This window comes from Cnephaeus nilssonii, assembly GCF_951640355.1.
Source record: "Cnephaeus nilssonii genome assembly, chromosome: 14".
Classification (NCBI taxonomy): Eukaryota; Metazoa; Chordata; class Mammalia; order Chiroptera; family Vespertilionidae; genus Cnephaeus; species Cnephaeus nilssonii.
The window spans coordinates 53,342,998-53,487,176 of record NC_137085.1 but is presented as its reverse complement, the minus strand read 5'-3'; positions in this window follow the sequence as shown (position 1 = coordinate 53,487,176).

The following is a 144,179-nucleotide window of genomic DNA, read 5'->3' as shown; positions in this document are numbered from 1 at the left end:
CTGAGCACTGGGGAATGTGCAAGACATGTGTAAGAATCAATATTAAAACCTTACTTAGTACAATGTAAGAGGGCAATAGTGACATTCAGCATTGCACTTTACATTTTGCTAATGGATTAGAATGGCAACTGTCATTTTGAGCTCCTTAGCAACAAAATTCACTTTACTCTGTAAAGTTTAACATAAAAGAATATCAAAGCATTAGCATACTCTCAAGTTAGATTGAAATGAAAGCTATGTGACTCACAAAGTGTTGCCCCCCTATGGTTTCTATATTCTTAATTCATTTTGAGAAGAGAAATCTAAGTTCAACTTAATTTTGTTTGTAAACAATAATGATGATCATGGGGTCTCTCTGAGTTTTGACATAATTGACCAGGAGGTAACTGATAATTGTTAAATGCAAGTAAGAGATAACTTATGTTGGCATGATAGCTTTAAAATCTATCAGTAGAGCCGTGGCCTGTGTTGCTAAGTGGTTAGAGGGACTCATGTTTAATTTCTGGTCAAGGGCATGTGCCTGCATTGCAGGTTTGATCCCAGCTTTGGTTGGGGCAAGTGTTTGAGGTGACAAATCAATGTGTCTCTCTCACATTGCTGTTTCTCTCCCTCTCGTTCTTCCTCCCTTCCTTTCACTCTCTCTCTAAAAGTCAATGGAAAAATAGATCCTCGAGTGAGGATTAACAAAAAAAAACAACTATCCAGCAGTTGAATTTTTTAAAAAATATAATAATTTTATTGATTTTTTTTTCAGAGAGAAAGGGAGAGAGAGAGAGATAGTTAAAAACATCTATGAGAGAGAAAGATCAAACAGCTGCCTCCTGCACGCCTCCTACTGGGGATGTGCCTGCAACCACGGTACATGCCCTTGATCAGAATCAAACCTGGGACCTTTCAGTCTGCAGGCCGACACTCTATCCACTGAGCCAAACCGGTTAGGGCCAGCAGTTGAATCTACACTAATAAAAGAGAAACATGCAAATTAACCATCACTCCGCTACACCCACAAGCCATGCCCACCAGCCAATCAGGAGTAAGTATGCAAATTTACCCAACCAAGATGGTGGCTGGCCACTGAGCTGGAGAGAGCAGGAGGCTTGGGTTGCCCCCGGCAATGGAGGAAGCCAAGCTTCCTACCCACCCTGGCTGGCCCTGGCCTCCTCTCAAGGCTTCAAAGTTTCAATTATAGAAGATAAATAAATCCCAACATAAATGGCGGCAGCCACTGAGCTGGAGAGAATAGGAGGCTTGGGTTGCCCCTGACAATGGAGGAAGCCAAGCTTCCCAACTGCCCTGGCCTGCTCTGGCCTCCGTTCAAGGCTACAAAGTTTCAATTATAGAAGATAAATAAATCCCAGATACCAGGGCCTCCGCTTGGGTTGCCAGGGGGTGTGGCCGGCCTGAAAACCACCAAAGACCCCTCGCTCAGGCCGCCCCACATCCCAAGGGAACCCCTACCCTGATCCGGGACACCCTTCAGGGCAAACCAGCTGGCCCCGACCCGTGCATCAGGCCTCTATCCTATCTAATAAAAGAGTAATATGCAAAATGACCGTGACTCCAACACACAAGAAAACTGCCCCCATGTGGACACAAGATGGCCACCACAAGATGGCCAGCAGGGGAGGGCAGTTGGGAGAGACCAGGCCTGCAAGGGAGGGCAGTTGGGGCGATCAAGACTACAGGGGAGGGCAGTTAGGGGTGACCAGGCTGGCAGAGGAGGGAAGTTGGGGGTGACCAGGCATGCAGGGAAGGGCAGTTGGGGGGGATCCAGGCCTCAGGGGAGAGCAGTTGGGAGAACCAGGCCTGCAGGGGAGGGCAGTTAGGGGTGACCAGGCCTGCAGGAGAGGGCAGTTAGGGGCAATCAGGCTGGCAGGGGAGCAGTTAGGTATCAATCAGGCTGGCAGGGGCATGCTTAGTGGGTGATAAGGCTGGCAGGCAGAAGGGGGTTAGGGGCAATCAGGAAGGCAGGCAGGTGAGCAGTTGGGAGCCAGCAGTCCTGGATTGTGAGAGGGATGTCCGACTGCCCATTTAGGCCTGGGTGGGATCAGGCCTAAATGGGCAGTCGGACATCCCTCGAGGGGTCCCAGATTGGAGAGGGTGCAGGCTGGGCTGAGGGACACCACGCCTGTACATTAATTTCATGCACCGGGCCTCTAGTTTTTATATATTAGCATAAACTCAACATGAGTGGTATAATGAAGTGATACAAAAAACAGGTAGAGCACCTGATAAACATGAATATTTCTTTATTTTCAGACTAGTAGCCCATTTGCAGGAAGAATCCTGCAAGCGGCCGTTGTGGCCACGTGCGCTGCTGCTGCCGCCACCATTGCAGCCGCCGCGCCTACACCCGCATGCCGCTGCCGCCCACCCTGCTCCACCCCGCTCCACCCCGCCCCACCTCGCCCGGGCTTTCCCTCTAGCAGCCACCTTGCTTTCCACTTTTCCCCCCCTCTTCCTTCTAAGTTGTCTTCAGTCTTCACTCCTCCCTCCACGTATGCAAATTAGCCGCCATCTTGGTTGGGTAATTTGCATACTCGCCCTGATTGGTTGCTGGGCGTGGCTTTGGCTGGTGGGTGTGGCTTGTGTAGCGAAGGTGCAGTCAATTTGCATATTACTATTTTATTATGTAGGATTGTGTAGGTTTAGTGGAAAATAAGTCTTGAAGCATATACCTGATAATGATCATGTTAGTTATATCTAATAGAGGGTTACGGGTGGTTATTTTTATTTTTGCTCATTTTTAAATGTTTTCCTATTATTAAAACTACTAGAGGCCCAGTGCATGAAATTCATGCACTCATGGGGGTCCCTCAGCCTGGCCTGTGCCCTCTCGCAGTCCAGGATCCCTCAAGGGATGTCCGACTGCCAACAGGCCTACGGGGAGCGGGCCTAAGCCAGCAGTCTGACATCCTTAGCACTGCCGCGGAGGCAGGAGAGGCTCCCGCCACTGCCGCTGTGCTCGCCAGCCATGAGCCCAGATTCTGGCTGAACAGTGCTCCTCCTGTGGGAGCACACTGACCACCAGGGGTCAGCTCCTGCAATGAACGTCTGCCCCTTGGTGGTCAGTGCACATCATAGCAACCGGTCGTTCCACTGTTTGGTCAATTTGCATATTAGCCTTTCATTATATAGGATTATATGTAATAAAAACATAGGAAGTAAATATATGTCATCACATTATATTTCGTATCTATTAATTTTCTTCTATCTGGCAAAGAAATTCAATTACCTATATCCTCTTAGTAATATGAAAATTACTTTTATTGTCCTTAATAAATACTTCTATCATCTCTTGCAAAACCATGATACTGTATTCTGACTACCTTTAATGGTCATCCATTTCTCTAATACCTGTAAAAAGCCATGAAAAGTGGTACGGCTCAATAAAACCATCACGAGTAGGAGGCTGGCTTCAAAGTGCTGTTCCTGCTCATGCTGGCCTATTGTCACTTGAAAGACAGTTCCTGTATGAAAAGAGGTGAAAGGCCCAAAAGAAAAGTTGTATGACTGCACTTTTGTTAACAGTTAAATGACAGGTACAGAGGTAGCAGCCAAATGTAAATCAATCATACTAAATCTAACACATATTTGTCTGAGTGTGGGAGAAGAGGCTGCTGAAAATCTGGGATAAAGATCATGTAAAAATATCACATTTTGAATCAAACACATACACACAAGATATACCGCATGAATCATCTACATAACGATGATGATTTTCTTTTTTTGCTTCGTTCTTATTTCTTTTAGATTTCACTGATATCAAACCCTCAAATACCCTCTCCTTTTCTTGGTTTTCATAGGAAAATATGACTAGTTATATTACTGAGTATGCTCAGTGTCTTTCAGCAGGCAAGGTCTTTTGTATGAACCCAACAATTGCTATATTCCTACCCTCCTCAATTACTGTGCACTGATGTTTTTATGAAACCTAAAAGCAATCCAGTGAATTAGCAAGGAAAGACCACAGGCATCATTCCTATTTTTCCTGTACCTTGAATTGCTAGGATAATTTTCAGGAATGACAGTTAGTCAGCTGTAAAGGCATAGAACACCAAGTAAAAGGCTACTCTGCAACCCAAGGCCTACATTGACCTTGAGCCAATTATTTCAATACCTTAAAGCCCAAGGTGGAAATTGAAGAGATGAATAAAAACCCTGTAGGATTATTTATAAGATTGGAGATAATGTTTATAAAGTCTTTCACATAGTGCTGGGCATAGAGGGGCATTCAGTGAAAAATGGCTACTAGTATTATAAAGAAGCATTATATATTGGAAACCCAAGTTTGGTGATACTTAAAAACATAAAATATTTTAGGCTTAAGGAAAGTATAAGGACATCTTTTCATGTTTGAGTGTTTCTAGAGCACTAGGCACTTTGCAGAGTGGAATTAGAGGCTGTCCTTGATTTTATGCTTACTGAAGTACCTGCTTCTTGCTATTGATTTCACAAGCATACACAAGCTCTTGGGGGGAAAAAAAGAGTGTAAGTAACAATGGTTTAAAAATAAAATATATGATAAAATGGCTTTGGAGATTTTTGTTTGTTTGGGTGCTAACTCACAAAATATGTCAAGGACCATATGAAATTTATAATACATTTTTAAACATCTCAAAGCTAGATGGAGCAATTAGCAGTATGTGGCATGCCTGTCCATCCCTAAAGTAATAAGAGTGTGACCCATGTAGTTATCTAACTAATACATATGATTATAAGAACTTGGGATACATTATTATCTTTTTATGTATTGCTAAAGTTTGATCCCTTATACATCTTGGCTTACCTTTTATTTTTCTCTATTATTATTATTATTTTATTGTTTAAAGTATTACATGTCTCCTTTTTTTCTCGAAGAACTCCTCCCTGACCAGTCCCACCCCTGAGGACAAGCCCCCACCGCCCCAGTGTCTGTGTCCATTGGTCATGCGAATATGCATGCATACAAGTCCTTTGGTTGATCTCTCCCCTCCTCCTCTCCTTTTTTCCCTGAGGTTGGATGGTCTGCTCAGTGCCACCTTGTCTCTGGATCCATTTTTGTTCATCAGTTTATGTTGATTATTATATCCCACATATGAGTGAGAATCTTGTGATATTTGTCTTTCTCCATCTGCCTTATTTCACTTAGCATAATGCTCTCCAGTTCCATCCATGCTGTTGCAAATGGTAAAAATTCCTTCTTTTTTATAGCAGCTTAGTATTCCATTGTGTAGATGTACCACAGTTTTTTAATCCACTCATCTGCTGATGGGCACTTAGGCTATTTCCAAATCTTAGCTATTGTAAATTGTGCTGGTATGAACATAGGGGTGCAAAAATCCTTTCTGATTGGTGTTTCTGATTTCTTGGGATATATTCCTAGAAGTGGAATTACTGGGTCAAATGGGAGTTCCATTTTTAGTTTTTTGAGGAAACTCCATACTGTCTTCCACAGTGGCTGCACCAGTCTGCATTCCCACCAGCAGTGCACAAGGGTTCCTTTTTCTCCGCATCCTCACCAGCATTTGTCATTTGTTGATTTGTTGATGATAGCCATTCTGACAGGTGTGAGATGGTACCTCCTTGTTGTTTTGATTTGCATCTCTTGGATGGTAGTGACTGAGCATGTTTTCATCACATACATTATTTTATTTCCTTTTGATGATTCCTGAATTTTGTTTATCTCAGGTTTTTAACATAGAGTTCTGAGAATTGTAGAAAATAATTATGTAAGGATATAATTAAATATTTTTACTCTTTTTCTTTTACTTACTTGTCATCCTTATAAATGGGCTTTAAAATGTCACAACCACAAAATCCTAAAGTTATTTTGGCACCAACCCTCTCTTAACTCTTTTACCTAATAAGTCATCAAATCCTTTATATTACTCTAGGTATCTTAATATTATTGCTATTTGATAGTTTTTTGTTTGTTTTTCAGTATGGTGTAGCATAAAAGCTGTCAACTAGCCCCCATCACAGATCGCTTTGCTTAGTCAACTATGTTCATGTCATGCCTCTGCTATAAACTCCTTAGCAAGGCTTCTGTGCTCTTCACAACAGGCATCTTCCCACACCTTGAGACTCAATGCCAGCCACTCCTCACACTACCACCCACCACAAGCTTTAGTATATCCATCACATATAAACAGATTCTGTATGTTTGCTCCTGCAGCATCAAACCTCTAATTCCCCCAAAATACAACACCAGGTCATGTCAGCAATGAAAAATATGGTAGGATATAACTGGAGAAAGCAATAAAGTTTACAAGAATAATTTTGAGGAAGTGTTGGAAGTAAAATCTCTAAAAATAAGATTTAGCTCAATCATGACAGAACTAGTATGATATAGGAACTAGAAAGGTGGGATCTTGAATAATGACTATTCATGGCTGTTTCAAGATATCTGGAACATAGCCACAGGTAAGAATGGTGAGATTTGATGGCAAAATTTAATCTGAATTTGGAGATTGCATCTAGAAATTGCATCTGAAAAACTGGAGATAAAGGAAACTTCACTGACCTGAAGATAAAGTAGTCTGAAGCTGAGAAGTCAAAATACATGTGTTTTGCATGGTCACAAAATGACTCATGTTACACTCAGATGTGCAAAGGAAATATAGATTCTTATAGATTCTGCATTTTCCCCCTATAACTCCCCCCTCTTTCTCACTTCCCTCCAATGGCTAGGTAGCAAGAAAAGAAAAGAAAGCTTACTTTTATTTGCTGACCTCAATACAATCCACTCATTAATTTTTTTTTTTACATTAGAAAACCTGTTTTCTTGAGTGACTCAAATGCATCAATCTTATCAGATGACATCGGGGTATATAAGAGTGGAGTCATGCTTATGAAATAATCTTGGGATGCTGAAGAAAGGGTCTTGTTCTATTAATTTCTAATGTGACCTGGCTGGTATGCTAATCTCTAAAAATAAGATTCAACTCAATCATGACAGAACTAGTATGATATAGAAACTAGAAAGGTGGGATCTTGAATACGACTATTCAAGGGTGTTTCAAGATGTCTGGAATATAGCCACAGGAAAGAATGGTGAGATTGGTGCCAATGTGTGCTAATGTATGGTTTACTTGAGCTGCTGATTTGCCTGATTCTCTTAGCAATAGAAGCTGATTTCTCCAGCAAATGATTTTGTATTCTTTCTTTTTTCCTAATATCTGGGGACTTTCTCGGTTGAATTGACTACTTTAATTTTTGTAGCTTCTTCAGTCTGCCCTGTGGTCTAATGGTAGCATCTATTATGAGACTACCTTGCCATCCAACACATTGCCCCCTGATGTTCTGTGTATCAATGACACAGGGACTGAGAAGCATTTGGAAGTATAAGCTAGACCTTCTCTTTGCCTGACAATACTCTCCCCCCCCCCACCCCCACACCAACTATGAAAATGTCCAACGTTAGCTAAAGTACACTTTATGCAAGAGTTTTTCTCTCTGCAATCCAAATGTTTGGCGGGGCAAATCTCACACAGACTTGACCTCAACCTGAACCTTGTCCCTCCAACCATTGCATGCTTTGTAATGCCAGGGCTGAAAAATCAGGACACATGGCTGCCCCTGATCAACACTTCTCCAGACTCCCTGCTCTTCTCATTTTTTTCTTCTAAATTCCATGAAAATAGAGGTGCTAGAATTTTCATTTATCTTTACTACTTGTCTTCCTAAGTCTTCTACTACATCAAACTCTATCATCTAAACTCTCAAGCTCAGACAACAATATGCTCTATAGGAAAATGGAAAGACAACGCTTTTTCTCTCAGCAATGCCTGATTTTAAATCTATACATTTCAGCATTTATTTTGAATATCCCTTTATAAATATTCTTTCTTTGTATTTCTTCTGAACCACATTAATGCTGTTACCAGAAGTGCCATGGGAGGTACTTTGGGGGGATGGATAATCTCTATAATTTTAACACATACTTTCTACCCTTATGTGAAGTCAAACAAATTCTTTATATTTAAAAAAAAATGATAGAAAAGAGATCAAAACATGATAAATAAAAGTTATGTGACACAAGTTATAAAACTGGGAGTAGGCTTTTTAAATGAATTATTTTGTTTAATTTTACAATTTCTGTTTTTGTTTTGAAACTGGTTATTCAACATCTTCAGGTTATATACTAAAGGCTGATTTTTGCATAGAGTAATCGCTGGGAAGTATGCATCTGAATTAACAATATTTTTAAAAGTCTTCATATCTGGGAATAAGTTGGTGTTTTTTATTTTGTTTGTTTGCTTATTTGTTTTTGTTTTATTATGATGAAACTAGAAGCCCGGTGCATGGATTCATGCACCAGTGGGATCCCTCAGCCTGGCCTGTGGGGATCAGGCCAACATCCCCCGAGGGGTCCCAGATTGTGAGAGGGTGCAGGCCAGGCTGAGGGACCCCACCAGTGCATGATTGGGGCCAGGGAGGGACCACAGGAGGGCTCCAGGGCGTGTCCAGCCCGTCTCGCCCAGTCCCGATCAGCCGGACCCCAGCAGCAAGCAGGCTAACCTACTGGTCAGAGCGTCTGCCCCCTGATGGTCGGTACACGTCATAGTGACTGGTCTAATGGTCGAATGGTTGGACACTTAGCATATTAGGCTTTTATTATATTGGATAGATCCTTGATTGATACTATATTAACAGGGAAAATTGAATAAGTGGCTAATTCTAGATGTACTATTTTGTAATGGTAATAGAGCAGACATTAGAATGATTAGACAACCAAGATATAAAGTGGATCATTGTTTAGCAGATCATAAATCAGAAATACTGGATGTAATGTTCTGTGTTTAATCTCCTTTCATCGCCTCTTCATTAAACGTTTTTGCCCAAAACTGATCATATGGAGTAGTGTTTTGAAATTTTTCTATATCTAGTCTCAAGGATCACAGATTCCTAAGAGTGAATATTAGGGAAATGCATGTTCTTTAACTTTTTTTACTTAAGTGTAGATTTAAGAGCAAGAGGAGTCACTTATCCTTGGGCAGTATGACATAACAAACCATATTTGTATTGTGCAGGATAGTTTTTTTCCAATATTATTTTAAAGTAGTTTTAGATTTGCAGAAAACTTGTAAAAATATTGCCGAAAGATCCACCACTGTGACCCACCATTAATGTCTTCTGACGTAGTACATTCATTACCACTAATGAATCAAAATATACTACTAATGAACCAATGTACATTTTTTGTAAGTAACAGAAGACTAAATCAAAGTAGTTCTAGTTGTATTAGTATTAGTGATAACTACTGGTCTGAGAATAATGCAAACGTTAACTATGGTTGGAACCAGGCCTCATTCACTGTCAACAAAACCCAGCCCTTTTTTTCAAAAATTTGCATCTGCATTCCCTTTGTTAGTACCATTCAGAAAGAAATTCCCCCACATAGAAGAAAAATACACAGCAGCTTTAGGCTCACATCTAGATTCAGTGCACTGACTCCGGTCATATGACTCTTCCTGAGTCAGTCATCCTGAAAACCTGAACATGTGGATTGGCCACACCAGCATCACATGACACCCCTGGATCCAAGGGTGAGATTATGTTTCCAGACAACTTCACCCAGTTATGGGACAGATGTTTCTCACAAGTAAATTAGGTTGCATATAGAAGGACAAAGAATATATCCTGCATAACAAGAAGGCAAAATATATCTGATCTGTACTGCATATGGGTAGGTGTCTTAATCTTGAAAGAATCTCCAAGCATGCTATTGTATAGTCATTTCTAGCCTAAATTTCAGGTAGAAAAATGTATGGTTGGGACTTTTTATTTCTATGGAAATGGTAAGAGAAAAATGATGTTTTGTTTTCTCTTTTGTATTGTTACAATTGCAAGTTGGTTGTCTCTATGCTTAAGTAAAAATAAGAAACCCAATTCAGGCTCAATATTTAATGAATATTTTCCTCACTGCTTCATAACATAGGATGCCCTTAATTCTTCTAGGAATATATTTATGGTATTCTACATAGTGTTTTACAAGAAGATTAAATAATAACAGGATATTTCGAGTTTTTATTCAGGTTGCAAGAATCTTCCTTAATCAAAATAGTAACAATAATTAATATTTATTAATGGTCCAGGAGCTTTGAAAAATATTTACAAACAAGATGTTTTATAATGCATAGAACAACCAGTTAAGATTGTATAATTATTAGTACCATGTTATAGAGGAAGCAACTGAGTCAAAAGGACAAAATAAAAGGTCACAAAAACTAGTAAATGCCTTTTAAATTCTCCTTTATATCTTCTTAGTTTCACCTGTTCCAAAGAAATTTGGCTAATTTTGCACAACCAGCCACAGCCACAAAAATCCCCCTTGTATGGATTCTAACCAACTTCAAGTGTCTACATCATTATTGTTCCTCTCCTGATGGACCCAATGCACAAATTTTGCTCTTTGTTCAGATTTCCTGTTGATGCTAAGGAATACAACACCATGGCAGCATTAGGTGCCTACATCAAAGCAACGTAAAAGTGGAAAGACATTGTAACTCTGAAGGTACATTTTTGGCCAACAGGAGATAGTAGCAACAAGAGAATAAATTTTTCTCTATTCTTCTCTCATGCATAGACATCCCTCAGAAGCAGTCATTAATAAGGCTTATTGGTAGAAAATCCCATAAGATCAAGCAGACAAGCACATTTAACATCATATGGTGATTAGCTTGGGCATGCACCCCTGAATCAGTTCTCTCCTCTTCCCTGACTAACTTTCCTTTACCCTCACCCCTGTTCCCAAGGTTTTATTTTATTATTGAATAAAACATTAACACTTAAGTCTTTGCTTCAGGCTCTGTTTCTAAGAAACTCAGTCTGAGACAGTTTGTATCAAGAAAAAACCTAGAAAGTAGTCTTAGGATAATATATGGAAGCTGTATTATTGACCACTCTCACAGCAATGATTCCTTTGCTAGTGTTATGAGAGGCAGATGGTTAGCTCTGGCACACCATGACATCACAATTACTAAGGCTTTCCCTTGTGGTTAGTTGGCATAAGGTGCAGGTGGAAGATAAGACTTTAGGATGTGGCAGCTATGCACTTATACGGTAGGGGGACAATAATAATTATAGGGAATGTGGGCTGGCTTTCCTTAAAGGTACTGGAAGGTTTGAAACAGAACAGTATAGACTTAGGGCTGACAATTGCCAACTTGAGACACTGTGAATTCCAGAGGGCCATTATGGCTTCATTTATGCAGAATCTTAACATTTATGGGTACAAGGCACTTTACAGAAAATCAGACCCAAGATTTCATTTTAAGTGTGACAGAGCTACAAAAGAGACCAGATATGTTGCCCTGAGGGATCTCATCTATTTAGTTCAGGAATGAAGTTGGAAAAAAGCAAGCTTTTGAGAATTGGGAAGGGGACATTTGTGTGGACAGAGCTGAGAATTTAAAATTTTAGATTCCAGTGAACAAAAGCAGACTCAGTTGCTCGCTCCTTGGCAGAAGAGAGCAGTTTTTCTAGTTTAGAGCACATGCAAAGACCTCATGGAGGCAGATGTTACCAATGTTAATCCTACCCAGGCTCATTATGAAGCAATGGAATGCTTTATTCAGGACAAATTTATTTAATTTACCACGTGAACAGGGTGGGAACTACAGGATCCTAAAAGTGTCATAGCACAGTAGTAAAATATAAAGCTTGTTGCTGGTTGACTTCCCTGGGAAACAGACTCTGTGATGTAGAATTGCATGCAAAAGTTTTATTGAAGTATGCTCTTGGAAGTAGCATTATTTGGGGAGGAGGGAGGTAGGATTGGGCAAAGGAAAAAGCTGAACTGATGTGATGCAGTTAAAGAATGGGGCCTCAGTCAATCCCACAAACAGTTCTGGAGTTGAATCAAGGAAAGGGGGCTTTAGTTTATTTTTAATAGACCAGTCATTTGATATGGGCTGACCCCTGAAGGGGGTCTTGTTAAGGCATCTCTCTGTGGTCAAGGGAAATTCTCAGAAATAGACTCGGCTGTGAGGCATCAACCAACATGGCCAACAGTTGGGAAAATAAGTCCTGAGTGAAGAACTGGGTAGTACACAATAGTAAGTATTATAATATGAGATAATTTATTGAACTTAAGGCACTCAGTAGTAAACTGAAAGTCAGTTCTCTATCAGGAATCAGAGTAATCCTCATAATCTGTTGAGATGATTCTTTGAAGCTTGGACACAATCTCAGCCTACAATAAGTAAGGTGGAGTGGTCAGTACTTCCTTGCCAAAATATGAAGGAAGAAAGAAATACTCAAGGAATTTGTAATATTAGACTAGATTGTGATGTACAACTTGAGAATACACCGTCAAAATATTTTTCCAAAATATTCCTAGAAGCCATTTCTCTCACTGAGGCAATGTAATATGGAATGCACTGGTAGGGCATGGAAGAAAAACCAACATCTTTAAGAAACTCGATGTTTCTTGTCCTCTGTAGAACTTAATCGACAGTGGGAGATGATGCCCTGAAACTCTGCTCTCTGGGATAAATGTGAATAATGGGATTCTGGAATAGAAGCATATAGGTGGCAGAACTTCATGTTCAGAGGCAAGATAGATTTAATTACTCGAATGGGTACCATGGCTAAAGTGGAAATCAGCGAGTCTTCATACACAGGTATCTGTGTTGGCAAAGAAATCACAGTGTGCTAGAAGAAAGAGTGATAAGCAGAGTAGTGTGTTGTTTGAACTATATTATAAAAAAAATAAATTAAATACAGTGAAAGCTTGTGAGCTCATAACAGGCGCTAGTAACCAAAATGGGTAATAGGGGTTTCTCACAAAATTTCCAGATTTAAGTCAGTTCACAGAACAAAAAGCAATTGTTTGAAAGGAATCCAGGTTGTCTTGAGAACTGATTCATCAATATTCCTGCAAGTAAATTAAGTATATACTCCCTTGATCTTTTCCAAAAGGTACTTATAGGCAACACTAGGATAACTTGTAGTAGGAAACACGAATGACAGATATTTTAAGGGATGTTAAATAAAGAGTCTGAACTGAGACTGATAGTATGAGTGAGAACTTTGGGTGCCAGGTGATAGATGGAATTTTGAGCCAAGACAGTCACACAGTGCAACATATCGAACATGTCCATACAACTAACCTCTGGTTATTTCTCTGGTTGTCAAGTGGATAATTAAATCTGACATATTTAACAGCTGGGTAATCCTTACATAGAGTTATGATCTGTGGAATAAGAGCCATTACAGTAAAAAATAAAATAAAAAGCAGCCTGGAGAATATATAAAGAAATATTATATTACAGGAGAAATGATGATGATAAACACCACCATCAAATACATTAAAAAAGTGCAAGGGTACTGGTTCCTATAACATCCCCATTCAATTTACATACTGCTAAATAATTTTTTAATTGATCCTTAATGATAGATAACTATGGACTGATTACCTTACACTTATCCAATGTGTAGACCCAATTACAACTACATGCTAGATATGGTATGTTTATTGGTGCAATTCCACACACCTCCGTCACTTGGCACACATGAATTGATTTGGCAGTTGCATTCTTCTTGATTCCTGACAGTAGGGAGGACCAAAAGCAGTTTTTCATCACACAGTAGGGACATAAGAGTTCATTTGCTGATTGCCCCAAGACTATGTTAATACTCATGCTCACATTCATGATATACTCTTCAGGAACATTGATCCCTTTGCTATTCTGCAGAACATCAAGTGGGTCAACTAATGATGTATCATGCTAATTGTACTCAAAAATCAGGAACTAACAAGTATCTATATGCCCTAGGGTGACACCAGAATATCTGTGAGTGAAAGTCCTATTGAAGGTGCAGGGTCTCCCATATCAGTGAATATTTAGGGGTTAAAGTCAACTGGAACATGTCAGTACATTAAGATGAATAAAAATGTTATGCACCTCATATTTTCTAATTACAGTGCTTGGTGGACCTCTATGAATTTTTTGAGGCAGCATAGAACATACTTTATAATATTGTTATGGTTCATTTATTAGGTGACTAAAAGCACTGCCAGTTTTTAGTAGGGCCAAGAGCTGAAAAATATTCCACACTGTCAAGATTATGGTACAAGTTGCACTTTACTTAAAGTATGCTACCTAGAAAATCTGATAGTGCTACAGGTATCAGTGGTATATTTAGGACACTATATTGAATCTCTGACAAGCCCCAGTAAGAAAAAAATTGACATGTAGAATCCTAGGCTGTAGAGCAAGTTCAAAAATTAATTGAAAAAAAATAACTCATAATTTATTTTTATGTTCTAGTGTAAAGAGATCCTAGCAATGGGTTACCAAATGCTACATTACCACATGTATTTATCCTAACTTGGGTATTACTAGATCTGCTGAGTTGTGAATTTTGGAGTGTGAATCTGTAACACATTGTACAATGAAAATGGCATGTGGGATCTGACCTAAACAGTTCAAGAAAGTATGAGAAAATCAGATGAACTAATGCCCAGAACTCCTATATCACCTCTCTCCCTGAAGATTATGCCTAGGGCATTCTAGGAGTATTTCCTGTGAACAATTGATATAGAGTCAAAATAAACTCAGACCTATTTCACAGATGAATTGGCTTAAAGGAGATATGGTCCTTTAAATCAAAATCTGTGACAGATTAGATATGTACCTCATCACTTGGGGAAGAAGTGAGAGCATCTTAACCCTGGCCTGTTCGGTTCAGTGGATAGAGTGTTGGCCTGTGGACTGAAGGTTCCCGGGTTTGATTCCAGTCAAGGGCACATGCTTGGGTTGCAGGTTCAATCACAGTGGGGGACATGCAGGAGGCAGCCAATCAATGATTCTCTCTCATCATTGATGTTTCTTATCTCTCTTTCCCTCTCCCTTCCTTTCTGACATTAGTAAAAATATATTTAAAAAAGCAAGGGCATCTTAGAACTATGAAAGTACCATATTTTATTAAGTAGCTGAATATTATGGAGGGCGCATCAGTAGATCTGAAGATTAGTCAATCAGACACTTCTCATGTGTTATTTCAGATAATCTGAACTTCACTATTTCTGGAACCTTTGACTATTTGTTCCAGACTAATCCACTGTTGTGGTAACCCACTCTGTGTGGGCTCCAACTGGGTTTATCAGGTACAATCCAACAGTGTCTCATTCCATGGATGTTCTGGATACCATTTGTCTTCTATTTTGGAGGTCTGCTCCCTGAAGAATGAGATGCTGTGGGCCTACTTAGGGCCACCACACATGCAACCTAGAAATGCAAGTGAAATTGCAACCCAGGAGATGAAATTTGTTCATGAAAAGATGGGATCCAGAAGATAAATTCTTCTATTTACTCAACCCAGGAATAAGCGTCCTGAGAAAAGCTTATTTTGTCCTTTGGAAGATAATCTCATGAGTTTGAGTCATGCTTGACACTAAGGGATGACCAGCTTAGTAACACATTTTTATATTTGCTCTCCTGCCTTTATTTCTCTTTTCCCTAGTTCCGTTTTGTTGTTGTTAGTTTGGTTTTTGTTTTGTTTTTATAAAGTAGTGGTGCTGAAACACCTGCTTCATGTTCATGTTCTGCTATCTGGACAAACCAGGCTAAGATAGAGAAGATAGGAGTGGAGACCACGCAGTCAGGTCCTTAACCTGCTCTTCACAAATACTTTCCATGAATACTTGAAATGTCAATAACCTACTCACTGTTTGCCCTTGTGGTCTGTGCTTAAATAGTCTAAATAAGTATGCTGCTTTATGTTTTTCTATGTTTTATAAATTTCTCAAGAATTGTATTTTTGAGAAATTAGATATTGCAGTCTTTAAGATCAGGCTGCCATCTGCTAATTAAATGCAACTCATCAATTCTCTGTGGTTATTTTATTATGTACAGCATAGCCCATTAAGAATGAAACTGAAACCACCGTATGCATTCTAGTTAAGATTAATTGCAACTATGATGCCTCAGTAAGACATGCAAACTTAGTTCATCGTCAGATAGTAGAAGTGATGGCACTAAACTATCTCTTAGGATGATTAGTAAAACATCTCTAATTTTTATTTAATAAACAAAGTTGCTAAACATTAAGAGGAGAAGGAAGAGGAACAATCTTGTAAGGAGCCATTAATATCACCTTGAGTTAATCATATTAACTGTCAAAAGAGAAAAAAAAGGAGCTGTCTTAAGACATTTTAAAAAAAAATACATTAACAAAGAAAGTATTGTAAATGGGCATATATTATAACACCAAAATATTTTAACAGTTCTTTTTGTGTGTGTTTGTACCAAAACAAGTACAAAAGATTATTTGTGGTACATTAGAATAAAAATACATGCACACATACAAACAAAGATAATGAAAGACGAAAGCCCAACAGGTAAGATTCCTAGCAATCAGAAAAAAATGGCAAGTATATTCTTCTCAACTGTCAGGGAAGATAACAGAAAAGAGAAAATGCATGCTTGTTCTTCCCCAGACCAAATATGCTTAATAGAGTATATGGTATACATTTTAATGTAAAATACTTTAAACAAGAAAAATGCAGGTATTTTTATGACTATTTTTGCAAACAAATGGCTGTTTGTTTAAAAAAAAAAAAAGAAAAAGAAAAAACAGCCAGAGGTGCCTGCAAGATGGACCCATTGCTTTACTATACTGGAACATTTTGGATGCCGTAAAAAGTATCAAGTTATTCTTTGTGAGATCTTTTCTTTAACCTGACTTAAACTGTTACTATTTAAAATGTATCTCCTAATGCACGCAATGACCTCTGATGTTGAGTTTCACATCCATAGAGGACCACAATTAGAGGAAAGTGATCTTCATATATTTTTGTAGTTTTGATCCTATATTATTTGTTCATTTGGTCTTATTGGAGGAATTGAGCATATTATCTTTTTTAACTGATCTCTGCAATGTAGCAAAAAAAGCTTATTGTTTTTGGCTAGGTAAACATGGCCTTCAACCAAGCTTCAGACATGTAATAGTTATGCAACCTTAGGCATACCATTGATTTGAACCTCTTTTATGCATATCTCTCTGAATTTGAACTATAATTTTTTAAAATTCTGCTAAGGATATGTTTTTATTGACTTTTAGTGAGAGAGGAAGGGTGAGAGAGCGAGAGAAAAGAAACATTGACTGGTTGCCTCTACTACGCTCCCTGACTGAGGAACAAACCCACAACCTAGGTATGTGCCCTAACTGGGAATTGAACCAGCAACCTTTTGGTGTATAGATGACACTTTAACTGCCTGAGCCACCTGGCCAGGAATTGAACTAGAATTTTGACCGAATGTTGTATTATGCTGTAGTCATGTATAAGTAGGACAAGATAATCATATCTAATATAATGTTCCCATGATTTATAGGCCAGATTTCAGAGGTGTTTGCTTATTTACTATACTGACACATTAAAAAAAAAAAAAAGGTTATGCTTTTCTTCCTATTAGAATTTCAGCAAAATTTACTTGTCACTAATGCCTGTCCCAGTACAGATTTAAATACGATAAACCTGTGCCCAAACCCCAGTTGCAGCACAGACCAACTCTAAGAGCTAGGACTACTTGCTTAACCTCTGTAGACCTGAAGTTTTGTATTACTCAAATGAGACTGACAGTAACTGCCATCCTTGGTAGTCATAAACACCTGTAAAGCAACAGGCACAAACTAAGTTCTCAACAACAAATAGCAATCATTATTAAGTGTGTTTAAATGGTTTATAAATAAATAAATAAATAAAGAGATGAGGCAAACACCATGCATTTTATTTAGGTCAAGGTTCCTTCGCCCCCGCCCCCCTCTATTGTTCACCATAAATGACCTAGTTCCAAAAAAAACACAAAGATTGTTAGTAACCAGGATACAATTTTGCACCAATGATTACTTCCTTGCTTTGTTCATTTCTCTTGATCTGCAACATTGATTTGACCTGGTGCTAACCTACAGTACTCTCTTTCTCCACACTTGCATTTTCAATCTTAGATACAAACAAAGAGGGAAGCCATGCAATGGAAATAACTAAATAAAGAGCTAGTATAACAAATATAATACCTCAAGAGGCCTAGCGGTCTAGCTTATTTGCAGGTAAAGCTATCTGTTAAGCAGGGCATATGTATTCTTGCATTTCACGCTTTGAATATTATTAGTTTCCGTCTGCTCTCTCTCCAGTAATTTCCACAGGAAAAATCTTTATAATCTAATTGATATAAGTTGTGAGAAGAACAAGGAGAAAAGTAGGTCAAACAGATAAGGTAGTTGTTATCTTACTAGATGCCTCTGATTGCAATTTGAGTTTCATTAAAATTGCTCACGTTATATATTTGAAAAATTAAAAAAAATCTGATACATAATTATGAGATGTTTGATTTAATTGCTTTGAAATTATGCAAAACATAAGAGAGCTTGCTTTTTTTATTGATCTTATCACAAGCAAATTTTCTGCTCTTTAAAACATGACCAAAAAAATACCCATTATAAAATGTGCATGCTTTAAAAAGATACCAAGGCGTATTTTCAACAGTTAGAAAATGTCCCTCTCCATACTCCGGAACGTTAGCATTGTTTCCACTGCTCTTCTGGACAATAATAAACACTTGAATACATTATTATCTTGCTTCACTGTATTTACTAATTTTCAAAAGAGGTTTATTTTTTTTATGCAAAAGAATATAAGTCATATCACTTGTTATTGATATTTTTCTTTACCATTAAATCATCTTGCTTCTTTGAGTATGATTGATAGTGGATTATTTTATTATTTAAAATTAAATTGTGGTAGTATTAGGCCATCTTTTAGAAATACAAAAATACTGCAAAATTATCTTTTTATATGACCACTAACTTTAGACCAAAGAAGAGTTTAAAATATAGTCTTGGAATTTATTTATATTATTATTACATTCTTATATTTTATTTTTATTATGTTATTTTATTGTTTTCAATGTATATAAACTTTATTAAAATATATGACTTTTCACAAAGAGATCGGGGTTTTTTGTTTTGTTTTGTTTTTTATAGTCTCTATGCAGTCTCCACCTTCAGTCCTTGGGTATCAGGATTCTCTCCTGTGAGTTTTCCATTGATTATTCAGGAAGGCTTTTCATATTTCAGTTATAATTCCACCTGTTCCTGGGAGCATGTCCAAGCAGCATCCACCTACTCTGCTGCCATTTTTAATCACTCTTATATTTTCTCACTAGAGGCCCAGTGCACGAATTCGTGCACCAGTGGGGTCCCTCAGCCTGGCCTGTGGGATCAGGCCAAAACCAGCTCTCCGACATCCCCTGAGGGGTCCTGGATTGTGAGAGGGCACAGGCCAGGCCGAGGGATCCCACTGGTGCACAGTCAGGACCAGGGAGGGACGTGAGAGGTTGGCCAGCTGGGGAGGGACTGCAGGACGGTTCCAGGGTGTGTCCAGCCCATCTCACTCAGTTCCAATCAGCTGGACCTCAGCAGCAAGCTAACCTACTAGTCAGAGCGTCTGCCCACTGGAGGTCAGGGCATGTTATAGCGACTGGTCATGCAGTCAATTTTCTGCCCCCTGGTGGTCATTGCACGTCACAGTGAGTGGTTGAGCTGCCTTAGCATAGTATATTACTCTTTGATTGGTTGAATGGCTGACTGGTCGACTGGACACTTAGCATATTAGGCTTTTATTATATGGGATATTAAACTAGAGTCCTTGTGCATGAAATTTGCGCACTTGGGAGGGTCCCTCAGCCCAGCCTGCACCCTCTTGCAGTCCGGGAGCTCTTGGGGGATGTCCGACTGCTGCAGAGGCAGGAGAGGCTCCCACCACCACTGCTGCACTCACCAGCCATAAGCCCAGCTTCTGGCAGAGTGGCACTCCCACAGGGGGAGTGCACTGATCACCAGGGGACAGCTCCTGCATTGAGCATATGACCCCTGGTGGTCAGTGTGTGTCATAGCAACAGGTCGTTGTGCCATTCAGTTGATTTGCACATTAGCCTTTTATTATATAGGATTTTACTAGGTATACTGTTAAGCAGAAATTCTAGCAACTATATTTAGCTTTCATAGACAGAAGCTAGAATTTATGAGCACATTACTATTGTTTTAGAGCATGAGTTTGGTTTTTAGAACTTTACAGGCATCGAATATTGAGGATTGTAGAAAATAATTAAGTAAGGATATAGCATAAATCCTTTTACCTAAAACTAATGCATACTCTCAACAGTTCAATTGAAGATTCACTTAATGTACAGTGTTAGAAAGCATAATATTAAATAAGGGAGTATGTCTCCAAATTTTAAAAGTTATTATCATTTCCCATGTTATTTGACATCTATTTATTGAGCCTTGACTAAGAGTATGGCATAAGTGCAATCTCAAATTAATCATTTGGAGATTGAAATCTCATTACTGGTGTCAGTTTTAAGTTAAGAAACTATAATATCTGAGTGACTTGGATTTGGTTGAATAGTCACTAATTGAAAATGCTTGCCAGAGAATGAGAAACTTTATGAAAAAAAAAAATGAAGTATGTGTTTTACATTCTTAGAGCTTTGTTTTCAACATATAGCTGTAACATCAGTCCTTAATATCCATTGTCTCTATCTTAATAGTGTGAATTCATCTCCTAAATACTCCTGTACCTACATGTTTTAATGGACAAGGATTCATATAGAATTGTCTCACATAAATTACGTACGAGGAGATGGCAATGTTTATTTAAATGTTCATGTTTCTTTAAGAATATACAGTCTAAATTAAAAGTCTAGCTTGGTTTTTAAATGTAAATTTTGAACATAAAAGTAGAGGCATATGTATGCATGAGTTTTTTAGAACTTTTCAAAATTGTAATTGCTTGGTTTGATGTAGTAAAAAGGTGAGGTGCAACATTTTTAAACACTATTCAAAACATTGAAGAGGACATTCAGTGTTAGCCATTCTGTTTTCTCAATATGTTCTTCCATTCTCCTCTAAACATCTCTAGGTATTTAATTTTCAAGTCATCTGTACATACCACCCACATATAGTTCTGTTATTTCTTTGTGATCATTTAGAAATTTCAAATCATTCCAGTAAGAAATACTTAGAAGTGGTGATGCTGAATTTCTAATGTGGTCATTTTTATGTGTACTAGCTAGATCACAGGAATTCTTGGAATTCTACCACTATCATCAAGGTGTCCAATATTTCAGGCTAAGTTGCATCTCAACAATTGTTCACTCTTCCTTAACCTCGTTGATTCTCAGTCTCCTCATCTGTAACAATGAGGAGACTCTGATACCCATCTTTTACTTTGTCAGCAGACACTCCTTTGCATATGTCTGTTAGTTTAGGTTATGTGACAGTAACTTTTAACTCATGCCAGTAGTTTATGATAATAAGATATACTTTGCCTTCATGCTCTATGTCTATTCCCAATTGGCTAAGGGCTGCATTCTTGTAAGCATCTAGGATGCCTGTAGAGCTTTCACCATTGCAGAGCAGCTAGAGGCTTTATTGCATGCTGAGAATGCATGCAGAGAAACAAATCTGTGGTGTTTCCATCAACTCAAATGTTGCTGGTAGCTGTGTCAGAGGGAAAGAGAATCCAATAAATCACACATGAGCTCCTAAAGACTTTTTCTCACGTTATTTTGCTAACAGCAAACCATATAGTATGCCTAACTACAAAGGGTGCAGGGAATGTATCCCTGACATGTAAAGAAGTGAAAATTTAAAAATATTTGGTGAAAAGCACTAGTGACCACATGTAAAAAATGTATAGTTGAATGATAACCTGTAAGCACTAATTATCTCAGCTGTTGTAAGAGGCTTTTATTTATCCATTAAACTATATTCCCTTAAAATATATACTCATCTGAGTTAGGTGTTTGGGTGTATAAAACAAAATTTAGGAACTTGAGGACACTATTGTCCAGTGTGTCAGAGGAGGAATATCATCCTATTTTACCTCCCTTTCCAAATCATTTCACCACATTTTTGTAAAAATTCCCCCATTGTACATTCACAACTTCCCCAGCAAAGGCAGTACCTGAGACTCCTGTCTCCAACACTGGTTCACATTGCTCATTCTCAGAAATGTTACTATCCAAATTGCAGTCCAATCTGAGGCACCAATCTCTGTTGGTTGGCCTCTTTTGTCTCACTTACCTTTAGTTCTCCTTTACCTCAGCTATTCACTCAGGGTCATCTCGGGGCCTTGTCAACAAACAGCCTCTCCATCAAGTGTGGCAGTGCCATTCGCATCCCTACCAAAGGCTCATTGCACTGTGTATCACTGGTCCAATCATCACCATAACCACTTTAGCCTCTGTCTCTTTCTTTCCCACTCTATCTACTCTTTCTGGCTCCACTTCACTCAATTTCAAGCTTATGCTGCTTCTTCAATCATTTTAGTATTTTCCTTTTTTATTAAAATTATATTGTGACCAAATGTTATACTGAAACTGCCATCCAATATTCAATCATGAATCCACCTCATTTATCAGTTCTCCACTTCAGTTCCTGGACCAAAGAGCAATGTTAGAGAAAATCACAAAATCCACAAATATGACCTACTTCAAACATGTGCTACTGGTCAGCCTGGCTTAGAGCCTAGTGAGCATCTAATCTATAGTATTTTACAAAGGAAATCAATGCATTGCCATAAATTCACTCTTTTTTCCCTTTTCTATATAATTTGATGCCATTCTCTCCTCCCTTATTTTTATATTATTCTATAAATCTTTCCTAAGGTATTAAAGCTACTAAATGTTCTACCTATGAATGTGATACCCATTGCCTTACCATTTATTCTATTCCTTTTATCTTTAAATCCATCCATTCTTAGAGTCATAAAATTTTTACATCTAAATATAACATAAAAATTACATTTGAAATCTGGTTCAAATTTGCCTTTTGCATGTATATGTCAATACAACCTCCCCCAACTTCTCACTAAAATACTCATGAAGGCTCAGAAAGAAATGAAAATTTACATCATTGACAAACACTATGTCTGGCACATAATCTAATATCAACAGCTGAAATACGGATGGAAGTGAAGTGGAGAAAACTGACAATAGGAAAAACAATATCAAGAACAAGAAATCATGACCACAAAAACAACTCTACCAGATTTGAGTTTACAGTGCATTCTGACCTCATCTCATACACAGAAACCACCTAAAAATAAATTGGAATTTATGACCAACATTGTAATTTATATTAATCTGTACACTTATGACAACCAGGGATTTTGTCATTGTTTTTAAGCATTAAATGAAGAAATGAAAATGGCTGTCTCATACTGGCATGCATTATTTATTGATATCTTGAGGTATAATGGTAATATACAAAATAACCTTAATAATATTCTGCAATGAACATAAAGTGTAACTATATTCTCTAAGAGCATATTTTAAATGGCCATAAAGCTGAAAATGAAATAAAATTAACTTTCCTTTCCTAGGGTCACAACTTAGTTAGTGTACATGTTCCTTAAAGACTAAGAAGATATCTTTGGAAGTAATTCTTTTTGTTGCACTATTATTATTTCTTTCCAGTTCTGAAGGCCCAAAGTCATCCTCTCCTAAACATGAAAGTAAATGATGTGGAATTAAGTGGGATGTATTTTCAGAGATAAAGTTTTATCCATAGTGCGTATTTTCCATCATTATTTTTCCAAATGGATGACTTGTTTTGCCTTATTTTCTGCTATATCACAAAAGTGATAAGCCATTGTTTTCTGGGGGTGAGGGGAATTCTTTCTCTTAAACAATAATTATCACTAGTTATGAATAAATGGGGCCCAGAACAGCTTTTTTTTTTTTTTGAAGTTGCAAGAACTTAGTGCACAAAACAGCACTTCAACTTTGTTTACACAGCAGATATTGTACGTCCTTGGAGTTTAATGTAAATGATGAAACATTTTCTTTCTTCCTGCTGGTGACAGTTCTGTGTCTTTTCCAAGTAGAGCCAACATGCCAGTGTGACATATTTTCATCCTCAAGTCACAACACTTACCAGAAACAAGAAACAAGCCTCTCACCAAAGTAGCAAGACAAGTATAATCTAACTATCAAAGAAACAGTTCACTAAAGTGCTCTAACCATTGCCAACACAGACGAAGTATAATTTGTCTTGACTTGAATTAAACAGCAAGGCAGTGCTGAAAACAATACTATTTAGTTACTCACAGCTTTAACCACTACTGACTCTTAAGATGCAAGGGCTGTTTGCACTTAATGCTAAGCTCTGCCACAAGTTTATAAGTAAGTTTAAAAACATTCCATTCCAAGGAGGAAGCATGTTTTAAATATCTATTTGACGGCTGATGATCTGGTTTAATTATAGAAATTCAATACTTTTTTCATGACTGCAAAACTGGTAGCACCTCTGATAAAATTGCATTAGGTTGTAGACCATAAATGTTTGCTGATATTTGACCTTTTTTTTTTTAACCTCCATAAAGGATGATTTATGTAGCTCACCCTAAAAACCCATTTAATATCAAATTATGGAGCAAATTTCATGTTTTCTCAAAAAGTTTTTTATGTAGTAATCTTCAGTGACTAGCTCAAGATCACATGCTAGTAAGTGGTAGAATGATTAGATTGATTATTTGCCATCTTCTGTGGAGTCATTCTAGAAATCTCTTAGTTTTTCATGTGCCCCATGATCCTTCCTGCTTCTAGATTTCAGCACTGGGACTGCTGCCCTCCTCCTCCATTTATTAAGTCACACTCATTCTTCAGTTTTTAGAATAGAAGCCCTACAAAAGAAAAGGGTTCCCGACCCCACCACAAACTATGTCAAATCCTCCTTATTGATCTTCCTTCATCACCTCCTTCACAGTACTTTCACACTTATAGTTATGTAATAAATTGTAATAATTGGTTTGTTGCCACTTGTTCATGCTAGATATGTCAGAGCTTCATTCTAGGAGGTATAGCCACTGTGTCTCACAGTTTTTGACACAGAAAATTACATGATGTTCAGGTGTTCCCTAAACTTGTTAGACACAAAATCATTCTAAGCATTCTGAAGAAATAGAGTTTCAATCCCAAACCAGTAAACTAGAATACTATAAATCATTTGCATTCTATTAATCTATTAAATAATTCACTGAATTTTAGTAGTTAAAAAATATGAAATTTTGTTAACTAGACATCAACAAGGAACTCTATGGTATTAATGCACATATTTAGACATTTAAACAAATATAAATGTGATATCATATTTAAAACATTAAAAGTTAAAAAACTAATAATTATTTATAACTGCTACTTAATTATTATTTTATAATATAAATTACTTAACCAGCTGCAATCCAAACATCTTGGGCTTTACCCAGAAAATACATGTAAATATGTCTTAAGGTTTTAAAGGGAAATGTAAACGTGTTCATTTAACAAAATCACATTATATGAATATCCGTTATATTGTGCTACCTTCTTTAATGTTATAGCAGCAGTATCTTTACTAACTTTTAAATAAATTTTTATTCCAGTGGATAGCTTAATTAGTAACATCCAGTAAACCATCCAGTAGAGAAGTAATTGCTTGATTGTCAATTGAAATAATAGCAATTTCCCCGACCGTGAGAGCTCCACCACTGTAATTAGATTATATCATACTTTACCCTGCAGAGGATATTAAAAGCACAAGATGAGCCAATGCTATCCACTATATTTTCCTTTTTATATCATGATGCTAAATTGCTACCTTGATGTTAGAGCTAAGACATCAAGAACAGAATACTAAAGACACTTCTGATGTTCAATTACATTTGCTCTGTGGATATTAATGTAAATATAGATCTCAAAATAAAATGGTTTTCTGACTAATCATTTATAGTAAAACCAATTGATGAAAAATTTTAGAAATTTTATGCATAACAAATATTTAGAAAATAAAACTATTGCAGGCTTTTCACAAATTGATTGGGTGTTTTTAAATATATATATTATCCTTCTCAATGTTCTGCATATATGAACTTCAAATAAAATATGCAAAATGTTGACAAATAATCTGAAGAAAAAATAAAATTACAGAAAATTGTATATACTGATAAAAGACAAATCTATATTCTCATTACACTCGCAAAATTGGTTATTATAAAAAATTGAACAATATTATAAAAAATAATAACATATTACATCCTCATCTATATTAATATAATTATAAAAAAATTAAAGAGCCCTTGTCTTGCAAATCATTCATGTAAATTGTAAGTACTGATTAAAGGAACACACGTGAGTAAAATATCTTCCCTGGGATGATGGCTTTCCTGATTCGAAAATAGGTCACCTGTCAAGAAGATGGATGGTTTCTCAGTCATCATTATACCATGTTCACCACAAGAATCAGATGCTTGATGCAATGGAACTGTTACCTAATGGCATTTTGACTTGTAATCTATTTTTAAAAAGAAATATGAATGCATAAAGGAGAGCTATCCTTTTTCCTCCCATATTACTAGGGAAAAATATATGTTTCTTTGTTTATACAGTTTAGTTTGATCAAGAAGAAAGAAGAGACTAACAAAACTATAAGAATTTTCTGAATAACATATAGAAAAATTGCTACTTATAAAAGTATGATAAAGTCCTTTACATGGAAAGCACACAGAGGTGCACACACACATGCACGCACACTCACATACAAGGTGTGATTATAAACTAGCAAGCTCAATGTCCTCAATCAGTAGTTTTCTATGCTGTAAAGTTATATAGGTAATATGTATATATATATATATATATATATATATATATATATATATAGAGAGAGAGAGAGAGAGAGAGAGAGAGAGAAATACACACAAATACATATAGTGTGTGTGTATTTAAAAAGATTTTAACCCAGATGTCTAGGTCAAACTTTTGACTAACAGATTTGACTGATTTTAGCTTATGTAATTACTTTAACCACTATTAGCCTTTTTAATATTTTTTTTCTCTGCGAAATAGTTACTTTTAATTTTCTTTTTTATAATTAACGTAAGAATTTTTACATTTAATTTACATTTTTTGTTAACAAACTTGTTTTCTTTGGTATGTAATTAATATAATTTACTATTGTTATGGAATTAATATAATTTACTATTGCTCAACTTGGTACAATGAACAGTGAATATGTTTGTACATAAATGACCATTCTTTATAGATCCTTTAAATAGATCCTTGAAGAGGAATGATTGAGCTAGATACAAGTGATCCAGTTGTTATGGTTGTCTATGTAGATTTCCATATCACCCTTAAGAGAAGTGTCTAATACAGCTGCTATTACAACCTGAGCAGCATTTGATATTAGCATTTAAAAATTTGGCAATGTAAAATGAAAAATGATATCAAATTATCATTTAATATAATTTGGTCATAATGAAAATGACAATTGTTTGCAAGATGTTTGGATATTCTGATTCATAATTATCAAAATTGTGTCCATTGAAATTTTTAAATTTTATTTATAAATGTAAGTCTCAGTAGAAGTTGAAAATTGCTTTATTTACTTTTCCTGTTTGTTTGTTTTTTATTCATTTTCATTTTCTTTTTGAGTTCTCCAACTATTTAGATCTCTCTTTACCTTTCAATACGGGGATCAGTGTAGGTAACAGACACTAGAACTAGACATCAAAAGCAAGGCTTTAGTCTTAGAAGTTGTGCTGTTTTGTTTGCCATCCCTGACCCACTTTCCATAATTTTAACTCTTCTTTGTCCCTGGAGGCTGAAATATGTGGACTCTATTAATGGTTCCCTATGTCCTCCACCTTGGAGTGAGCAAATTGAGATCAGGGTATTTACTTTCCAATTTTCTCCCTACAGAGTTGCCAAGGACTAACTTAGTCCCTCCACCAAAAGTAACAGCTCTGCGTAGGAGGTCCTCTCCACAGACTCCCTGTGTCTCCAGGTTCAGACACTAACCTTCTCCCTTTGACCTTGAGTGGAAAGACAGGTTCCTCTCATTCTTGCAAAAGCCAGAATTATAACTTCATTGTGTATATTCTGTCTTAATGTACTTTCTATTGTGGTTTCAGTAACACTTCTAACACAAAGAATACATCCGTTTTTCTATGAATGAAAGATAGGAATGCTAAAACTCATTATGCCCTCATGCTTAACTTAAATAATTTAGCTGCTATACACTTTTAGATAATTATTTTTAATCAAAATTTAGAAGACATTACTTCATTTTCTTCTCACAGCTATTGAGTATGATGAGAATTCGGCTATTAAAATAATTGCTGTCCCACTGAGTCTTTTCTCTCTCTTTTTTAATTTCCTTATTGATTAAGGTATCACATATTTGTCCTCATCCCCCCATTCCCATCCCACACCCCTCCCCACACATGCCCCCACCCCCCTGTTGTCCTTAACCGCTGGTTAGGCTCATATGCTTGCACACAAGTCCTTTGGTTGATCTCTCCCCTTTACCCCCACCCTTCCCTACCCTCCCCCTGAGGCCCGACAGTCTGATCCATGCCTCCTTGTTTCTGGGTCTGTTCTTGTTCCTCAGTCTATGTTGTTCATTATTTCCCCTAGATGAGTGAGATCATGTGCTATGAGTCTTTTCTCTTAAACTTTTTTCCTTTATATTGGGTGGTCAGGAATTTCATTAATATGTGAAAGGTATGCCTTTAGTTTATAAGTCCTACTTGGCTCCCTATGATTCTATCTGGATTAATTATTGGGCATAATGTATATTTGCAGAATACATAGTTTCATGGTCTAGATTACTTGCAAGATACAATTAATAATAGTATTACTAATTGCAGACAACCAGACATCACCTGCCTTTCTGTACCCAATGCTGTTTCTACTGCTTACAAAATCCTAACTTTATAATTATACTCTTGATAAAATAAGAGAGATGCTTTTCTGAAAACACAACTCCTAAAACAGTACAACCATATGCAACAATGCAGAACATTTTTAAATTGAGAGAAAGTAGTTTAGTAGCTAAAGTTGCCCTCCAAAAAATGCTACACCTACATGTGAGCTGTTAGAATTTTGTTTACAATCATCCCACTACTTCCTTCATTTTTTCTGCTAACTTAAAACACAGCACAAAAAGGTGATTAGTGGAAACCTTCCACCCCCCCAACAATACCCAAAATGTACAGAATAGTTAAAAACCATGTGCTTGTTAATGAAGTATCAAGAAATATTTCTTAGCTACCAGACACCCTTCAACCACATTGCCATTCCCCTCAGAGCTTTTTAACATTTTTCTTTCTTATTCATCAAGAACACATTCAATCCTGAGTGGTGAATTTCTGGAAACTTCTAAAGTTTTAAAGGCTTTTCCTGACTCCTCACACTTAGTTGCAACTGTGGTTGCACATCACTTTAGCAGTTTGAATTTTTTTCATAAAACTTTAATTGGTAAGTAATTTCTGAAGAATGTTTAAGCTCATTTTTATTCACCACTATATCCTAGTGCCTCCCAAGCAAAATGCCTTGTACATAGTAAGAACTAAACAGTTATTTGATGAATGATCGATTGAATGGATAAGTGAACACCTATTATTGCATTTCTCAATGATTAGAATGCCTGACACACTATACCTAGCTAATACATGTTTTGTAGAAGTTATTTCAAGTACAACTTTAAAACAAGAGTGATATTTCAACTCATTGATCAAATTTAACAAGTTTAACAACTACCAGTTCTTGAATTGCATTCGTATTATTCAGTATGTTAAAAATGTTTAATAACCTGATGCCAAAAATGAGCACTTTATTAAATGTTTTACCACTCCTGTTCCACATAGTACTGGAAGTCCTATCCACAGGGATCAGACAAGAAGAAATAAAAGGCATCCAAATTGGAAAATAATTAAATTGTCATTATTTGCAGATGACATGATCCTGTACATAGAAAACCCTAAAGACTCCATCAAAAAATTACTAGACTTAATAAATGAGTTCGGCAATGTAGCAAGATACAAAATTAATGCCAAGAAATCTATGGCATTTTTATACACCAATAGTGAACTTACAGAAAAATAGATATAAAAATCCCATTTACCATTGCACCAAAAAATTAAGATACCTAGGAATAAACTTAACTAAGGAGGTAAAAGACCTGTACTCAGAAAACTACAGGACACTGAAAAAAGAGATCGAGGAAGACATAAACAGATGGAAGAACATAACGTGTTCATGGATTGGTAGAATCAACATCATTAAAATGTCCATACTACCCAAAGCAATCTATAGATTCAATGCAATCCCCATTAAAATACCAACGGCATATTTCACAGACCTAGAATGAACTCCCCCAAAATTCATCTGTCATAAAAAAGACACCAAAATAACTGCAGCATTCCTGAGAAAGAAGAACAAAGTAGGAGGGATCTCAATACCAGATATCAAGCTGTATTACAAAGCCACTGTTCTTAAAACTGCCTGGTACTGGCACAAAAACAGACATATAGACCAATGGAATAGAACAGAAAACCCAGAAATCGACCCAAACCACTATGCTCAATTAATACGTGACAAAGGAGACAAGAGCATACAATGGAGTCAAGACAGTCTCTTCAATAAATTGTGTTGGGAAAATTGGACAGATACATGCAAAAAATGAAACTGGAACACCAACTTACACCATACATAAAAGTAAACTCAAAATGGATAAAGGACTTAAATGTAAGAGGGGAAACCATAAAAATCTTAGAGGAATCCATAGGCAGCAAAATCTCAGACATATGCCGAAGCAATATCTTCACCGATACAGCTCCTAGGGCAATGGAAACTAAGGAGAGAATAAACAAATGGGACTACATCAAAATAAAAAGATTCTGCACAGCAAAAGAAACCATCAGCAAAACAACAAGAAAGCCCACTGCATGGGAGAACATATTTGCCAATGTTATCTCAGCTAAGGCTTTAATCTCCAACATTTATAGGGAACTCATACAACTTAACAAAAGGAAGATAAACAACCCAATGAAAAAATGGGCAACGGACCTAAATAGATAATTTTCGAAAGAGGACATAAGGAAGACCAAGAGACATATGAAAACATGCTCAAAGTCACTAATCATCTGAGAGATGCAAATCAAAACGACAATGAGGTACCATCTCACACCTGTCAGAATGGCTATCATCAACTAATCAACAAATGACAAATGCTGGCAAGGATGTGGAGAAAAGGGAACCCTCATGCACTGCTTGCTGATGGGAATGCAGACTGATGCAGCCACTGTGGAGAGCAGTATGAAGTTTCCTCAAAAAACTAAAAATGGAACTCCCCTTTGACCCAGTGATCCCACTTCTAGGAATATATCCCAAGAAACTAGAAATACCAATATATGCACCCCTATGTTCATAGCAGCACAATTTACAATAGCTAAGATTTGGAAACAGCCTAAATGCTCATCAGCAGATGAGTGGATTAAAAAAAATGATACATCTACACAATGGAACACTACGCTGCTGTAAAAAGGAAGGAACTCTTACCATTTGCAACAGCATGGATTGAGCTGGAGAGCATTATGCTAAGCGAAATAAGTCAGTCAGAGAAAGATAAATGTCACATGATATGACTAATTTGTGGAATATAATGAACAACATAAACTGATTAACAAAAACAGATTCAGAGACAGAGAGGCATAGATCAGATGCTCAAACCTCAGAGGGAGGGGACTTGTATGCATGCATATAAGCATAACCAATGGACACAGGCACCAGGAGCATGAGGGCATGAGCAGGGGCGGGGGGAGGGGGACAGGCAATGGGGGATAAGGACTCATATGTAATACCTTAATCAATAAAGAAATGAAAAGAAAAAAATGCTATTTTAAAATTTTTCTCCAAATTTTCTATATATTTTCTAAATATGTAATGAAGAAGAGGGGAAATCTCATTCTGTGTCACCACCCAATATGCAATATATTCTCATTTTTATAATACACTGTTGAAAATAAGGATGATATAAATAATGGTTTAGGAATAGTTTTTAGTTCCAATAAATTTTCTCATCTGATGTTTATTTAAATATGATTTAATGTTATATGTCCATACATTTCAGTGAAAACTTGAGATTTGAAGCTTTAAAGTATTTATTATTTTCATATACTGGATATTGTACTCCAACTGGGAATGACAGTTGCATGATATTTATAAGATGAATGCCACAAAGGATTGTTCTAGTAATGGATGTGTAGAATGCTCTTCTTAATTTATGAGTTCCCTAAGGGCACAATTATGATCATTGAAATTGTCAAGAGAGCCCTGTCTATCATGGAGAAGTATGAATTCCACTGATGCTCAACCAAGAAATCTTCTCCTGGGAAACCTAATCAGGGGCAGCGTGCTGCACATTCTTTGGTCCCAACTTTGAATCTTACTATGTCCTTGGGCAATGTTTACTCCAGAATTTTTACAAAAATTATCTCATGTGAGAAGTGAAAATGTTCTACTCGTCTTAAGATTGTTGGGGGACTTTTTAATCATTCCTCTTACTAATTTTTTAATATACTTTAACTTTCAATAGCAATAAATGCATTTATTGTAACCAATGAAATAATACAATGAACAGCTTATAATTTTCTTTCCACCTGATGCCCTCCAACTGTGGTAAGTTATTTTCATGTGCCCGTGCATATTCCTACACCTTTTTCTCCTTGCTCATGCAAACATTGACAATGTATATACAGGTGACATTACAGCCCAGTTTTCCCAGGAAAATCAGTTTGAGCCTGTTTTCCTAGAGTAACCAATCCTATATAACAAAACACTAATATGCAAATCAACCGAATGGCGGAATGACAGGTTGCTATGACAAGCACTGACCACCAGGGGCAGACGCTCAATGCAGGAGCTGCCCCTTGGTGGTTAGTACTCTCCCCCTGTGGGAGCGCCACTAAGCCAGAAGCTGGGCCCACTGCTCCTTAGTGCTACCTCGAAGGCGGGAGAGGCTCCTGCCACTACCGCTGTACTCGCCAGCTGTGAGCCCAGCTTCTGAGCACAGCAGCAGTGGCGGGAGCCTTTCCCACCTCTGCTGCAGGTGGACGGTAAGGAGCAAGGGGCAGGCAGTAAGACTGCGAGAGCCCCGGACTGTGAGAGAGATGTCCACCAAAGAGTCCCGGATTGTGAGAGGGTGCAGGCCGGGCTGAGGGACCCTTCAAGTGCATGAATTTCATACACCGAGCCTCTAGTTATTAATAATGCCCCTTTTGTTTGCAAAAGTATCCAGATTTGGATAATAGATTACATAGTCACTCTTTTTCAAGGAGTTTGCTTATTTATTTTTAATTTACCTATAACTACTAGCATATTGCCAGGCATTTGCTAAGTTATAAACAATGCCAGGTGTTGTTACAATTCTTATTTCTTAGGCACCTACAACGTATTTAATAATGCAGTGATAAGGCTAACAGTTGCATGGATTAAATGCCTGTTATTAAAACATTTTGGTACCTTTTAATGGGTAAATTATATAGTTTAGTCAAACAGGAACAATTAAACTCTACGATCTTCCATTGATAATACTGTTCCAGGCTTTTGTTTTATAATCTTAAATTGGAATTAGAGATAAACCCATGTAATATTGAAAGGTTCCAGCTTTCAGAAAAGTTAAATGGGTTAACTAAGGTTATGCAGTTATTCTGTGTCAGTGTCTGCCTCAGCTCTCTCATAGAAAATGCAGTTGCGCAATGTGAACAATATAGGAAGAGACCCCTCATTTAGGCTATTTTATAACAGAATGTGAGTAGTTTAATTGGTCTCATCCAGTGGTATAAATTACTGATACTTTTTCCCCATTTTTATTTAATTTATTGAGGTGACATCTAATATAATAAAAGCATCATATGCAAATTGACCATACATCAGAACGACCAGTCAGCGGGGGCGGGGATGGGGGTGGGGCTGGGCACCAGTCAAGGTGCGTACCAGCGGGCAGAGGGAGGGGACGGTGATGGGGTGGGGAGGCGGCAGCAACCAGTGGCGGCAGAGGGGCGATGGGGGGTGGCGGGGCTGTGCCAGGCAGTGCTGTCCCCTGATTAGCCACCTGGTCGCCTCCACAGAGGGAGGCCCATGGGGAGCGGGTTTAAGCCACCAGTAGGACAAACTCTGAGGGCTCCCAGACTGTGAGAGGGTGCAGGCCGGGCAGAGTGACTCCCTGAGTGCACGAATTTTCGTGCACCGGGCCTCTAGTTGGTTAATAAAATCATCAAGGTTTCATATGCACAATTCTATAATACATAATCTGTATATAGTACTGTATGTTCACTACTCCAAGTCAAGTCTTCTTCCATCACCATTTATCCCCCCCATGCCCTCTTTTACATTCCCCATCCCCTTGCCCTCTGATAATTGTATTTTTTTTTTTTATCTCAGAGGAGATAGGTGTTTTCAACTGAGCAGGCAAATATAGGAACATGAAGGAGAAGGATACACCTGCCCAGCCAGGCAGACAGCAGAGTCAGCCTTTTCATTTGCAAGCTTTTCAACTTGATTCAAATTATCTAGCAAGCAAGTTTTTAGTATGTGCTTTCCACCTCCCCAGTCACCACTGAATTATTTTCAGAAAAGTCAGAGACAGGTAGTTTATGAAACAAGTTGATAGTGGTTTACTAACATAATCATTCATCCACCTGCTTCTTTCTTAAGTTTTCTTAGTCAATTTAGAATCCAACTACCATGTTTTTATGTAATACTGTTGTACCGGTTAATAGTGCGGATTTTTTTTCAATAGAGATGGATTTACATATATGTTGATATATATGCGATTTGATATGTATGCTATTTTGTTGTATTGACAACAAGCTTCAACACTTTATATATCAAATTTCCTGAAGGTGTTATCATAGATGTTTTTATGCTTAAAAATGTCGAATTTTGTGCCAAAAAAAAAGAGCATTTGTGGGAAGTTTTAATTTATTACTTTATTTTGAAGAAAAGTGCTACTGAAAGTTTTTGGGAAGCTTATGGTGAACATGCTCCATCTCACAATACTTGTGAATGCTGGTTTAAATGCTTTAAAAGTGATGATTTCAATGTGAAAGACAAAGAACGTCCAGGTCAACCGAAAAAAGTTTGAAGACCAACAATTACAAGCATTTTTGGATGAAGATGCATGTCAAACTCAAAAACAACTTGCAGAAAGATTAAATGTTGCTCAGCAAACAATTTTCAATCATTTACAAACAATGGGAAAGATTTTAAAGGGAGGAAAATGGGTGCCACATCAACTGAACGAAGTACAAATGGAAAACTGAAAAGTCATCAGTAAAATGTTGCTTCAACTGCACGAAAGTCTTTTTTGCATGGAATTGTGACTGGCGATGAAACAGATTTATTTTGAGAATCCCAAAAGCACAAAATCATGGGTTGATCCAGGTTAACTATCAACACCGACTGCAAGGCCAAATCGCTTGGGAAAGAAGACAATGCTCTGCATTTGGTAGGATCATGAAGGTGTGGTGTATTATGAGCTTCTAAAACCAGGTAAAACTGTTAATACTGATCACTACTGACAACAAATACAGTAGGTCCTCGGGTTACATTGGAGATCCATTCCTACGGCATGAGGTAACGCGATTTTCACCATAAGCAGGAACCCTACGTCACTCACATGGAGCACATACACAGCAGTAATGAAGTGACACAGTAAAAAAAAAAATTAAAAGAAATATAATAATTACTGACCTTTACTTGTGGTAAATAAATAATAAAAAACATAAAGCACATATGTACATATGTCGAAATGATGGAACTTTTTTTTTTTTTATAAATAAATGGTAAATGACCAGAATGGGCCAGAAGACACGGCAAAGTAATTTTGCTTCATGATAACCCACCATCACACACTTCAAAACCAGTTAAAGACACGTTATAAGATATTGCCTGGGAAGTATTAACCCACCCGCCGTAGTCACCAGACCTTGCTCCTTTAGATTACCATTTGTTCCGATCGATGGCACACACACTTTCTGAGCAGCACTTCAAAACATAGGAAGAAGTGGAAAATTGGGTCTCTGAATGGTTTGCCTCAAAACAAGAAAAGTTTTATTGGGACGGTATCCACAGATTACCTGAAAGATGGGGAAATGTGTAGCTACAGAAGGACATTACTTTGAATAAAGCACTTTTGATGTTTCTCTTGAAATTATCGTGTTTTCTTTAATTACAAAATCCGCATTATTAACCAGTACACCTGGTAAAGGTAAAATTTTTAAAAGGTAAAAAGATATCCCAAGGGCACATGTGCTTCATTATAATGACTAAGAGAAAAAAATTTTGTAAAAATCAAAAAAAGAAATCTAATCAGGGGCTTATAGGTGAAGAGCTAATTTTGTTTTGCAATAGGGTATACTTCTTCAGCAATTCTGCAGGTTTCCTCTCACTGTAGTTAAGCAGATGAGCCATGCTATTGAATATATATTTCAAGTTCATATAAGAGGAATATGAAATGTGCAATCTTTGATGATATAAAATAAAATAAAACAGGGAGAGTGAGTATCAATATTTCAAAGATAAAAGAGATAGTGAAGGAAATAAATACCTTCTTGAGGAATTTTCAACAGGTTCGAAAGTGCAGGTGAGAGAAACCTCTCCAAAAGCAGACGCTCTCTGGAACCACATTGTACTTTCAAAGGAGATTCTTTTCATCTTTCTTTTTCCAGACAAAATGAGCTAAACTCTTTTTATGAAAACCCTTGATGTTTTTGGACTGCTTATTCTTACAAATTAGATGCGCTATTCAATAAATCTTAAAAAGGCTCAACAATATTAAATACACATATATTTATTAAATAAATATGTATATTTTGATCAATATGATTTGGAGTTAGACACTTATTTGTGTTTGGGGCACTGTGTATATAATAAAGGTTTTAGTGAGTAGGATAGTATTAGTCAAAATGAGTGCAAGCAGAGGTTTTAAACTGCTTTTTTAAATTTTTCTCCTTGGTTAAAGTTTTCCAAATATATCTAAGGATAATTTTGAGGTGTTTTTTGTTTGTTTACTCATTTGTTTGTTTTCAGTTATTTTTTTAGTGGTAACCAGATAAACTATAATAATATTTGCTAATAGATTTTAATACTTAATATAGGCCAGGCATGTGTTAAACATATAATATATATTGTCTCATTTAATCCTCTAATCACTCTATAGAAGGTGATTACTTCCTTAAAATTAAATGAATGGAGTGGATTAAAATGGACTACTTTAATTTTATAGTCAAGGAAATTGAAATTGGGTCCAAGGTAATAAAGATTAACTGCTGGAGCTTGATCCAGATAATCTGACTGGATCCCATGTTTCATTATGTGATGTAATATATTTGCTATAACCCTCTGCAGTCTATAGAAAAACCGACATGCACTCATGTTAAGCAGTCATGCAGCTCCACTGTCACCATCCCATTTTCTTTCCAAGACTACAAGGAGTCTAAAGGAATTTTTTTTTTGTTTTCACTTTCAGCTGCATAGTGAAAAGGATCTGGATGTTTACCAACATCAGTAAAGGCTCACAATGTTTTAGTGATTGCTTCTTAAAGTACCTTTCTTTTCAACATTTTGAATGTATATTTACTTTTATAAATACACACACCTACATGTGAACATATGTAAATATATATTTTTAACAGTTGCACATGTATAAAAATCAATGTCTGTCAGGTTCTCTGTGCTCTGATTTTTTGGCACTGGAAGAGGGAAGTGGTTGAAATTGGTTGAAATGGAATTGGTGCAATCCCCAGTAGCTGTTGTCTCTTCCTCTCTTCAATCGTTGGCTTCATCAGGCTGTGTAATATCAGTCACCTTCAATCATATTGGAATGTGTAGTTGAGGTCTGATTTTGCTTGGTCCATATGTCACCAACCTAACTTACTGGAAGAAGCTATTTTTTAATCTTTTTTTGCATATAGAATGAGCTAAATTATTTTTAGGCAAACCCTTGATGTTTTGTGACTAGTTATTCTTGATAATTAGCTGCATTGTTCAATAACTCTTAAAAAAGAGTTACTGGATCCTTCCTAAATGTATATTCCACATTATTTTTGGACAATGGTTCTAATTATTGATGACTGTAGCTAACATAAATAGCATTCCACCCGTCATTATTGATAATGTGTTTATAAATACAGTATTACAGAAAAAAAAGACAACCACACATTTTTACTATACAATCTGATATAACAATCAAGAGAAAAAAGCAAACAGTATCAAATTAGGTCAGTCAAATGTATGGTGACAAATATATGCAATGTAGTTTTGTATATATGAGTAAAAGTAAGTATTGCAGACTATTGTTCTGTTTCTATGTTGATAAATAAACAAGTGTTAGAATGCTATTTCAAAGAATAGAGTAGTAAGAACAAACATTTGGAGGATAAACACTCCTGAGTTTAAATTCCATTTTTTTTCTTTTTTTACTATGTTTTTATTGATTTTTACAGAGAGAGGAAGTAAGAGGGATAGAGAGATAGGAACATCAATGTGAGAGAGAAACATCGATCGGCTGCCTCCTGCATGCCCATTGAGCCACATCCCGGGCATTACCCTGACTGGGAATCAAATCTGTGTGACCTCTTGTTTTCTGAGTCGATGCTCAGCTGCTAAGCCAAACAGGCTGGGCTCATCAGTGTAAATTCTAAGTCCCCCACTTACTGGGCGAGTTAGTTGATCCTGCTGAGCTTCAGTTCCCTTATGGACTAAATGGAGATAATAATACCAACAATTACTTTTCTGGTATATTGTGTGTCCTGTAATAAGGCTTTATACCTGGTAACTAAATTTTACTGAAGTAAATACATAGGTTTGTTTTTCTTTGAAGTAAGTGCAACTCTAATATGTTGCCTATAAATTTGTTTCTTCTGAGGTTACATGTTCCTCTATATAGTATTAAGAAAGTGCAGATTCCCAAATATCTAATACATACTATTGAAAGTTTTTATTTACACCTTGTCCAAGATAAAAGCATTCCTACCTCACATTGCCTTTTGTGGTATTTTTCTTTCAGAATTATAACATTTTATCTTTCTCAATGTCTGGCAGATTTTTTTGCTACACCTGATTACAATCTCCAGCACTATCTTTATCTCCATAAATGAATAGCTGGAGTATAAAATATTTGATTCTCAGAATGACTTTAATTTGAGCTCAATCAGAAGGAGCATTTTCAAAGATGCAAGGTGACTGTCCATACTATAGAGGCAGTAAGCCATTTTTTAATAGCCTAAAATGTCAAGGCCTTCCATTATAGTTAAGAATATTAATATAAAAGAAGGTCATATGCCAACATTCGCATTTATGAGAATAAGTGATTTGTATTAATCTAAATAATTGAAATTGTGGTACCTTACACATTTCTCTTGTTAAAAGGGTATCATCATTTAACATATTAAATATGGATAGGATATTTTTAAAAGACTGCTAAAAATACGTTGCTATATCAAAAGAGATTATTTAATATTTTCAGAATTACATACAGGAAAGATATGGTGAGGAAGGTGTTCTTAGGTTTCTCAGGGCAATTTAGGTAAACTTAATTAATTAAAATTGTCAGGATGTTTCAGATATAAAAACCTTAGAGAGAACACTTTTTTTAAGGCACGAAAGTGAGCTGACTCCTCCAGCCCCAGTCAAGCCGTCACATGATGCAGCCTCAGTGGAGATCATGACTGAACCTAATGCTGTTGTAATTAACTAGTTAATAATAATAGGAAAGGCACAAAGCGGGGAGCCAGACAGTATAGGCATGTCATTTGGGCAGCTTCACCAGGAAGCTGCAACTTTTCACTCCTCGGGGAACCATTGGTCCGTTCCCTGCAAAACATTGGGAATCCGAAAACTTGAAGATAGACACATGCTCTGTAAAGTTGGGGTGAACTAAGGAAGGTATTGCCTATCACTCACATCTGGGGACAGAAATCATTCGCCAGCATGGGCATTGCCACTGCAAGCATGCGAAAATCTGGGAATACGTCCTCTTCTAAACAAAGGAGTTCGCTCTCTCGTTGCTCTTGGCTGGTGACCCTTGGCTTGTGGAACTCTTTTGCTCCTGCTTCCTTGCATTTGCCTGAGTGGCCCAGGGCCATGTGAACCCCACATGCAATGGACTGATGGACTGCAAGTAGACACAAATTAGCTAGGCAGATGCTGGACTGGAGGTGGCTCAAATATGGAAAGGAAACTCTGGACCCTGTCTCTGATTTTAGCTTTACTAAAGTACTAGCAACACTTCGTCTGTGACTGGACTAAGGGAAATGGGACTTTGGAAAGCCAGGGGTGTAATTACATGGAAATAAAGCTTTCTACTATATCTCATCCTCCTGTGCAAGTCTCAGAAAATTCTGTTTTTCTTGTGATATCAGGAGAAACCCATCCCTACTAGCACCTGGGGGAGATGAGATTCCCTCTCTTCCATTAACAAACCCATATGAGAGACCTTGAACCAGAAATACCCAGACCTTGAACCAGAAATAGGCCACATCTGGATTCAAGATCCTCAGAAACTGTGTGAGATAATAATAGTTTGTTGCTGTCAGCCATAAGTTTTTAGATAATGTGAAACAACAGATAACTAATATATGCTTTGAAGCTGGGTTAGTCACATTTATTGAAAATTTTAATTTCAATAATAGAAAAAATGATTTAAATTTGGCATGTGATTACTAAGATGAGATACCTATTTTAATTAAATGACAAAAATTGTTGAACATTTTGATTGTATAAGCAACTTAATAAATTGCAGAAACTGTATTATTCTAGCAACTTAATAATTACTGGTTTAAGAATAAAGATATCAATTAAATCCATCTGATCTAAATGTCATGTAAGGCCGCTGTTTCCTTGTTGATTTTCTGCCTAGAAGATCTATCCATTTGTGTCAATGGAGTATTAAAATAGCCTATAGTGACTATATTACTGTCAATCTCTCCCTCTATGTCCATTAATATTGGCTTTATATATTTAGGTGCTCTTATGTTGGGTGCATAAATGTTTATAAGGGTTATAGACTCTTCTTGGATTAATCATTTATCATTATGTAATGTCCTTCTCTGTCTATCATGATAGCTTCTGTTTTAAAGGATTTTTGCCTGATATATAAATTGCTAACCCAGCCCTTTTTTAAATTTTTATTTCAGTTTTCATGAAATATAGTCTCCCATCCCTTTACTTTTAGTCTGTATGTATCTTCCATTATGAGGTAGGTCAAGACAGCTTATAAAAGGGTCTTATTTTCTTATCTATTCAGCTATCCTTGTCATTTGACAGGATTATATAAGTGATTTACATTTAAATTTATTATTAATGACTCGATATTTATTGCCATTTTATTATTGATAACTATGGTCCTTCTGGGGTTATTTTGTTGTAGTTTTTTACTTCTTTTTTCTTCTTGTTAAAGAAGACTCTTTCCATTTCTTAAAATACTGGTCTTGGGCTAATGAATGCCGTTAGCTCTTTCTTGTCTGGGAAGCTCTTTATTTCTTCTTCCATTTGAAGTGATAGCTTTGCTGGGTAGAGTACTCTTGATCATAGATCCTTGATTTTTTTAAAATTATTTTTATTATTATTTTTTTACATATGTGTCCTTATTTCCCCATTACCCCTCACCCCATACTCATGCCCCACCCCCCTGTTGTCTGTGTCCATTGATTAGGCTCATATGCATGTAAACAAGTCCCTTGGTTGATCTCTCCCCCTTACTCCCACCAACCCCCTCCTTCCCTGAGGCTTAAGATTCTGATCGACGTTTCTCAGTCTCTGGATCTGTTCTTGTTCATCAGTCTATGCCGTTCATTATATTCCACAAATGAGTGAGATCATGTGATATTTATCTTTCTCTGCCTGGCTTATTTCACTTAGCATTATTGATTTCTAACTTTGAATATTTTGTACCAATCTGTTCTGGCTTGAAATATTTCTATTGAGAAATCAATGGATAGTTTTATGGGAGCACCCTTGTAGGTCATTAACTTGTTTTCTCTTGCTCCTCTTAAGATTCCCTCTTTGTCTTCAATCTTTGCCATTTTAATTATGATGTTTCTTTGTGTGGGCCTCTTTGGGTTCATCTTGTTTGGGAGTCTTTTGCTTCCTAGGCTATGTGTCTTTTTCATTCATTAGTTTAAGGAAGTTTTGAGTCATTATGTCTTCAAATAAGATTCAATCCCTTGTTTTCTCTCTTCTTCTGGCACATCTATTATGTGAACATCATTACTCTTCTTGTTGTCCCAAAGGTCCATTAAACTATTTTTCACTTTTATTTATTTATTTTAATTTGTTTTTATTTTTTTTAAATATATTTTATTGATTTTTTACAGAGAGGAAGAGAGAGGGACAGAGAGTTAGAAACATCGATGAGAGAGAAACATCGATCAGCTGCCTCTTGCACACCCCCTACTGGGGATGTGCCCGCAACCAAGGTACATGCCCTTAACCGGAATCGAACCCGGGACCCTTGAGTCCGCAGGCTGACGCTCTATCCACTGAGCCAAACTGGTTTCGGCTTTATTGATTTTTTACAGAGAGGAAGAGAGAGGGATAGAGAGTCAGAAACATCGATGAGAAAGAGACATCGATCAGCTGCCTCCTGCACACCCCCCACTGGGGATGTGCCCGCAACCAACGTACATGCCCTTGACCGGAATCGAACCCGGGACCTTCCAGTCCGCAGGCCGACGCTCTATCCACTGAGCCAAACCGGCCTCGGCTATTTTTCATTTTTAAAAGAAATTATTTTATCTTTCTGCTGCTCCAACTGGGTGTTCTCTGCTACCTTTCCTTCTAAGTCACTGATATGATTCTCTGCTTCATCTAACCTACTATTTATTCCTTCTAATGTATTCTTCATTTCAGATATTGTATTGTTCATTTCTAACTGGTTCTTTTTTTATGGTTTCTATATTTTTGTCTTTCATGTTTACTATATCAGTGTTTTTTTTTTCTCACTGACTTCATCCCTTCTTCTCCTAAGCTCCTTAAACATCCTTATAATTGTTGTTTTGAACTTTAAATCTGGTAGTTTGCTTGCCTCTATTTTATTCCGTCTTTTTCTGGAGATTTTTCCTGTTCTTTCATTTGGGGCAAGTTTTTCTCCCCATTTTGCCTGCCTCTTTGTGGTTGTTTCTGTGTGTTAGGAAGATCTGCTATGTCCCTGAATCATGGTAGGGTGGCCTTATGTAGAAGGTGACCTGTGGGGCTCAGTAGTGCAGTCTCCCAGATCACCTGAGTTGGGTGCTGGAGGAATGTTCCTTTTGTTGAAGCTTAGTCTTCATTGCTGTTGGGCCATCCATGGTTGGAATTGACCCTCAGGCTAGCTGACGTTTGAGCTAGCTGACTATGAGAACTGACCCAGACCACAGTGTATGAGACGCTGTATGCAGGCCAACCTCACAAAAGGAGAATTCAGTACAGCCTGGTGTGCTGCTTATGGAGCTAATTGAGTCATTCTATGATGTGTTCTGAAGCCCACCACTGGATGTCTTAGTTCAGGGCCTCTTGGGAGTGATTCCAGTGCAGGTCAATGTCAGATGCTGCCCATGGCCAGCCCCGAGCTACCTGTTTGGAGTTACAAAGTGATCCACAGTTTGTGACTGCCACTGCTCAGTGAGGTACACGTTGAGAGGGGCCAGACTGAAAAACCAGTTGTGTTCACAGATTCAAATTCAGCTCAAGTGCGGGGCCTGAAGCCACTCACAAAAAAAGTCTCATGGTTTATCTAGGCCAGCTGCCACCTGTCTGGGGCCTGTGGTGTATTGTGGTGGGGCAGGGTCTCAGGGAGACTACAGGGTGAGTCCAGCAGAGTTCATCAGATTAAAACAGATTAAGATTTGGCCATGTTGAGGGAAGACTCTGCACAGAACTGGTGGTGCCATTCAGGGATGCTAGGGAAAAATGGTCCTCATTCCATAGCTAATAACTCAGCTTCTCCCTGTCCATCTCTGACACCCACTGAGTCAGACCAGACCTACTCAAGAGCCTTTTAGAAAGTCTGCACCACAGGCCCAAGCTGGCCACAGCCAGCTATCTCCTCCACAGGGCAGGAACTTGGGAGGGTGGGACCACAAGAAGTCCCTAGTGTGAGGGTAGTGCATTTTCCCGGGCTGATGTCCTATGAAGAAGATGCTTGACCCAGGAAAGATGGTGGAATGGGAGATATAGTCAGCACAGAAACCTTGGCAACTGTCACTCCAGCTCAGTCTCTGTATGAGACCAGTCTGCTCTTAGGCTCAATCTCTGCTGGAGCCTGAGATTAGTGTCGCCTGCAGGAGGCATTTTGTGTGCTGGCCCTTTAAGAGGACACGTGATTTTTCACTAGACCCCCAGTATCTCCCTGGTGGATGGAATCCCCACTGATTTTTATAGCCAGTTGTCATGCAGCTGCCTCTTCCCAGGTCTGGTGCTCTGGACAGAAGAGACCAGTGAGGGGATTGAGATACCTCATTCCTCAGGGGCTACCTTTGTAACTGAATATCCCTGAAGGTTCTCTACTGCTACACATGGGTGTGGGGCCAGCCCTTTTCAAGTCGCTTTCGCACCACTCAGGGTTTGGCTTTGTCTCTAACTCTTGGTTATAAGGCTTATGTTCAGCTAGTCTTCATTTGATTGTTCAGGTTGCTTGTTCTATAATTTAGTTGTCATTCACCTTTGGTCCTGGGAGGAGATGAGTGTACCTTCGACCTACTCGTAGCCATCATGCATCCCCTATCATCTGTGCAGCTTCTGTGGTGAGGTGCCTGTCCAGATCTTATGCCCATTTTAAAATTGGGTTGCTTATTTCCTAATTGTTGAGGATTAAGTGTTTGTGTTTTTTAAATATATTTGGATACCGCTTCTTTGTCAAGTCCTGTCTTGAAAAAACTTTCCCAGGATCTGTGGCTCATATGCACATTGGTGAGAAGACTGATGTACATGAAAATGTCCTCCTCTGAACGTTCTACTGTTCCCCCATCATCAGAGACTCTAAAATACTAAAAACTAAATAACGTACTTGACTCCATAGATGAGTGATGCATGGATAATATTGAACATATGACTTTCATGTTATTAGAACTATAAAAGCCATACATGAATTACACACAAAATAAATTAACTCAAGGAGAAGATAGATTTGCAAGTCTCACCCCAGAGGTGATTTGACCATCCCTTGTGACCTAATGGGTTCTCTCAGTTCTGCCTCTCTCATTCTGTTTATCCATCTCTGTCACAGGCAGACTCATATTCACAGAGCATGTCTGCCTGTGGAAATCAGATGTAAGGGGTTTAGTGGGTGAGATCCTCACTGCAGATGTTTGGTCCATTTGTCTCATGTGAGAGGACCCCTAAAGTCTTCATCTGTTGACATGTAGAGACCCCTGAACCGAACTGAGCACCTGCTCAGCTTCCCTTGTCCACGTGGACCAAGATTGTTGGTCCCAACCCCTCTCCATGGACCTCAGTGCTTTTGCCAATTCCCGCCTATTTCATCAGCTCTCTGATGGGCAGTCTCAAAAACACATCTCTGAACAATTGTGCAAGAGTTTCTGTGGGGTAACCTCCTGGGGGAGCCCTGCCAGGTGCAGGTGTGCACCTGTGGGCCTTGGGCAGGGCCTGCACACTGTTCTCCCAGAGGAGGGCCTTTCCCCTTCTCCCCAAGGGATCTTCTGGGGTCTCTGCTGCCTCACATTCTCCCCAGGACTGGTCCCCACCAGACCAGAAGCCTGATCCGGGTGGAGGGGCATGTCTGACATGTACAGGCCTGTGCACTGCCTCTCATGTTGGAAGTACATGTGTTTGCCTTTGTCCCTTCAGAAAACACCGGCTTTTGAGAGTTTGCTGCACCACCGGGATGATACACCTTGGCCTTGGGTTATGTGGAATGCTTTCCAGCTTGTGGTTTCGGGCACAGGAAGAGACAGCCATTGCCTGACTGGCTTCTGGCCCTGGGGTCACACTTAGCTCAGTGATCTCTACCCTGAGATTATGTGCATGCTTACTGAAAAGGCTCCCCTCCCCCCCCCCAATCTAATCTCTAATCCATTTACAGATTCCCTCTCTAACAGCAAAAATGATATTTCAGATAAAAACAGATAAACATGTGAGCCGACACAAAAAAGCACTTCTTGTGAGATTCAATTTCCAGGGAACATCCAGCACAGCTAAGGGCAGAGACAGGAACCAGATCCGGGGCAGGAGGCATGGGGCGTGAGTACTGTAGGTGCAGGGTCTCCTTTTGGGATGATGGGATATCCCGCAACTAGACAGTGGTGATGCTTACACAGCATCATGAATTTTAAATATGAACAATAATATTTAAAATATGAACAATAACCATTTAAAAGATGTTTATTTATTACATACAATAAATTATACAATGGAAATGAAGGCTAAAAAAAGAAAATAATAAAAGCAAAAATTCCCCAAAATCCCCAAATAAGAAAAATAAAAAGATCAAAAAGCAAATCACAGCACAGAGAACATAGAAACAAAATAAAAAGAGAAAAGGAAAGGAAAAGGCCAAGGAGTGGGGGTGAAACAAGGTTGTCCCTTCTGACAGCTTGAGCACATTCAACAAGCGGCCCTTGAGCTGGGCCCTCCACAGGCAGCTCCTCCTCTGAGGCAGGAGCCAGCATGGGCTCCAGGGAGGGTTCTTCATCCAGCGGTGCTGGGGCCTCAGTTTCCTCTGGGGCCGGCCCTGGCTCCACAGCTGCAGCTGGAGAGGCTGCTGGAGGTGGTGAAAGCTCTGGAGGTGGAGGTGCCTCTAGCTCTGCATCCTGCTCCTCAGGATGGACTTCCTGTGTGACAGGAGGAGCCGCCTCTGCCTCCCGGGCTGGTGCTGGAGTTGGGAGAGGAGAAAAGATCACCCAGGGGCCTGCATGTCCATCTGTCCCCCAAAGACAGAACACAGCCACAGCCCAGAAGCCACCACAGGACATTCTCCCCGCCCGCAGTCCAGCACATGGGTGGTCTGAGGCTGGTCTTTGCTCCTGACCAGGCTCTGGGGGTGCTCCCTGTGTGTCTGGCAGCAATCCCTCCCCATAAGCTCCCATGCAGCTCCACCCCAATCCCACCCTCACGTTCCCCAGCTTCTCACCCTTGGGCTCTGCCTCTTTGGCCTCCAGGTGCTCCTGGCCAGTCTGGTTGACATGGGCACCGTAGTCCAGGTCGCTGGTGAAAACTTTGCGCTGCCGGTGGAACCGGGGATGCTTTGGGGTTGGAGGCCTATGGAACCTGGTCGGCTTCGGGGTTGGAGGCCAGAAGAGCCTGGGCGGCTGCGGTGGAGGAGTCCCTGGTTGTCCATCCACGGGCCCTGGCTCCCCAGACCCCAGGTGGCCACACGCACTTCAGGCCTGTCCTGGCCCTCGGTGGTGTGGCTCACCGGGCCCTCACTGCTGCCCATGTCACAGGGGCTTTCCTCAAGCAGCTGCTGCTCCTTTTTAACACAGGTTGAGCTCTGCAATGACAGTGACCATCAGCCAGTGGGGAGTCCTCAAGCCTGGCCCAGTCACTGCTGCTTGTGCCCCCTGCACCTTCTGCCCTGGATCAGGCCCAGCCCTGTTCCTGCTATGGACAGGCCCTCCACACTTGAACCCCCTTCTACACACACACACACACACACACACACACACACACACACACACACACAGCAGACATAGGGCTGCTTAGGTAGGATCAGATTAGTGGCCTGGCCCCAGCAAAACCTCCCTGTGTTACCTCTCGTTCCCGATGTGCAAAGGGCCACAGGCGTCATCTGGACTGAGTTCGGATCCAGCGGCGGGCACGTCGGAATATACTCTCATCGCTGCCTCTCTTGAGGCCTCAACCTCGGCACACTGGGAGACAACACGAAAACATGGTGTCCTCTCCAATGTCTTTATCCGAGTGAGATGGGAAGGGGCAGTTATAGAATGGGGCTGCCTGGTTATCGGGTTCTGCTGGGCTCCATCATCAGGAAATGAGGTCACCTGTGAGTCCCCTACCCCGAGCATCTCCTCAGACATGAGCCGCAACCTCATTTCCTGACGATGGAGCCCAACAGAACCTGGAACCCCAGTAACCAGGCAGCTACATTCTATAACTGCCCCTTCCCATCTCACTCGGATAGAGGCACTGGAGAGGACACCATGTTTTCGTGTTGTCTCCCCGTGTGCCGAGGCCGAGGCCTCAAGAGAGGCAGTGATGAGAGTATATTCCGACGTGCCCGCCGCTGGATCCGGACTCAGTCCAGACGACGCCTGTGGCCCTTTGCACGGCGGGAACGAGAGGTAACACGGAGGTTTTGCTGGGGCCAGGCCACTAATCTGATCCTACCTTAGCAGCCCTATGTCTGCTATGTGTGTGTGTGTGTGTGTGTGTGTGTGTGTGTGTAGAAGGGGGGGGGTTCAGGTGAGGCTTGTCTGCCTGGAGCAGGAACAGGGCTGGGCCTGATCCAGAGCAGAAGGTGCAGGGGCACAAGCAGCAGTGACTGGGCCAGGCTTGAGGACTCCCCACTGGCTGATGGTCACTGCCATTGCAGAGCTCAACCTATGTTAAAAAGGAGCAGCAGCTGCTTGAGGAAGACCCCATGAGCCACACCACCAAGCGCCAGGGCAGGCGTGAAGTGCGTGTGGCCACCTGGGGGTCTGGGGAGCCAAGGCCCCTGGCTGGACAACCAGGGACTCTTCCACCGAAGCTGCCCAGGTTCTTCGGGCCTGTAACCCCGAAGCAGCCCAGGTTCCCTAGGCCTCCAAGTCCAAAGCAGCCCTGGTTCAACCGGCAGCTCACAATTTTCACCAGGGACCTGGACTACGGTGCCCATGGCAACCAGACTGGCCCGGAGCACCTGGAGGCCAAAGAGGCAGAGCCCAAGGGTGAGAAGCTGGGGAAAGTGAGGGTGGGATTGGGGTGGAGCTGCATGGGAGCTTATGGGGAGGGATTGTTGCCAGACACACAGGAAGCACCCCAGAGCCTGGACAGGAGCAAAGAACACCCATCTGTTGGACTGCGGGCGGAGAGGACGTCCTGTGGTGGGTCCTGGGCTGTGGCTGTGTTCTGTCTTTGGGGGACAGATGGACATGCAGGCCCCTGGGTGATCTTTTCTCCTCTCCCAACTCCAGCACCAGCCCAGGAGGCAGAGGCGGCTCCTCCTGATGCAGAGCTGGAGGCACCTCCACCTCCAGAGCTTTCACCACCTCCAGCAGCCTCTCCAGCTGCAGCTGTGGAGCCAGGGCCGGCCCCAGAGGAAACTGAGGCCCCAGCACCGCTGGATGAAGAACCCTCCCTGGAGCCCATGCTGGCTCCTGCCTCAGAGGAGGAGCTGCCTGTGGAGGGCCCAGCTCAAGGGCCGCTTATTGAACGTGCTCATCCTGTCCCAAGGGACAACCTTGTTTCAGACCTTTTCCTTCTCTTTTCTCTTTTTATTTTGTTTCTATGTTCTCTGTGCTGTGATTTGCTTTTTGATCTTTTTATTTTTCTTATTTGGGGATTTTGGGGGATTTTTGCTTTTATTATTTTCTTTTTTCTGTTTTTGTCTTCATTTCCATTGTATAATCTGTTGTAAGTAATAAATAAACATATTTTAAATGGTTATTGTTCATATTTAAAATTCCTGAGCATGAAGGACATTCATGATGCTGTGTAAGCATCACCACTGTCTAGTTGCAGGATGTCCCATCATCCCAAAAGGAGACCCTGCACCAACAGTACTCACGCCCCATGCCTCCTGCCCCTGATCTGGTTCCTGTCTCTGCCCTTAGCTGTGCTGGATGTTCCCTGGAAATGGAATCTCACAAGAAGTGCTTTTTTGTGTTGGCTCACATGTTTATCTGTTTTTATCTGAAGTAGCATTTTTGCTGTTAGAGAGGGAATCTGTAAATGGATTAGAGATTAGATGGGGGGGGGGAGCCCTTTCAGTAAGCATGCGCATAATCTCAGGATAGAGATCACTGAGCTAAGTGTGACCCCAGGGCCAGAAGCCAGTCAGGCAATGGCTGTCTCTTCCTGTGCCCGAAACCACAAGCTGGAAAGCATTCCACATAACCCAAGGCCAAGGTGAATCATCCCTGTGGTGCAGCAAACTCTCAAAAGCCGGTGTTTTCTGAAGGGACAAAGGCAAACACATGTACTTCCAACATGAGAGGCAGTGCACAGGCCTGTACATGTCAGACATGCCCCTCCACCCGGATCAGGCTTCTGGTCTGGTGGGGACCAGTCCTGGGGGGAATGTGAGGCAGCAGAGACCCCAGAAGATCCCTTGGGAGAAGGGGAAAGGCCCTCCTCTGGGAGAACAGTGTGCAGGACCTGCCCAAGGCCTACAGGGGCACACCTGCACCTGGCAGGGCTCCCCCAGGAGGTTACCCCACAGAAACTCTTGCACAATTGTTCAGAGATGTGTTTTTGAGACTGCCCATCAGAGAGCTGATGAAATAGGCGGGAATTGGCAAAAGCACTGAGGTCCATGGAGAGGGGTTGGGACCACCAATCTTGGTCCACGTGGACAAGGGAAGCTGAGCAGCTGTTCAATAGAGATGGACCAACCATCTCCATTGAGGATCCCATCAACTAACCCCTTACATCTGATTTCAACAGGCCGACATGTATATGTGCATATGAGTCTGCCTGTGATAGACATGAGAGAGGTAGAACCAAGAGATATCCACCAGGCCACTCGTGATGGTGAAGTCACCTCTGGGGTTTAACTTGCAAATTTCTTATCTTCTCCTTGAGCTGATGTCTCTTTGTATAATCCTCATATGACTTTGATAGTTCTAAAAATAGAACTATCCCTTTATCACTCATCTATGGAATAAAGTACATTATTTAGATTTTAATTTTTTAAAGTCTCTGATGATAGGGGGAGCTCGAAAAAGTTCAGAGGAGGACATTTTCATGGACATGAGAATTCTCACCAATTTGCATATGAGCCACAGACTAGGGGACAGTGTTTTTAAGACACAGATGTGGTAAAGAAGTGGTGTCTTGACTGGTTTGGTAACCAAGGTCATGGATTCAAATCTCATTCAAAGGCAAATACCTGGGTGCAGGTATTATTCTAGCCCCTTGTCTGGGCTCATGCCAGAGGCAACCAATGGATGTTCCAATTTATCTATCTCTCTCCTTGTCTCATTCTCTGTCTCTGTCTCTGTCTCTCTCTCTCTCTCTCTCTCTCTCTCTCTCTCTCTCTCTCTCCCCCTCTTCCTTTCCTCCACTTTCTTTAAAGTCCATGGAAAAAAATATCCCCTGGTGAAGATTACAAAGGAAAAGAGTAAAAGAAAATAAATACATACGTATTAATTTTTACTTTAAATATAAATGACTTAAATTCCCTTATCAAAAATATAGGATAGCTGAATAGATAGGAATGCAAGACCATTTTCTTGGCTCTCTTGAAGCATCTGAGAATAAAAGATACACATTTAGTAACAGTAATGAATTCAATAAGATGTTATAACATTTGTAAACATGTATGTACCAAACACAAGAGTATCTAAATATGTAAAGCATGTCTTGATGGACAGAGAGGAAGAGATGGACAGTAATAAAGTCACAGTATTGTATTTAACACCCTATTGACATCAATGGATGATTTTTAGAAACAGAAAATCAACAAGGGAACAGGAGCCTTACATGAGACACTCGATCAGATTAATTTAATTGGTACATTCGATAAATTTATTCTTAAACCAATAATAATTATTTTTGCTGGAATAATGCAATTTCTAAGTGACACAGTAGACCTGATATATTGAATTAATATTTTCAAAGCATTTCACCGCAAAGCAGCATGATATACATTCTTTTCAAGTACACATGATACATTTTTTAGGGTAAACCATATGTTTGGACACAAAGCAAGTCTCAATAAATTTTAAAAGGTTGAAATCCTGTCAATCCCTTTTTCCCCCCACAACAGTAATGTAACTAGAAATCAATTACAAGAAAAAAAAGGAAGGCATATGAACACATGGAAGCAAAATAACATCTTGCTCAACTATAAATGGGTTAACAATGAGATCAAGGGGAAAAATCAATAGATTCCTTGAGATAAATAAAAATGAAAACAAAATAACACATAATTTATGGGACTCAGTGAAAAGCAGTCCAAAGTGTGAAATTCATACCAATACAGACCTACTTCAAGAACCCAGAAAATTTTCAAATAATATAACTTTACACATAAAGGAACTAGAAAAAGAACAAATATCAAAGCCCAATGTTAGTTGAAGGGAGGAAATAATAAAGATCAGAGTAGAAGTAAATAAAATAGATTTTTTTTTAATTACAAAAGTTCAAGGAAACCAGGAGCTGGATCTTTGCTAAGAGAAATACAATAAATGAACCTTTAATGAAAGAATCATAATGAGAAAAAGAGAGAGGGACCAAATAAATAAAATCTGAAATCAAAGAAGTAAAGTAACACCTCATACCACAGAAAACCAAATGATAATAAGACATAAGTATTAATAACTATATGTCAACAAGTTGGACAGTCTGGGAAAAAAAAAGATAAATTCTTAGAAACAATAAATTTTCCAAAGCTGAATCAGACAGAAGCAGAAAATCTGAACAGACTGGTTACAACTAATGAAATTGAAGTAATAATAATAATTTTAAAAAAACCTCTCATGAAACAGAAGTCTTGGGCCAGGTGGTTTCAAAACTGAATTTTACCAAACATTCAAAGAACTAATACTTATCCTTCTCAAATTATATTTAAAAATGTAAAGAGGAGGGAAGACTTCTAAGATAATTTCAAAAGGCCAGTATTATTATAATTCTAAAATCAAATCAAGACACTAAAAAGAAAGAAAATAATAGACCAATAACCCTGATGAATATAGATGCAAAAGCCTCAGCTAAATATTAACAAATCAAATCTAGCAATACATTAAAAAAGACATACACCATGATCAAGTGGGATTTATTTTGAGTATACACTGTTGATATAATATCTGCAAATCAATTAATCCTACATAAAAAAAATAAAGGATAAAATTATATGATCATATCAATAGAAGCAGAAAAATCATGTGACAAAATCCAGCACCCACTTATAAATAATAAGTCTCAAAAAAATGAGAATAGAGGAAACATACCAAATCATAATTAAAGCCACATATGGCAAACCCACAGCCAACATCATAGTCAAGGGGGGAAAACTAAAAAACAGTTCCCTTAAGAAATCTGAAACTCTAATTAGAAAGAATATACGTACTCCTATGTTCAATGCAGCGCTATTTACAATAGCCGCTATTTGGAAGCAGCACAAGTGCCCATCAATAGATGAGTAGATAAAAAAATCTGTGGTACATTTACACAATGGAATACCAGTAGGCCATAATAAAGATGGAAATCTTACCTTTTGCAATAGCATGAATGGACCTGGAGAATGTTAAGCTGCATGAAATAAGGCAGTCAGAGCAAGACAAATACCATATGACTTCATTTATATGTGGAATCTAATGAGCAAAACAAACACAACAGAAATACACCCATGGATGTAGACAACAGGCTCACAGCTGTTACAGGGGAGGTAGGTTGGGGGGCTAGGTGAAATAAGTGAAAGAATTAACAGAAAATAATAATAATAATAATAATAATAATAATAAATAATAATAATAATAATAATACACCTCATAGACTTAAGCAACAGTAGGGTGATTACCAGAGTGAAAATGGGGATGGGGTCAGGTAGAAGGTGACAAAGGGGATAAATTAGAAGGAAACTTGACTTTGAGGGTAAACACACAATACAATATACAGATGATATTATAGAATTATACACTTGAAATCTATATAATTTTATTAACCACTATAACCCCCATAAATTCAATAAAAATAAAATAAAAAGAATAAAGATATTGAGTTTTTGTATTATGTGCTGTCTTCCTTGATATTTGTGTGAACCATAAAAACATAGGTATATAAGGTTTTAAAATATATGCTATTTCGAGACACTTTTTGTGCAGCAAAACCATCTGATAGTTTTCATCTTTTAAAATTTAGTTCAAAAACAGGGGGAAATGCCAAAAATCATGAATTCTTTTATATCCTCTTTTAATATTATTTGCTATTTATTTTCATAACTGTTAGCACCTAAAATTTATTTATTTTACCTCATAAATAAAATACACACTCTAGTCACCATCAAAATGCAGGAAACTAATTAATTCTACCTTAGAGCTACAATAAAAATGCTGCATCTTGCTTCTTATATATAGTGACAGTAAAATGTTTTGTTCTTTATTAATGTTCAAAGTTGTATCAAAGCAGCATTGCTATTTGGTAAAAGATAAAAAGCACTGACTTTGGAATTCTAATTCTAGCACTAACCTTCATGAATGCTCTTCCACATATTAGCAAAGTGACCTTGGACATGTCGTTTAAACTTTATGAGTCCTGGTTTTCTTCCCTGTAAAAGAGGAATAATAACTTTCCCTTCTTAACTACCTGATTCCTAGGAAGGTTAAAAGTTATGGTGGTTATTAAAGCACTGTGAAAATTAAAGCAGTACTATTATTATTATAACTCTTCTGTTTGTTTTAACATGTCTTTGATAAAAAGAGGATGCATTTTAAAGTAGCTCTGAAAACATGTCACAATGTATGAACTATAGCAATTAATAAGAACAGGTATAGTAATTATTTACAATATTAACATAACTTCTGAATGAATATTATTGGGCATGTGAAAGCTTAAGAGAACATTTAAGGTTACCTGACAAAACAGCCACTGGAATTATTATATAAGATAAGATGTTTTATTCATGGTAGTTGAGCAATGTTGAACAAGTTAAAAGTGACATTTAAACCAAAGTGGAGGAGTTAAGTGTGAACCAAACTCATATTTGCCAAAATAGGTACCTGGTATTCCTACAGATTTTTTGGATAAAAATAATTTTTAAAGTTTATTCACACTAGACATATTTTCTTCATGTAAGTCCCTGTGTTTTAAAGGCTATTACTATAACAATTTTTGCACTTCGTTTACTTGGCATTACTAGCATATTGAGGTTATAGTTTTGAAAATTTGGATATACTTCATTGCTGAAAAACTATAGTCATTAGGAAAAACAGTGGAAAAGAAAGAGAATCAATTAAAATTGAGTGACATTTGCGAAGGTAACCAGTATTATGGAGACAACAAAGTACTGCAGTAGATCCAAATTAATGTAGCCCTTCTTTAAATGGAGATTGTCTTTGAAAACCAGGAATTCCTTAACTGAGTATAAATTTAAAGCTATAAACAGAGAGCAAATTTTAGATTTGGAATTAAAATTACTAAATAATATGTTTGAAAAATGATTCTTGTTCAAAGTAGTATTTAAAGTCTAACATGTTTCCTGAATGTTTCATCCCATGGACTCCCAGTGGTGTTGCTTCAGGTTAGTGAGGTTGAAAGATTTACTTTACTCAATTCTAAAACAAACAAAACATTTCTCAGAGGAAATTTAGATGTCCAGGTTAGATAAACTGATATAGGCATCAATAACTCTATGGTACAAAATGAATTCTATTTTGATATTTTAGTTCCTTTGGATGGAGAAAAAACATAGTTCAAAAGTTCTGTGTTTGATTTCAAATTTGTACTGTATTTGTCCATTGAAAATTTTATTTATTTGTAGCTAATTTTGTTCAAAATAGTGTTTTTTTAAAATTAGGAAACTAATACTTCCTTTCTCATCCTCAATAAATATTTATTGGTATTTGATTATTATATTGGTAGGGTAAATACAAATGATATTGTTGTATGCAATGAGTCTTTTTTCCCTGGGTGTAATTGGCTACAAAGTTGTGTTTAATATGCATACTACCAAGATTCTTTCTTTATTACTTAGAAATTTGTTATGCTAAAATGGGGGAGGAATGAATACAGCATAACCTGATTGTAAATATATATTTTGTCTTCTGTTGTGCAGAAATTTAACCAATCAGAAAGCCATATCACTCTAATTAGAAGAATGTCATTGATTTTGAGTCATAAAATACACATTTAAATCTCTTATTTGCAATTTATAATTTGGACAAATTACCTAAACTCTTCATCATCTGCAAATTGAAACTAGTGAATACCTATCTCACAAGTCATTGCAAAGATTAATCTGAAAAAAGCTGTTAAAACACTACTTTGCAAATTATGAAGATCACTATAGAAATGTTTTGTTTTTGTCATCATATTACTATTAGGCGGTACATAAATAATTGAGCACGACAAATGCAAAGAAGCAAAGCTGGCCCAACGTAGGTAGAATCAATATGTTCTGATACCTTGATGTAATTTGCATTGCATTAGGCTAACTCTAGTGAAAGATAAAAGCAAGGACAGGGTTAACAAGAACTGTGGTGAGCTACCTTAGAATGAACAAAAGCAGGCCCGCCAGTTTGTTACTGCTCCAAATGCTTGTGAAGCAGGAGCACTAGTCAAGAGCTGACAACAAAACTGCTTCCACTTATCACAGGGAAGGGATGTGCCAAGAGGCGAGGATTCAAATCGTGTGGTCAGGGATGACCTGACTGCTAATGGGATGCTTGTGCAAAGGTTTAAAGGAAGTGATAAAGACAGGTGAGTGTCTGAGGGTAAGCATCCATATAGCATGGGCAAAATCTCTTTACTATGTTCAATGGTTAATTCAAGCTTCTGGCTCTTCAGTACAGCGCATGCATTTTTCCCTGTACTCCCTTGAATTCTGGCTTCCAAAGGTCAGTCTGGGAAGGGCGATATGGAAAGCAGGATGAGCATGTTCACAGTCTCTTTGGTAGGAGGAGAAGCTTCAGAAATTCCCCCATGGGACACTGGCCCACTTTGCTCTAAATTTGGAACAAATGGAAAACTGGTTACTGTGCATCATTACAGTCTTACAGGTAATCCTATTGGGGAAGTGTGAGGGTAGTGTGTTGTAGGACAAACTTGGCTCCCATGGACTGAATCCTGACAAGATGGTGCCCTATCTAACTTAGTGATCTTGATACTTATCAATCAGATGGTCTATTGTATTTCAAATAACCTCAATGTCTATGTTTATAGAGGCTTAGAGTTTTATGAAGCTACTGATAGAGTTTAATGGAGTCACTCATATTCATGAATAAGAACTACAGGATACTATACAGCCTTGTATAAAGGAAACTATAATAGATATACAGTGGCTTCTTATATTACTACTAGAGGCCTGTTGCATGAAGAGATTCGTGCAATAGGCCTACCTTCCCTTGGCTTCCAGCACCGGTTTTCCTCCGACACCCAGGACCTAGGCCTTTGCTGCAGACTCTGGCCAGAGTCTGCCTTCTTTGTCTTTGCTGCAGACTCAGGCCAGAGTCTGCTGCCTTTGTCTTCGCTGCAGACTCCGGAGTCTGCAGTCTTCGTCTGCACTGCAGCTGGAGTGCCGTTCCTGTGGATCCCTTCGCCCTCCACCCTCCCTCTCATAACAGGCATCCTGCCCCGCCTGCCCACTCTGCGCCTGGAGCAGCTGGGCAGCCACCATCTTTGTCCTTCTAATTTGCATATTCCCTCCTGATTGGCTGGTGGGCATATCGGAGTGATGGTCAATTTGCATGTTTCTCCTTTATTAGTGTAAATCTTATCTTTCCTACTAGAAAACTCAAGATGTAGCCTTGTTTATTCTGGTTCACTATTGTGTTCCTTGGTTCTCTTGTTCCATGTAATCTGTGCTGGATTGCTTGGTTCTTGTTTTAGTACCATTACCAACTCAGAGAACAATATTAACATTCAAAGTCTGTATTAAGTTGTTTCTCTGGATATGTTGGCTATCTTTCAGCTGGCTGTGTCTTCAGAGCGCTGCAGATTTCAGATAATAACCTAAAGCCTTGTTAGTCTTGTTTTCTTCAATAAATCAGTCCCTCCTGAGTGATCTTCTTATTTATTGTACCATTCTATGGAGCATTTAAAGAAAGAACCTTGTTGGGATAGTATGATCTATTCCATTAATATTAGTTAAAACTTACAATGTGCCAAGCCTAGCACAGAAAAAATGTCTTCCTGGTGTTTATCTTCTAATTGGGAATAAACAATAAGCAAATATGTATGCAAAAATGTTATACAGATGCTAAGGAGGCAATCAAGAGAAATAAAGCAAAGGAACGGGATGTGCCAAGAGGCGAGGATTCAAATAGTGTGGTCAGGGATGACCTGACTGCTAATGGGATGCATGTGCAAAAGTTTGAAGGAAGTGATAAAGACAAGTGGGTATCTGAGGGTAAGCATCCATATAGCATGGGCAAAATCTCAGAGATGGAAATATGTTTGATATTCCAGAATAACTGCATGGTAGAACATTTAAGAAGAAATGTAAAAAAGATAAAATTAATGAAGTAGCAGAGTAAAGAGTGCAATATAGGTTTTGTAGAACTGTAACCTTTGCTTTTAGTCTGAAATATATAAGAAGCTATTGACTGGCCTTTAGCAAAATGTTGGCATCATTCGTTTATTCATCAAATCTTTATTGGAAGCCTTATGTGTATCTGACACTAATCTAGGTATTAGGTATATATCAGTAATCCTAGAGACAGGAATTCAAGCCATATGAGTAAGTACATTCTAGTGGCTGGGGAGGGTATCATTGTTTATTTTTGCCTCTGTAACAAATTACCACAAAATTTATGGACTCCACAAGACAGATTTATTATCTTACATTTCCTAGGACAGAGTGTGTCACAACTAAGATCGAAGTGTGGGGAGGCCCTTGTTTCTTTCTGGATGCGCTATAGGGTAAAATCCATTTCCTTACCTCTTCCAGTTTCTAGAGGCCGCATTCTTTCTCTGACTCAGTCCTCTCCCCCATCTTCAAAGCATCAATGTCCGGGCTGGTCTTTCTCACACTGCATCTCTATGGTTCTCTGTATTGATCACGTCCTCTGTTTTTAAAGACCTTTGGGACACTTGATAATTGGGAACATCACTTCTTTCGTGCTTGCTTCTCTTGGGTCAAAAGAACATTGGGAATCCAAAATAATATCACAATTTTTAGGTCAGTTGGTTAACAATCTCAACATCATCTCATCTGCAACCTTAATTTTCCTTGCCATGTAGTTACAGATTTGGAAGATGAATATGTAGACTTCTTTCTGGGAAATCATTGTCCTGGTTACCACAGGGATAAAATAAATGTAATGCATATGGTGATGAACACACACTGACTGCTCTGTTAGAAACAGATTCTAAGGGGAAAGCTGCTAGCCAAGAACTTAGTGACTATGTAGCTCATATTGGTATGTCTACCAGCCAGATTATAGTCAGTTACATATAGTGCTGCATTTTTTTTTTTTTTTGCCTTTTAAACTTGCAGTTGGGAAAAACGTTATTTTTTTTAACTATAGCCTTTTGCCCTGTATTCCAGGGAAAGCTTTATTAAAATAGACTGATTTTTTAAAAATTTGATTTTAGAGAAAGAGATAAAAACATCAATCAGTTGCATCCAGCACACACCACCCTGCCACCTTCTTGTGCATGGGACTACCGACCAGTCAATTAAGCCACAATGGCCAGAGCCTAGACTGAATATTTTAAATGTTAATATTTAAATTGGAATATTTTATTGTGCTGTGTAGTTGACAATGTAAAAGTATTAGAATGCTTAAGAAGAAGAAAAAAAAACTTTTTTAATGGGAAATTATATTCACACTAGAGGTCTGATGCATGAAGTTCATGCAAGAGTAGGCCTTCTTCCCCCGGCTGCTAACCCGGCCTTTCCTCACAGCCCCGGCTTTGTCTATAGGTCATCCAGAAGGACATCCAGAAGGACGTCTGGTCTAATTAGCATATGACTTTTTTATTATTATAGATAGTCTAGTAAATTTACCTTTTTTCACACTTGGAGTAAAAGCTGAACACCTTATTCTTGTTTCTAGCCCTTGAAGTTCCTCCCTGCCTACACCTTGCTTTTCAGTTGTTCATTTGTTGGCTTAACGTCAGTCAGTCAGTGAGAGCAGCCTTCCTTCCTTACTGAAACATGCTGAGATTGTTCCTGCCATCTGGAATACTCTTCCCCAATACCTGTTTTTTATTTTATTTATTTTATTTTATTTATTTGTTTTATATCCCACATATAAGTGAAATCATGTAGTTCTTAGCTGTTTTCTGCCTGACTTGTTTCACTTAGAATAATATTCTCACGGTCAATCCCTGTTGTCACAAATGACAGTATTTCATCTTTTCTTATGGCTGAGTATATTCCACTGTCCATCTTCTTTATCCAATCTTCTATTGCAGGATGCTTTGGTTGTCTCCATGTCTTGGCCACCGTGTGTGGTGCTGCAATGAACATAATGATGCATATATCTTAGCGAATACGTGTTTTCTTTTGACCCAAAAGAAGCAAGCCTGAAAGAAGTAACTTTCCCATAACCACAGACAGGGGAAAAGGGAATCAAGGAGAGAATGGAAGCAGGCAAATGAGTGAAAAATAAAATTAGAAATTAGTTTCAGGCCCTTGTTAAAGCATACATTTCCCTAGTACTGTAAAATACACCATTAAGATATAGTTGCATGAAGACAGGAGCAAATTAAATATTTCTTGAACAAATTATTTTTCCTTACCTGATGTTGCTACCCATTATGGTAAATTATATTTCTCTGGTTTTATAAATGTGGGGTGGTGGTATCTGAGAAACAAACACAGCTGTTTTTTCAGTGACGTGCTTAATGTTTAAATTACTTTAAAATGAAGTGTTTGAATTATGATTTTTGTAGAATGATCATCATTGACATTTGCATAGTATTTTTATAAAAAGAATGTGTATATGCACATTGATATTTAATCCTCACAGAATCCCTGTGAGAGAGGCATAGGGATCACTTTCTTCATTTAATACAAAAGTTAAGTGACTGGTTCATTGCCACTGAGCTGCAAGGTACCTATGCAGAACCAGACCCAGCCGGCAAGCTGCTGAATATGAAACTCTTCATAGACATGCTTCACGTACACATGCTTTGCAAACTGTGAAGCACTAGACAAATATTAGTTTTTGTTCTTTAAGCATGTACCTACAACCACTTATGTCAGCATCCTTATATTGTATGTCTTTCTGATAAGTAAAATGTTTAAGGTAAGGTGTTAATTAGCTACTCTGCCTTGTTTCAGAAAATTTATTTCCAATATGCACCCAATAAAGATTTTAAATGTAAAGTGATATTCTCATTATGCTCTGTTAACCATTCATAACAGATATTTCCCATGTATGAGTAGACAAGTGAATCGTTGCTTCATTTAGTTTTTATATACAAGAGAAAATGAGAAACTTTATTAACTAACAACACTTATTTTGTGTCGGAGATATCATGATGTTTCACACGTGTAAAAACCCCAAATCTAAGTGATTAAATATCATTGGTATATTTCACTTGATAATAAAACAAACAGTGCGCTACAATCTGAAAAAAAAAACCCTTATAGGTTGCACATATATTCAGTTGCTTGGAATATAATCTGGGGTTCTGTGAAATGTATTCTACATAAGCTTGATGGGAAGATATAACTTTTGCATTTTACCTGGCTTTTGCTTACTTCCAATCTTCCTATCTTCAATAGCATATAGAAGAGCTGTTTCTATATTTTGGAAGTATACTAATTAAACTCGGAATCAAGCTAAGATTTGGAATTAAAAAATTTAGTCTTAATCCCTGAAAAAAATTCATTGTTATAATTTATTAAGGATAATTAAAATAGATAGGATCTACTGATATTGAAAGCTCAGTTTATAAACAAGGTAAGAAAAAATTCAAGAAGTCAAGTAGCCAAAGTTAAAGTACTTTTAGTTCAATTTTTTTTCATCTTTTAAAAATATAATATTTGTTATTTTTGCTTATGAATAGAACATATCATGCCCAGAAAACATGTTACTTTTATTTGATGAATGTATTTATCTATTTTGCTTTATGGTACATACACCATATGGATATAATTTTTTTGTTCCATATAAACTAGCACAATTAACATATATCAAATGCATTATTTTGTTCAATAGTTTGCAACAACAACAAAGGAAGCATTTAAAAATTAAGTTAAGCAATACAACAATATCTATGAAATACCTAGGAATCAATTTAACAACAACAACAACAATAACAAAAAGCTATATGCTAAAAACAATAAAATTTTACAGAAAGGCAAAAAGAATACTGAATAATTGGGAATTCAATTATGCAACAGAATAGGAAGACCTATTATTTCAAATATATAAGTATCTGTGCCTTCTATTGATATAGTCAATATACTTTTAATAATGTACCCAAATGTTTTTTAAGTTAATGCTCATGTTCAGCTGGTAAAACAAATATACAAGAATATGAGAACATCCCCCCAAAATAAAGCAGTATGGTAAAGCAAAATAAGGAAATACACTATACCAGTTAACCAAACTTTATATCAAAGTTACAGCAAATATTTGCAAATAAATTAGAACTTATTAAAACATCAAGAATTATATATATATATATATATATTCTATGGGAATTTAGGGATTAAAGGTGATAGGGAACAGATGGCTTATTTTATAAATGGTATTGTGGCAACTAATGATGTCTCTCAAAAATAATTTAAAATTACATCCTTACCTCACAATTTTAAATCAATTTATAGGGCCAAAAGAATGCTTTGAAAGGATAGAAGTACTGGAAGAAAACATAAACAGATTTTATTTTCCAATATAGTGGTTTTGAAAATATTTTCAGGCATGAGTAAAACTTAGAAACCATAGTGGGAAAGGTATATTTGACAAAACAAACAAAAGATAAAACAACCTCTATATACTAGTAGTAAAAAATTCTCATAAACAAAATTGGAAAGTGCATTGGTTCAGATCCACTCGAAGCAAAACCCAAGTGAGAACTGGGAGTGGTGGCTTCAGACCAGAAGTAGGAGACAATGTGGAGAGAATGAGAAAGGAGGTGTGGGTAGGAAGAGTCTTCAACTTTCAAATGCACAGTTACAAGATAATTACCTCCAGTCTGATACACAGTCCTCAAGACCAAGTCACACATGGGAAACAACTAGCTCTCAGTGGACTGGGCCTGACTCAGTCACTGGCTGGGGCAGCTCTTGGTGAGCACCTTATGTAAGTGAACCTGGCCGTTGGTTCAGCGGGGAAGCACTAGGACATGAGTCAGTATCGTTCCCCCAGGGGGAGATCTCAGTAGCACATTTTAATTTCCAGTTCATAACATAGGGAAACAAAGACAAACATCAACCATTAAGGATAATATAACCCAGTAGAAATGGATATGGATATGAGCAGGCCTACATGTAAAAAAATGTATCCTTATCATTTAAAAAAATCTATGAAAATATGCTTAACTTTTTAAAATTGAAGAACTTTTTTCATCAAAGAAAGGTAAAGCCAAGTGACAGTTAAAAACAAACTTTCACCCCCCAGATTGGCAAAAACATTAAAATATTTAAATTTGTCAGTATTATATCCTAAATATCCATCAGTAAAAGAATGATGAGGTAAAGTATTGAAAGTTACTTATTTTGCCTCAGTTTCCAAATCAATGAAATAACTACAATTTCTACCTGACAGATTATATTTGGTTTGTGTAGATTTAGATATGACATTTTAAGTACTGAGAATACTAATCTGCATATAGTATGTACTCAATATTTTATAGCATTCATTGACACAATGAAATATTATGGAACTGAAAAAGACAAACAAGCATATACTACTAAAATGAAAAGGATTCTTGCTCTGAAAAGAGCAAGTGACATAAAAATTGTATTTTAGAGTGTATATTCATGTGTATAGAAATATATCTGAACAGTTAGCCTATTAACTGTTAATAGTGATTTACTCTGGAGAATGAGAAGGGGTTAAAAGTGGGGGCTTTCACTATTTACTCAATAAAGTTCTATATTTTGAATTGCAGTTTAAAAAAAACAGCACTTTTTTAAAATTTAATTTATGAATTTAAAAAAATAAATATACATAATCCTATATAATAAAAGGGTAATATGCAAATCAACCAAATGGTGGAACGACCGGTCACTATGACGTGCACTCACCACCAGGGGGCAGACACTCAATACAGGAGCTGCCCCCTGGTGGTCAGTGCATTCCCACAGGGGAAACGCCACTCAGCCACAAGCCAGGCTGAGAGCTGGCGAGCGCAACGGCCCACCTCTGCTACAGTTGGACATCCCCCAAGGACTCCTGGACTGCGAAAGGGCGCAGGCCAGACTGAGGGACCAACTCCCCCCCCCGCCCCCCAGTGCACGAATATTGTGCACTGGGCCTCTAGTCTATATACACTGAGTGGCCAGATTATTATGACCTCCTCATCAGTACTTCATTGGGCCACCTTTTGCCTTCAACACCACAGCGATTCTTCCTGGCATTGACTTCACGAGATGTTGAAAGGTCATGCAAGGAATCTGACACCATGCCTGATGAATAGCACTGTCTAGTTCTGTGAGATTTGATGGTTGTGGAACTAGCTGCCTGATGGCTCTTTTAACTTCGTCCCAAAAATGCTCAATTGGATTGAGATCTGGTGGTCGAGGGGGCCACCTAAGCAAGGTAAAGTCTCCCTCATGTTCTTGAAACCACTCCTGCACAACACGAGCACCGTGGCATGGCACATTGTCTTGTTGGAAGAAGCCATCTCCGTTGGGATACGCCATCAATATGATAGGATGAACTTGATCAGCAACGATACTTAGGTATGTTGTGCTATTTAGACATTGTTCCACATGAATTAAAGGGCCCAAATCATGCCAGGAAAACATGCCCCAAATCATAACACTGCCCCCACCAGCTTGAAGGGTTGTATTCATGCATGTGGGGTGCATGCTTTCATGCTGTTTACGTGAAATTCTCACTCTGCCATCTGCATGATGCAACTGGAAATGTGATTCATCGGACCACATGACTTTTTCCAATGCTTGACTGTCCAATCCTTGTGTTCCTATGTGAATTGGAGACGTTTTATCTTGGTAACTACAGACAGCAAAGGTGTTCAAACAGGCCTTCAGCTTCTGTATCCCATATGATGCAGTGTAAGGATAATTTGCCTACAAACATCAGGTAGTCATAAAAATCTTGCCACTCAGTATATATAAAAGCCTAATATGCTAATTGTCCCTCCAGCCGTTCAACCATTGACTCGTGGCTATGACGCACACTGACAACCAGGAGGCAGATGCTCCAAACAGTAGGTTAGCTTACTGCTGGGGTCCAGCCAATCGGGACTGGGCAAGACGGGCTGGACATGCCCTGGAGTCCTCCTGCGGTCCCTCCCTGGCCCTGATTGTGCACAGGTGGAGTCCCTCTGCCTGGCCTGTGCCCTCTCAAAATCCATGACCCCTCAGGGGATGTCCACAGGCCAGGCCGAGGGACCCCACCAGTGCACGAATCTGTGCACCCGACCCCTAGAATTACAAATAATATAGGACTAGCCTGCCAGCATGGCTCAGTGGTTGAGCATCAACCTGTAAACCAGGAAATCATGGTTCGATTCCCAGTCGGGTCATATGCCCAGGTTGCGGGTGTGATCCCAGGGGCATGCAGGAGGCAGCAGATCAATGATTCTTTCTCATCATTGATGTTTCTATCTCTCTCTCCCTCCCCCTTCCTCTCTGAAATCAATTTAAAATAATAATATGGGACTACATTAAAGTTATCAACTATGGACTTAAGGAACAAGCTAAAATGAAGAAACCTGTTTTGAAATTAAATAGTTTACTTAAAAATATGTTAAATATACCCCGAACAGTATTTATCCAATGTTTATTCATCCTTTAAAAGAGAATACATAATTTTTTTTTTATTTTGTGTTTTCTTTCACCAAGGCCTAAATTTTTAGAAATTCTATGTCTCCAGGTCACTGTAACAATATATATATATATATATAGATTGACCACCATGGGGCAGCTCCTGTATTGAGCGTCTGCCCCCTGGTGATCAGTGTGCATCATAGCGACCCGTTGCGGGGTCGCTATGATGCACACTGATCACCAAGGGGCAGACGCTCAATACAGGAGCTGCCCCATGGTGGTCAGTGCACTCCCACAGCCAACCTCACGCAGCCAGGCAAACTCCCATGATCCCTACCCCTGATTGGTTATGATTGCCAGCCAGGCCAAGGAACCCTACCCATGCACGAATTTGTGCACCGGGCTTCTAGTGGAAAATAAAAGTCTAATCAGGATGCAGCTGGAAGTTAAGGATTAATATCTATCTAGATATAGATATAGATATAGATATAGATATAGATATAGATATAGACATAGATATAAAAGCCTAATATGCAAATTGTCCCCTCTGGAGTTTGACCGGGAGACCAGGAGTTTGATCACTCACTAAGATGTGCGCTGACCCCCAGGGGGCAGTACAGAACAAAGGAAAGCCCTGGCCAGCAGCCGGAAGGAAGGCCCCAGCTAGCAGCCAGAAGGCCCTGATCGGCCCTGATCGCCGGCCAGGCCTAGGGACCCTACCCATGCAATAATTCTGTGCACTGGGCCTCTAGTTAATTCTATAAACAAAAATCTTAGCAATATTTTCAGCACTACCTATACCAGATATTATTGTGTGGGTCTGCTTGTAACTGACCTGACCAATTAAAAAAAAAAAGAAAAAAGATTACTGTAGAACCTAAACAGTCCCTTCCTTATTCTGGAAAATGTTTGTAAAGCCATTTGCTTCTAGTGTTTTAAGTGAACTGTAGTGACTGACAACATGATCAATTGGAGTGTAGATGATTTGAAATGAGACAACAATAATGTTATATTTATTTGGATAGAGTAATTAAAATATGGAGCATTTATGACCCAAATGTTACCAACAAGAACACTTTCCCAGAATTTTGCAATTGTGAAGGAATCTTGCCTCTAGTTGCTAAGCTTTTAGTGTGTGGATCAAACCTAAATCTGGCCCTGTCTGTGTTTCACAGCTTGCCTTGGTCTGTGTGGGGAATAATGAAACAAATGTGAAAAGAAAAAGGTGTGGGGCAAGGTGTGGGGAGAAAGGACAAGACAGATATCTTAATAACATCCAAGTTCCCCATCTAATTGTTTCCATGGGAATTTCTTTATGAACTCTGGGGTAAGGGATGAGAAAGTGTTACTGAAAAGAAACTTTAGCCAGCAGTTACAGTGTCCCAGGAAACCTAAGAAAAGACAAAATCTTACTTGTATGAACTTTATAAATTTAATTGATCTCATGGATCTAAGAGATACCCAGGGAACAAATATTGTAAAATATCTCTTTCATCATAATCTGCATAATCTGACACAGATTTACATATATCATTTAAATATTCCCCTTTAATATACAATTAGAAACTGTATTTAATGACTATTGTTATTTTAACAATTAGCTTGTGAGAGGAAAGAGAAGAATTTTTTTAACTATAAAGCAACTCAAGATAATTTGCCCCTTTCTATACCAAGGTGAAAAAGGAATTCTAAAGTTTTCCCATGTGTCTGCATTTTTTATTTTATTAGTTTTCCACATTAAACCTCTATAACTATAATGCATAGTTATAATTTTCATGTACATACTTTCATACTTACACTGTTTAAGTTGTAAATTGGAAGAAAGCAATTCAAGTCCTATTAGAAACTGGGATACTAACCCTGAAGTCAACTTTTTAAAAATTTAACGAACATCACTGGGTAATTTCATCATTTTTACAGGGCTCAGTTTTCTTACAATGGAAAAAAAAAGTTGAACAACATACTCTTAAAATTCTTTTTTTTTGCTTCAAAATATTATAAAGTGGTGATTCAAGATATAGAATTTAACGGAGCTAAATAGCAATTGCTTCCATGTTATTTAAAATAACACACATCAGTTAATCTTTTTTAAAAAGTATAATTGCTATAAGTGCTTTTATCTTTCTGTAATTTTCTTAATGTAGATTCATGAAGTTGCTCTGACATAAATTTAGCAAGTGACCTTAAATCAATGTGGTAAATGGAACATTTGTGAAATCAAGTTGGTAACTAAGATAGTTCTTTCTTCTTAAAATCTTGTGATTATTTCTTTATTGTTCTCTTTGCTTTCTAAAATTTTAATGTAATTCATAGATTTATAAATATACTAGAGGCCTGGTGCATGAAATTTGTGCAAGGGGCTTGGCCCTCCCAGCCCTGGCTTCGTCCGGAAGGACATCTGGAAAGTTGTTCAGCTGTCTGGTATAATTAGCATATTACACTTTTATTATTATAGATACATATATGTATGTATGTATATATAAACATACATATGGGTATGTGCATGTAAATAATAAAAATGTGTATATTGCCTTAACTAAAGAAAGGCCTTTGCTTCTACTGCTATTTTCTATGGGGGATGCTTAAAAGTAGAAAACTGAAATGGGGTCAAGTACACTTAGTTAAACCTGACTCACTGATCTGTTTGGTTTTCTAATCCCTCTTGTCCATTTATACTTTTGATATAGCTCCAAAATGACATATTGAATTCCACTTATCTTAAATATTTTATATTTATATTTCTCAAATGTATATTATTCTATATAATAAAAGGGTAATATGCAAATTGACCGAATGGCAGAATGACTGGTAGCTATGATGCACACTGACCACCATGGGGCAGATGCTCAACACAGGGGCTGCCCCCTGGTGGGGGCAGCAGCCTCTCCTGCCTCTGCGGCAGCATAGAGAGTGGGCCTAACCCATCAGTCAGACATCCCCGGAAGGCTCCCAGACTGCTAAAGGGCACAGACCGGGCTGAGGGAACCCCCCTCAATGCACGAATGTTGTGCACCAGACCTCTAGTCAATATATATTTAATCATCATGAAACCATGCTATGATATTAGAATATTGAAGATGACTCCAGTATTAGTGATGAACACTTTTGGCTGTAAGCAGAAGTCCAGTCAACATGCCAAGGTGCCAGAAGTTGATGGCAACATTTTTTTTTTTTCATGGAATAAGAAGCTTAGTGGTCTGGCAAACCAGGGTTGGAGAAGTATCTCAGGGATGACAGAAGGGACCTAGGCTTTACTTCTGGATTCCCAACAAGAAGAAGGCAGGAGTTAAAAAGGCCAAAGGGAGCATGGCCGCTGAATATTTTTGTTTTAGATAGTTCTGGCAACTGTGATGCATTACCATAGACGGGATGGCTTACAAACAGCAGCAATGTTTTTCTCTCTGTTCTGGAGACTCGAAATCCGAGATCAAGGTGCTATCACAGTTGGGTTCTGATGAGAGCCCTCTTCCAGGTTTCAGACTGCCAACTTCTTGTATTTTCACGTGGCAGATAGAGGTTTGGGCCTCTTTTTAGAAGGGCACTAGTCCCATTCATGAGGGCTCCACTATATGACCACATTACTTCCCAAAGATTCCACCTCCAAATGTTGGCTGCTTGCCTCAGCCCTCCCAGCCCAGGCTTCATCCAGAAGGTCATCATATTAGGGATTGAAGTTCAACATATGACTTTGGAAGGGACACATATCAATGTTCTTTCTGCAGATATTTCCAGAAAGCCCTACCAGGTGATTCTTGCATCTGGTTGGCCAAAATTGTTTGCCATGACCATGCCTAGCTGCAAGTGTTATAAGATGACTAAATTTATCTGGGTGTATTCCTCCACCCCCAACAAACTGAGGTTATTAAAAAGGACAATGAGAATGGATATTGAGTAGGCAATTAGAAGCATATACCACAACATACATCACCAGTGCCAATGAAATTATAGTATCTTATTCTCAAAGAACGATTCCAAATGCAAATTGGATGGTCATGAGTTACTGAAAGGGAAGATTTGTTCACATTGACGATTACGTTTTCATTTGTGGTTTAATTTTTCTTAATGTACATGATATTCTTCTTTACTGCTTCTTATATGCTGTGGTTTTTATGTTGAATAAAGAGGGCTAAATTTAGAGAAATGGCATGAAATATATATAACCTAGAAACAGGCTTAATTACTAGTATATAGACTTTTTGCAAAAGCTTACCACTTGGAGCTGTTTGTTTGCTTTCATGATGGAAACTTTAGAGTTAGTATATGTTTTCCAAGATTTGCCAATGAGAATTGTATTTGTTGTCAAACTTAGTGACATATGAAGAGTTAGCTGTTATTAACCCTACCTTACAGATGAGAAAACTGATGTTCAAAGAGGTGAAGTGACTTACCTAAGATGATGATTTTGATTGAGCATATAAAAGTTGTAAAATTTTTTATGGATTAATATCAGAATTCTTAAGAATATAAAATTGTACTTATGAAACTAAGAATCCATATTGCAATTGAATAGAGAGAACATAATAACTGTTCGGATACACAAACAAGATAGGTGTTATGCTTTAAGTGACATGGATGATTGAGAGATATGTCATTACAAAACATGAACAAATAACCATTACTAGGGTCTAATTTTTCCTCAGTCTCTCATGTGCAGTTAAGAACAGTACATTGCTATTTGGATAAACTATAAACAACTTAATATGAATTCCAATAAAAGTTAGAGTAAAATCTAACTGTTTATAGCTTGATGGTTCAAGCTAGCTATCTATTCATCTGTTCATTAATAACCTTTGTAGTTGGGAATGAATACTAAAAAGCATTATAAGAATTTTAGAAACTTACATATTTTATGAGCCTTTATTACAAATCAGGATAGAAGCCTAGGTCTATTTGATGACAAAGTTCTTATTCTTAATCATCATGACAACCCTGCATGACATGCATTGCTATTCTCATTTTATTTTTTAAATGTATTGAATTTATTGGGGTAATATTGGGTAATAAAATTATATAGGTTTCAGGTATGTAATTATATAATACATGATCTTTATATTGCATTGTATGTTCACCACCATAAGTGTCTTCAGTCACCATTTATCCCATCTCTACCATCTTTTATCTCCCTCCAGCCTTTCTCTCCAGTTACCATCATAATGTTGTCTATGTCTATGAGTTTCTTTGTTTGCTTAATCCCTTCACCTTTTCTACCCAGCTCCTACCCCTAACTGGTGTCAGTCTGTTTTCTTTATTAAGAGTCTGTTTCTATTCCGTTTGTTTATTTATTTTGTGCATTAGATTTCACGTATAAGTGAAATCATATGGTACTTGTCTTTCTCTGACTGGCTTATTTCACTTCGCATAATACACTTCAGGACTATTCATGCTGTCACAAACAGAAAGATGTCTTTCTTTTTTTTAGGCCCCGTAGTATTCCATTGCGTAAATATACCACAGCTTTTTTATCCACTCATCTACTGATTGGTACTTGGGCTGCTTCCAAATCTTGGCTATTGTAAATAATGCTTCAATAAACATAGAGGTGCATATATTATTTTTAATCAGTATTTCAGGTTTCTTCAGATATATTCCCCAAAGTTGAATTGCTGAGTCATAAGACAGTTTCATTTTTAATTTATTTAGGAACCTTCATACTATTTTCCACAGTGGCTGCACCAATCTGCATTCCCACCCAACAGTAATGGAGGATTTCCTTTTCTCAGCATCCTGGCCAACACTTGTTTGTTGACAGTTGTGAGATATTATCTCATTGGGGCTTAATTTGCATTTCTCTGATTTTTAGTGATGCTGAGCATCTTTTCATATGTCTATTGACCATCTGGATGTCTGTCCTCTTTGGAGAAGTGTCTATTCAGGTCCATTGCCCATTTCTTAATTGGATTTTTTTTTCTGTTATTCCAATTGTAAAATAAAGAGGATGTAAGTAAGGGATATAAAATCATTTGTCCAAGACAGAATTTGGATTCTACTGGAAATCTATAAATAGTTAAACCTCTGAGCTCTTTACATTACACCTTACAGCCTTCCTATAATGGCACTCCTCACTAATATTCAGTTATCACCATCATCATTATTGTTATGTCTTCTACCTAGGCCCATTTTCTTCCAAATCTTTGAATAAACTGATGCCATCTTGTCAATTTCTCCTTAAAGCTACTCTTACAGAATATTACTTGTTTTGGATTGTCCCTTCTAAACATTTTAACCCTTTTTGCAAAATTTTAGCACTTATTGTTTCACAGCACCTCTTTTTTTTTTTTATGGGTTTGGCCAACTTTCCATTGCTGATATGAGAAAAATCAATTCTTCTAAGTTTATTTTCAGCATAGAGATGCTTGGCATTGTCTGGGATCAGCCCACTCCTCCCATCCCCCACAGTTTGCTTACTTTTATCACTTGATGCGTTTTTACAGAACTTTATGCTTATAGTTTTACAATACAAAAACATCTATTTGAGGTTATTTAGTTGGAAGAGGCAGAAATCATTCATCCAAACTTGTGTTTATTAGAGTGAGTGTATCTTTATTCGCCTTCAAGTAAAGAAGACATGTTTTAGCTGACCTTATTATAGGCTTACTTGTAGGTAAGAGGGAGTCAGGAGCTGAGACATAGCTCTTGATGACTGCATGGCCTCTTTCCTCTCCTCATCTCCCAGGATCTCTCTGCCTCTTCCTATTTGTGGTCAGTTCTTCCTTCTAATGCATGGATGAATAGAATTGCCTGTCCCAAATGGACATTATCTAAGATATCCCCAACATACTTTCTCCAGAGTACGTTTTCTGAATCTCATTATTGATATCCTTGGAAGATGGTATGTAGAAAATAAGGGGTGTTCTGATTTTCCATGGATCAGCTTTCTTCTCCTGGCATAATTAGATAGTCATCAAAAAGATGATGCAGCCTGGCCAGTGTTGTTCAGTGGTTGAGCATCACCGTTGGATTCCAGGTCATGGCATATGCCTGGATTTTGGGTTCGGTCTCCAATGTGCATGTGCAGGAGGCAGCTGATCAATGATTCTCTCAACCTTGATGTTTCTATCTCTCTCTCCCTCCCTCTCCCTTCCTCTCTAAAACCAATTAAGATATATTTTTAAAAGGGAAAAAAAAAGAAGAAGGTGGTGCAAATAGAGTCCCATCCATGGGAGCTGTTGATAAGGAGTAATTCAAAGCAGAGATGTAGTTTTATCATTCACCCCAAAATGTACTATTTTGAACACTTAACAGAGTAGTAATAAAAGATAAAATCCATCAAGAGAAGGTGAGCAGTACAGTTCATCCAAAATCTTTATAATAGCAAGAGTTAACTCTCATATGGTTATCATTTACCAGTGCTTTGCATATGATATTCCTCACAACAATCCTGTGAGGGAGCTATCATGATTATTAACATTTTACAGTGAAGGAAGCTAATGGAAAATTATTTTAATTTCCATTTTAGGGGGAAGGAAATTATATATAGAAGGAAAGTGAAGGAATTATACTCTTCAGAGAAACCAAAATATTTACACAGACTGGCAAATAGAAAAACAGGGATTTGAAACTTGGCAATTTGACTCGCAACCATAATCTTCAAACCACATTGTCTTCCGTAACTATTTTTAAGGAAAGTAATTCTTTTTGCCAAAGTTGCTGCTTATTATCTACAGAAAAGTAAATTTTACCCTCATTCTCTTACTTTCTGCTAACTCACCTGTAGAATGGGTACAGGAAAGTCAGACTTGCCAGATGATAGGGCTGTTGACATTATTCAACTTAAAATATTTGGTTCACTATTTTATCATTTTAGTGTTTGCTGTTTGTATGTAGACATTAACATGGGGATAGTAAAAATAGGCAAAAAGAAAGTCTTGTTAATAATGAGAGTATTTGAAAAACTGTATCTTCAGCAAACTGAGGTTGATGGTGACTTAAAGCCACTTGTGTGTGAAGGATCTTTGGTGGTCTATCTGACACATGTTGGTGGTTTCTCTCTTGTGACTCTTGGACAAATGTTCAAACCACTAAAACCACCTATGAAATTGGCACTTGTAATAGGAAAAAAACTCAACTCCTTATCTTGGGAATCCTTTACCATGGAGAAGAATTATCTCAGGAAAAAAAAATGCTTGAAAGGTCCAAAAGGGGGAAAAAAATAACCAACAACATTCTCTATTGCAGCATTATCTCTCCTTAAAGGATTTACATTTTAAATGTAAAATAGTATAAAGAAATACAACAGAGACTAACTACAAGGGGAAATAAGCCACTCTTATCTCTCGTTGCTCTCTCCATCTCCCCCTCTCTTTCTGTGTCTCAGAAAATTATGATTTCAAGTGAACAACTGCATGCTTTTTAGAAATACAATATTATATTAGTTTCAGGTGTATATCCCAGTGATTTGACATTATATAATTTACTAAGTGACCATCCCAATAAATTTTTTACCCATCTGGCACCATACATAGTTATTAGAATATTATTGACTAGATTGCCTATGCTATACTTTACATCCCCATGACTATTCTGTAACAACAAATTTTTACTTCTTAATCTCTTCACCTTTTTTACCCATCCCCCAACCCCCACCTATCTGGCATTAGTTAAAATGTTCTCTATATCTATGAATCTGTTTCTGTTCTGTTTGTTTATTTTGTTTTTTAGATTCAATTGTTGATAGATATGTATTTATTGCCATTTTTATTATTCATATTTTTTATTTCTTCTTCTTCTAGAAGACCCTTTAAGCCCTAGCCAGTGTAGCTCAGTTGGTTAGGCATCATCTCATGCACCAAAAGGTTGCCAGTTTGATTCCTGATCAGGGCACATGTACAGGCTGTGACTCAATCTCTGATAGGGGGTATACAATAGGCAGGTGATCAATATTTTGCTTTTCATCAATGTTTCTCTCTCATTCTCCCTTCTTCTCTTTCTAAATATATATATATATATATATATATATATATATATATATATATATATATATATATGTATATATATATATATATATATATATATATTAAAAAAAGAACCTTTAACATTTCATGTAATACTGGTTTTGTGGTGATTAACTCCTTTAGCTTTTTCTTGTCTTGGAAGCTCTTTATATGTCCCTTAATTCTAAATGATAGCCAAAGAACTTACATCCATATATGCATAACCCATGGACACAAACAACAATGCAGGGAAGGCCTGTGGGGTGGGGCAGAGCAGAGTGTAAGGGGCTAATAGGGGGCAAAAAGGAGACATCTGTAATACTTTCATCAATAAAGATAAAATAATTTAAAAATAATGAAATAAATGATAGCTTTGCTGTATAGACACATCTTGTTTATCAATCCTTGCTTTTTGTCACTTTGAATATTTCTTGCCACTCACTTCTGGCCTGCAAGGTTTCTGTTGAGAAATCAGCAAGTATTTTATGGGAGCTCCCTTGTTGCTTTTCTCTTGCTGCTCTTAAGATTCTCTCTTTGTCTATAACTGTTGTCATTTTAATAATGATGTGTCTTGGTGTGGGTCTCCTTAGGTTCGTCTTGTTTGAGACTCTCTGTGCTCCTGGAATTGTGTGTCTATTTCCTTCACCAGGTTAGGGGAGTTTTCCATCATTATTTTTTAAAATAGTTTTTCAATTTCTTGTTTTCTCTCTACTCCTTCTGGCACCCCCACGACATGAATGCTGGTGCTTGAAGTTGTCTCAGAGACTCCTTACAATAGCCTCAATTTGGGGGATTCTTTTCTCTTTTTGCTATTCTGATTGGGTGTTTTGTGCTTCCTTATATTCCAAATTGCTGATTTGATTCTTGGCTTCATCTACTGTTGATTCCCTGTAAATTAATCTTCATTTCTGCTCGTGTATCTCTCATTTTGACTGACTCTTTTTTATGGTTTCCTGTCTTTTTTTATGCTATTGAAGTTCTCACTACATTCATTGAGCATTCTTATAACCAGTGTTTTTAATGCTATATCTAATAGATTTCTTGTCTCCATTTTGTTTAGTTCTTTTTCTAGAGTTTTGTTATGTTCTTTCATGTTCTGTTCTGGAACATGTTTCTTTTTCTCCTCATTTTGGCAGCCTCCCTGTACTAGTTTCTATGTGTTAGGTAGAGCTGCTTCATCTCCCAGGCTTGATAGAGTGGCCTTATATAGGAGGTATTCTGTTGGGTCCACTGGAACAGCCTCCCTGATCATCCAAGCTGGGCACTCCAGATGAGCAATTCCCACTCTGAGCTATGTACACTGTACACTTTCCTGTTGCCATTGAGCCTTCATTGCTGTTGTCACCTCAATGGAAGGGATTTACCTATAGGCTAGTCAAATGCAAGGAGTGGCTGACAACACCATCCAACCACCATGGGAGGATCAGCTATGCAGGGTCCATACCACAGAGTAGGACTTATTGAGTCTGCCTCTTGAGCACGTTGCTTGTAGAGGTGGTTGGATGCTGCTTCAACGTGGTCTGATGCTGTCCAGCAGGTGTGTTGGCTCTGGGGCCTCCTGGGAGGTGCTGGCCAAGGTCAGCAGCCCCCTGTGTTCTACCTGACGCACCCCGCATGAGTTACAAAGTGAGCTGAATATTTGTGCTGAGCTTAAAAATGACCAGGTGAGGTCAACCTGTGAACCAAGGCTTCCTGCTGCTAATGCCAAGCCTGGGGCCACTTAGCAAGATGTTCAGGCCATGCTAAAGCCAGATGCTGCTTGTTTGAGAGATTTTAGGGAACTCTGAAGTATGAGCCAAAACAGGCCATTTGTATGAAAAAGACAATGGACATTTTTTTCAGTGGGTTCACAAGTTGGGTGGGGTGGGGTCTCAGAGAATCACCAGGGTGGGGCAAACAGTGTGAGCCAGGTTGATGGAGACTCAGATATGTTGCCCGCCTGCCAGCTCTGCATATGTGTAGTGGCTGTCGCAGAAAGTGAACAATGGCATCTGCCAGCACTTTTTTTTCTGGCAGAAAACAAACCCTCCATCTCTTACCCTAATGCCTGATAATTCAATTCCTCCCTGTATGTCCCTGGTGCCTTTCAATCTGCTGCCCCAGCAGTGGAGCTCAGAGTGAGTGAGTCTGAGTAAGTCCATGAGTGACCCCTTTAAGAGGAATGCCCGGGAATGCAGTAGCCCTTTGCCTCACTCAGCCACAACGCCTGCTAGTTTTTATAGCCAGTTATGGGGACTTCTCTTTCTAGTACTGAAACCCTGGGCTGGGGTGCCTGGTGTGGGGCAGGCTCCTCTGGCTCCTCAGGGGCACTTCAGCTGAGATATCCCTCCTGATTATTACCTGGGTGTGGGACCAGCCTGTTCTGCATCTCTGGCCCTCCTACTAGTCTGGATGTGGCTTCTTCCTTTTTTGTGTGTGTACTTAAAAAAAAAAATAATTTTATTGGGAGGGGCAGAGAGAGGGAGAGGGAGAGAGACAGACAGACAAACAAACAGACGGACATCAATGTGAGAGAAAAACATCAATTAGTTCACCCCCATATGTGTGCTGACCAGGGATGGAACCCGCCACCTTTTGGTGTATGGAAAAATGCTCTGACCAAATGAGACACACCAGCCAGGGCATTGATGTAGCCTCTCCTTTAAATCCTTAGCTGTAGGACTTCCATTTAGCCAGATTTCAGGTGGTTCTGAATTATGGTTGTTCTGTAGTTTAGTTGTAGTTTTGATGTGGTTGTGGGAGGATAGAGTACTGCCTTTACCTATACTGCCACCTTGACCAGAAACCAACAACTGCCTCTTTATAACACTAAATCAGAATACCTAACCTTATAATGACTTATAAAACTAAAAATTAAAATAACTGAAATTTGTTATTGTCATTTAGATTGAAAAATATCTGAAGGGAGCATTTTTTGAAGTTAGAACTCTAATGACTATAATTTATCAGAAGTTAATTTGAAATCATATAGTCATCAAGTTGATATAAGGAAATAATTTAACCTGCTTTCAGTATTTTGCTATGAGTTGTATAATTCTCATTCTGTGCTTAAAATGATAGGCTTAAAACGTAGGCTTTAGTTGAGAAAATGCAGAAAGATTCATATAAGTTATACCATGGTTTTCCATATGCCCTAATTAAATTTAATATGCAAAATCAACAGGGTGCAGATATGTACCTGTATAATGATACTTAAGTGTACTAAATCTCAAAATGTTAAAAGTAAAGCAAATATATTTTAAAATGTTTAACCATTTATGTACTCATAATATAAACTTATTTCTTTTCTACTTTAAAATATTTTCAATGTGTGCCTGGCTGGTGTGGCTCAGTGATTGAGCATCAACCTATGTACCATGAGGCCAGGTCACATACCCAGGTTGTAGGCTCAATCCTGAGTAGAGGGTGTACAGGAGGCAGCCAATCAATAATTGACATCATTGATGTTTCTATCTCCCTTCCTCTATGAAATCAATAAAAATATATCTTTAAAAATATTTTCAATTTGAATCATTAAAACCTAAAATTTTAATGGACCACTCAATTTGATTCAAATATAGTTTTTAATTTTTAAAGATTATTCCCAGGATACAATTCTGACTCATTTAACTGAATTTAAAAAATATGTATATGGAAAACATTAAAAAACCACATATTTGAACTTTCTTGAACTGTTTTATTTCTGGCACTATTCAGTTATCATTTTGTTCCTTTTACTAATGGAAACAATTTTTTTCCAAGAAAGACACAATATACAAAATGAAGCTTTAAAAATTTAATTATAGCAGGATGAGCTGGAGATATTTTAAAAATATATAAAAACTTTCTTCAAAATTTAATTTTACAAAGCTTTTCATTTAATATACAGCTTGAGATCAGATGAGATGAAAAATAGGAAAGGTATTATGAAATTTCACTTAGGGTATAGTAAAAATTTCCATATAATGATTTGATTTAGCTTCTTTTGTAAATTCTGTATAGATTCTACTGAAAACAAAGGGAACACTTAAAAAAGAAAGAATACTAATCTACTCTTAGAATATATTTCAAAAAAATTAAATTATGTATATTTAAAACATATACTCTGGTAATGGAAATACTTTTATTTTAGAAAATAAAACATAAAAATTTAAAATAGCTCTAGGTATTATGGTATATTTCTTTTTAAAAATATATAACACAATATTAGGATATATATATAGATAGCATATGATTTGAATGAGAAAATATTTATATTTTTCCAAATAAATCAATGTTAAACTAAAAATATTTTTATTAGATAATAATTTATTAATATTCATAATGTGTAAATATTTTCTTCTGAGATCAAGTATTATGGTTGTCACTAAATAGGAAAAATATTATTTAATTAAAACTTCAATTTAAATAATGTATTTACATTATGATATCATTTAGAAAAAATACATTTACTATAAGCTATATAAATATTTACCACATTTATATTAAAGTCATGCCAATATGTTTTAAAAATAACACAAGATTTAAAAATCAATTTATAAACTGGTAACCTATAATTTTCTAGGTGAAGCCTATATTTGTCTCTGTGTTTATGTAAAACAAACAGCACAAAAAATTCCAGTCTCCTTGTAAGATGTTTTGACTGTCCAAAGAAATTAAAAAAAGTCTAAAAACAAAAAAGGAATGAAAATGCAATACAGTCTTTAATACTGGGCCTTTAAAGGCATTGTTGGGAGGCCCTGATTCATATCCTTCAGTGACACTTATAGAAAACACAGTGTTCTTCTCTTCTTTCCAACATTTCCACATCTCCTGGTTGCCTGGGAGATTCCTTCTTTATAACTGCCTTAAATCTTATCTTCCTACTCTGTTTCCGCAAATCCTGGTCTTAGTATTTTCATTCCAGGATTCCTCCCATGTCTCCAATTTCTGTGTTAACAAAAGCCTGAAAACCCGGGGAAAATGCATTAGAAAGCAGGATAAGAAGAAGAATTGAAAAGAAAGAAAAAACAAAAAAGAAGAGGAAAGTATAACCTCTGTGCTCCGAATGCTGTGGTGCACATGCATGCACGTGTGGTTCTGAGGAAGGCAGGCCTGGTGGCAGGAAGAGATTCGTTCAGGTCGGGAACACAGAGCATGAGTAAATCCTTCCCCCATCACATTCATGTTCATGATCCATATCCTTATTATATGAATGTTTTTATAGCTTAGATGAACCTGATGAAAATTCTGATTAACACTAGGAATAGTGATAAGAAATTGTATAGATGATCCTCATTAGGCATATCATTTCACCGCCCTTCCTTGAAGATTTCCTGTGAGAAGTCTTTCTTGATGTTTTCGCCTTTTGAGTGTAGCAGTAATTGTTCAATGCTTCATTTAACATTTAACAAACTTAATGTCATAATACCCTTTAAATAAAATTTAATGAGACAGGGGTTTAAAAAACCTAAATTAAAAAAAAAAAAGCAGGTGTGTGTGTGTGTGTGTTTGTGTGTGTTTATGTTAAAATCACTCTTTAAATTATGATGAGGAGGAAAGGTGCCTGGAACTGGTAGGACTTGTATTACTCATCAATCATATAAAATTGAACATTTCACACATTGGGTTTAGTAGTGTAAAACTTGGAAGAAGGTGAAGGTGCTGGAACAATCATCTTGTGTCTTGGTATTGATAATTACATGTAAAATTAATTTTAAAATTGGTATGGACTTCTTTTGATTTACTTTAGATATCCTTCTATTAAAAGGAGGCAAATTTCTAATTTGCTTATCACTTGGAGAGTATAGAATGGTAAATGCAATGCCCCATCTGATGTGGTAGTCACATTTCTTCCTTTTGCTTCTATTTTAAATATCTACAATTTTTAATGTTGAAAATATACATAAAACTTGTGATAAAAAATAAAGGCTACTATAATTTTTCCTGACAGAGTATCATTACACATGAACAAAAGGTCAGGAATAAGTATCTGGAAAACATTGTTCTTCACCAAAACAGGGGAATATCTTACAGAGATTCCAGAAGATTGACCCTCATTACAAAAGAGAGACAATATACTATAGAACTGCCTGGCATAGCTTTATATTATGTTTGTTCTTCTGGCTGTAGGTAAGGGTGGGAAATAAATATGAATAGATAAAAACAATTTTACAAAGGGAGAAGTAGCAATGCAGTAAATTGTGGTAATAAACAGACTTGCATGTAATTTATCTAGAAAAATCATAAATTTATTGTATTTATATAATATTTTATGGTATTGTTAGATATTATGTGAAACATGTAATGATTTGTCACGTGAAAATAAATTATATACAATATGGTTAATATAGAAATGTAAAATTAAATGACCCACTCTAAGAAATGAATAGTAGTTCTCTGAGAAGATACTATACAATTTTCTCCTTTGCACCATTCCCCACCTATATTCTCCATTTACTGCATAGAAATTTCTCAGTGTCAGAAAGCCCTGAGTCTAAGAAAAAAGGTACACACAGCTGATAAAGAGTCTTTTTGACGTAGAGACTCAGGAGCCAGACTGCCTGGGTACAATTTTCAACTCCAGTATTTAACTGCTCCATGACCTGGGATGGCTAAATCAACCTCAGCTTTCTGCACCTCAAGTTTCTTAGATCTAAAATCAGACAGTATATTATTAATGCACTTTAAAAACTTAGGAAATTAGTATGGCTGTGATCATTCTTATACCTAATTTATAAAAGAAAATTACTCTGGATCCAGGAGAAGCAGAAGTAGAGATATATAGTTAAAATCTTGCATTAGATCTTTGTTTAAATTAATTTTTAAGGTAAAAATTGCACCTAAAAGCCATAGGAACAATTCCATATTCTCTCTCAATTTCTATTTTACTTTTATTTATAAAATTTTCTCTGATCCTTGTTAATGTTTACATTTGATTTTTTAGTTTTATTTTACTTTTTGTTGTTGTTGTGGCTGGGTCCCAGGTTAGTCACTCTTGAGTCTCAGTTTCTCTATCTATAAAATAGGGACGATACCTCTTCCCAAGGTGTGAAGCTGATACACAAATGTTAGTTAACAAGCTAACTCAAGGGGCATCGCAAGCTTTGTAAGATACAGTTCTTTCCTTTTTCAAATAAACCATGTGCTGCAACATTCCCTTCCTTTGTAAAATAAACCAGTGATATCCAAGATTTGTAATTTCTACATATTAAATTAGCCCAACAATTTTATATTTCAGGGTAAATAGAGGCTTCCTTCAAACCTAATTTTAAGGAGACCGCAATGGTTAATTGTATGTGTCAACTAGGTAGGCCACTGCACTTAGATATTTGGTCAAACCTTATGTAGTCTAGATGTTTCTGTAATGTATTAAGCTGATAATTTTACTTTTTAAAAATACTTGTTTAAAAGAATTTGGTAGGATGCACACTTTATATTTATATCCAGTTGTTCTTCTTCTAAAGCAGGCGTCCTCAAACTACGGCCCGCAGGCCACATGAGGGTGTTTTTGCCATTTTGTTTTTTTACTTCAAAATAAGACATGTGCAGTGTGCATAGGAATTTGTTCATAGTTTTTTTTTTAAACTATAGTCCGGCTCTCCAACGGTCTGAGGGACAGTGAACTGGACCCCTGTTTAAAAAGTTTGAGGACCCCTGTTCTAAAGTATATGCAAGGGACAGTTATTTTGGGGTATCATTGGTAACTTAGGTCACCTTTTCATATCCTCATTATTGGTTTTTTCTTTTAATAATTGGAAGAATGGATCCATGTAGGCTTTGTTACTCATTTAGTTTTTTATAACTGATGTAAATTACAGTGCCTTATAAACCATAGTGTTTTTCATTAAATAATAAATACTAGCCCTCATTACTATTATGTATTATTATTGCTATTGTGTTGCAATCAGATACCCTCAAACATTGAGATCCATATTTAAGAAAAATGAGATCTTTTTTTTTTTAAGGTTTGATTAACCTAGTTCATTTAATACACAAAGACATGATACCTCTGTGGAAAAATATTAATATATTGTTATTATTTAGCTATTTAGGTCAGCTATGTAATCAAATATTTTTTGTAGTTTGTTAAAGTTATTTCCAGTTTGAGTAAAGTAATGCTTGGGTACTTTTAAACACTTTCGACAATATGTTAAACTTTGAAACAACTGAATAAAATATTTCTTGTTATTTTCTAATATACTTTAAACAAAAATATGTTAGTCAGAGTACCTGAAGGAAGGAGAAGGCACAATCAGGAATGACCTGGGAGAGAATATAAATAAGGGGTACTTTGGAGAGGAGCAGCTGGGTTGGGGTAATTGATGAGAGATACTGAGTCTCCTCCTAGGTTCTAGCCAGAGTGGCAAGCTAAATGCGCAAGGGATAAGGTGGTATTATCAGAGGCGAATGTGAGCTGAGCTGGAGCTATGGAACAGTGGTGACAAGAAAGGCTGTATTTTTATAGCAATGCAGCCAGTGCCAAATTATAGATTAAATGGAGCAAAAACGGCCCCACCTTTCTTAAAGAATAATTTTTCCCCCCAATTGTTTCTCTTCCTGCCTGCCGCAGGGCCTCTCACTGACAATACCCCACAGCAGCCAAGGAACAATGGCAACCAGGTGGATGCAATCCCTGAAGGCTTACCCTTAGGGCACAAAGAAGGCTTCCTCATCTGGAGCTTGGGGATGGGGACAAATGGAAAATACTCAGCACAACAAATGTTTTTTAAAGTATATTCATGACATCACATTCCCTATTTCTGAAGCTTTTAGATTTTGTGTATTAGCAACATGATGATTTCAGTGGGATTAACATCTAAACCATGAACCCACAATTATCACAAATATGAATCCACTCATTAAAACTCCTTAAACTGGGTACAGTCCAGAATTTTTTTCACTGTGTTTTAAGGTTTCTTGGTGGCAAATCATCTATAACAAATTAGGTAAACTGGACCCATTTAGTCAATTAGAACTCTGCCCTCATTGACCACAACGATAACTGAAGGGTAGAGGATCATTCTTGTCTCAGATGAAATACCTAAGTATATGCAGTTTGACTCACTCAAGTGCATGACTTCACTCTATTATCAATACAAAAATTGTCCCTATTTGTAGTTTCTGCCAATCAGCATACCTTTAAGAGGTGGAAAAAGGGGAGAACAAATTAAAGTGGACACCTTTTTGGCAGACTGAAGGAAAAAAGCAAAGTTGGCCAAGTGTGAGAGACTGCAGTGAAGAATGACATCCCCCATCCAGGGGTCACAGCACGCCTCTTTTGAGCATTGTCTGCCTTGGAGCAGGTTACAAGCTCTTCCTGGAACCCTCCTTATCCTGTTACCTATTTCTTCTCCCTTATTTTCAGCTCCACAATATGGAGTGTTGCATCATTAGGAAGGTTTCCAACAATGCTATTACCATGTTTAAAGGATTATTAGAACAGCAAATTATTGCTGTGGCGTTGCTTTTGGTGCCAAGACAAGAAAGTACTTAACCCCCTCAAAAATGCAAAATAAAGAAGTCTCCAAATTAACTTTGGAGACTTCTACCTAGAGCAGGCCGTTAGATACAATTAAAAGCCTAGCTATAGCAAGGCTGACTGAAGTTTTGGTAAATGAAGTAACGTGGTAAAAGAAAGGAGAGCTAAAGACAGACCAATCATAGAGGGCTGATATTCAGGACCATGCTTTTAAGCCCTTATCTCACGCTTCCCTTTCGCTTATTTCTGTGTCACATTTGCTACGGTTGCTTTAAAAAGGTGGTTCAAGGACAATGACCATTTAATGAGATTGCTGCGTTTTAATAGTAGGTATATAACAGTAAGTTAAAGAGGACCCTTTTTTTTCATTTCAGAAGGAAACGTAAAACAGGACGTGTAGATAGCTCCCCAGGCTGGGTGCAATCATTCTCAGGAAAGATATCCCAGTCCAATTCTAGTGAATCTCTTAAGTCGCCATAATAAGCCATTAACAGTGAACACTTGTGGTATTATTAAGAGAGGAGTGACACGGGAATGGGGTTGCATATAATCCTCACTCTTCCATTGTTTCAAGCTCCCTGTGATCTTCTAGAGGGCACCAGTGGCTGGTCTTATAGAAGCCAGAGTAAATCCTCCCTGGGGAGCAGTGTCTCTGCGAGATGCCAGCTTGAGCTGAAGTTGAGATGAGTTTCAAGTTCCGGAACACCCCCGTCCAGCAGTAAAAAGATATGATATCGACACGCTCAGCTGCATCTTGTTAAAAGCTTCCTGCGGGCTGGCAGAATGAAATCTTTATTTAAAATACACAAACTATTGTCAGGGGAGAGATGGAACCAAGAACACGGTAAAAGGGCCAAATGCTTTGCTTAACCCACCAGGAGCAAAGCAGAGAGGGAGACGTGGTCGCACTGTCTTTGCAGCAACAACAGAAAAGGTGACGAACACCACCACCACCAGCATCCATCCGCTCTTGCCAGGGTTTCAAGATGCATTCTTTCTTTTATTATTAATTATGTGTGTTTCCGAGGGAGGGCAAATATATTATCACGGAGAGCAAGGGAGGAAATCATTTCTGCTGCCACTTGACATTAAGTACAGGAGTGTATGTAATGAGTGAGTGATGACAGGAAACACAGCAACAGCTCTGAGCCCAAGCATCTCTCAGACCAATCTGCTCCAGCCCCGGCTGGCTCTGGAGGCTTGCTAACAGAAAGTTCATGTAAAACCATTATTGAGCATTGACAGGAAGGAGCTGAGACGGGGTGAGTGGTGTGTGTTTGTGCAGAGAGAGAGAGAGAGAGGGAGGGGGGAGAGAGGGAGGGAAGGAGGGCGCAAAGCAGAGACGGGGAGAGAAGGAGTTAGTCATCATCTAGCACAGACAACACCATCAGGGGGCAGGTGTTTTGCATTATTACAGAGATAGACGCACTTGCGCACAGGGTGTAAGTCTTTTTTGGCTCATCTCCTATCCTTTCGTAGAACAGCTTTAAGTGATAATGACTTATGCCTGGGCACCGTCTGGGATGAGTGAGCTCAGTGGGTCTAAGGAGGCTGCTGGGGAGCCCGGCAGGGATGGACTCGGAAGGGTCACTCCTGAAGAGCCAAAGGACAAGGCAAGCAATGAGGCAGGCGCGCCCAGAAAAAGGTGAACGGACCCTGCCCTGGGGGAAATGCCGCCTGTGCTGATTAAGCTTCCTTTTTCCTTTGGGAGAAAGTGGCATTCCTGCTATCAGATCATGGACATGGAAGGGTCTTAGATGTGTCACAGCTTTTTGTCTTCCTCGCGGGGCTCACAGCACCTTTGACCAGAGGGTACCTGGAAGGCTCTCTGTTGCATTAATACAAACAGGAGGATTAATCTGGCTTAATAAAAAATAAAAGAGCACCAAGACAGACAGCATGTGCTGACATAGATGTATGTTCTGACCAGTCATAAGTGCCGGTAAAGTGATAAGAAACGCTTTCTGCTAGATAACTCCATCCTGCCCACCCTCTTCGCGGGCTCCGGCCCCCTCCTCTAGCTTTGCCAGGGCGTCTAAGTTCCCCGGTGTTTCCGAGCCGGGGACACACCGCCCCCGAGCCACTGGCCAGTCTACGCGGACGGGTACTGGGCAGGCGGGGCCGGAATCCTCCCCCAGCGCCAGCCCGCGTCCTCTTCTCAGTAGCCAGGCTGGGTTCCGGCCACTCTTACCCAGGCTTTGCCCTTTCAGTCACCACCTGGCAGAGCCCCGTCTCTCCCTCCAGCCCAGGCAGGCTGCCCAGCACCCCGAGTGAAAACCTGCACCCAGCCCGCCCACCCCTTCCCTACTCCTCACTAAAGAGGGCTTTCCCTGGGTGGCACACTAAATCTGCCCCTTGCCTTTTTAAACCCTGCACCCCTGACCCTCCCCGCCAGCTCCCCTCCCCAAGAACCCAGACCATCGTGGAAAGCACGCGAACACCTGAGAAGCGCGATCGCGATCCGCACCTGGGCAGGTCCTCTGTGGCGCTATCGGTCGGGGACAGCCCGCGCCCCGCAGGTCCTCGCGTTCCCCCCCGCGGACCGCTGTGCCCCGAGCCCGGGGGTCCTGCCAAGGTCTCCGGGTCGCGGGGTCAGCCCGGTCCGCTGCGGGGCAGCTCGGGATCGCCTCCGGCCGGTTCCCCCTTCTCCCGCCCCAGCCCCGCGCGCCCGCACCACCGCCGCCGCCGCCGCCGCCGCCTCCCGGGCGGGCGCTCCGAGCATCCCGCGCCGCGTCCTCCCCGCGCGGCTCCCGCCGGCCCCAGCCCGGCCCGCGCCGCCGGCAGCCATCAAGTGGCTCGTTAAGGAAATGCAGGTGAGTGCGTGCGGGGCGGCTGCCGTGGAGACGTGGGGTGTGTGCCTGTGTGTGCGAGCGCGAGGAAGAGGGAGCGCCGGCGAGGGAGCAAGCCAGCGAGAGCCCGAGCAGAGCGGCCCGGAGATGCTCGCTGCCTCTGCTCCCCGCCCCGCCGCGCCCGCGCCCGCACCCGCACCCGCACCCGCACCCGCACCCGGCGGCCCGAGCGCGTGGGGCAGCGCCGCGCCCTGACAGCCGTTCGCCTCCGCGCCCTGCCGGCGGCTCCCCGCTCCCCCCGCGCCTCCCAGCCCGCGCGCCCGCCGCGGAGCCCTCCCTGCTCCTCCTCCCGCTCAGCCTCCTCCCCTCGCCCGGCCGCCGAGCGCAGGTACTTTGCCTCCAGAATAATTGCCGGGACCCAGGACAGCGGTGGGGCGCCCGGATTTCCTCGTCGCGGCCCCCTCCCCCCGGCAAAGAAGATCCCACTTTGGAAAAGCACCCCGCGCGCCCGGCGCCCTGCCCCAGCCCCAGCCCGAGGGGCAGCCGGACATGTGCCGCCCTCCCTTGCAGTTTGCTCGGGCCTGTGTGGAATAGAGACAGTTGTGTATCTGGCTGGTGGAAGGGGAGAGAAGACTCCTCAGGGTTTCCCGGGAGGACCGGAGCGGCGGCTTCTGTAAGTAAACTGGGCTTTGGTATTTCCCGGCTCCCAAGTGAAGCGTAATGCTGGGGGCTTCCCCCCTCAATGGCACGGCCAGCCTGTTCGTTTCACCCGGGAGGAAGTTGACTTATATAACTTGAGTAGTTCCTAATTGAGAAGTGGTTTGCTAAGCGTTTTATTTTTATTGTTTGAGGGAGAACATGGAGAGACTTCAGTATGGGTGACCCGATGGGGGACGCGGTTTTTAATCGCTCATTGTTCCAGGGCCACTGGGAGCCTTGGTTTGTGAAATGTTGGGGTCTTAAGATTGAAGGATGGTGACTTAGAGAACGCTGGAGAATTCTGACTCCACTGGTCTCCTTTCCCCGGGGCCCCTGCCACCCGCGACCTTAATCCACACCAACTCATCCCCCTTCTCTGACTTCACTTGGGTGCTTGCTTTATCTTTAGTTCTGGAGGGAGCTTGCAAAGAATTGGGTCAAGGGAAAGTTAATAAAGATGCTTTGAAAGACCGGGAGAAAAATCCTGTTGGCGGCTTCGCGAGGCTTGTAGGTAGGATAAGATGTGGAGGAAAATCCCGGAACCCTTCTAGCTTGGAGAATTTGGATGCGATTAATTTAGAGAGAGGATATTAAAAAAAAAAATTGGTTTGGAGAGGGTAGGAGTTGGGGCAGTGACTTTGACACAGCAGGTTATACTCTGTGACAGGGGCTCAGCAGCCAGTGGCAGATTTAAGGTGTCTCCCAGGGCTGAATAGCTCTGCATCAAAAAACTTTTGCAGGCAGTATCCCTCTTGGGACTAACAGCACCATGTCAGTGGCTGCAGCATTTCTGTAGAAACAAATAGGACACTCTTCTGCTCTCTGAGAAAGGGGAGAGATAGTGTAACATTTGCCAGCGTTTTATAATATCTAAATAAAACCTTTGTGTTATGTCAGGAAAAATATAGTTGAGTCAGTTTGTTTTGCACAGAGGCAGGGAATCAATAACATTTCAGCATTTTTTTCCCTTATCTCTGCCAAGTGCACTCTGAATCTAATTCTTCCTGCATTGTTTCATATACAGTAGGTACAGTAGAAATTGCATTTTAGATAACGCGGAACTGATTTTAAACAAATCCAAAGTTCTTGGACACAAGAACCCTCTTACTGACGCGTGTAGAATAGGGATTAGAGAAAGTTTGTTTTATCTTCAACTTTCAGTTTTCTGTTTCAATATTAAACACACTTTTCTAATCAAATCCCTTTGAGAGTTATAAAGGAGACTGAAAATTAAAACTACTATTTTTTCAACAAAACACCTTCCTATCAAATAGTAACTAATGACTCATATTTAGTTGTTGATGATGAAGTGAAAAAATACCTTTATGTTTACTCAAATAAGTATATAAAAGCAGCTATATTCATTCAGCATTGATTTTAAAGAAAACTAAGAGTATACTGCTGTACAATGGTTAAAAAAAGGAAAGATCTTTTAGAGTTGTTATGGTTATTCAATGTTGAACCCTCTGACTATTTTGGGACGTAAGTTTCTGGTAATGAAATAACACAGGACAGTTGATGAATTTGTTGACATAAAGTAATCTTCAATGGAAATCATTTGGGAGAGATCTGTCATTGTTTCCTGTATGTTACTTGATTACCTATCCAAATGGGTTTTCTTAGCGAGATTACTGCTCTCAGCTGCCATTTCTGTTATGGGTTTGAAATTAATCTAAATAATTTAAAACGAAGCCTTTGGTTGATCAGATTTGGATTATAGCACATGACCTCTACCCATTTGTGACCTCGGATAGCTGATAGGATATCTGATACTTGAAAAAAAATAATTGTTGAAAAATAGAAGGTAAGATTGTACTGAAGTAACTAAATCTAAGATTGGTTCTAACATGTTATTACATAAATCACTAAAGGATATATTTCCAACAGTAAAAGAGGCACTGCAGAATCGTTGACCCTGTTCAAATACCTGCAAGCTAAGATTGACAAATAATGTGAAAACTAGTCTAGCACACAGTCTCCCTCTGTTATAATTATGTCATAGCGCTGAGAAAAATGTCCCGAATCAAAACCATTGTTAGTAGAGCTGGCACATGGTATATATGATCACTGTCTTGATTTAATAGTAGAGAAAAAAGTCAAAGCTGGCTGGGGTGATTAAAACGGCATATTTTTTTTGGCCACCAGCTTTCTGTGCCATACAGAGGTGGTTGCAACTTTAAAGTTGAAAGAAGAAAGTTGCTGGTGTCAGCAGTAATGTGTTTTATTATGCAATTGTTCTCGTTATTCAGATCCGATAATGGCCAGATGAAATATATAAGCAGTCTTCAGGGAGTGAATGATTAATTCCTCTAACGTGTGCTTACTAAAGGAGTTCTTACTAATAAAGCGCCCGTAGAGTACCTGCATTTGCTTACAGTTGCACTTGGAGAAGGCAAACATACTTCTCTTTTCCTTTAATAAGTAACATAGAATTTACAGGTTTAGTCCTGTAACTATAGTACCTTAAAGATGATCTTGTAGACCACATGGTCATATATTTCAGGGAACTTCTTGAATATTATTATCTACTTAAAACATTTAATTTAGAAAGTAAACCATTGTTAATTACATGTGTGTTATGGGAAGGTTGACTTATTGTTAAGGGTCATTTTGTTTTTCCTGTGTGGGATGACATTCTGTCTCTTCTGTGTATTTCTAGTAAGGTTCAGGTTCAGATGCAACCTATAAGTGCTAAAAGGACATTTTTTTTTTAGTAATGTCAAGTGTAAGAGTAAAGCTAAAATATTGCTGGTTATATAAATCATTAGCTGAAAACTGTTAACATTTTAAAAATAGTGACTATTACACATGACAATTGTTGTGTTTACTACTAGTGAAATTTGTTTTATGCTTAAAGAAGGATCATTAATATAACTTTCAATATCTCTACATTCCCAGACTGGATTATGAGAGAAGGTGGGGAGTGGACAAATTTTACACAGTAATTTAAGAACACATGACCTGGAATGCACACTACACATTTTTAATTTACCCACCTAATGTCTTCTTTTTCACAAATTTTTGAAAAATGTGCTTTTAACAATTGCTTAATTGAATATACCTATCACTAGGCTTTACCAATACCTCTCCTGTTTTATATAACAAATAATTGTATTCCAAGATTCCTCTGTTGTTTGGAAAAAATATCTTAATTTCAGTAACATTTTATGAATTTACACCTATAAAGAATTTAATAAACTTTAGCAATGCAAATGATATGTTAATATATATTTAATGATCCTAATTAAAAAGTTATATTGAAGATTGGATGGATACAATTTTGTATCCTGACATGTGACATTTGAATTTGTTTATCTTCATATATATTTACACGCGAATTCTTCATTACCTCTGTCAATTCATGGGGTTTTATTCAGACTGTTCTAAAGCAATTTGGCCTCCATAAAGAATAAGTGAATTTCCATTTGTACAATGATACAACTTACAAGTTAACTGTACTTGCAATAATGGTTATGCTTTTTCAAACTCTTCCTAAAAATGTGTTGAATTAAGAGTAAGAAAAGGACATTACCCACTAGATGACCACTCATGTGATTGTGGAATCAATAGTTTTACGTTTTCCTCTCATAGTTATAATTGGCTGTGTGACCTCAGGGGGGTAACCTGGACTCTCCGTACCTGGTTTGCTCCTCTGTCAAGTAGAGAAATTGGCCCATGAATCTAGACCATGTCTAATCCAAAATCTTATAAAACAAGCTAATGTAATTAATAGTAGCATTTAGCACATTTTCAGATTACACCATGGCAGTTTGCAAATCCATTCAGTAGTTGGGGGCAGCCATCTTGCTTGAAGGCGGGCTAAGCACATTGTCCTGAACCAGGTGGGCCAGGCCTGGCCACTCTTGCTACATGGGTTGGATGTTTACTTGGAGTGACTTTGGAGGAAGAGGATGGAGATGATGGGAGGAAGGGGGTGGTTAAAGTTTCTCTTGACCACCCTAAGCTACTGAAAAAATATTATATATATAAGTATTTTGCGATTTGTGATTTTATTTAATTGCAGAAGGGTATAAGAAGATTAAAAAAAAAAAGGAATTGCTTAGTGTCCTTTGACTTCCTTTTTTTCTCTTAATTTTTTCATGTATGCTAGTTTACAATATCATGTTTATGTATATATATATGCTCAATTTAAGCAAATGCATATTTCATTTTTTGAGATGCATATTATAGACTGCAACAGCTAAAAGGAACCATAGGACAGTTTATTTCAGTCCTGTAATTTTAAGAGGCAACTTAAGACTTCCAAGATTAAAAACTATAACATTGAGATGAATTCCTCAAGTTTACAGGGAGGTTTTACATCATGGAACAGTAGTATCTAAGATCCTGCACTGGCAAAAAATGCATAGATAATAATTTATACACCAATTAGTAAAGTTTCAATAAAATGATTTCATTGATCATATAGGATACAACGCATTACCTCTAAAAATATTTTATAATGACAAAACTTCTAATCATGGAAAATGAACACAGATAATTAGTACATACAATGTTAATTTTAAGTGCTTGCTTTTCTTATAGAAAATCAGTACATTATTCCTAGATAGAATTTGTGTGATATAATTTATGAAATTGGAAACTTTTTCCCTTCTAAGGAAACAGTGTGCCTAATTCTTTCCTTTTCTGGTGCAAATTCTTGGGTGGTAGAAGTGAGCCTATATCTCTATAAAATGTTTTATATTTTATTTATTTTAAATATATTTTTATTAATTTCAGGGAGGAAGGAAGAGGGAGAGAGAGAGATAGAAACATCAATGATAAGAGAGAATCATTGCTTGGCTGCCTCTTGCACGCTCCCCACTGGGGATCGAGCCCACAACCTGGGCATGTGCCCTTTACCGGAATGAAACCTGGGACCCTTGAGTCTGCAGGTCGACGCTCTATCCACTGAGCCAAACCAGCTAGGGCAAAATGTTTTATATTTTAAATCATTAGAGTCAGGGAGATTATGCTGTATTTAAAATTTGTTTACTTCTGAGTGCAGATAAACTGATTAATTATAGACTATTTATTTGCTTTTTATTTTGTGTGTTTGCATATGTGCACATGTGTATGAGTCTGTTTAAATATATCTCTTCAGAATGGAACTTAGTGAAAATAGTGTGCTTAAAAGTTTAGAAGTGTAAATACAATAAGTGAATAATAGTAAAAAAATGAAATAATATAAATTATTGTGTAATATATCAAGTTGTTCTCTGATTTGTTCTTAAATCCAAACCAACAGTTCAACAGTATACCATATTACCAAGGCCTTGCCTCTTGTAGTAACTCCATATATTTTCTAAATACCACATTATAATAATTTTATATTCTTAAGGTTGAAAGGTATAGAATTGCAGAGAACATAACTGCTGTTGTTTCACATCTGTTCTCATGGACCTTAGTTGCCTGTGTTAGTATTTGTATTTACATTAGATTCTAAAAAGGGAAAGGAACAAACTCATTTGGTTTTTACATGGTTATTACTTAAAAGCAGTCATTTTGAATCTAAAATGAACTGAAATGTGTGTAATTTTAACTGGAATACCTTGTAAGATTAATTGCACACGTGACGCTATCTGATTTACTTTGGAAGGGAACAATAGAAATGTTACACTTAAACACAGAATTAATCAAATTTTATAAAAATTCCTTTTCAAGCATGCAAATATTTAAGCAATCAGATACACAAGTCTATTAATGCATTCATTGTATTGGAACCGCAGTGAATTATACTTTTAAAAAACTATCCAAAGTTAAGTTTCTCAAACATAGTTTATATTAAAAAAAAAAGTCACCCCTTCGACAGCTATGTGAACAGAGAACAAAGCCAGGCAAATATTGTGTACGCATATTCCGTTTTATAACTTACCCACTAATTGGGATTTGTATCACAGGATATGCTCCTATTCCTTTGGTTAGATGGTCCTAGGGAGCTTACAACAAAGGGTGAGACTATAGCTTCCTTCCAATTCCAGGGAACTTTAACTTAGAATGCAAACCAGAAAATATAAGCAAGAGTAAAAGAGTGATTCCTGTTTTGAAGTGACCTGGTCTAGACCACTTGTCCACAAACTCTTATTTAGGTAGGAGAAAAACTGTTCATACAAGCTTGTGTCCCTGAGATTTTGTCCCAATACTGTGACCTACAGTTTTTATGTTCAAGATCAGAAATTCCGCTTGGAAGTAGAATAAAGGATGGAGAGAGAAGAGAACGGAGGAAGGAAAGACTTGTTAGTCTCACCCTAGAGGCAGTAGTTTTCCACTTTTTATTCTTCCCACAATTGGCTTTCAAAATCAGAGATATGACTTTCCATGTTGGGGTAAGTGTCATGAGATTAACAGGGGAATGTGTTCATACCTTTACTTTGTCATAGTCCCAGTTTTTGCCATTTCTATAAGGTATCCATCTGGAACCATTGAGAAGGTTATTTTATCAGTTCATGATGTGTATTCATTTGTTTTTGACTTTGCCACAAAAATCAAGGGCAGGACAATAATTTAGGCATCATAGGAATATTATGCCCTGCTTCTAGAAGTTTCACCCTCTTCTACTTCCCAGTTTGTATATATTGTCAAATCAGAATCACTGGTTAGGATTATACAGCATGTGCCACATGGCAGTGTAACTCATATACTATCTGGTAACCAAATATTTATGGAATCTTGTATGTACCTGAATAAAACTGCCTAAATTGTGACCATCTTCTATTCTTATGAAATGTTTATTCATTATCAAAATTTGTTGATTCTATAGAGAAAATAGAATTTCTCCATTTAAGTCACTGAAAAAATTTCAGATACATGCCCTCCCTTACTATTTCCTCCTCTCATTCTCTGTCATCTTGATTCAGAGACATCTCTTTTGGAAGGTGAGTGGAATGCTTATTGGTGATTTAGCAGTTGCAGGCTATGCTGCATTCCACTGGAATTAGTTGACATCCTTTATCATCTTCAAAGCTGGATTAACCCCATGCTAATTCTTTATGTACACCACTGTCCAGAGTTCTAGAGAAGCAGTAAAACATGATAACCATATTACTATACCATCTCTATATCAACAAGATACAGAAAACACAAATAAATCTGCAGACCACTGTAGCATGATACAACCTATGTAGCAACCCATTATATTTCCAAATTTGATAGGATACAATACAGGTTACAGTCAAGGCTCCTGTTATTTTCTTCAGCTGTAACCAAAGCATCTAGGAAAATAACATTGGTTTTCTCAGGAAAGAGAACAGACAGAGAAGAGTAAATTCTCAAAAGAGGCCATGTACTATGTACTTTGAATCAAATAACCAAAATAGATTTTAAAAATTGTCATTTGAATTTTTAGGAATTTACTTGCATTGCTAGAAATTTTTGAAGCTAAAAAATTAACCTAAATTCATTTCTTGATATCCCTAGAAGAGATAATAAAAAAATTTTTTATTTTATTTTAAATTTGCTTTTTATTCCTCCTAAAAACCCTTATCAAAGATGGATTTGTATGCATGCATATAAGCATAACCAATGGACACAGACAGTCGGGGGGTGAGGGATGTGCTGGGGGATAGGAGTGGCCAGGGAGAGGTCAATGGGGGAAAAAGGAGACTTTAAACAATAAAGAATTTAAATTTTTTTAAAAAATACTGTGATGGTACCACTCAATAGGCACATTTGATAAACAGAACCCAGATAAGATATTGTTTTAACCTCAAAGAAACTTTTCTACTTTTAAACCTTGATGATGGTCTATGTGCATCATAAAGATAGAAACGATATTTTCCCATCATTTAGAGTTTACCATTGCATTATATAATATACTCAATTCATTCTTAATTCATATTTGTCCCTGGTATTTGTTTCAGTGGATCATTTCTTGTAATTTAATGTGTAAGGATGTCTGGTGGCTGCTTCTCCGAATGGATGTGTTCCTTCTGTGTCATATGTGCTATCCATTTGTTCTCTCCTATGAAACATGTGGTCAGCTCTGTGAGGAGGCTGCGCTCATCATTTCTGTGCGGTGGAGGACTACAGGGTTTCCTTGTGGTAGACTGTGTGCTTTCGAAGGTTGACTCCAGCACTTAACTCCCCCATGCTTCTGCCCTCGGGAAGGAGCGCCTTCCTTTTGTGTTTCAGGGCATCGATGCCTTCCTACTTCCCATGCAGCCCTTTCATTGTGGAACCTTGCCAGGATTTAATAACACAAAGTCCACATTTGCTAAGGAAACATGGCATCTTACTGCATTTTCGAGAGCATTCACCTTAAGAAATATTCTAATTGTAATACCTATCTCTACCTTCTGTATCTGTATATCTATAGCTATCTTTATATCTTTGTCTATTTATGTGCTATTTTCATAGAAAGGAATTACTGCAGGCAGTATCTGAGAATGAACCTGGAGGTGAACCAGTTTAGGTGGCTGGGTCAGAAGAGAGTATGTGGCTCCTTCCAGGCCAGCCTTCTTTTCTGTAAGTCTGTCTTTCCCCCTTTTGATTTCTCCTGCTGAATTTCCCTCCTCATTTCCTTTAACATTATTGGAAACCTGGTGTTCCAGGCACACAGGGCTGACTCTGTTGGCCATTTAAGAATATAAAAGGGTACGTGGTAAAGATTTAAAGATGGCCTTTACCACTGTTTATAGTTTACAGTTCCCTTACAGCCCAGTCATCCCTCTCATCAATATAGTAATCCACATTTCATAGTCCATCACTTCTTACGGTGGCATAAAAAGAAGGAAGCTTTTCTTCTTTTTTTCCTAATCAGAGATGGCCTCGGGGTTTTATTTTCTTCTTGGGTTCTTGGAACAATTTTGTCTTATAGCTCCTTCTTTTGAGCTCTGAAGAAATCTTTAGATAGGAGGTAATAATAGCTAACATTTACTGACTCTTAATTTATGCCAGCTACTATTCTAAGTGCTTTATATGCATTAACTCATTTATTCCCATATCAGCCCTATGAAGTTGGCACACTTACTATCATTTTATGAATTTTATTTTTCAATTGCAGTTTATATTCTATATTATTTTGTATTAGCTTCTGATGTACAACGTAGGGATCTTTAATTTACAGACAATGAAGCCGAAGTACATAGAGGATAAGTAAACTTGCCCGAGGTAGCATATAGCAAGCAAAGCACCTATACCCTCTGCCTGCAGATTCCACATTTTAGTGGCTTTGCTATATTGATATTGGTGCTTAGGTGTAGAGTATGTTTCCCCAGATGTACAGCAAGAGCATATACCATTAAGAGGAATTCCACAATGGCATAGGTTCTAGATATCAAAAGTGGAAAAAGTGAGGGATCCAGGCTCTCCCTTTATGATACAACTTCCTTAAAATGAAATGAGCCACAAGGTATTATAGGAAAATGATAACACAAATAGATCATTGTGAACATGTTGCTCCTGGGGACAAACACATCGAGGCGAACTATCCCCAGATACCTGTTCCCAGAGTTGAATGGGTAAGCATGGCATGGCGTTTTTGAGTGTATTCCTTTTCTTCCTGGGAAAATTTTGATGTAGTGGAAAGAGAGTCTGATATGCTTTCTGCTTTTCTCTGTGGTGCCCCTCTAAGCTCAGGTCCCTGCCCAGCAGTAGACTGATTAAGGGGGTTCCCACTATTCAGGCCTCTATAACTACTGGCCACAGATTTTATCCCCATTGTCTCTAAATACACTTTGCTGCACTTGGAGAAGGATGACCAAGAACCATGGATTTTAGGAATCAACCAAGATGTTAGAGTCAGTTTGCTTTAGTAGAGGACATAATGGAATAGAAATAGAAAGGCAGGGAAGATGAGCTCAGGATATACTATGGAGTGAAGTTTCGGGACCCACCGCCAGTGAGTACAATTCACAGAGCCATAATCCACATTTCCCAAGATAATGAAATGAGACAATGGACATAATTAACTCATGTGAAGTTTAATATACGGGATGCTGGTCATAAGCAGTAAAGAAATAAGTAAAGGGAAACCAAAAACTGGTCCTGTAGGAATCTATTTAATTATAATTATTTGTGTGAACTCTTACTATTTATGCCTCATTACCATGCAGTCTAGGTATTATTTACATCACTGCATCACATTGTATTTAATTTGCTGAAATTTAATTTGATTGCAATAGTTTATTGGTGTTTTGTCCCCATTGAGTTGATCACTGTTCTCAAATGTTAGTGTGACTACTTACTTGAAACTTAAAGATAAATTGAAGGAATATGAGTTAAAACACAAGTTGTGATTTTACTTTTCAATTATAAGGACAGAAAAATTAAATTGTTACCTCTACAGATAACAAAATTAAAGAAAGTTTGAATAAAAGAATATTCCGTTAATATCCATTGGGTTTCTAATGTATAAGAAATGCTTGATGCATAGTGATAGAAATATGTTGCCCTAATTTTGAAAGGACATGAGAAATATCTTGGATAGTCTGTGAAATTATCAGAAATTCTGTTTGATCTTTTAAAATTGAACAAAAAAATTAGCAGCTTTTTATCAGTTTATTAAACTGACACATCTTATGGCTTAGGTATATATTTGTCAAGTTATATTTTAATTAATACTAATAGATGGCAAAGCATATAAAAAAGTTACTTTTTCCCTGTATTGGAAGGAATACATGATACCCAAAAATAGAAAGTTAAAGTTATATTATGACATATTCAAGAGGTTCAAAGCTCTTTCAGGTGTGAGCGACACTTAAACGCTTAGTAAACAGGGTAATCTGATTATTTTTCTTCTCCTAAGATCTTTCTCTGCTAAGGTGTTCTGATTACTTGCTAAGAAAGTTCAATGAGTTTTTAGTTGTAAATGAGAACTGAGGAGTAGAAAATGTGCCAGACTGGACAATTTCATTGAGCCAACTTGTCCACTAGAGACATCCACGGAGCTGTTAAACTGTTAAACTGCTCATTACAAACTAGAGTTTTGGCCTTCTGTCACTTAAAACCTTGTCGGAGGGAGAGTGATCAGGGATGAAAAACAAAGAAGCCCAGGAGAGCTTAACACATTAGCTGTAATATCTTTTAATTTTGTTTCAATGTACAAAGAAAGAAGAAATAATCTTGAGGTCCAAAGTGTTCCTAATTATTCTTGAAATGTATTATATTCATTACATATAGTATAATTTTGGTAGACAGTATGAATAGTACAAGATCTCTTGGAATAGGTCTCTGTAGGCAAATAGATATAATGGGTATTGGTTTAGCTATAATAAGCAAATTTGCAACTTCAAGAGAAGGACTTTTTTTTAGAAGTCTAAGTTGCCTCATTTGTGGGAGTATCCACATTTAGCTCAGTGGTGTCCTACCATAAAAACAATACCTTGCAGTTATGACGCTCTGTCAGATTTGTTTTTTTATCGAATCTTTCCCTATGGCCATAACTTGGCTTCAGAGTCTTATCGAATTGCCATAGTCAAATTGGGCTGCTGTAACAAAAATACCACAGACTGTGTAGCTTATAAACAACAGAAATTTGTTTCTCACTGTCTGAAGGCTGGGAAGTCCAAGATCAAGGTGCTGGCAGACTTGGTGTCTGGTAATAGCCAATTTCCTAGCTCATAAACATACTTCTTTTTGCTATGGGAGGTCTCTGCCATCTCGTTATAAGAGCACTCTTTTCGCCCAGGAGGGCTCCATCCTCATGACCCCATCACCTGAAATTCCTACCTGCAAATACATCTCAGTGGGGGAATAGGTCTCAACATATGAATTTGGGGAGGACACAAATATTCAGCTCATAGTACAAATCTTCCCTGGATGACTATTTTCTGTTTCCCTACCTCTACTTTATCTCCTCTATTTTTTTTTCTTTGCCACCAATGGAATTTTTTTTTCTTCAAGATGAAAACCTGATCATGCTTAAAACATGAAAAGGTTTATTATTGCAAGGAGTATAATGTTAAAAAAATCTTGGTGTGCCGAAGCCGGTTTGGTTCAGTGGATAGAGCGTTGGCCTTCGGACTCAGGGGTCCCAGGTTCGATTCAGGTCAGGGGCATGTGCCTTGGTTGCGGGCACATCCCCAGTGGGGGGTGTGCAGGAGGCAGCTGATCGATGTTTCTCTCTCATCGATGTTTCTAACTCTCTGTCCCTCTCTCTTCCTCTCTGTAAAAAATCAATAAAATACATTTTAAAAAAAATCTTGGTGTGACATAAAGGGACTTTCATTACCCAGGTTGCCAACTACCTTTTCATCTATGACTTACCTCCTCCCCCATCCCACATGTATTCCATAATAAAGCCATATAAACACCTTGCAGTTACAAAGCGAGTAATTTAGGTAGCTCCTGATGAAAATGATGACAATGATGATAAAAATTTATAATTGCATTTCCCTGTTCAAAAGGCTATCTTAAATTTTGTAATATTAGCTGTGTCTTTCAGATACTAATTTTGAATCTGATTACAGAATATTATGAGTGTCCTTCCCAGCCAATGACATATGGAATGCCTACTTTTTTTAAAAAATATATATTTTTTTATTGATTGCAGAGAGAAAGGGAGAGGGAGAAAGAGATAGAAACATCAATGATGAGAGAGGACCATTTATCAGCTGCCTCCTGCATGCCCCCACTGGGGACCAAGCCCACAACCTGGGCATGTGCCCTTGACTGGAATCGAACCTGGGACCCTTTTAGTCTGCCGGCCGACGCTCTATCCACTGAGCAAAACCAGTTAGGGCTGGAATGTCCACTTTTGAGGGACCTCTTTTTCTTTCTGTGGCTTTGCTCAAGCTGAACCTCCTACTACATTACTTCTGCACAACAGATTGATCAGTTTCTGTTGCTTCCCAGCAGCAGCCAGTATCTGCCACACAAAGTAATGATCTCTAGCAAAATTTTATGTTGTGTCTCCCCTGCCAACTCCAAAGTGGTCAGCCTCCTTTGGCTTACCATCCTGGAACTGTGTGGGTTTCTTACAGTAGCCCCGCTCCCATAGGCCCAGCTTTGCTGCTCACAGCTGGCTGAGCTCCAAGTCTTTGTTGCTGGAGATGCTCCTGTAACATCTGTTGAGTATGGCATGTATGTAGTTACTCTCATCAATCTTAAGAATTTGGGTGTGCTTTCCAGGCATGTGGCACACATTGTATAACATAAAACCTGTCTTGAAGAGAATGTTGTGGGTGAAAAAACAGAAACAATCTATGGTGTGTTTTTCAAGGTAGCTTTGATTTTAAGAACTCTAAAAAATGTTTGTTGAATATTTAGATAGCATATGACCATTTTTCTGTGGAATTACCAAGTAGAGATTATTTTTAAAGAAAATTTGTTTTTATAGTCATTTCAAAAATCATTGATTCCATTAAGCTAATCAATTTTGATTGCCTTAGGGAAACTACTCCTGATTTTAAAGTGGTATATCATAAGAAAAAGCAAGTCATGTAGTTACAGCTTCCATCTCTGTATTCATGACATTTCATAATATTGCATGAGCCCCCCTCCGTTTTTTATTTTAGAGGAAGGAGGAGGTAGAGAGCGATAGAAATATCAATGAGAGAGCTGCCTCCTGCATGCCCTCTTCTGGGGACCAAGCCTGCAACCCAGGCGTGTGCCCTGACTTGGAATCAAACCAGGGACATCCTCATGCATGGGAGGATGCTCAACCTACTGAGCCACACCTACCGGGCACATGAAGCCTTTCTTTTGACTAAAAGTCCCCAAAATAATGTGCTGACTAAGAAAATGTTGATGGTATCCATATTTAAATATTTCTATGTTCTAAAGAACCTATAGTATTGGGAAACCTGGCAGGATGGCTCAATTGGTTGGAGTCATCCCGTACACTAAATGATTTTGGGTTCTATTTCCTGTGAGGGTCAGGGTCCATACCTCATTTGCAGGTTCGATCATTGGTTGCGGCACAAATGGGAGGCAACCAATGTTTCTCTCTCTCTCTCTCTCTCTCTCTCTCTCTCTCTCTCTCTCCCTCTCCCCCCACTTCCCTCTCTCCCCCTCGCCCCCCTTCTTCTCTCCTCCTTCTAAACCCCTTCTTCTCTCTCTAAAATCAGTAAAAACAGCCTTAGCCAGTTTGGCTCAGTGGATAGAGCATCAGTCTTCGAACTGAAAGGTCCCAGGTTCAATTCTGGTCAAGGGCACGTGCCCGAGTTGTGGGCTTGAACCCCAGTGGGGGACTTGCAAGGAGGCAGCCGATCCATGATTCTCTCTCATCGTGGATGTTTCTATCTCTCTCTCCCTCTTCCTTCCTCTCAGAAATCAATAAAGATACATTAAAAAATAATAAATAAATAAAATCAGTAAAAACATATCCTTGGGCGAGAATTAAAAAAAAATATGGGGATAGCTATATTTTCTCTCTTCTTCTCATTATATCCTGTACCATTTTCTGAATATTGAATAGGTAGTTAAGATCTTTTGCCATAGTTGAGATTAGCAAGAAAAAAATTTTGTGCAAAATATTTAATTTCACTAATAAGGAAGAGGAAGCTCCTGAGATGTTTAATGCCAAATTCTGATATAATTAGTTTTTCAGAAGTAGAACCCAGGAAACTCAAGCCACAGTCCAGGCTTCTGTGCAATAAAGAGTGTGATTGGACTTTATGTAACTGATTTATTTTCTACAGAGAATTACCCAAAGAAGATTGCTAAAACGTTGTTTCTGTTTCTTCAGGTTCATTTATTCACCTTCATTCATTCTTCCATGCTAGTGAGTCTGTGTGGGTGAGCTCTAAGCAGAAATCTTGGATAGAGTCTTATTTACATTATGATAATAGGTCAATTCCTTTTTCTGAGGATACATCTACTTTGAGCTAGGAAATGCAAAGTGCATAATACTTATGATAAAATTGAATATGTGTCTACGATAAAGTCAAAGAATGACTTCTTAAAAACATAGAATTGATCCTTTATAGTTAAATCCAAGTCGCTTTAGGTTTTGAAAAATTTTCTGAGTTTAGAAAACTGAACCTCAGTCTGTGGCTTGCTGGTCACTCACCCACAATGCAGTTTTTGGATAAGACCATCTTGGTTTCTGGAGAACCTGCTGATGAATTTGATAAGGGCAGCAAATGCCTATATTTTGCATCACATTCATCAATCAGGAATGCATTAGCCTTTGTGCTTTCCCAGAGAAGAATTGTTATGAAGTTCTCCAGAACCTCAGAATAAAATGAAAGCAATAGCAGACCCACATGGAATGATCCAGTGTTCAATGGAAGTCATGTTATGTTTTTAATAAACCCTGTAGAATCACTTATGAGAAAGTATAAAGTGCTTCTTGCTGACATTCTAGCTGTAAATAATGCAGGAGTAAACACTTTAATAATTTCAATTAATTCTGAAGTGTAGCTTTAATTTTTCTAATTACAGCTGATATTTCTAAATCGGAGACTTATGGCGGAAGTTAATGCAATCTTTGCTTACCATTGCAGTTACATTACAGAACTTGCTGTTGAAGTGCAGGATGCTTTAATTAAAAATATTTTATAATCTAAAATGAGCTGTTTAAACTCCTTAAAAAAAGTTTCAAGTCTTTTAAAATGGATATTAACTGAATTTAACTGCATTTTTAAATTTATGTTGATTTGTACCTCAGTGTTAATAAGATGCCAGTTTTTCTTCATGGAATCAGATGGTGAATCATTGCATTAGTTCAGTAAATTCATTTGAAGAATGAACCCCTGATTGTACTCAAAGTATATTCACATAATGCATAGTTTCCTAATAATTTATTTGGGATAGACAAAATCACATCAGAAATTAAATTATTAGAGATGATACATAAGCTACTGAGCTTGTGTATATACATATGTTAAACAAGTTTTAGAGGACAGTCTAGGTACCAAATAACATATTTTGGGGAAATTATTTTGGGAACCCTGTTTATGTTCTTTCTTGTCTGTAATACTTGTAATGAGCATGTTCTTGTGGGTTTTTTATGTGTTTTTGTTTTTTTGAAAAATTCTTAGTGTTTCATTTGAAATGTATAATAACAAAAAATAAATCAAAAGACTATGATGTACCCTAGAGAGAACTCTTTAATAACCATCACATGAATAGAGTTAAATAATTTTTTTAGCTCTTTTGGAGCAGCCGTAAGTTTTTCATGTTTGATTTAATTTACCTGGCAAAAGTTACATGTACTACCTAAGGCTTGGTCTTTATTACCAATCAAATGTCTCATGGTTTGCACATGCTAGACTTACACTCATGCAGTGCAACCAATTGTTATTCTGATATTAAATACAGATACTCTGAACAATTGTAAGACTTTTAACTTCAAGTCCAGCCAGTTATCACATACATAAATTATATATTTTTCTTTTCTTTATCACCTCCATTTTTTTTGAGAGGTAGAAAATGTGGGGTATGTACATTGATAGGTTGACTCCTGCACATGCCCAGAGTGTGGACCCAACCCACAGCCTAGGCATGTGCCCTGACCAGGAATTGAATCCTTGACCAACTGAGCCACATCAGCCAGGGCTTTAACTTCTATTTTTGATTATCACTTTTTATTTTTCACATTCTACCAGTTCTTCAAAATGTTTACCATTACAGCCAGTTTGGAGATATAGATAAATTTTACCAATACTCTGCTTAATAAAAATACAAGTTATTTTTATTAACTTGTGTTTTTATTAAGCAGAGTATTTAAATACACCTGCTTAATCTTTGTTTTATTTTATACTGCCTTTAAAAATTGGTAATTGTTTTTAACCACAAAAAGACAATATTGTTTAAGAAAAAATTTATCTTGGTAATTGATAGACTATTGGGACTAGTCTATTGCCTGAGTATGACATGTATGTGTGTAGCATATATGTTATATATAAACATAATTAAGTGCCTTAGGTAAATGTTATTCTTTTTCATTTTATTAACTTTTTATTCTTTTTTATTAACTTTTTATTCTTTTTTGTTCAATATACATTCTGTGACAAAATAAATGATTAATACATTTGACACAAAATAAGCAGTTCACTATTTTTAAATATAGTGATAAAGAACCTGGGTTTTAGAAGTAGTCAAACTCAGATCATTTCTAACTCTACTAATTATGAGAGATTCTTAATCTTCAACCATTTACTGATGTCAGCAAACTTTAGTTTTCTCATCTGTGAAGTGGATCTCCTATTATCTGCCTGAGGTGTTTTGTAACATTAAGTTAGAAAGCAAGTGTAGGTATAAACGCACAAGTGTATTTGTATGTATATGACTGTGATTATGGAGTACTAGAAGAAAAGCATTTGAAAGGAAAAGAGCTTTAATTAATTTTTTTTTAAAACTGCAGATCACATGCATAAAGGGGTAAAGGTAATGACAGTGTCTGGTCCTTTCTCTTTTAGATTCTATAGTCCTGAATATACACTAGACTGATGCCTATGCATTTTTCTCTAATTACACAACATTATTACATTATGTTCTTAATCTTTAAAGTCTTCAATTTCTTATGAAAAAAGTACTCAAAGTAGCTATAGCTTTTAGAAAAAGTATTTTAAAATGCACTTTAAGGTGAGCTTTGGAAAACAGCTAATGTAGATCACTGACATGTACATAATTCTAATTTTAATTTATCATGGAAATGCATAATGACATCAAAGAATCAAATTTTAAATGTTCCCAGAACTATTAAATAATGTGGGCAAGTTGCCTTTAAGGCATAGATCTGACTCTGAAAGTACACAGCAGAATGAGCCAAAAAGTGAAACCTCGTAGCCCATGGAAGATCAGCTTATTTGGTGATCCCACTGAGAAGCAAAACACTTTCTTAAAAGCCCAAATTATGTTTGCTTCACTTCGTAGAAATTGTAAAGCCAAGAGCGTTTACTGATTTTTCCAACTTATTTGGAAGTAATTATTGGTTATTTGAGGGAGAATTCATGTAAAGCTATTCAATTAGTTGTAAGTTGGCTCATTATCTTTTATAGTTCATCTCTGTTTTTATTTTTAATTTTCTTTTCACCATTATTTAATTAGCAGTTAACTTTAAAAATACTTATTTAAAATAGCTGCCTAGATAACTTATGGATTTCTGTAGACACAATGGTATGTTAATGGATACTCTGATTTGAAATGCTTCTTTTTTTTTCTCACTCTGAAAATGGAACCTGAGTTAGACAAGAGCCACACAATATAAGTAAATTAGTTACTTTAAATTCTGAGGTTAACATATGGTCTAATTATCTATGAAAATTGTCATTTGAATAATCAAGCCAACCTGCCATTGAGCTTTTGGGTGGGGGGGAGGGGTACTCTTCTGAGTTGTGGGTGTTTTATTTATTTTTTTTTCTTCACTCCTTGATAACATGAAGGTAAAATTAATATCACTTCTACACCTTTAACGTGCAAATTATTCCATATAGAAGTAGCATTTTTCATTTAATTTGATACTGACAAAGACAGGCTTGGAAATCTGTATCCAGACCTCAGTGTAAGGGTACCAAATATTTTATCCTCAGCTGCCCTTACCACACACCTTTGAACTAGCAGACATCTAGTGATACCTCATTAGCCAGAATAAATGTGGCAAGGGTGTGACCTTGCACCCCTGACACAGTCTCTCATTGGATGGATGGTATGAATGACTAAGTGGGTCAGTCCCAGAAGATTGTAAGCCATTCGTTCTCATTAGGCTGCCAGCCGTACAAATGCAACAACATACCAGGTTGTTTGAGAAATGCAGTGATTTATTGGAGGCATTTTTTTTATACCTGCCTCTCGCCAAGCAATCAGCAGTTCAAAGAACACAAATTAACTAAAAATTCAGGTATAAATAGCATCACTTTATTTTTGCTACATTAAGCTCCCTGCTTGAATTTCGACTGATTTGCTATTAATCAGTGATCATAATTTTATGGTGCTTTACACTTTTTGAGCTTAGTTAAATGAAGATTGAAATATAAAAGTTACTTGTGGTGTCACTAGTAAAGACAGTAAAAGCAATATCCAGTGGAATTTTACTCAAGGCATGTGCACTATAACTTCTCTTTTACTCTCACAACTAGAAGGGAACTGTCCTCTGTAATGACCAGTAAAGGAAATTATATATAATCTCCTGGTTTAAGCTTATTCTGTACAATAGATGACAACTGATATAGATGATTGAAAATAGGAAAGATAGAAGCATAACTCAAAAGGGAGTTGAAGATTTCTTTTTACAAAGAAAGGGAAAAATGTAAGTACTTCCTGTTTTAATGATAATGTAATCTTGCTATGTGTTGAATATGTTTTTGAAAACAAAGTTGTAATAGCAATGAGAGAGAAATTACTTGAATTGAAAAAAAAAAAAAAAAAGCACCCTCCTGGGGTAGAAGAAAATTTTTGAATTGGATTTTTTTTAATTTTCTGTCTTTGCAAATAAGAAAAAAAATTATTTTCAAGGTTACAAATAGGCTTAGATTTTTAAATAAAAATGCATATTTTGCTTTAAGCTTTCTCCTCATTTGAAAATTGCTTATTAAAATCTCTTTGGCTCAAGTTCCAAAATGTTGTCTGTCTGCCAAAATTCTTAGAAGAATTCCCAATTCTCTGTATTAATATGAAGTGTGTCATATATATTGAAACAGGATTATTCATGATGCATCCTTAGAGAAATATAGACATATTTGGAACAAGTATACAGTTCTGAAGCTACTTGGTGACCTCTAAATCACTGTTATTCTATATAAAACTTGATGGTCTAGGGCAGTGATCGGCAAACTCAGTCAACAGAGCCAAATATCAACAGTACAACGATTGAAATTTCTTTTGAGAGCCAAATTTTTTAAACTTAAACTTCTTCTAACGCCACTTCTTCAAAATAGACTCGCCCAGGCCGTGGTATTTTGTGGAAGAGCCACACTCAAGGGGCCAAAGAGCCGCATGTGGCTCGTGAGCCGCAGTTTGCCGACCACTGGTCTAGGTTTAACCAGTCTACAAGTATAAAATGAGGTCATATTTGCAACAGTATCCAATTAATCATGACTTTGAGATCTGATGTTTTTAATTGCAGGAATTTGGGGCCTTAATGTCTGTTTTAAGTTTTATTTATGCCTTATTTATGTCTTCATGGGCAATCACTCTTACATGTGCTCTAGAACTCTATTTCTGAAATTCTGGTTTATGGACCAGCAGCAAGTGTATCACCTGGGAACTTTGAAATGTAGAATCTCAGGACCCACCCCAGGCCTTCTGAATTCTCTTTAGTTAACAAAGATGGTTCCTATTAAGGTTTGAGAAGCACTCCTTTAGAATTCAACTCCATGTCTCTCTGATTTGGTTTACTTGTCACAGTGCCCTGCCACTTTATATACTGCCAGAGGGTATAATGAGTCACTGCTTGGCCATGTGTAATTGACGGGCTGTTAGCTGGGGTTACAACTTGTTCCTTATGAGATGCTTATAATGTTCCATGCCCTCATACATTCTCTCAACCACACTGTAATTTTAAATACCCTTTTCTAAAGTTTTGGGGGCAAAGATATTTAGTAATTATAAAGTATAACTTAGATTTGACTACTCAACTTATTTTATTTTTTAATATATTTTCATTGATTTCAGAGAGGAAGGAGAGGGAAAGAGAGATAGAAACGTCAATGATGAGAGAGAATCATTGATTAGTTGCCTCCTGCACACCCCCTACTGGGGACTGAGCGCGCAACCCGGCATGTGCCCTTGACCGGAATCTAACCTGTGACCCTTCAGTCCGTAGGCCAACACTCTATCCACTGAGCCAAACCAGCTAGGGCTTGGCTGCCCATTTTAATATCTTCTAGTCCGCAGGCTCAGATTTGCCACCAGAATCCTTGTAGGACACCTCCTTAATTAGCTATTCAGTTTTCAATATAAAATGCCTTTCTCCAGGCTGATAGTGACTACGTGGTTCTCCACTAGAAAGATTGGGTGAGTTGTTGCTTTACATTTGTGAAACTAAAGAGATTTTGAATGGCTTGATTAGATAATGAAAAAGACTGCTTCAAAAATGGATTTGATAGAGAATGAATAGCCAAATAATAGTGTAATCACACAATGGAGTACTATACAGCAATACAAAATAATATACTAGAGTTACACTCACAAATGTGAATGAATCTCAAAATATTGTGTGCTTATTGAAAGAAGCCAGAGATAAAAATTATGTTCAGTATGTTTTCATTTAATGCAGTTCTAAAACAGACAATACTAATTCATAGTGTTAGAAATTGGACCAGTGGTTGCCTGAGAGAGGGGAAGATGTAGAAGATTGACTGAAAAGGGGTATTTGGTAATTTTAGGATAATAAAAGTATTCTATATCTTGGGGTAGTAATTACGTTAATAGGCATATTCAACCAATTTAAGTATTAACTTAAATGGGTACCTTTAGTTGTACTTAAGTTATATCTCAGTAAAATACATTTTAAAAATGTAAAAATAAAATGATTTTGCTAGTTCACATTGTGTGGACAAAGGTATTTGTAATAATTATGTGACATTTTCCAACTTCCACCTACTGTTACAAAATAATATGAAGTGAGTTTCAACCTGAGAACTTTGACTCATATGACTTTTCTTAAGGTATTACATTTGAATCTTATAGATTATCACCTTCATCAGTTGAACAGAAGTTTATTTTGTAAGTATTATAGATTACTGCTTTGTTACCCTTGACACAGTTATCAAAATTGGATAATTAGATTTGGTCTGTTACTTATTTAGTGTTTTCTTTATTTTTGTATTTCTTTCTTTAACTTGAGTTTCTTTAAGCCTCATTATCCACCGGTTACAAATGGAGTCGCATTAATAGTAATAACATACATTTACATGTTTTAAGCCTCATCCAAGGATATATTTTTATTGTTTTTTAGATAGAGAGGAAGGGAGAGAGAGAGAGACATCAATCAGTTGCTTCCCTTAAGCAGCCCGACTAAGGTTCAAACCCTCATCCTCGGTATGTGCCCTGACCAGGAATTGAACCCACAACCCTTTGATGTATGGGTTGATGTTCCAACAGACCGAGTCACCTGGCCAGGGAATAAATTTAATTTTTAATTGAAATTTTCTAGTTTACACATATTCTTAGGAAAATGCTTCTAAAATATGTTGGGGAGTCCCAGGCAGATATTTCACATGTGTTCAAATACACATTATCAGTGGACAGAGCAGCTATCCTTTGGCTTCTGTGAATGCTTTTCTCTTTTCCTGATTCTAAGTCTTATACTTCGCAATACCATGTCCACCTGAAATCTTATGGCTGCCACTGGATCCATCAGGTTCTGTTCTCTCCCATCAGGAATTTGCTGGGACCAGGGTTTCCATTCTGTCTTCTAGATAGAAGAGTGGAGAGGCCTCTAGCTGTTACCATGGTAATTCATTAGTGAGCTACACAAGAATGTCTCCTCCTTGCCCCACCTCCCCCTTTAAATTTCTGTTATACTTTGGTATAGGATTGCTGCTTATACTCTAATGCCTTAGTTATTTCATTGAAACAGTTCCTTCAGTTTTACTTCTAAGTTCCCTTGCAACTCTTTCTTTGCTTCATTGGACTCACATGTGAAACTGAACTCTGGGTACTTTTGAGTGTCTGGCTCCACACTTCACTGACGATTTCCTTTCTTCTCCTGTGACTAAATCTCTTTTATTCGGTCAAGTTTAACAGGTCTGCCTCCCTCTCTTCTTAAGCTATGTTCTATTTCAAGGAGATTCTCAGTTTCACTCAATAACAAAATTTCTTCAGGTCCATTTGACTTGTTTATTAGACACACAGAGACATTTCTGAAAGCCCTGTTTAGGTGCATGTGAGGATTCCTACTATGTTTCCTAACACTCAATTAGATATGATTTCAACTCTATGTAGAGTTAAAGGCCCAAGTCCTGATAAGATCCTATACATGAGAGAAACTTAAGAGATTCTTTTAATCCAAACCTGTTCAGTCATTGAGAAAACCTCTACTCAGTTTCTCCATCAGCAAAATGAGAGTGTCTACTTCATTAGTTCTTCAGGAAAATCTTCTCCCTTGATAAGGCTTATATTTCAGTGGGAGAAACAGGTAATACAACATTTTAAATATATAGATATATTAAATGTTATTATTAAGTACTAAAAAGAAGAAAATTAAGGCACTGAAGAGCTGTAGGCAGTGCTGGAGTAGAGTGTAACATTTAAATAGGGGGACTAGAGAGACTTTCACTGAAAAGAAGGCATTTGAGTAAAAAGGTTATGGAATAGATGCATGTTTAAGTGTCTGACAGCTTCTTGTTTAGAAGACATCAAAGGTGATAATTTCTCACATTGAAATATAATTAGTAATTTCTTCTTCAGTAGAAAATGTTAATAATAAGCAGTGTTCCTGTATTCAGTGTCTGCATTTAATTTTGAATACTGTCTTTAAAGTCTTAAGTAATATGCTCTTCTGGCATCAATATTACAATGTGAGTTCTAATCCTAAGGCTGGGCCACTTATCCAGGTAAATGAGATTAAAACCTATTTTTGGTTTAATGGTTTAATCATGTGTTCCTGGACACACCAAGCCTCAGTGGCATCTTAACGGTCCCACCTAGGCATAGTAACCTAATAGCATTTGTAAGAGCACCTCCAAATGGAGAATCCCCGCTTCAGAAATGCTTACTTCTGTCAAGAGCACCATTTTAGTCTCTTGCTTTATATTGCCTGCGAAAGATCACAGGCCTTGGAGTCAGACACATTTTGATTTGAATCTTGGCTCCTACATTTAATGGCTGACCAGGTGCTGAGAACACTTAATAATGTGTTGTTGTTGTTGAGCACATATTTTGAGTCCGGCATTATGTAAGGTCCTGAAGATAACCCAGTGCCTGAAAAAGTCACAGTCATGAAATTCATACTTGCCTCCTCATAGATGCGTTATCTCTTTCCCTCTCTAAAACACTTTTTACAGAGCACTTCCTAACTTACAAAGCATTATCTCCTCTGACTCACTAGACACTTAGTCCAATGGGTGTTGAATTGATCTTTTATTTATCTTTTGTGGGGATAACCCTTGTATATGAGCTATATGTCCATCTAGTAAACCAACAATATGAACTTGACTCTTTTTCAGCAAGGTCTGCTTTTCTTCGGTGTTCAGTTCTATCCCTTCTTTCACCTTTCACTGAGCTCTCTGTGTTTTTGTTTTTTCTTCCCTTCATCTGTGTTTGTAGAGGATTTGTACCTACGCGTGAGCTCCATGGTTCCCACACTAGACCGCGTGAAAATGTGAAAGGCAGAGACCAGATCTCCAGTTTGGCATCTTAAGTCCCTTGTTCAGTGCTGAGAACATAGTATATGATGTGAACACAGTCCTTAAGTGTGGAGGTATAAGCGAGCCTGTTATCCTTTGGTGACAAGCTCTGTGCTCCTGGCCATTTCGTTTCTCCAATTGCCAGTTTATTTTTCTTAAAGCATGGATGGAAGGGTTGTTGTGAGGGATAAATGCCATCATATGGATCAGGACCACTTAAAAAATGTCTGTTACCCCGTAAGACTTCCCCAAATGTTATTATCTCTTCTCCTCCTCTTCTAATGAAACTTCTCCTCCAATACCTAGTAATGAAGATGACCATGATGCTGATAATGATGATATGATGATGATGATAATACATTTCCATTGTTAGGGAGAAGATGCTGTTTGGATTAAGTTGAAAAGGCTCCATGTGCCGTAGGTACTCATTAATTCAAGTTGATAAATAATGTTTATTGAGCCTTTGTTAGTCCATAGCACTAGAATGAACACATGTTGTATAAATACTGGTGAGTGAATACAGGTTTCTCCAGACTCTAATTTGGTGGAGAATATTTTAGTTGTTTCTCACTCAGGAGGGAGGCTGGGCTGCAGATGCCTGAGCTGCTCTCTGCCTCCTCCTTCCGGGTGAAAGTAGGACCTTGGCTGCTTGGACTTGTTTGTGTTATTATCTGACAGCTCGACCCTTCCTGCTTCCGCCTTCACCGCTTCACTTTATCAATTTAAAAACGCCGCCAGTGATTCGTTATTAGTGCTAAATATCACCTTGACATTTTAACGCTGATTTTATTTATTAGATGTTACATTTCTATGATCTTGGTGGTGAAAGAGCCGGTCTTTAATGTCTACTCTTAGATTTTATAGAGAAAAATAGCCAAGATGGTTTCATGTAAAATGCAAAGGATGAGTGAATAAGCATTGCTTTAACATTTTATAGGGTTTTAAAACAAAGAAAAATCTTTTTAAACTGAGACTAGTTAACTATCTGAAAGTTTATCTTGACAACAAAAAGCTTCAGTTATAAATCTGTGTGTGTGTGTGTGTGTGTGTGTGTGTGTGTGTGTGTGTATATACACATACTCATACGTTTTTCAAAATTCATTTGACAATTGAAGGTACCTTGCTCTTTTCCAAGAATCAAGTAAGAGGAAATAGCATTCTATACAATTTAGTCATTGCTACATTTTGGTTTTCAAGGAAATTTTATGCCCACAAGCAAACCTGATGAAACACATATAAGAATGTAGTTCATTCTTTTTAGATTCTTAGAATCATTGTGGCTTGGTTCCCTTATGACTAACTGCAGAAGATTGACGTAGAATTGTCATGTAATTTTTATGCCTCAAAATAGTGCTTTTTTGACATCTTCTCGGAATATTTTCATTCTCATAACTGTTCCTTTTCTTGTCACTTTTTATTGAGCTGAATATAGCAATTTGAGGTTGGCATGATACCAGTCTATATTTAGCATTATTTCTTGTAAAATTTCTCTGACCATCTCTGTGAAGGCTATAAAGATACACGGTTCACTTTTTTGTTTTTGTTTAATTATATGGTCGTAGTTCATGCCATTTAATCCTAGAAAAAAATAATTAGGTATCATTATTGAATCTACTCTGTCTCTCATTGAAAATTGTGGAGATAGATTTATTTGTCTGATAACTAAAAACAGGAATCTCAAACAAAATTTTGATTACTTAAATCTCATAATTTATGTTTATGTAAATTTTTATTGGATTGTGTTTTGTAAAGCTCACCTTACCTGAATAGCTTTACATAAATATCTCATGTTAGGTATTACTCTTCTCATAAAATATTTATATTTATAGTTTTGTGCTCACACTGTATTCCTTTCCATTTATGTACATTAAGTTTCAGGTTACCCTTGCTAACCTGGTTACATCACTGAATAGAATTCCTTTACATAAGACTTCATGCATTTTCTTTTAGTTTGTGAGATGTTATTTTTGTTATCTACGGTGTTAAAAAATATCAAAAATGGAAAAAAATCACTGTTATCCTGAAAAGTCTCCAATATTTTGACAAGGGCTCCCTTCCCTACACACTTGTATGTGTGCGCATATGTGCGTGAGTGTGTATGTGTACTTTATCTGCTAATCTAAGTTCATTTGTTTATACTCATAGTACTTAGAGACTTCAAATTTTTTCCTTTGCTTACTTAAAGGAAAAAAAAACATATAAAACTGGCTCTTACATTCAGTATACCTGTTGTTGCAGTTGATAACATGGTGTGATATGATATTATGATATTTCTCCATCAAGTTTTCAGCCCTGAAATTCTATGGGGTTTAAAGTATTCATTTTCTAAAATGTTTTTGGGGAAATGTAAATATTTTCATCTTGAATTGCATAATATATTCCTTTTTGACATCTAAAGATGAATTTATTTAATTAAACAATTTTTCTAATCAATAAGATTGGATGAGAGTGGAAGACTGTGTAAAACGTACAGAGTATGACTACTGTCTAAAGATGGCTTTGATCAATGGAAAAATGCACAAATAGTGATGAATGGGAGAAAGAACTAAATATTAATAATAATTATTATAACCTATTTCACAGTTTATTTTAGGGTGTTCAAAATTTTAAAACATGATTCAAAAGAAGATAAAATTAGCTTACTATTTTAGATCATCATTATTTATTTATTGTATGAAAGTTCAAATTTGTTAAGTAATATATCATGCTATTTTTGGCCTAAGCATAGTTTGGGTGATGCTGTCAAAGGTCTAGCAAAGAAATTAATGTTCCTTTGGCAATGGGGTCAAATGTCTGGTTCAGAAATAGTCTAAGAGGTTCCCCATGTTAAACAACTAGAGCCAGTTACTTCTTATTGTTCACTCATATATTCATCCATTGAACAAAACTCTTCTGCAGCCAACTCTATATTAAGTCTTTGAACAGATGAACTGGATCTGGTCCTTTCCTCAGTGGATTATCTCTATTGATGTATGTCATTTGTTGAGATGAAAATAGCTTACTCCCTGCACTGTGTTAAGAAAGAATCATAATAATTTAGTATTTACAAAATGTAAAAGTATTTGTATAAACATTTATGTTCATTTGGGAACCAGTTAAATTCATGCTGGACTATGGGTCTGAGGAATGAGGTCTCAGTGAATGATGAGCTAGAGTTCTTAGTTTAAGCTTATTATTTTATTTCTTGTATACTGAGACTTGTGCTTTTATGAAAGACCTACCAGAAAACATAATTAAGCAGAATATCAGGATACATAAACATTCAATTTTGCTTGATGAGCTTGGGTCAGTGTTGTAATACAGAAATCACTCAAAAAACTCATCAGTAACTTAGTTGATGTCATTAGCATATTGATTATACTTGTAAATTTTTATAACTGCCAAGTTCATGGTGCCACCAGCCCACCAGTCCCTGAGCAGTCTCCCAGTCTTTATCTCTCACTCTCTGCTTTTCTGATTTCATGGCCCGTTTTTTTATCTCTTAGTAATATCCTGCATGCCATCATTTTCATCATGTTTTATATACCATCCACTTACAGATTTTATTATCCATAAGCCATACTTGCCTGGCTAGGCTCAATCGTAGATTAACCCAATATTATTAGTTCATGCTCTTATTTCCGTCAAAAACATGTCTCACCTTTGCCTCCATCCACCCTATCTTATTCCACTTCTATTAACTTACATATTAGCTAAAACATTAGTTCTTATTAAGTAAACTATTTCTTTCACTGCAAACGAGGTCAGGTTACCCCATTCTTGACTTTCAGAGTAGCTTTGAATTATTTCTTTACAATATTTATTCCAGTTACAATTGTTTGTGTACTTTTCCTTTTGTTCGATATTAATTATTCTTCCAGAATATACTTATTTTGGTCAGAAGTTCTGTGTCTGTCTTGTTTATACAGTTCATCAGAACATAGGGAGAATTCAGTCAAGTTAAAGTAAATGGATGGATACATATTACATCTGCTCTAAAATTGAAGTAATTGAGACTAGATGGGTAGTAATACCAGAGATGTGGTGTAGGAGACTTCTAGGATCTCTTCAAATTCTGAGTCTGTGCTTTTTCTAGATGAAAATGAAAGAACAATTAATGTATCCACATAATATGGGTGTAGTAGGAAAATATACTAGTGAAATATATTTTTAACTAGAGACCCAGAGCATGGATTCATACACCGATGGGGTCCCTCAGCCTGGCCTTCGTCCTCTTGCAATCCGGGACTCCTCGGGGGGATATTGGACTGCCGGTTTCGACTAGGCCTGTGGGGATCAGGCCAAAACCCTGCAGACATCCCCTGAGAGATGTGGCAGTTCGGAAACAGCAGGTGGCCGGGGAGGAGCCTGAGCAGGGCGCCACACCACTCCTGCTCATCCCAGCCCTGCTGCACCTGCCACTCCCGCTGCTGCTTGGTAGCGGTAGTGATGCCATGGAGGTGGGAGAGGCTCACGCTGCTGCAGCAGCTGCGCTTGCCAGCCATGAGCCCAGCTTGTGGCTGAGCGGTGCTTCCTGCTGTGGGAGCTCACTGATCACCAGGGGGCAGCTCCTACATTGAGCGTCTTCCCCCTGGTGGTCAGTGAGCATCATAGCAACTGGTTGACTGGTTGTTTGGTCGACCAGTTGCCAACGGTTGCTTAGGCTTTTATATATATACTGAGTGGCCTGATTATTATGATCTCTGAATGCATAATAATCTGGCCACTCAGTATATATCCTGTATAGTAAAAGGCTAATATGCAAATTGTCCCCTTGACCAGGAGTTGACCAGCAGGCAGGCTGGCCAACTGCCCATGTCCCCTCCCCCTGGCCAGGCTGGCTGGACCCCCACCCATGCACAAATTCATGCACCGGGTATCTAATATATATATATATATATAGATCCTATGTAATAAAAGAGTAATATGCAAATTAACCATAGCTCCGCTAGAGCCACAAGCCACGCCCACAAGCCAATCAGGAGCGAGTATGCAAATTAACCCAACCAAGATGGCTGTGGCCACAGAGTTAGCAGGAGGCTTGGGTTTCCCCGGCAATGGAGGAAGCCAATCTTTCTGCACACCCTGGCTGGCCCAGGCCCCCACTCAAGGCTACAAAATTTCAATTATAGAAGATAAATAAATCTCAACAAAAATGGCAGCATCCACAGAGCTGGAGAGAGCAGGAGGCTAGAGTTGCCCCCGGCAATGGAGGAAGCCAAGCTTCCTCAGCCCTGGCCAGCCCTGGCCTCCGTTCAAGGCTACAAAGTTTCAATTATAGAAGATAAATAAATCGTAACAAAAATGGCTGCAGCCACAGAGCAAGCAGGAGGCTTGGCTCTGCTCAAGGCTACAAAGTTTCAATTATAGAAGATAAATATATCCCAGATACCAGTGCCTCTGCTTGGGTCGCCAGGGGCATGGCCAGCCTGTAAAACACTACAGGCCCCTTGCCCAGGCCACCCCACACCCCAGGGGAACCCCCACCCTTATCCAGGACACCCTTCAGGGCAAACCAGCTGGCCCCCACCCATGCACCAGGCCTCTATCCTATCTAATAAAAGAGTAATATGCAAATTGACCATCACTCCAATACACAAGATGGCTGCCCCATGTAGTCAAAGATGGCTGCTCCCATGTGGACACAAGATGGCCGCCACAAGATGGCCAGCAGGGGAGGGCAGTTGGAGGGACCAGGCCTGCAAGGGAGGGCAGTTGTGGGCGATCAGGCGAGCAGGGGAGGGCAGTTAGGAGGGACCAGGCCTGCAAGAAAGGGCAGTTGGGAGCGATCAAGCCTGCAGGGGAGGGCAGTTAGGGGTGACCAGGCAGGCAGAGGAGGGAAGTTGGGGGTGACTGGGCCTGCAGGGAAGGGCAGTTAGGTGGGACCCAGCCCTGCAGGGGAGAGCAGTTGGGGGAACCAGGCCTGCAGGGGAGGGCAGTTAGGGGTGACCAGGCCTTCAGGGGAGGGCAGTTAGGGGCAAACAGGCTGGCAAGGGAGCAGTTAGGCATCAATCAGGCTGGCAGGGGAGTGGTTAGGGGTTGATCAGGCTGGCAGGCAGAAGCGGTTAGGGGCAATCAGGAAGGCAGGCAGGCAAGCAGTCCTGGATTGTGAGAGGGATGTCCGACTGCCTGTTTAGGCCGATCCTACTGGGATTGGGCCTAAATTGGCAGTTGGACATCCCTCGAGGGGTCCCAGATTAAAGAGGGTGCAGGCTGGGCTGAGGGACACACCCCCCATGCACGAATTTCATGGCACCGGGCTTCTAATCTGTGTGTGTGTGTGTGTGTGTTTGTGTGTGTGTGTGTATATGTGTGTATGTGTATATATATATATATATATATATATATATATATATATATATATTGAGTGGCCAGATTATTATGCGTTCAGAGATCATAATAATCTGGCCACTCAGTGTATATACATAGTGTGAATTTGAGAATTGTAGCATTAATTCTAAATTGATATGAGTACAACATGAATTTCACATTTTGTTTAAATATTATATTTTAGAGTGGGTCAGAATACAGACAGCATTGGATATGCTAAAAGAGAATGACAAAATTAAGAGGAGAGTGGTATGAGAAATTAAAATTTAGGTGTAGAAATTGACCTTCATTGATGAAAAATAGGCAATGCCTCATGCTGCTTATTGTTGACCAATAGTTTTGCCCAGGTTCACATTAACCCAGGAGCATGTTGTGCTATATATGACTTTAATATGGTTTGATCCCCCAGGACATGGTGTACTTTCTGTGAGGAATAAAGGGCAAGACTTTCAAACAGCACTTGATCAAATCTCTAGAAAACAACAACAACTATGTTTGATATTTCATCTCTGCCAAAAGGCTACCATACTATCCCAAACATTCCCAACTTCAAAATTCAGGCACCCTTCAGTGTTCTTGATTTTTTTTCTTTTTTTAATTTGTGGTAATGTTAGAAGATTTCACTTTCTTAGCAGTGTAGCGTGTTGGTGATTATCTTGTGAGAAACAATAATAGTAATATAAGAATATATATTTGAAAGTATCTATCTATAGGGAACTTAAATATATTCAGTTTTTAAAAATATCACTTCACTTCTATTTAATACTGTGCTATACCTCAGAAATGACCTAAGCTGCTGTGACTAAACTGAGGCATAGTGAAATAAAAAGGGCGATTTACCCAATTAGCACAGCAAGTGAGTTGTCTCACTCCAGCATGTGGTGGGTAATTGTACCGAAAATACACAAACCCTGCTGAACTGGCATTAATTTGATTCTTGGTTACTATCACTGAGGATAACATCATAGTCCCAAATTAGCTGAAATTATGAATGCCTTTGCCTGGTCACTCTTTGAATATTACCTCCATAACGTTTTGAGCTTCTTTAGCTGCCCCTGCCATATTCCTATATAATGAAAGCCTAATATGCTAAGTGTCCGGTTGGGTTGTCCAGTCAGCTGTTCAACCAATCAAAGCATAATATGCTAATGATATGCTAAGGTTGCTTAACCGCTCGCTATGATGTGCACTGACCACCAGGGGCAGACAGTCGACCAGTCAAGAAGTCACTATCATGTGCACTGACCACATGAAAGCAGATGCTCTGACCAGTAGGTTAGCTTGCTGCTGGGGCCCGGCCAATTGGGACTGAGCAGGATGGGCCAGACATGCCCTGGGTCCCTCCCGTTGTCCCTCCCACCTGGCCAACCTCCCATGTCCCTCCCTAGCCCCGTTTGTACACCGGTGGGATCCCTCGGCCTGGCCTGCGCCCTCTTGCATTCCAGGACCCCTCGAGGGATGTCAGAGAGCCAGTTTTGGCCCAACGCCAGAACAATCTGTCAATATGACATGCACTGACCACCAGAAGGAAGATGCTCAACGCAGGAGCTGCCCCCTGGTGGTCAGTGCACTCCTACAGGGGGAGCGCCGCTCAGCCAGAAGCCAGGCTCACGGCTGGAGAGCACAGCGGTGGTGGCAGGAGCCTCTCCTGCCTCTGTGGCAGCAATCAAGATGTCCGACTGCTGGCTTAGGAGCGGGCCTAAGCAGGCAGCTAGACATCCCCCGAGGGCTCCTGGCCTGTGAGAGGGCGCAGGCCGGGCTGAGGGACCCCCCTCCCCCGAGTGCACAAATTTTGTGCACCGGATCTCTAGTATTCATCATAATATTAAAGGCAAAGGTTAAAATTGTGTGGTTAAGTCTATGAATAAAGAGATTAGCCATCTATAAACTTGTCGATCTCCTTTCAGGAGTAGAGTGGTTATAACTATCTTGTCTCAAATTTCATGTATCTGGATCTATATACATATCTTTCCTCAAAATTTAGAATATAGTTAAGACAACTGCATAATTTTAACGTTGGCATACTTCTTCTGAGACTTAATATTGTTTCTTATTTGTTGAACAAATACTTCCTCAGTATACTTTATATGCACCAGATACTATTCTAGGGACTTTATGAGTATTAACTGTTAATCCTCAGAATAGCTTATGTGGAAAGGATGACTTCTGTCTTTATTTTAGAAATGGAGAAATTGAAGTGCAGATATGGCATTGAACTTGCCTAAATGTATACATCTGTGATGTGGAAGAACTAAGATGGGAATCTAAGCAGCCTGGCACCTAGGCTCCTGTGTTTTGCTGACTCTTATTGCAAGAGCAATTACCATGGACTGAATGTTTGCTAGCCCCAAATTCATAGGTTAAAACCAGAATGTGAGGGTATTGGGAATGGGGAGATTTTGAAGAGTTAGTAGTTCATGAGGGTGGGGTTTCCATGATGGGATTAGTGTCTTTATAAGAAGAAGAGAGTTTGCTCCCTCTCTCCCTACCATGTCAGGATACAATCAGAAGGCGGCTGTCTGCAACTAGAAAGAGGGCTTTCACCAAGAATCCGACTCTGCTGGTACCCTGTTCTTGGACTTCCGGCCTCCAAAACTGGGAGAAACAAATGTTTGCTGTGTAAGCCACCCAGTATGTGGTATTCTATTATAGCAGCTCAAACCGACTAAAACAGCAATGTTTCTCTCACAAACGTTTCCTATATTTGAGAATAATCAGTGAATTATTTGGTTCTCATTAGACATGCATGTCTGTGTTATATTAAGATCTGTGCGTGTGTACTGATACTTTCAGTGTAGCAGATAAAATGATATTGTGGAAATGAAAGTGATTTTAAGGATCAAATACTCCTGGGAATGTGTACAGATACACTACCCATGTGATACAGAGCAAATCATTTTATCTCCCTGAAACCTAGTTTCTTCCTCTGTGGGTTGGGTCCTATAATTCATAAATGCCATGTATTATGATTCATAACTTTTTAGTATACTAGTATGGCAGTTTGCAATACTACTCATAAATACTATTATTACTGGTACTGCTGTATCACTCTAGGATACCACAGTTCTGATGGCATTTCTATTCAAACCCGTATCTATTCATAAAAAAATTGAAGTGATATGTATTAGCAAAATTTTGTGTCTTAAAAATAGAAGAAAAAAGTAAAGGAAGTTAGAAAATTTAAGAGTATCAGAAAATGCTTTCAGCCAATATTATGTTCATAGCATATAGACACAGAGACTTGTATTTGATTTTAAAAGATGTATATATCAATACAGTTTTATACGCTATTGATTGAAATAAAAACACATTATCAAGACACAATGTAATGTTTTTGGTTTTTTAATGTATTTTTTAATTGATTTTAGAGAAGAAGGGAGAGGGGGATAGAGATAGAAACATCAATGATGAGAGAGAATCATTGATTGGCTGCCTCCTGCACGCCCCCCTTCTGGGGATTGAGCCTGCAACCCCAGGCATGTGCCCTTGACTGGAATCAAACCCGGGACCCTTCAGTCCTCAGGCCGACACTCTATTCACTGAGCCAAACCGGCTAGGGCGACACAATGTAATGTTTTATTTCAAAAATGACATAATCCTATAAACATTATTTTTATATTCTAGCTAGCAAGCTAGAAAGTTATAGTGACGCCAGTGTTATTTCATTGAAAGGTTGTTTAACCTCATATGAATTAGATATTTTGCTAGAATGTGTTATTGGCACTATAAGGAAAAGGAGTTAGGTTATGGTCTTCTGAGTTTAATATAAGACAAAATAAAGTATACTACTCTTATCATGTAATTAAGCTAGAAAAAGAGTTAAACCTCTGATTCTGATTTCTATTGATTTCAAAATTGAATAGAAAACCAGTATGAGTGGAAATGACAATGCTGAAGGCTGTTACTGATTCACAACATACATTTGGGCATACAGTAATCTCAATTAAGCAAATCTTAGTTATTTGCTTCCAGAGAGAAAGAAATGAGGTTTTGAATTCTAAGTATTAATCAGTCTTACTTCTTTACGAAATTACAAACGACTCATATAGCAGCTGAATGAGGACTTGGTAATCAACAATTCCTATTGGGCTTCTTCTACATTTTTGTTTAAGGAAGTGAAATCCCTAAAATAAAATAAATACCCTCAAAAGCAGTTATAACTTTGAGGACATAATATAAAATTTTGTAAGTATGAATTTGTACTGGTTTTCTTTCCATGATAAAATAATATGTATTATAATATGTTCCTAAACCAAAATTATTGTCATCTGCGTACATAATTGTCCTTAGGTTAGAAGCTTCAGGTGATGTTCAAGAAATACTCCTTGCTATACGTTGGACCCGATATTTAGTTTAGCTCCCTCTTGGCCCTATAGTGTAAACATAAAATTAGAATCTTTGAAGAGTCTATTGCATTTCTGTCATTATAAGGACCTCTAAAACTATTTTAGTGATGGTATTGATATCTTATATGTGTACATTCACTTGTTTTAATCAGTAATAAACTATATTAAGTTCTGTGTTGATTTCCAATTTATAGATGAGCGCTTCATCATTTAGTCTTGCAAATCATATTTGATCAATGCATTAGTTTCCTATTGCTGCTGTAGCAAATCATTATAGACTTCATGGTTATCTTTAAACTTGGGGAGGTCATAAGTCCAAACTGGGGCTCACTGAGTGAAAATCATGCTGTCACCAGGGCCACACGTCTAGAGGCTCCAGGGGTAATCAGTTTCCTTGGCTTTTCCACCTTCCAGAGGCTGCCTGCATTGCTAGGCTTGGAACCCCCTTCCATCTTCAAAGTCAGCAGTTCCATGTGCACTCTGCCTCAATCATCATCTTTTCCTGGCTCAGATTCTCCCGCCTAGCTCTTTCACTTTCAAGGGCCCTTTTGACTACATTGTTCCTATGAGATAATTCATGAAAACCTCCCCATCTTAATAGTTTTTACCTTTGTTATTTCTGCAGTCTTTTCTATGCAAGGTAAAATATTCTAAGATTCCAACAATTAGGACATAGGCATCTTTCGAAATGGGGAAGGCATTGTTCTGCTCACCACAATGAGTTCAGTAGATCTTTTACAAAGGGTGGTGGATAGGTACCCACCAAAACCAATGGAAAATCAATGCAGGCCCATTTCCTTCCTTAAAAACTATTCTATCCACACTGATGTACACCTCTATTTCTCTTATTTCTATGTCCCACCATAGTTAAATATTTATCAAGCATGCAATCACACACACACACACACACACACACACACACACACACACACACTCACACACACACCATTGAAATAATCACCATCAAAATTAAGGATGGTTATCTCAGTCAAGCTGAGCAAATAAATTGTACTCCTAAGAAATAAGTATATGTAGACTTAGGGTTAAGAATGCTTGTCCATGTCTTCTATTACGTCAATAGTCCATGTCTTCTATTACTTCAATAAAAATGTGATAATAAAACCAGGACAAGAATGCCTTTTGGGTGAAATTTGCTTCCCATCCTCCAGAAAAAAATAGTTGAAGCTCATTTTGTGGAAAGATGAGTAGAGAAAGGACCTCTTCTGGCCATTAAGAAACACAAAGAATAGCCCCAGGTATTCATGGCATTCTAGTTCATGTTTTCAGTCCCTGTGAGTATTGCTTTTGTACTTCCTGGCTCTTGAATTTTGTGTCAAACAAATAATGTGGTGAAACCTGATTTTATGTGCACATATCTTTCCAACTCTTCATTCAATGGCACCATATTCATAAGCCTGAATGATGGGAATATTTACACCATGGAAATTGGCAAATTGGGATAGAGAGCCACTTGTTAAATAATTACCAGCACACAACCAGACATAATCCTAAATTCTTCAGTCAGTTTCTTTCATAAGTTAGTTGAATTAGTTGTGTTGTTGTTTTTTGGTTGTTAGTTTGTTTTTTTTTTATAGTGAAAAGCATTCTGAGGGACTAATATAAATCTAAGCATATATGGGAGAAATTACAGAGTGTGCATGGCTGATTAAAATAATTGTTCCTTAGTTGGCATATGTTTTAACATATTCAGAACAAATGAATGTTTTGTTCTTAATTGCAAACATTACAAATGAAAAATTAATCTTAAATGTTTCCTATTCCAAATTATACATGATCCTTGTTTACAGAAGTTATAAATAAAAATGTTAAATGAAGAGATGAATACAATTTACATATATGACATGACTAGGTCAAGATCACTTGGAGGTTTTAAAAGCCAAACTGATGATTAACGCCACGGGTTTAGAAACTTTCCTTCAATCTGTAATTTTATTCATCGTTTCCTATGGTTGATCAATAGCTCAGCAGGAATGACAGATCATAATTAAGGGATCATAATTAGTTTGTAATTATAAATTTTGTCTGGCTCTAAACACAAGATACATTAGTTTGCACAACTAAACTAAACATTTGGAAGGCTCATTTGATATGGGAGTGTCTATTAATAAAGTTATTAAGAAATAGATATCCTTACCAAAGAATAAACATGTGATTTGCTTTATTTTTTAAAAAGTTGCCCCAATATGCACAGTGGCTTAAAAATTAAAATTTAAGAGTTTTTAAAATAGGAAAAGGATCGACTTTCTAAATTATTTTGATGACATTTTAAAGAACAATTTATTTCTTCGAAACAGATGTTCTCCATTTCTATTTCAAGCCATTTAAATGTTAAAAAAAAAAGAGTGGAAACCAAATTGCATAAAAATAAGTATCAGAGACATTCCCACGAAGAACATACCAACGATAAGGGTGAGTGATAGTAATTAAGACGTTTTCCATTTGGTGGCATCTACCCTTGTTAACAATGATGTATTTAACTTGCTTAATTTTTTGTTCACAAATATCTATTTTATATTTATAACCACCTGTAGTGTTGATGACAATGTGAAATAATAATTAAAATATTCCCTTGGAGCTATTGAGCATATGGCACTTTGAATCCTCTGTTGATTTTACTGTGACACTGGTTCTATTTTTTTTATGTTTTCTCAACATGGTTATTTTAATTTTGGCTGAAGCTTCAGCAGTGAGACAAACATTTAGTAGGCTAAGAAGAGTCAAGTTTTCTTTGAGTGTTTGTGGTGTTTTGGTTTTTTTTTGGTAGGGAAATGGGCTATACAATATCTGTAATATTTTTGATGCATGCTTTGTCCAAACTAAAAATAAAAATATGACAACTTGATATATCTGAAGTAGTCAGGGTAAGATGTCAGCCTTTACTAAATGCAATCAAAACTGAGAGACAATAGCCCTGCACACGCATGTCATTCAGTCACTGTGCTTCAGTGTGATACATTAATTTTTAACAATAACAGTCAGCCCCATATCTAGATAGTGAATTTCCTTCCTATAATAGATTTGTTTAAATTTTAAATATTGTGATTCTATTTTAAGGGGAGGGGCACATATTAAACTTTATAAAGTATGAAATAAAAGCTGTTATCTAAGCACTAAGAGTATGACATGTAACATTTTTAAACAACTGCTCATCAAAAAGAGACATAGTACATTTGTTTCAAAATTACAGTATGTTTCTAAGCAGTTATCACTGGCAAATCATTCACATCCTTTTCCTCAATACTCAAAATTCTTATGCGATATCATTAGACTGTTACAACTTATAATGGAAAAATCAATGCAGTAGGAAAATTAAATTTTACTGATAGCCTTTAGGCAAAATGCAATATTAAAATGCATTTTAGCTTCCCATGTGGTTTATAGGCAAAGGAAGAAATGGAATCTGGGTTAGCTGTCAGTGCAAAATATTTTTTTAGAAGCCGGCAGGCCCGCCTGTGAACCAGTCTTTCCTATTGCATTTGTTCCTTGATTACTTAATAATGTGAAAATAACCATCCTAATTGGATCATTTGAAAGGTCAGAAGTCTGCTCTACTTAAAAAAAAAAAAAATCCCTAGTCAAAATCAATGAGAAGATTCTTCATCTTCCCAGGAAGAGGAGTTAACAGAAAGAAAATGGGTTCATCTCCTGAGCAATGTCCCAATGACATATGGCCCCCTCGGGAGAGAAGGGGTTGTGTGTGTGTGTGGGGGGGGGGGCGGGGGGGGGCGGAGACAGACAGAGGGAGAGAGTGAGGCTAAAAAGGAAAACTCATCAATCCGCTGCTGATCTCTTGTGAAGAAGTGACATAGAGTTCACTTGCGGTGGTTTGTAGTCACCATAAGTGACCCCTGTCTTTTGTTGGCAGACAGATAGAATAGACATGCCTTGTACTCATCCTGCATCTATAGTAAAGTCATGCTTGGTATGAGTGATTTAAATGACTATGTTCTTCGCTTAATTACCAGGGGTAATGAATGTGTGCTGGCAATTTCTAGATCATAAACAGAGACACGAGTGTTTTATGACTTCTTTTCTACTTTACATCATGAGTAAGAAATGCATTTATTCCCATCATAATATGTAGTGACTAGGTAGAGAACATTATTTTTTTTCCATATTTGATTTCCAGAAAAAGCTTTTTAGTCCTCCTTTTGACATTTTCATGTTATTTAATAGTAAACATTAATATTTTCCAACTGTTATAGTCTTCAAGAATATATTTATAATTAGTATTTGAAAATAATTATATATCAACTTTAAATTTTAATAAAGATTATTATGAATATTTGAAAGCATTCAGGTATTATTTTTGATGTCTATAATATCAAATAGTAGGAAATAATGCTAATTTATTTTTCCAAGTGAAGATAACCAGTGATTTCAGTAAAATCTATTCAAAAACTATTTTTTAAATATGCAAAAATATTGTTAATCCTATCTAATAAAGAGGGAATATGCTAATTGACCCTCACGCCATCACAAAGATGACAGTGCCCACAGCCAACAAGGAGGGATTATGTTAATTGACTTCCACACCCTGAAAGATGGCAGCGCCCACAGCCAATAAGGAGGGAATATGCTAATTGACTGCCATGCCCTCAAAGATGAAGGTGCCCACAGCCACAAGATGGTGGCGCCCAGTCCCCTCAGCCCCACCGGGGCGGCAGGCACACGGCAAGGCCGGGCCTGCCCCCAGGCAGGCCCAGTCTTGCCACATGCCTGCCTCCAGAGTCCCCCAGTCCCCGCAACCCCCCAGCCACCCAGGGCTGGCCCGAGGCACAGGCAAGCCTCAGATGGTGGCTTCCCAGCTGCCCAGGGTCGGCCTGAGGCACAGGCAAGCCTTGGATGGCAGCTGCCCAGCCATTTAGAGCTGACTGAGGTGCAGGTAACTAGGGCTGGCCGAGGCTTGCGCTGCTGGCAGTGACAGCAGCAGAGGTGTGATGGGGATGTCACCTTCCCCTGTTCGCTGGGTCAGCCTCCTGCCCCTGAAGGCTCCCGGACTGTGAGAGGGGGTAGGCTAGCCTGAGGGACCCCCATCCTATAGTGCATGAAATTTCATGCACCGGGCCTCTAGTATTATGATATTAGGTAGCATTGGTCATGCTACCTAATATCATAATATTAACAATATTTTTGCATATTTAAAAATAGTTTTTGTTTCTTTTTGATGATTTTATAGACAATTCTACACTTTTCTAAACTTGCTTACTATGAGATTTATTCTCAATAATTTCTATAGTGTCATTTTCAATTCCTTGTAGATAGTAAAGTTAAGAAAAAGTTTATTTAGGCAATGAATAATTTAAAGGTGTGGGAAGAATCTAAGAGATATATTTCAACCACTATAGTTTATCTAAATGAATAGGAATTTGGTATAAATTAATACAGAAAGCATACATTTTAAAACAGATAATATAATGGTTACTTTTCTCAATTTTGCTATGAAAACTTTCTGTGTTGCCTGGCTTAAGCTATTCAATTTGCTTAATGAAATTTAACTCACAAATTTATTGGAATCATAAACTTTTTAATATATATAAGCCAAATATTAGAAATGGTAGAATTTCTCTTTCTTCCTAGTTGCATCCTTATTTCACTGATAAAATGAAGACAAAAATGATTTGTGGTTTCTCCGTCATCATAGATTTGGGATTCTACCTTGAACTACTGACTCAGTATAGTAATATACGGTGCTGCTTCATTTATTGAGAATAAACTAGCATTTTGTAGTTCATGAAGACCTGAGTGTAAATTGTAATGAAAAGCATGAAATTATTATTTTAGAACATAGGATGGCGGGCAGAGATGGGCCATAAAAGTCCTAAATTAATTTCATTATAATTTAGAGAAAATAAACAAGGTGTAGGAAAATAAAATTACACACACAGACTCATGTCCATGCATGCGCACACGCACACACACACACATCCATCTACATATCTACTTACCTACCTACCTATGTTTATCTTACTAGGATGTTCTAGGTTCTGCATTCCCACCAACTTCAGATACATTTTATAAAACCATTGTATTTTGTCAGAGATATTTTAAATAGGATACTTCCTCCAACCTATTTGCTCCATTATCTAAAACTTTTTCTGCATTCTGATTTGTACAGTTCAAGTTATTGACTTACACATTCTAGATCCATCAGTGGCAAACCCATGCACTATGCCATGCCTATCCAGCTCTATCCTGCTTCACTGTCCTCAGTTTACTTTTATTCAAACTTTTTACCCTTCCCTTGGTTTCTCTGAAAACAATTTCCATTCTCAGGTGCCTTACTTCTTTTCCTAATCTTTGAATTTCCTCATTTCCTTATTTATTTATGTAATTATTTGTGTATGTATTTATGTATTGCTTTTTATTTATCTTCAAGAACTATTTGAGATAGAAATAACATTTCTTATTGCCAACAAAAATGACTTGAATTATGTGCAATATGTGTATATCTGAGCCCAATTGTAGAAAATTAGTAGATGTGTATACAGAAGTAAATTTGTAATTAAATATTTCCATTTAAAGAATCTTGCATTTGGAGCTGAATATGTTATTGGTATTAAATAGCATTCAATATCTGTGTGTGTTTCAACGTTGGAGTAAAAACCATTGAAATATGCAGATATAAGATAAGATCCTCCTTTCAGTAAAATTAACATGTATTTTCATCCCCAGGATTTAGATTCTTGTTTTCCTATTTGTTATTTTATTATTTTTTACTTTTATTTTATTTTTTAAATATATTTTTATTGATTTCTTACCGAGAGGAAGGGAGAGAGATAGAGTCTCAGAAACATCTATGAGAGAGAAACATTGATCAGCTGCCTCCTGCACACCCCCTACTGGGGATGTGCCCGCAACCAAGGTATGTGCCCTTGACCGGAATCGAACCTGGGACCTTTCAGTCCGCAGACTGACGCTCCATCCACTGAGCCAAACCGGTTTCGGCTATTTTTTTTTTTTTTTTTACTTTTAAATGGGATGTATTAGGAGCTACTTCTATACTCATAAGTAAGATATCTGCTAATTCTGTTGGAGTTTGCAAAGATTCTGTCATGTTCTAGTTGACAACTCAATGATTACTTTATCATCCAAAATACAACAGTAGTTATGAACATTACCTCATCTGGAATAAACCAGTTTTGCCAATTTTAATGTAATTTCTCTAAAACAAAGGCATCAGCAACTAGCCTATCATACAAAAGAGAGGAGGTGAGATTTGAGGATGCACAGTAGCTCATGTTGGTTCTATGGAGATAGCAATTTGCCCCCAGAAATGACAGGTTTTTGTTTGTTTTGTTTTTTTTTAAATATTTTTATTGATTTCAGAGAGAAAGGGAGAGGAGGAGAGAGACAGAAACATCAATGATGAGAGAGAACCATTGATTGGCTACCTCCTGCAGCCCCCTACTGGGGATCAAGCAGGCAACCTGAGCATGTGCCTTTGACCTGAATCGAACCTGGGACCCTTCAGTCCACAGGCCAATGCTCTATCTACTGAGCCAAATTGGGTAGGGCAGAAATGACAGCTTTATCAGTGAAAGTGTCCACATTCTTCCTGTCTGGATACAATGAATATGTTTGATTCTTAATATACTAGTAGAGTTAGCCCTAGCTGGTTTGGTTTAGTGGATTGCGCATTGGCCTGTAGACTGAAGGGTCTCAGGTTCGATTCCAGTCAAGGGCACATGCCCAGGTTGTGGGCTTGATCCCCAGTAGGGGGTGTGCAGGAGGCAGCCAATCAATGATTCCTTCTCATCATTGATGTTTCATCTCTCTTCTTTCCTCTTTCTGAAATCAATAAAAATATATATTTTTTAAAAAAACTAGTCACTTCTTAAAAAAAATATATACATATATATATATGTGTGTATATATATATATATATATATATATATATATATATATATATATAGAGAGAGAGAGAGAGAGAGAGAGAGAGAGATAAAAACATAAAGGTTTTATGGAAATAAGTCTTAAGATTTATTTCTTATTCTTGAGTTACAGATATGTCACAGGAATAAACCACCACTATTGTTTTTTAAGAATAGCTTTTCCTTCTCTGTTCAACTGCTGACATCTTTATAGTTTGGATACCTGATGCTTTGGCTTGTGATTAGCTTTTTAAGTCATTGTTCTGTCTCTTGAGAACATTGTGCTTTCTTCCAATGTACCTCACAGGAACAACTTTAAAGAGTTGGTTAAATTACTTTCTTCACAGTGTGGTATTGAGACGATTTGTCCAAAAATATAAAAAAATGGACCATCAGTGGCTTACTTTACTATGCGGTGCTTTGTATTTTAAACATCTCTCCTTTTCCTCCAGAAATACTGTGATTAGAGAAGAGCCCATAAATTGCGAGCCCTTGTGGACCTACAGTAGTTCAATGACTTAGACATATTAGTCTGGTGGTCATTTCACGGTTTCACAGCTTTAAAAACCCTCATTTCACTGAAGTTCTCCATAAGGCCTTTGCGTCCGGAAGAGTTAATGATTCTCTGAAAACAGTCCACTGTACTGTTTTGTGCGTGAGTACTTAGGTCACATACACTTGGGGAAATGTGGTCTGTTTCATTTTCCAAAAGCCGTGAAGATGGCACTAAAACTGTCCAGCCCAGCGTTTCCTGACACCCTCTCATAGAGGATCCTGTTCTAGGGGGATGCACAGTAAATGAATGTTTTTTATATGGCTGGCTTTTTACCTACGCAGCTTTAAGGTACCATTCTAGGGTGGTGGTTAGGATCACTTAACAGATTAGGGAACTAAGGCTCACAGAAAACCGTACCATTTCAATATCACTGATCGAATAAGTGACAGAACCTGGGTTGAAATCTAGACCTGCCTCATTCCCAAAGCTAGTTGCCCTACTCTATATTGGAAGCCTTTGGAAATTCATGAAGCATGTTTGATATCTGAAGATAATACTGAAAAGAAAGGTAGGATTCTCTCCGATTATCATAAAGAAAATATCAAGAGCTTGAAGATAGGAGTGTACTGACGATAGGCATAATGCAAATGTCAGGAGGCCCTGGCTTCGGTGTCTCATGAACTGTGACAACATCTCTGTGATGTAATCGAAGTTAAAATTTTATATCAACTGATAAGTAAATATGATCTGTCGGTGCCTTCATAAAAGAAAATGAGTTTTAAAAACTGTAGTGAATCATTAATACCGCATAGTTTAACAATATTCTTAAAAATAGCAAAACGTGCTGCATGTTATCTACAATGTCATAAATATTAATAAAATACCACACTGCAAAGCAGTGGTCATAAAATAGCAAGGCAGATGAATGAAAATGTCACAGGAACCTGCAGCAGTGACCTTCAGATACATTCTGCTGCATCGCCTTATGGGTTCTGGTTCCCGAACCTTATTCATTTCTATCGCCCCGCTTGGTCTGAAATAAGGGAACTGTGCCTGGCACAAAAGGGAGCCATACAGAAAAGAAAAGTCACCTTAGCAGCAATTGGGCAAGCCTCCAGGCATGCCCAGGAAGGTTGACCACACGGGAGTTAATAAGCAAGTCGAGCACATAAGGTCTGTGCTCCAGGCTGTGAGACATGGTGATCTGCAGCCTCCAGTAAAATGTAGCCATATGAATGTCCTGGATTTGGATCAATCAGATTTGCACATTTTTAGATGAGGAAGGGAATTGAATTGGCAGCTAGTCCTGGCTAGGAAAATGCTGGAGAAAGTTGGCCAGGGAACAAAATAAAGTTCCCACCCCATGGTGTTTGTGTGTGTGTGTGTGTACATGTGTGTTGGGGTGGGAGAGTCTATGTGCATGTGTGCATACAAATGAATTTTTTTCCAGCATTTGATCTAAATGCATCTTCAAATTTCCGATCTTACATAAGTTTCTCCATTTTCCCCTCATCCATTTATCAATAACTTTCTTTTCAATATCTTTTTATGGTTTTTAAGTTGTAAACAGTTATGTTGTCTTCTCATATGATCAAAAAGAAAGGGAGTGCATTGCTGGAATATTAAATCTCAGTTTTTCCAATTGAAGATCACTGTGATCATTTGTAATGGTTAGGCTGGCTACCTTCTTTTTTTTTAAAATATATTTTATTAATTTTTTTACAGAGAGAAAGGGAGAAGGATAGAGAGTTAGAAACATCGATGAGAGAGAAACATGGATCAGCTGCCTCCTGCACACCCCCTACTGGGGATGTGCCCGCAACCAAGGTACATGCCCTTGACCTGAATCGAACCCGGGACCCTTGAGTCCGCAGGCTGCCGCTCCATCCACTGAGCCAAACAGGTTAGGGCTAGGCTACCTTCTTAGAGTGACCACTGGGTAATATTTTATAGGGTTCTTAATACATTGAAGCATTTTTTTCATGAACTGTAGAATATGTATATTCATTGCCAATCTAAATTATCAAAACAGGAAGTATGGTAATGAATGCCAAAATAGATGTCATAAAGTCCAATGGTTTGTGAAGAGGAAAGAGATGAGAGAGAGAGAGAATAAACCATGGCTTATTTCCTCAAATTCTTTATGAAAATTCAGGAATGTGATTTAATGATTTGACTTAGCACCTTGCACATCAGGAAATATTATAGTGTAAAGTGAAAATGATCTTTCTAATATATGTAGATAATTAGATTAATGATGGCTAATTTTATAGATAACTGGTCATGTTATTGTTGATAAAAGGGTATTTTTATTGGCTAAAGAAAAGTTGAGTTTTACCTGTTTAGCATATCCAGTTCCCCTAGATGTTTTTGTATCTTTTTCATTTTCCATATTTTTACATATAGCGACATTTTTCTGCACTTTGAAGTGTGTTCCACCAATTTTCTGCCTTTAGAACTCCTAAACATTCTATACATGACCCAAACAGAGGTAATATCACTTCTTATAAAATCACCCCCAACTCTTTTGGACAAACCCAATAGCTTTTCCTTCCCAAGTTTATCATCCCACTTTTTACTTTTTTGTTCTTCTGACTGTAAGCTGCTTAAGAACAGAGACTCTGTCTCTTCATGGTTACTGTTTTCTAAGCATGTGGAATGATCTAGCATATATAGTAGGTATTCAAAGACTGTTTTATAGATCAGTGAAGTGACTTGTGGCCAAATCTGTTGCATACAATGGTTGTGTGTTTTTTTAACCCAATGTGTAACTAGAAGACAGTTCAATTTCCTTACACACTTAAAAAATCTTTTATTTTTTTTTCTTTGTTTAAAATGTACTTATTGAGTACTTACTCTGTACCAGAACACAGTGATAAGGCTTATAGGAAGATACAAGAACTAGGTGCCTGCCATCGCACCTTGAGGGGTACATTAGCCATACGCAGAAATAGCTATCAAACAAGGTGAAATGTAATAAATGATATAGGGGTGCTGTGAAGAAAGCACTATATAAGTCCTTGGGAGAACGAGAGTTATTTCAGCAAGCTTTATTTTTTCTTTGTTCACTCAGTAATATTTTTGGAATGGCTATTATGTGCCAGGCACTATAGATACCATGACGAATAAGATATCATCTCTGCCTTCAAACATGTATTGTCTAGATAAGTGGACAGGCAATTCTGGCACAATGCACTGATGCTATAATAGGGATAGAATATAAGAATCACCCATTCAAATCAAGGCAGTAGGGATATCAAATGATTAACACTTATATCACTTTTTATTATCTACTATGTTGCAAACATATTTCTTTCCATCTATAAATATGCCTCAGCTTATTACTTATATACATAATTTTAATTAATTTAAGATAAAACACTTCAAAACATTATTTAGCTACAAAATAGTCACTTGAGCAGATAAAGCAAAATTTCCTAATTTTATCACTTTGTAGAAAGAAATATGTTTGATTGTACCTGACAGATTTAAAAAATTAAGAAAAAGTGAGGTGTAGAGAGAATGTTATGATGAGTTGCACGGCTATGAAGATAATCATAATCATTATCAACCCAGATGCTCGATAAATTTGCAGTATATTTACATTACATCTATTCAATGGAAATAAAGCTGTGTATATATACAGATATACACACACACACACACATATACAGAATGAATTTTTAATAACTTAGATCAAGCATCATATATGCAAATGGGTTAATAAAATAATAATTAAGAATTAGGACCAGGGCATGGAAGGGGAGAAGGAACACACATGTTAACCAGGAATATTGACACACTGATAAATTTAGTACCACTTAGAGCCGAGCCTCCTGGAAACGGAGAGCAAACACTTACTCTTACCACAGTTCAAAGAGCATGTCAGTTGGTTCCAATAGTTTAATGATGGAAATTATTGCACTGATTTAAATTATGACAGTTGCATTTATGTTTAATTAGGAAGCTAAATAGCAAAATACTACATTATATGCTAAAATTCAGAGATTATTATTATTTTTTTTGTTAGTAGAGGAAGCAGGGATTTTTAAAAAACAATTGCTACTTAGAGGCTGCACTGCCTGTGCTGTATACTAGTGATTTTTGTGCTGTATCCCACTCAGTCTTTAGATTGAAAATAGATAACTTTAGAGACAAAATCATGGGTATCCAGGGAAGGCAAACGGATAGGGCTACAAGCATCTACCCCAATGCAATCAGGGCAGCTTCAAATTGTTTTAGAAAAGGTCACATGCAGGGATCCACTTTGTAAATGACTTATAAATAATATGCCCTAGAATTACAATAAAAATGTTATTACTTAAGAAAGTGAAACTTTGATGTTCTATTATTTTACTTTTAAACAAGCCATATTATTGGCCTACATAATAGCAGAAAGTGAAATTATGTGCAATTATGAATATGCAATACAATTTTCTTTGAATAATATTTAATAAAATTTATTTTCATTTTGTGACCAGTTAAATTAAGATTTAGAAAAGTAGGGATTGTGGTATCAGTCATGTTAAAAATAGTTGCAGGCACATCTATCTATCTATATAAAAGCCTATATAAAAGCGTAAGCAACCAAAGGACCAAATGACAGAACAACCAGTCGACTGATCTCTATGACGTGCACTGACCACCAGGGGACAGACACTCAATGCAGGAGCTGCCCCCTGGTGGTCAGTGTGCTCCCACAGTGGGAGCGCCGCTCAGCTGACCGACAGGCGCCAGACACAGGGCTCAAGGCTGGCCGCCACAGCCTAGAGACCGCAGCGGAGCGGCAGCGAGCCAACAGAGCAGCGGTGGCGGCAGGCGCAGCAGGGCCGGGATGAGCAGGAACAGCAGGCAGGAGTGGCAGGTGGCATTGGACTGCAGGTTTTGGCCCGATCCCCGCAGGCTATGCCAAGGGACCCCACCGGTGAACGATTCCGTGCACTGGGCCTCTAGTGAAATATAAAGGTAATGTAGTGTCTCTTTGCTCTTAAAGGTATTCATTGTCCACTAGGAGAGAGACAGTATGCAGACTCCCAACACTGATTAACAACAGGAGAGAGAGGAAGGTGGGAACGCAGAGTGTGGGAACACATGGGAAGGGCATGTGACAGGGCCATTGCTCAGGGAGGAAAGAGGGGATTTCACAGAAGTTTTTTTGAAATAAAACTTCCTAAATGTTAAGTGGGAGTTAGCCACGTGCAAATAGATGGAAACTTTAAAAATATATACTTGTCTATATATTTGTTTAACAAGGAGAAAAGGATGAAGTAAACATGTGCCAGTGCTAAGAAATGGGATGTGCAGAAGCCCGAATGTGTAAAGATAGATGAGGAATTTTGAAAAATGGTAAGATTATACTACACAAAAGTGCTGCTACACTGGGTGTTAGTTACAGATTGGTAAGAGAGGAAACCAGTTACTGAAAGTGTTACACGTTATTCTAAGGAGATTTTAAAAATATATTTCCATATTTGCGATATAATTTCCTAAATTATTGGGTGGGCTTCTCTCTCTCTCTCTCTCTCTCTCTCTCTCTCTCTCTCTCTCTCTCTCTCTCTCTCTCTCTCTTTTAAATGTCTGATTCCTTTACCAGACCATATGCTCTGGGAGGGCAGAATTATTTCTGATTCATCATCTTCACACATTATACCTGGTACATAATTATTGCAACCAAAACATATTTGTTCAATTATAATAATAAATCTTGAAGATGGTGAAGAATCACTGAGGGTTTTAATACAGTATAAAGACTATATTGGAAGGGTGGTTTCAGCATCAGGGAGACAAGTTAAAATTATATTGCAATAAATTAAGTTGTGAATAAGATGTGAATCTAAGATGTGGTTTGGGCAGTTAGGTAGGTAGTCTTTTTAATGAAATAGGTCTTTAGATAGAAGTTTGTACCAAATGTGTGTATAAGTTCCTATATATTTCACTAATCCTTTAGAAATCACATTTATTATATATAGTCATAATGCTTGTCATCAAGTGAAGAGCACTATATGGCCTATGAGAAATATGTTACATTCTTGCCCTGGCCAATGTCTTTCAGTGGTTAGAGCTTCGGCCCTCTAACTGAAGCTTCCCAGGTTCCATTCCTGGTCAAGAGCATGTACCTGGGATCCATCCCTCCTCTGGTCAGGGCGCATGTGGAAGGCAACCAATCCATGTGTCTCTCTTACATCCATGTTTCTCTCTCTCCCTCCCTTCCACTCTCTCTAAAAACCAATGAAAAATTATTTGTGGATGAGGATTAACCAAAAAAAGAAAGAGAGAGAGAAAAATGTTACATTCTTTTTAAAAATATATATTTTTATTGACTTCAGAGAGAAAAGAAGAGGGACAGAGATAGCAACATCAATGATGAGAGAGAACTACTGATGGGCTGCCTTCTGCAGGCCCCCTACTGGGAATCAAGCCTGCAAACCTAGCATGTGCCCTAACTAGAAATCGAATTGTGACCTCCTGGTTCATAGGTTGATGGTTAACCACTGAGCAACACCAGCTGGGCATATATTACATTCTTTACATCATTTAACACATGAAAAAATTGAGGCCTAGAAATGGTCAAATTCAGCCAAGCCCCCTCTGTTAGACTTCACCCCCTAGTATAATCAATGGGTTATTTCTGGAAGACGAAAGGTGAAGTTCGGTGGGTTACTTATTTATTTATTTTTAATTACTTTATTGATTAAGGTATCACATATTTGTCATCAACCCCCCCCCCTTCCCTTCCCAAACCCTCCCACACGCATGCTCCCCTCCCCCTGTTGTCCGTGATCACTGGTTAGGCTCATATGCAAGCACACAAGTCCTTTGGTTGATCTATCTCCCTTGTCCCCACCCTCCCCTACCTTCCCTCTGAGGTCTGACAGTCTGATCAATGCTGTTCTTGTTCTTCAGTCTATGTTGTTCATCTTTTCCCCTAGATGAGTGAGCTCATGTGATACTAGGAATACACTTATAGGAACCGAAAATGAGACAAGCAATGATAGTTATGCTGAGAGGCAAATGAATCAGTCTATAGTGAGTTTCTTTCTGGTCCAACAGTTCTTTTGAGTCCCAGTTTCTATGCCCAACAGTTGTTTATGTGTTCATAACAGCAATGATATTTCAGTTCTGGATGGTGGACAAATGGTGGTAATGCAGGTCCGACCCTCTCTGGTTTGGTCCTGGGCAATCTGCAGTGACGCACATCTGCTGACTGCTAGTATGGCAAGGCATGGTCAGCGTCTTCCATCTCTGGACTGTTTCTCTTTTGACTTCATGGCTGGAGCACTCCTGTCAATTCCTCTCTGTTGTAGGAATCCACATGGTCTCGGAGTTGTTTTCTGAAAATATACAAACATATTCTCTACCAAAAGTTAATAAAGGAATATTTTCTATAAATTTGACTTGCGATCCTTTTTCATTTTTTTGCCCAAACGATTTTCCTTTGGCTTGTTTTGACACCATGGATGTTTTACCTGGGTGTCTTGCTGTTAGCATTACAAATGAAAGTTAATTTTCTAAAGTAAAAATTTTCTAGATGTAATTTATTTACAGGATATTTTTCCTTACATGATATTCTTCTACTATCCCCCCTTTTTTGGTTTAAATATTGGGAGGCTTTTGGAAATTTTATGCTGTAATCTTGATAACTTTTAAATTTTACTTTTTTGCACTAAAATGTGACTGTTTTAGGTTCATTATATGTTACGCAATTTTACCATGAGATGAACTACCAATAAAAATTTTAGTTAACACTTTAGGAACAGCTTTTTTGTCCAGTACAATTGATTTTTCTAGAGTATTTGCTTATTTTTGATTGGCCAATTTAAATTAATCTGAAAACTTGACTACTATTTTACTGTCAAATTTAATAATCTAACAACCATCTTGTTTTACCCTGTAATTATTAGTGGAGAGGATTATTTGCCTTCTTGAGTAGGCCCTGAGCATTCCTGGTGCTAGGCTGGATTTAGATATCATAGACCCCAGTTCCCCAGATCATGGGTGCAAGACATCTCCATCAAGTCTTGTTGCAGTGAGAGGGCATCTGCTGTCGGCCAAGTCTCTGTTACCTGGGTCCAAATTTGAGCTGGGCATGTGAAGCTGAGCAGCCATGGGGGCAGGAGATCTCCTTCAGCAGGGGTGAAGGTTCAGGCCCCTGCAAACCTCGTGATGGCTGGTACCATGGATCTGTCTCTCGCCCAGTGGGGTGAACTGGGCCTCCTTGGAGAAGAAACCTGGGTTCCACAAGATATGTGATCAGTGCTGGGTCCCTGCCAGCAGGCGAGGGGATCCCAAGGCAGGTGCTGGGCATGGAGGCCATGGGGGCATAGGCGACCAAGGAGACAAAACTAAACCTCACATCACCCTGCTTGGCCCCGGAGGATGGCTGGTTAGCCAGAGACGGGTAAGATTCCTCAGGGGAGGAACAACCTAAGACAGGCACAGTCGCATAGGGGCCATCAGGAGAGAACTTGGGGGTCAATAGAGGTGGGACACAGACCTTCACCCCCCCAAGTTTCGGTGGGTTACTTATTACTTAAAATTTTAATTATTTTCATGACTATAATGACAAATAAAATGAAAAGGAATGCTGAATTTTTATTTGTTGAGGTCTACTTATTGAAACAGAAGTTACTCTACATATTTCAACTGGGGGAGGGGGGCAACACAGTGAATTGCTCACAAATAATTTGAAAGGCTGGAATAGCAAAAGGGAGACGGAAGTGACAAAGTTGGGGACAAAAAGTACTACTTGTGAGCCCATGAGTCTGCACCTGCTCTGTGATGTTGGAAAGCTATTACAGTCAGTCCTGGATTCAACAAAGAATTGCAACCTCCATCAAGGTGAAACTGCTATAAAGGGAATGGTCCTTCTCTGAATTTGGAATAAATCACCTCGGCCCAGCTAATATTATGGCCATCGCCAGGAAATAGCTGTACTGCTGGTAGTAGAAACAGAAACATTCCTTTTTTTTTTTTTTCCCTGCTTATTTTCTTCCAATGCCTCTTATTGCCAAAATTTAAAAGAAGTCAGCTACCAAGGACGCCTGAAAAATATAATTCACTGGAAACCAGTTCCATCAGTTTAGAGCAGAGTTTAAAAGGGGGGTGGGAATGGGTCTGAGAAACAACAGATAAACAACTGGCATAAATGATATGTCAAAATCAGTGGCCTGCATAGTCTGTCTTCTCGGTAAGCTCTCTGGCACAGTGACTTCTCTTCGTAGTTCCTGGTTATGGATGACTGATCATAGAGTGGGGAAGGATTCATGATGAAATAAAACATTAAATAAGGAAGACACAACAGTGAGAACACAGACCATCCTATTAAAAAATGGGTCAATGACTGTCACTGTCCAAATAAGCATAAAAATGATATTTAATTCGTCTGTCACCAGGGAAATGCAAATAAAAACAGCAATGGTACACACCTTTAGAATGGCCAAAATCTGAAATGCTGACAAAATCAAATTCTGATAAAAAAAAATGTGGAGCAAGAGAAACTCTGACTCACGGCTGGTAGAAATGCAAAATGGAACAGACACTTTGGGAGACAGTTTGGCAATTCCTTAGGAAACTAAACATACTACGTATTACCATAGATCCAGCAATCATGCTATTTGGTATTTACTCAAAGGAGTCAAAAACACATCCATGCAAAGTGCTGATCATGGGTGTTTTAGTAGCTTTTTCCATAATTGCCAAAACTTGGAAGCAAACTAGATGACTTTCAGTAGATGAATGTATAAATAAACTGTGGTACAACCAGGCAGAGGAATATTATTCAGAGCTAAAAAGAAATGAGCTATGAAGCCATGAAAAGACATGGCCTGAGTGAAAGAAGCCAATCTGAGAAGGCTGTAAACTAAATGATTACAACCATGTCACATTCTAGAAAAGGCCAAACTATAGAGACAATGAAAGATGAGTGGTTGCCAGGGGTTGGGAGGAGGGTAGGTAGAATGCAAAGGGTTTTTAGGGCAGTGGAAATATTATGTATGACATAATAATGATAGATATATGTCATTTGTCTATAAACCTATTGAATATACAGTAAGAGTGAACCCTTAGGACTTTCAGTGATTATGATGTGTCATAGGTTTATCCTTGGTAAAAAAAAAAAATTCTATTCTGGTTAGTGTTGTTGATAATAGTGGAAGCTATATATGTATGGGAGCAGGGTGTGTATAGGAAATCTCTTTACTCTCCTCTCAGTTTTAATGTAGTCTAAAAGTGGTGTAAAAATGTCTAAAAAAGAAAAGACAATGGAATATGTTTCAGTTCTCAATTTTATTAGTTCATGTTTTTCAAGTATTGTACTTTCTTTCCAATTAGCTGCAAATATAAGTATAGCCTTTGCTATTGCTTCTTCAAACAAGAATAGATAAAAACAGTAATATCATTGAGGCATTCCATGTCATCATTTGACCTCTGAAATACTTAAAAATATATTTTATATGTCCGAAGCCTTTATTGCCATGTGTGCTATGGGATCTACTGTAATGTTTTATAAATGGAGAACACGCCGCAGCTGAGATCCAGAGAACCAGCTGGAGAAGAGTTTATGGATTATGTAATTTCTGTTCTTTATTTCACGGAAGAGAAAACTGAGGACAGAAAGTTTAGATGATTGCTCAAGGTCACAAAACACAAAAGTGAAACCATATTTTATTTTCCTTTCTCTCTGTCCACTGCTCTTTGCACTGAAACACAAAGATTCAGAAGTCTTGGGAAATATTCTTTCCTCTGCACTTTACAGCATCTGTAGCCTTGAGCACATAGTATTCAACAAATATTTATTGAATGACAGCTTTGTGCTGTGTAGTATTGCAGGCAATAGGAATATAAAGATGATCGATGCATATAATCGTGCTCAATATGAACAAGATGCAGTGGAGAAATAACACAAAATAAATTCTCCAGTGTGGATAATTAAAATTATTCAGACACACAAGATGGAATCTAAGGCTCTTCATGGTCAAAAGTGTTATCACATTTGCCCCCTTGTCTTAAATGTATTAAACCACTGCTTTAAGTCTTTTGTTTCTTTCTTATAAAACAACCCTGTTAGATAAATGCTGCTGTTCCTACTTTGCAGATGAAAAAGTTATTAATTTGCCCAATATTGCCTCCAGCTTAAAATAGAAAACTTGGGCTTCAACCCTGGTAAATTCAAAATCTAGATGCTAGCCAGACCACCAAGCTTCTATTGGTTTCCATTTTTCTTTTGAAGGAAAGTTTACATATTTATGGATCTCGTGGTTAGGGGAATTTTTAAAAAGTCAACTTTAGGCTAGAAAATACATTTATGCTTTCTCTGAAAGAATCTTTCTCTATCCATATGCACCCCATGCACCAAGTACACACTCCTTCCACAGGCAAGACTTCTTCGGGGTCTCTCTGAGCTCTCTCCAATAGCACTTTCTGCAATGCTAGCCATGCTCTGTATTTGCACTGTCCAGTATGGTAGCTTCACGTAGCGATTGCACACTTAAAATACAGCTACTGTGACGGAGGAACTGGATATGTAATTTTAAATGATTTAACCTTATTTTAACTTAATTTAAATAGCTGTGTTCCTGCTAAGGACTTGGAATTTGGGGACACTGAGGAAATGAATTTTTAATTTCATTGAAATTTAAACAGCCATATTTGGTTAGTGGCTAGCGAACTGGCTAATGGATATTGCAGGTCTCTGTGCACTTGAATGTGTTCAAATGGAATTTGGAGAACCAGTGTAACCCAAATGATTGAATACTGTATGTGTGCATGTGCAAGTGTCTTAAGGTAGTTGTTCTATCAGATCCTCCGGGATTCATAAAAGTATGAAGAAACATTTCTTTCTTAAGGTGCATGGAAGGTCTTTATGGTTTTATAAATTCTAACCCTTTCACATAACCTGTATTACATTTGTTTTTTAAATTACACTTATTGGGGTGACATTGGTTAATAAAATGATATAGGTTTCAAATGCACAATTCTATGATAAAACCTCTGTATCTTGCATTGTGTGCAGTATATGGTGACGGAAGAAGATTTGGTTTTGGGTGGTGGGCACCCAGTGCACACAGTACATTTGGTTTTATTCCAATGAAGGTGATTGCCTTCTAAACATTGCCTTAAAGTGTCTGAATATTGAAACGTCCCCAGCACAATATGTAAAAATGAAGTAGGATATTTAGTTATTTTCATAAAATATAATCAGACACATTTCATATACAGCAGTCCCCCCTTATTTGCTGCTTTGCTTGCTGTTGTTTCAGTTACCCTCGGTCAACTGTGGTCTGAAAATATTAAATGGAATATTTTAGAAATAAACAGTTCTTAAGGTTTAAATTGCACATTGTCCTGAGTAGTGGGATGAAACTGCATGTTGTCCCTCTTCGTCCTGCTCTCTCCCATCCGCTCCCAACATCTCTTTGTCCAGCCTCTCCTTGCTGCGTAGGCTCCCTGTCCCATCTTGGTTTTAGATCCACTGTTGCAGCATTGCAGTGCTTGAACCCAGTAACCCTTATTTTATTTCATAATGGCCCCAAAGCTCAAGAGTAGTGATGTTGGCAATTCAGATATGCCAAAGTGAAACTATAAAACTCTTCTTCTAAGGTGAAAAGGTGAAAGTTCTTGACTTAAGGAAAGAGAAAAAAAAAAAGTATGCTGAGGTTGCTAAGATCTACGGTAAAAACGAATCTTCTATCCCTGAAATTGTAAAGAAGAAAAAATAAATGTGTGCTAGTTTTGCTGTCGCACCTCAAACTGCAAAGGTTAAGGCCACAGTGCATATAAGTGCTTAGTTAAGATGGAAAAGGTATTAAATTTGTGGGTGGGAGACATGAAGAGAAAACGTGTTTTGATTGATGGCAATATGCTGCGCCAGAAAGCATTAAGCCTATATGAAGGCTTCAGCAAGGGACCCCCTGAAACGCCTGACACCAAACCAGTGAATGCAAATAAGGGGCGGTTACACAGATTCAGGAATAGGTTTGGACAGAAAAATACAGTAGGTCCTCGGGTTACATCAGAGATCCGTTCCTACGGCACGATGTTACGCGATTCGGACCCCCCTACATAAGCACCTGTGTCACTCACAAGGAACACATACACTGCAGTAATGAAGTGACACAGTAAAATAAATTTTAAAAGATAACAATTCCTGACCTTTACTTGTGGTAAATAAATAATAAAAAACATGAAGAACATATGTACATACATTGAAATGACGGAACTTTTTTTTTTTTAATAAATAAATGGGAGATGGCAAGGTAACGACTTATGTCGAGTGCGATGTAACCCGAGGACTGCCTGTTCAATAATTACTGGAGAGATAGACCACATTCATATAACTTTTGCTACAATATTTTTTATAATTGTCCTATTTTATTATTAGCTACTAGCGGCCGGTGCTCGAAATTGGTGCGTGGGGAGGGTGCCTAGGCCTGGCTGGCGACAGGCCAATCAGGGCCCTCCTTCCTCCAGCTGCCGGCTGCCGGCAGGGGCCCTCCTTCCTTCCGGGCCGCCCCCTGCTAGTTAGCGCACATCATAGTGAGTGATCGAACTCCCGGTCT